At 40.7% G+C, this 123,303-nt stretch overlaps 1 protein-coding gene and 1 pseudogene across 2 annotated transcripts; both read right to left on the reverse strand.

The window, feature by feature from the left end:
• Positions 1–965: 965 nt before the first annotated feature.
• On the reverse strand, positions 966–77,152 carry LPIN2 (lipin 2). The gene is made up of 20 exons (XM_081096937.1): positions 76,954–77,152; positions 47,563–47,763; positions 39,495–39,590; positions 35,586–35,887; positions 26,216–26,323; positions 25,601–25,724; positions 23,919–24,261; positions 19,935–20,034; positions 15,825–16,012; positions 12,990–13,083; positions 12,042–12,111; positions 11,206–11,295; positions 9,861–9,943; positions 8,493–8,637; positions 7,493–7,641; positions 6,883–6,969; positions 5,837–5,989; positions 5,114–5,228; positions 4,331–4,434; positions 966–4,024 (listed from the first exon to the last, which is right to left on the reverse strand). The coding sequence occupies exons 1-20, from the start codon at positions 77,056–77,058 to the stop codon at positions 3,880–3,882; spliced, it is 2,802 nt and encodes a 933-aa protein (XP_080953063.1). The 5' UTR covers positions 77,059–77,152; the 3' UTR covers positions 966–3,879.
• Positions 69,662–70,187, reverse strand: LOC308523622 (protein C1orf43-like; annotated as a pseudogene). The gene has a single exon. The product of its transcript is annotated as a protein C1orf43-like (transcript).
• Positions 77,153–123,303: the final 46,151 nt, after the last annotated feature.

Raw genomic sequence — 123,303 nt, forward strand, 5'->3', positions numbered from 1 at the left:
GTACTGTCCTATCAAAGGGAAGGAAAAGAAAGGAGACACGCAAACTCTAAGGCAAGCATGTCAAACTTGTGCGGGCCGGAGAGGCATGCAAAAGGGAGAGAAGGCAAAAGCATGCGTGTGTGCCAACTGGATTTTCTGAGCTGACATGCTTGCTCTAAGGGGTGCAGAGTGCAGCAGGAGGAAGCTACAGTCAGACAGGCCTCCTGAGAGCAGGGCCAGGACCCAGGCTGCTCCTCCCTGAAGAGCTGGAAGCCATTCCCTTTACAATCAACCTCCCAGTCTGAGCTCTTCCTTTCTCTCCCTAAAGAACACCACCCCCCACCCAGCCCTAGTCTCCACCCCCCCCCGCCCCCGCCCCCGCCCTCTCACCCAACCATCATGGCTCGGCAAAGCAGCACGAAATGAGCGCTTTCCACACTCGAAGGCACACTCTCAAGGGCTTTTTGGGATTCAACATGTCCAGCACATGCTGCATCTGGCAGGACCCAGCAATCTGAAGGGATAAAAAGATGCTCATTTAAATAACACGTGTGATGTGGTTTCTGATCCAAGTTCACTCCGACTCTCCTAAGCCAATGAAAACATCAGGATTGCTAATTGTGTTCACCCCAGGGAAGGTTTAATGAAAGGTGGGATACTGTGAGCAGGACTCTCAGGGGAACCCTGAAAGGGCTGAGGGTGGAATGGAAACACAGTTTCGAGGATTCCAGTGAGCACACACCAGAAATCGCATATGGATGAGTGAATCATTCCCTGGCAGGACCTACAAAGCAAGAGATTAGTTCCTGAGGGTGTAGCCTCACTTTTGGAGTCAGGTTTTATAAAAACAAGCACCAAAAAGAAGTCCTTTCTGTAGACAAATTTAAGTGTCAGCAAAGATCAAAATGCTAATTTATGGAAATTAACAATTTCTGGCAAGAGTATAGAGAAGATGGTTTAAATGTCCTCTGAAGGAAAGAGTCGGACGCAGTTTACGTTTGTTTATTGTTGTAACATTTTGTTTTGAACATCAAACACTGCACCACAATAGGAACCATTTATCTTAAGACAATGGTCTTTGCCATAACTAAGAATACAGGACTGATGCTTACAATTTCTGACAACTTAAAACTTTTTAGTGGCACTGCTGTCTAAAAATCAAATACTTCATCAGAAAGTAATTATTAAATTAAAAGAACAAAGTTTCCCCCTCCCTTCTTACCTTCAAACCAAAAACATAGTTTTCATCTGGAAAGAACACTTACTTGAAACAAAAACTCAATTTTAACTAGTTACATTATATCCAGCATGCTCTAAAACAGGTAAGCAAGGCTTCCTAGAGTAAGCATGATGATCTCGAAAACTTAAAATTCCCTGGAAAAGTCTGTTGTCACCAAGTTGCAAAAAGAGGAAGAGTTGCCTTCCTGCCTGTCTTTAAAGGGTCGTGCCTGCACCCTGAAGCACACACTGGAAGGGTCGTGCGCAGTCTCTGGGGCACAAGTACTTCCAGTCATTTACCAGCTGTCCTCCCTGTGACTGTTAGCAGCTTTCATTTTAGGACATCATAGTAGTAAGTTTTTTCTTTCTCCAGTTGAAAACTATGCGGATGTGTTAAGCACAGCAAACATGGGACACACAGAGCGACACAGGCATGCTGTGGGCCCACACGTGCACTTCCTAATGCCTGGGAAGATGCAGATGCCGACGCCACAGCCGCACGAGCTTCACCACACAGACATCAATGCCGCTACTAAAGTCAGGTTGAGCTGGAAAGAGGGAAGGGTCCATGGCTGTTTCACCAGTGAAGCAACTGAGAGAATGACTTAAAAGAGCCCGATCTGCCTGCAATCTCTCCGTGATACCATCCATCACCGAAAGCAGCGCAAGCTAATGCTTCTTCATTCACTCACTTTCGTAAGGGTCTGTGTACAAACACACTCGAGGGCATCTCTCTTTCACAGAAAGAATACACGTCATTTGTACCAAATGGCAATGGGTTTTCAGCACAAACAATACTTTTACCACACTACAGTAATAGCAATCATCTACTTTTCAGCAAGAGGGACTCCTTTAAATAAGGAAAAAGATATGTTAATTAGTGTATGTACCCACTGGATCAATCTACAGCAAGGAAATGACAGTCTAGTGCTTACGGACACTTGGACAAAGGGATCAGCCGCCCTCAACACAGAACTGGGAGACCCGGGTTCCTATAGTAAATCTTCTAGATAGGCCCATGTGTCCAGAGAGAAAGAAACTGTCTAGTCAAAAGCTCTCTACAAAAGATATATATTAAGATACTTCATCCTGCACATGTGCAGAGGCTCAGGTCAAGCACATAAAATTCTTCTAAAGCAAATACAGTTGAGGACACACTGACGGCATCTATGAGATCAAGTAATGGCCACTCTACCAGGAATTTAATTCACTAACTGGGAAGAACTTCATAAAAACATAACCTGGTTTCCCTAACCTACTGTACAGAAAGAAACTCATTAAACAATTAGACCCGGACCTATGAAGGCGGGAAAGTCTGCACTGGAGGAAGTATGTGCTGTTTCCCCTCTGGGAACCTGTGCCTCCAGGCTCTGCCACTGAGAACCGCATTCAAGGGCCTTCGCCATTGTCTCTGCATCCAAACACACTAGGAAAAATGGCTGAGCTACCGCAGGGACTTTCAACTCTCCAATCTGGAAAAATAACCACCCCCATTTCCCCATCTTTACATCAGCATTATTTTGGGTGGAGTAAACAAAAATAAGGAGAGCCCCCCAAAACAAGCACAGGCGGAAGCAGAGGTGGAAATGGAAACCATCCTGAGCGGGGTGGTGCCTGGACCTGCAGTTCTCACTCTGCTCTGGAACTCGGCTCACTGCTTTCTCACCAGGAGGGCTGTGTGGTCATTTTTGGTCCCCTGAAAGCTTCCTCTCCAACAGTTCTGTTGATTTTAGTACTGAGTTGATTGTCAACACCCAACCTGCTCTCTCCAGGCCTCAGCTTACAGGACAGAAGCCTTCCCTGCTGTCTGCTTGGACTCTGACCCGAGCTCAGTACAACCAGGCTGAGAAACTGAGGGGCAGGCAGGTGGAGAGAAGGACCCTTCTCAGGAGCCATAGTAAGTGCACATCTGCATTTCCAAGGCCTCCCTGAAAACAGCTGTTCTTTGCTGCTTAACCAACACTCACTATTATTCCTATTCTTACAGACATAAAACATATCTTGCAAAACCATTTCTTCTTGCTAGGTTCACATCATGGAGCAGTCACAGATGAGAAGGTGGCTTTTCCTCCCCAGGAGCCCATATCTGTGGGGTGGGATGAGTGGCCCCAGCAGCCGTCTTGTTTCAGTGTAGCAGGGAAGGAGGAAACCACAGAAGAAATGTGAGCAAGCGATTTGAGCCAACATCATTCATGGGACCTGAAGCAGCTCGGTGCACCCAGAACCCCTTAATAAAGCCCTGGTTTTACAGAGAAACACTTTCAACTGCCTAGTGGAAATTATAACACTTTACTTTGTGCAATATTTTGGTCCACTCTAATTTAGCTTCTTTTTACTTCGTTTTAAATTATGCAATTAAAGGAGCACCCAGCACACAATCTGACACAGAGTGTGCATGAGAACCGACCAGTGACAGGAGCCTAGGTCTTCAACCTCAGGTCTGAGCTGCCCTCAATTCTGCTGAGGCACTGAGCTGTAACTCTGCCAAGCCCAGGAGGGTAAGGAGAGGGCAGTTCCTGCTCCACAAGTTCACCGTGTCCCTGCTGGTACCTAGCTGTCAACATAGGTCTTGCCCCACACCTGTAGCTGGGAGGGGCTCCCAGTGTCCTCTGTCCAGCAGAAGTGCCGGTCACCTTCCCTAGCTGCAAGGCGGGAGACTGAGGACCTCCCAGAGGGGCTGCCTCAGGCCAGGTCGTCCAGGTCCACTTTGGGGATTGGGTCCCGCCAGTAGCAGAAGGAGCTGAACTCTGGGCATGGAAAGGCAGAATTCTGTTCCTTGTTGAGAAGTGGGAACACATGCTCCACGAGCTCACTCAGTCTGTGATACCTAGAAGGGATTGGAGAAGAAAAGCACAGACTCTTACTGTGAAGTTGATTTAAGAGCACAATACTATAGGTTGTGAAGCTAGTTATTCAGATTCCTCATATGGGTAGGATCTGAGGCAGGTCTCCATCCCTTCCCTGGGCACAAAGAGAATCAGCAATCCCATAAATAGAGGGGAAAATACCCAGGCAAAGAGGAAAACCTTCAAAGGCAGTGGTGATTCTGACACTTTGAGCAAGGCCCGATCCTTAGTATCTGTCTGTCACCCTGGCTGCACAGCACGAGGCTGAGAAATGGGAACACACTTACGATGACTTGTTTCCTTTGGTCCTTTCTTGAATTAATTCACCCTTGGGGTTCACAGTGAATATTCTGCAGTCTGGAACTCCAACTTGTATGTAAGCATAAACGTCCTGGATAAGAAAACATGAAGGAGGAGGATTATAGGGAGGAGAAATTAGGCATTGCTTCTCCAGTTCCTTGTGAGCCAGAACTGCACAAACAAAAGACCGTCTCTACGGAAAACATGCAGAACTGGGCACCATGTAGCTTTGCCACTGAAACTGAACTTTAGACAAATACAAACAAAAAGTGGAGCCAAACCCAGAGAGTGCTGGGGGATTCAGGAAATGTGGGCGCCAAGGAGATGCCAGTGGCACCCTGAAGCAAGAGGAGCTCCACTGCCCACCAGAGGCCAGGAAGCAGCCCTTCTGCATGCCTGAGGGATCTGAAGGCCCCTCTAAGTAGAGGCAGGTCAGGAAAGTGTCAATTAAGGATGAGCACTCATGCCATGGTTTTGGGGTGGATCTAAGGACACGGCTTAACCACCTGAGGAAATAGGAATTGAAGCCACAGAAACAAAGAGAAAGTGCCCTTCATCATATACCAAAATTCTGGGGCAGATCTCCACTTCCAGGATCTCCCCAATTACTCTAAGAATTTGGAATAAAGTGAAAACCTATTTACCAGGATAGACATGCATTTTGCCTATAAAATTCATTTGAGAATTATGACATAGCTAACACCCTAAAAATACACTCCCCTCAATATTACCCACCACATCAGAATGTGCAGCCCAAAGGAGACACTTACATTTGGACGGTTTCCAAAGGCAGCATAAAAGGGCTGCTTAGATGGGGCAAACAGATTCTTGATATCATTTAGACACTCAATTTTGAATTTCTCTGGTTTCTTTTCTATCACTTCCCTAGGGGGGGAAAATTCAAATAAAGTCACCAAATTCAAAATGGTAGTATTCCCTGGTGTATGGTACTGAAAAATTTTAGAGTGCATGACCACCCATTTTAAAAATGTAATTGGTCTCTTTCCTTCTCTGCCAGTCAATCTGACAACTACGAATATTTGATGGGGTTTGGAGAAAGAGAAAATGGCCACTCCTAGAACTTAACTTTCCTTGACCATGCTTGATATAGACCAGGTGAACTGTGACTTAGAATGCTATGGGGGAGACCTGGCTGGTGTGGGTCAGTGGTTGAGCACTGTCCTGTGCACCAATAGGTCACTGGTTTGATTCCAGGTCAGGGCACATACCCAGGTTTTGGGTTTGATTCCAGGTAGGGTCACATACAGGAGGCAGCCAATCAATGTTTCTCTCTCTCCCTCTCCTTTCCTCTTTCTCTAAAATCAATAAAAATATATTTTTAAAAAGAATGCTATGGGGAAGCCAAAGAACTATGACAAGCTCTGAAATAGATACAATCCCTTTCTACAAGCCTGATACCCATCCTCACACAGTCCATTCAGGCCCCAGCACCCCCTCCCACACACTCAGGGGGGCTGCCTGTTGGGAGTTACCTGTGGAAGGCGGAGAACAAGCTGCTGGGGGACAGCATCAGAGGGCCCCGGGGCAAGATCGTGCCCTTGTCGTTGACCCAGTGCAGGTAGCCACGGGTCATGTCGGCCATGCCGATGGCACGAGCAGAGCAGTACAGAAACTTGTAGCCATTCCTGAAAGAGAATGTGTCTTATTTAGCCCATTGTGCTTTGGGAAACGGCGGGAGAAAAAAAGAAGCACTTTTCTTGTAAAAGATCCAAATAGAGATCCTCCCATTTATTGTGAAAATCAAATTATTGAATTTAACAGAAATACAGGATTATAGATTTCACCTTTCCATGGAAAACACCACGGGGGAAAATGAAGGTATATGCAACTAGGGATTATGCTAAGTTTACAAGTACTGATGTACATTCATCATATAGTCCAATGAAAGGCAGACTACAGAACAGACAAAAATCTTAGACTATCTTTTATGATCTGCTATACAGGACAGACACAAAATACCTTATTTATAAAGACAATTTGCAGAAGGCAAGCCATTCTATAAGCCAAGGAACAAAATTATACCTTGGTGACTGACATAATTTTCATATTAGGGCATCCTCAACTAATGTTTAAGATACTAATTTTTCAAGTCAATTTAACTCATATGTATTAGGGTCCCATGAAGGCCATGGCACTGTTTCTTCTCTGCTGTACTGGCATAGAAGACCCCAGGAGTGAAATGATGCCCCCATGCATGTATGCATGACCTCCTCAAAGAAATACCCAATTTAAAAGTAGCCAAGTACCTAATTAATAAAGCAAAACTGAAAATTGGCTCGTTACATTATAAGCTAAAAACCCAATTATAGCTCTAAGTATAAATATAGATAGTGCCTAAAATTCATAGCCTTGTGAGAATGAGATGATAGATGTTGGCTGCCACTTTCGTTTGTGTGAGTGGGAAAGAAGAGCGGTCATAGCTGGATCATGAACACACGTGATTTCCATGTACGCTATTTTTCAAAAGTTTTTAAAGCAAAATTCTAGAGCACATTAGCAGGTGGGACAGGAGACCTACTCGTTGATGGCATGGTAGAGCTTTGCAATACCCTGATGAGTCCAGTCTTTACCCAGCTGTGGAAGAATCTGTCCCAAAGCATCAGACCTGAGGGTAAAAGTAGGAAAAGGTATTGGGAATCAAGCATATACAAGCCAAGTGTTTTCCTTTTTAGTTATATACCAGCTGCCGAAAAGCACTGGGTAGAGGGGCAAGACAACTGACAGGGAAATTTACAGTGAGGCAGTCTCCTGCAAATATACCACTGAGGAGCTTCTGAAAATAGAATCAGACATGACAGCCAGCTGTTCATTTTCAGAGATAATTTACAACTACACACCTTTTCCTCTTTCTTAATCTCAATAGCTTTTCAGTTTTTTTAATGCCAAAATTTAGAAACAAAATAACTAAATATTTCCAAAAGTTATTTTCGACATTACGTTTGTCTGGCTCCACCCATCCCCTCCATCCATGTGTGGACTGCACTCGGGATGTCTCAGTGTATATAGTTTAAAAAACCCTCCTGATGATGACCAAGAGCTGGGTGTTTGCTGAGGAAACCTGCCTCCCCACTGCACACTGCCTGACCTGCGCCTCCTCCCCCTGCCACCCACCACGAAGCCCTGCTTACTTGGTTATCGTTCCATCTATATCGGAAATGATAATCTTGTCATTCCAGTTCCACAAGTAAATGGTTCCTGCACAGCGGCAGGTACCTTGATACTGGGTTGTAATACTAAACACGACATCATTTGGACCATCTTGGAGTTTCAATTTTGCCTTTTATAAAAAGTAGAAGAATAAAGAAAACCGCAGAGGCAGAATTTTAAAAACTGATGGAATTACACACATCAAAAAGTCACATTTTCCAATAATTTGTAGTCACTGAGAGATTGCCTAAGATATAATGGTAAGTGAAAAGCAACCTAATCTCCAAAATGTATAAATATACATATATGTGTATGAATACATAAAAATGGGAAGGAATACATTAACAAGATAACTGGAAACTTTAAAAAATCAGATGAAAACAGTTTGGCACAGAGTCTAAATGTTTACAAAACAGGATGGCTCACTCAATGAGCTGGGCCTAGGGAGCCACTGCTTGAAGAGTGCTTGGGATTCCAAGAGACTTTTCTAATCCCCCAAACAAACAAAAAATCTCTCCGCTCCTTCTCCATACCCAAGACTGGCGGCACAGCAAAACTATTTCACACTGAAAACAGGTGAAAGCAGGGAGTAAAAACAAATAGGAAAGGGGAAATTGTGTCTAAATAGGAAAACATAATTCTCTATTGTTGTGGCTCTTGAAACAGTGGGTGACCCAGTGATGAGAGAGCTGTGTAAGATTCATGAGGAAACAAGTTAAAAATACAGATTTCTCAGCTCACTCCCAGAAATTGAGGTAGCAGGGTCAGGGGTGGTGGAGGAAGCTACATCTCAGGTTCCCCAGGTGATCCTGGTGGTCCCTGGAGGTGGACATTTATGTGAGCATTTATACGTAAACATCTATACAAACACGGTGTCGTGTGTGTGAGGCTTGTGATCAAATGGACAGAAGAGGAAGGAGGTCAACTTGAACAGTTACTAAGATAATCCAACCAAATCCACATGGATCACACACTACTCACGATCTGGTCTGAGGAGAGGCGGAGAGACTTCTTATATGAGGTTGTGCTGCTGTGGCTTGGGGGCTCGGTGGGGATGGGGTCCATTTTGACTGACTCTTGAAGCTCCTGTGACCCCTCGTCACTGGATGAGTCATCCTCTGCTGACCTATTCAACATCAACCCAGTTACTGAGGAGACAGCAGCTGTTTTATTGGTAAGAGCTTTTCATTTAGGATAAAAGAAGAAAGAGATCCTAAATCTATTCTAGAAATGGAAACAGTTTTTCCCTCTGCCGCTCTCCCACATCCTGCTTCCATGCCTGCATATTCACTTCATGAAGTGATAAAGCCACCTTCCTCCTCCCCCTCATGATTGGCCAGAGGTTACTTTCTAGCTATGACTGGGTATTTTCTTCTGTGACCAGTGAATGCTACTTATAAAAGTAGATATGTATATTTCAAAAGGTACAAATAAAAGGAAATCTACTTGCTTATGTTGATTTAAAAAACTAAGAAAGATTTCTTACATACTGTTTAACAGAAGGGGGTAAAGAGTAAGAGTGTACTGTCACACAGACTACTGAACTAAAGAGTTAGGGAATAGAAGAAGAAAAGAAGCTGACTGGGGAAAGTACATCGATGGCAGAAAGAAGAATGGGGTATATGGTGGCACTTCCTCCAAAGGCAAGCCAATGTGAATGTCCAAAGGGGTGCTACTTCTTCCAAGAAATCAAAGAGAGCAACAATCTCTGAGATTCTCTTTTATATCTCCCTTTTGTGCTCGAAAGGAAACGAGGGAGCAGGGGCACCAGGGACAGCCCATCTTAGGACTCTTCAATATTCCCCCTTCCCAAAGGCCTATATTTATTTCAGAGGCATCAATTCCATGGCTCCCAGATGGAGGGGCAAGGTATTTGGGAAGCAGTGATGAGCTACTTACTTTCCTAACTGAATAATGTATATGTAGTTTAAATTCTTGCTCAAGGATATGTTCACTGATTTTAGAGAGAGAAAAGGAGGAGAGGGAGGGAAATAGGGAGGGAGAGAGGGAGAGAAACATTGATGTGAGAGAGAAACATCAATTGGCTGCCTTCTGTACGCACCGCAACCCGACTGGGATTTGAACCTGCCACCTTCTGGTGTACAGAACAACACTCCAACCAACTGATCTACCTAGCCAGGGCTTAAGCGAGTATTATTTTTAGAAAAGCAGAAGTTATCATCTGCTAGCCGAGTGGCACAAACAAGCCACTTATTCACCTATGTCCATAGGAGAAAGATGTTTCTAACTAAAAATGAAACAAAATCACCCAAATCAACCTGAATGCAATAACCAAAGCAGGGGCGGCCCAAGTGCTGTGAGCCTGGAGGAAAGACAGGGTGTTCCCACCTGCTACTGGCCAGCTCCTTTGTGCTTGATGGCAGGTCACTGGTGGATGGCATCTCGGATTTTCCTTCCTTGGCCTCTGGCAGCTAAAAAAGCAAGATAATAATGGTCAAGTGCAGCTTTTCTCTCTACCGATAAACAAAAATTCATCAGCAGTTCTTGCCAAGAATAAGCAAAACTACTTTCTGAATCTACAACTTAAAAATGCTCAAGAAAACACAGTTTCTCTAGTTTGAGCCAAAGGACAGAAACCTGAGATAAAGGGTGTCCCAAAAATCATGCAAGAAGTAATTCTGATAGAAAACACAGGTTTATAATTAAAAATTGTAAATTTTTTATTGATTCATAAAGTATACAGTATAGGCGTATGTATGGAATAGCATATCGGGTAAATGGCCTCCATGGCTTTGCTGGCACATATGCGTTCTTTTGTTGAAATTTTCCATGACCGTTTTGCATAAATGTGGCTGAATTTCGACGAGGCTCATTTTCATCTTGATGGCTTGGTTAATCAACAAAATTGTCACATTTGGGGTTCAGAAAATCCACAAGTGATTGTTGAGAAACAAATGCATCCACAACGTGTCAGTTTGGTGCAGATTTTGGGCTGGAGGCATCATCGGACCATTCTTCTTCAAAAATGTGGCTGCTTAGGCAATAACAAGGGTGCATATGTGCCAGCAAAGCCGTGGAGGCCATTTACCCGATAACCGATTCCATACATAACCCTATACTGTATACTTTATGAATCAATAAAAAAATTTACAATTTTTAAATATAAACCTGTGTTTTCTATCAAAATTACTTCTTGCGTGAATTTTGGGACACCCTTTAGAAGTCACATGCTGCTCCACAAAAGCTGTCACTATACAGCCAGAAGAAAAATTTTAAAAGAGCATCATTTCAAGTCACAAAATATAGTACAAGTGGTCCACAGCAGAGACACTGGGATTGCAGAACAGAAGTGACTGATGCCCCACTTCCTGTGTAGGAGGGCAACAAGCTCTTGCTCTAACTAGAAGGTACTGCAGCGAAGTGCAAAGAGCACAGGCATTAAAACTGATCTCAAGGTCAAACCATAGCTCTGTCCCTTCCCAGTTAAGGAATTTCACCTCTTTGTGCCCACTTTCCTTACCTGTACACATGCGAACTCAAACATCTATACTCTTGGGGTTACATATGTGAAGCACCTAGCATAGGACCTGTACATAGCAACTGTTCAAAAATGGTGACTATTACTGTAAATTTATATACCCTAAGTGGGCTTTATTGTGCTTGACAGTGTTTTGAAAAAATCAAAGATTCACTTCTTTTCAGCTTATGGAAAGGATTCTTCCAGGCTGGTTACCTGTTTGGTCATGCTTTCTCTCTTACGCCAAAACCACCAGCGACCAGATTTCTTTGGCATCTTATCTTTGACCCAGGACTCGACTGTGGCCTGGAAACAATCAACTTGGGTTAGTCTAGAAATCTGTTAGTCACAAAGCAACCAACTACTTTCTACCACTAGCCTGCAGGAAGTGCCTTATCATGAAGTTTGAGCAACTATCTCCACATCTCTGAAACTCCTCTGGAGTTTTTAACACCAGAAGGATGGACAGTGTCCTGTCTTATGGCAGTAATGTGGTATGAGACCATGTGGTTTCAGGCCACGTAGGAACAGCCCCTTCAGGGGCTGGCAGGTGCGCTGTTCTCACGTCTCTACCCTTGGAAAATGTTGCTCTACTGAGCTATGAGGACCAATTAGGCCGGTGATGTCTTCTTGCAGGACAGATTCAAAGCAACCCTCAAAAATGTATTACCACAATTTGACCCAATGGCACTGATGTCATGCTTTTGGTGGCTACATCACCCTCTTCTTGCTGCTTCTTTCAATATTAATGAGAAGACCTTTTTTTTCATTCACTCTATATTTAACAATTAGAAAAATCTCTGAACTTTTAAACACAATCAGGAAATGGTATAAATACCTAGTAAAAATGACAATGATGTGGCAGCCTAGGTAACTTCCTAGATTTTGGACATGAGATCATTTGAGTAGGCACACAGAACTCTTTGGATCTTCTATAATATTAAATAAAACTTTGAAAAGTACCCAGTTTAGAAATATGTACATATGGAATTTTCTAAGTACTATATGCTGTAGATACTTTTGAAAAGACAACAAACAGCAGACCAACTCACCTTAGGCAAACTCTTCTGGAATACTTGCAAGCTAAGGATCATTGGAGCGGCCAAAGCCCAGTTATAGTAACTGTAAGAAATAAAAATTATGTAAAACCATTACACAGAATGAGGAGTGAGAGAGAAGGGGGTAAAGAGAGATAAAGAAAAGAGGCAGCCCTAGCCAGTTTGGCTCAGTGGATAGAGCGTCGGCCTGTGGACTGAAAGGTCCCGGGTTCGATTCCGGTCAAGGGCACATGCCTGGGTTGTGGGCTTGGTCCCCAGTAGGGGGCGTGCAGGAGGCAGCCTATCAATTATTCTCTCTCATCACTGATGTTTCTATCTCTCCTTCTTTCTTCCTATCTGAAATCAATAAAAATATTTTTTTTAAAAAAAGAGGAGCGTGAAGTAACAAAATTCCTTATTCTTCTCATTAAAAAGATTGTCAGCTAAGTTTTTTTGTCAGGTGAAATGTCTCTGAACAAAGAAGCAGCAATATCTACCAAAAATAACATTTTAATACTCCACTTAAACATGAAGCTGAAGTCCTGGCCGGTATTTCTCAGTGGTTAGAGCATCAGCATGTGCACCAAAGGGTCTTGGGTTTGATTCCCAGTCAAGGGCACTTACCTGCCTTGCAGGTTCAATCCCTGGCCCCTGTCAGGGCACATAAGGGTGGCAACCAATCGACATGTCTCTCTCACACTGATGTTTCTCTCTCTCTCGCTCTCTCTCTCTCTCTCTCTCCCTTCCTCCCTCCCTCCCTTTCACTTTCTCTAATAATCGAGGGGGAAAAATATGCTCAGGTGAGGATTAATCACCAGAAAAGGAGCTGAAGCTTCATTGCCCATTAGCTCATTTATATAAAATGACATATTTTATACCAAGAAAGATGGTAATAGTTAAAAAGAGCACTTGGAAAACAACCTTGCGAAAGTATTTAACAATTACAAAAGCAAGACTATTTACCGGTTATATATCCGTATTACAAGGTTAGGATTGTCTATGAGTCCAGGGTTTTCTGCAAATTCATGATAAGTGATGATATGTTCCATGAATTTTTCTGCAATGTAAAATAACAACAATTAACTTGGTTAGAGATTATATAAATTCCAAATGACATTATCATATCACTCTATGCACTGAAAAGATTATAGCATAAAGTATGTCCTTTTTAAAAAGGACTTTTTTATGTCAAAAGTTTTTCCCCAGAACAAGAAAGAACATTTCTAACCTCTCCCTCCTCCACAACGCCTCCCCCAGCTAAAAACAAACAAGCAAAAAATACAGGAGAAAGAGATATGCCAGAGACTTTTAGGAAAATAAGATTACAGATTTAGTGCTTGAATAATAATTTTTAGTTTACTTTGTAAATAGTAGCGGAAAAGATTTTAAAATTTCTTAAGCTTAAATTTACTTTCAGACAGCATTCTTTTTGGCTACTGCTTATTTGCATATGTATGCAAATTTTACTTTGGACCTTGTTAGAACCAATTGCTCATAAAATATTGGCTTCTCATATATAGCAAATTGTACAGCAAAGACAGTATCCCTTTTATATTACTCATATTAGGACTCATACCACCCTACCAGGTCCTTTAACAAAAGGAAATACATATGCGAATCAGTTAATTGTTTCATTACAGCAGGCAAAACAAATTGTCAAGGAATGTCCCACTTATATGTTACATCTGCCTCAAAGGCCTAATACAGGAATTAATCCTGGAGAATTGATAAAGGAACATATCTGGCAAATGGATGTAACACGCATGTCTCTGTAGATACCCTTTCAAAGGTCCTATGGGCCACCGCATCTACAGGGGAAACGGCAAAACAGGTCACTTCATTAATCATTGCCTAACTACTTTTGCCGTCATAGGAATTCCAAAAATTATTAAAACTGACAATAAACCTACATAAACTCATTTCCAGCAATTTTGTAAAAATTCAGCACATTACAGGAATACCACACAATTCCCAAGGACAGGCAATTAGAGAATGCCAATATCAGTGGCTAAAATCCCAACTTGAAAAACAAAAAGGGGGAATAGTGATGGTGGCGAAATCTCCTGTAGGTAGACTACACCAAGCCTTAATTACTTTAAATTTTTTCACTTGTAACGCTGATGTCAAGACACCTATGGAATTACACTGGTGTCAAAATAAACCAAAGGAAAATGGTTTGGTTAGATGGAAAAATCCTGAGTCTAGTTTATGGAAAGGTTCTGACCCTTTCTTTATTAATTAACCTTGGTCAAGAATATGCTTGTGTATTTCCAGAAAACTTCTCAAAGCCTGTGTGGATTCCTGCAAGAAACATCAAACTTCAACATGAATCTGCAGAGAAGAACTGACCAAACTGATGAGGACCTTGACCCTGGAGCCTCAACCTGTATCTGTGGCTGCAGACAGAGGACTGCTCTGGCCCCAAATAGCAGAAGCCCCAAGCAAACTTATGGACTAATTCCTTAAATGCCTGACAACAGTTTCAAAAGGACATGACAGAGCTCAATCCTTTTCATTGGATCTTCCCACATTTGCCTTTTAGCATAACCACTATTATCTCATTCTTGTTCTTATATATTTAATTCTAGTCTGCAGATGCGGAATGAAAAGTCTTAAAAGGACTGAGCCCTGCAGAGGGCATACACCTTGTAGGCTTTATTAAGAAAATCAAAAGGGGGAAATGCCAGAGGTTAAAGCAAACAGTAGTTAGCATATAAATGCAAAAAGACCCCTTGGAAGGCCAATGGAAAAATCAGCATAATATTGCCCTGCTGTGGGCTCAATGGCTCAAGGCAATTTCCTAACCTGATCATCCTTATGCTGTTTACCAAACTTTACCTTTGATCTGCCTGTATGCATTGCTAAAGGGCAAATGTATATTCAAGTAAATAAATAGTGGACCAGGCCAGAAGTCGGTGTGCCTCTTCAAGAAAGAAGGTCTCTACCCAATGCCTTCTAAATTCGTATTTCTTGTATAGCATTTTCATTTGTGCATCGGTCCCTTCTTCTGATCCTGAACCCCGCTGTGAAGGTTGTGGCACAGGGCAAGCCATGATCTCTCAACCTCTTAATGTGAAGTGAGAGCCTTTAAGGCTCACTTCCTCATCCAAGCCATTTATATGTAACTAGAGGCCCGGTGCACGAGATTCGTGCACTGGAGGGCGGGTGGTCTCTCAGCCTGGCCTGTGCCCTCTTGCAGTCTGGGAGCCCTCAGGGGATGTCTGACTGATGGCATAGGCCTGCTCTCCACGGACATCCTTAGCACTGTTGCGAAGGCGGGAGAGGTTCCCACCACTGCCACTGCACTCACCAGCCATGAGCCGGCTTCTTGCTGAGCAGTGCTCCCCCTGTGGGAGCACACTGACCACCAAGGGGCAGCTCCTGCATTGAGTGTCTGCTCCCTGGTCAGTGTGCGTCATAGCGACAGGTTATTCCGCTGTTCAGTTGATTTACATATTACCCTTTTATTATATAGGATGTCACCCCATATGAGGTACCTTAAGTGGGGGGCTAAAGGTCTTACAGTAAAAGGAGACACCTGTATAGGATAGTGAAGACCTGGGGGGTAGTTAGGGGCTGGGAGAATAGGGGAAAGGGGAGGGAGGGGGAATGGGAGATATCTGCAATACTATCAACAATAAAAAATACATTAAGAAAAAAAAAAAAGGAGACACCTGTTACCTGCACAAGATGATTAAAAAATTTTAATACTCTAAAACAGCTTAATAGTAGTTTTTTAATCAAGTGATGACCAGGCTTCTCTCTCAAGTGAAGACAGGGCATGACTGCCCAGTATACCTTTAGAAATTTCTCCATTCTCACTGAGGCCCCCACAAAGGGAGAGGGTGACGTCGGGCAAGTCCATGGCAGAATCTGAGAGGCACTCAGTGCCACTATCGGCAGCCGCGCTTCCCACAGACTGTGGGGACTGGGAACCAGAGAGCGTGTCAGACTCAGGCCACTGCCTGGAGCCAGGGTCTGATTCACTGTGGGCAGGGAACAGGGAGAAAAAGATTTGCTTTATTACAACTTCTTGTATTCCTAGCTTACTACATGATTCTCTGAGGGGATTTTAACAAATCCCCTTTAAAAAGCAACAGATTGAGCTATAATCAGACAAAGCTTTTCTTAAGCAGTGTTTAGAGTTACATCATAATATTAAAAATAACCTATTATTAGCACTACTGAGGAATTAACTGAAAATACAGTAAATGTCACAAAAAACATTTCACCCACAACCTTTTTTATTTTAATTAAAGGAGTATAAAAGTTTTAAGCATTTATGTATATTTCCATGATGAAAATGATAGGGCAATTAAGAAAAATCTGATGTTTGGAAACCTTTGGATCCTAATTTCCTAGAAAAAGCTGTGATAGCATATACATCCTGGAGGAAATTATTGTAATTCAAGACTGTATTATTTTTAAAAACAAGTCTCGTCTAAATTCATCTGTTATTCCACAAAACAGAACAAAGAAGTTAAGCAAGAGAAAGTCTCAGGAGGCTAGACCCACCATGAAAAGAAATGCATTAAGAAATAAATTAAAAATAAACTGTCCTTACACTAGTGTGAGGGCCAGAAATAAATATAAGGTTATTTAATATTTTCATTTTTCTAGATGATAGGCACAGAGGCCAGATTTCAGGAGATGAAAAGGGAAACTGTAGTCAAGCATAAATTTGAGAGAAAAAGAATAAGGAAACGACACCTTAAGTTTCTTAATCATGAACATTAATTGCTCTACACCCTTTGAATTGATGTTACATTTATTGTTCTAGAATTTTCAAATTGTTTTCTTTTATTCAGAAAGCCAATATATTTAATATATGTGATCAATATATACAGTCCAGTGTAGTTATAAGATCTTCAGAAAAGAATCTCAAATTTGAGCAGTAGATGGCAGCAGAATACAGATATGCCATAGCTAGAAAGCAGTTTCAAAAACTGTAGTTTTGCATCTGAACCAACAAAAGATTTAGGGTTTTGGATATGTTCTGTCTTAATAACAATGCACAATATCACAACACTGCAATTAACTTAGAATACTCTCTTCGCTGGAAATGGTGAAAAAGCCAAAGCCAATGTAAGGCAGCAAAACCTACTGCTATGCTGGGGCTGAAGGGAAAAGCTGACCCCATGGGTAAAACACAAACAGAAGGCTGCTATGTATTCACAAACACCTGTTTCCTCTTTATCCTGGGCACACAGCTACATCCCATTATGGTGTGGCCATGTGACCAGATGAGTTGTTGATGTGGACAGAAGGGGTGGGCTGTGCCCTTCCCAAGCCTGGCCCCTATAAACTACCCCATGTGATCCTCTCTCCTTTTCCTACTGAGTCCCTAAGGGGCTGATGGAACCTGAAGATGGAAGGAGTTTGTGCTCCTGAATCCCTGTGTGCAAGGCCTCCCACCAAACACCAGCACTGGAATATAGTTGACCCTGGAACAACATGGGTTTGAACAGTACCAATACACTTTACATGGATCTTTTCAAGAGATATTTTGTCAGTCTTCCATGTCCCTGGGTTTCACATCCATGTATTCAACCAACCATGGATTAAAACCAGTATTTTCTGGGGACGAGGAGGGCTGACTGTATGCACTATTTTATACCATTTTATATAAGGGACTTAAGCATCTGCAGATTTGGGTATCCAGGGTAGGTCTTGGAACCAATCCCTGTGGAGGGATGACTGTAGTTAAGTTTTGGGGGAGTCAAAAATTATATGTGAATTTTATATGTTGGTACCCCTAGCCCCCATATGGTTCAAGAGTCAACTATATCATCACATGAGCAAGAAACAAACGTCTATCGTGGGAAGCCACTGAGGTCTTGCGTTTTATCAGAGTAGCTAGTGTCACTTTTAACCAATACAGGGAAGATGCCACCTGACTCAACATGTCACCAAATCCACAAGGGTGATGTGATTTAAAGTTTAATTATGAATACTGAATATTTAGTCAAGATAACAATAAACACAATCATAACAAAATATATGTTTATAAGCATTACAACAGTCTCCCTATCTTTAATTATGTATGAAATGTTTCAAGAAATAATTTGTTCATGAGGTAAGAAACTTACCTAGTGAATAATGGTAAAATTATAATCGAGCACAGTAGGGTTCTATTGCTTATTTCCCCATTTTTTAAAAAAATCTTTTTTATTGATTTTTTTAGAGAGAAAGGAAGGGAGAGGGAGAGAAATATCGATCTGAGAGCAAAACATGGATTGGCTGCCACCTGCACACCCCTATCCAGGGACTGAGCCCACAACCCAGGCATGTGCCCTGACTGGGAGTCAAACCGGCAACTTTCTGGTGCATGGGATGACACCCAACCAACTGAGCCACACTGGCCAGGGCACTTTCCCCATTTTTTAAAAGGGAAACTAAGAAATCTATCTTAGGAATCTTGATGTAAGTAAATGATTAAGGACTGAGAAATCTGAAAGAAAGTACTAATTCTAAGACAGCTTACATTTTAATTTTCTTATTGGACAAAAAAAATGGAGCATTTCAGTTCTCTCACCTTAAAAACCCAACTACTGCCCGTCCAGCGTGGCTCAGTGGTTGAGCACTGACCTATGAACTAGGACAGTGATGGCGAACCTATGACACGCGTGTCAGAGGTGACACGAGAACTCATTTTTTTGTTTGATTTTTCTTTGTTAAATGGTATTTAAATATATAAAATAACTATAAAAAATATAAGCCTTTGTTTTACTATGGTTGCAAATATCAAAAAATTTCTATATGTGACATGGCACCAGAGTTAAGTTAGGGTTTTTCAAATGCTGACATGCGGAGCTCAAAAGGTTCGCCATCACTGAACTAAGAGATCACGATTCGATTCCCAGTCAGGGCACATGCCCAGGTTGCGGGCTCACTTCCCAGGTAAGGGGTGTGTAGGAGGCAGCCGATCAATGATTCTCTCTCATCATTGCTGTTTCTATCTCTCTCTCGCTCTCCCTTTCTCTCTAAAACCAATACAAATATATTAAAAAACCACAACAACTATTACTTCAAATGAAGTAAATATTTGAGACACATTTCCAGAGCTAGTAGGAAGGAGTTTAAGGACCTTCCAAAAGTATCTGCCAAAAATTTAAATAATCTTATAATGATCCCATCTATTCTAAATAAAAATTTAAATGTTTTCCAATAATTTATTTAAAAGTGCTAAGTATGTGTGCCTACGGTTCAGAATATTCAAACTATCCTTTCCATGAGAAAATTTGTGTTTTCTTTGTAATCACAGAGTACATTGGAATGGAATTCACCTACGAATGAAAATGAACTTCGGAAACAGTACAAGTATATTCTATCTGAGGTTTTAGAGTTATTTAAGGGGAAAATCATGAGGGAGGGAGAGGAAGAGGGACAGGAGGGGAGAGCTCTAGAGGATATGGGGTGCAGAGGCCAGTTGGAATGATGCCTCACCAGACTCAGGCTCGAATTCAGAAAAAGCATGGGAGCTCAGACTCAGTGAGAGAGTGAAGGCATTCTTTGTAAAAAGTTTTTCAATAAAGATATATTATCTTTAAAACATATAAGAAATGACACAAATGCTAAAGAATTTTCTTAAGCATGCTGAGTTGCATTAATACTATAACAGTGCTAATGTGAAGTCAGACCCATTGTATATCCATATGTAGGTTTAACTAGTGTACCTCTTCTTGTTACACTAAACATTTCTACATAAATAGCTGTTATTAGTTTCAAATCACTGCAGTCAAATCAACACACACACAATTTCAGAATCTTCTAAATCTGAAGCAAACCTCTAACTTAGCTAGAGGATATCATCATCACGCTCCTTTTTCTCAGATTAAATGTTTTACTCTAGAAATAGCTATACTATGTCAGAGCTGTTCACCCTTCAATATACAAGGAACACACTACCTTTTAGGGAAATAGAGAGCTGCAACTTCAGGTTCTAGAGCCTTTAAGTCATCTAGGTAAATATCGTCAGGTCCTTGGTGTTGGCTTCTCTTGTGGACACCTGTTTTTATAAGAAAAACATATCAGAGAAAGAAGTTAGTTATTCTTCATTTACAACTCTGCAAGAAAGCAAAGGTTTCCAAACAATAAAACCAATCATCATGATTTGAATTGGGCTTTATTTTTTAAACTGTCAAATCACCTTTTCATTTGTGGTTCTCAACCCCCCTTGCCAATGGAAGTGAAATTCAGTGTTTTACAGTTGCTCAATAAATATATGCTAATGTACTCATTCTTTCATTTGCTGACATGAGTAATCCTAGCCCCTAAAAATAATTTATATTTGACAATAAAGTTTATCAAGCACGACCAAGCTTGACAAAATCACTGGCATCAAGAAAGAAGCCATTATTCTAAAACCATGAAGGGAAGGTTGTTGGTGAGTAGGGTATTCACTTAGTGCCAAAGTATTACCTTCTAATTGCAAAAGGACAAAAATCCTTTACAACAAATAAATTTGGCAGACAATGATCACCTTAAACAAGTGATCATATTTAGCATCACTAATGTGAGACATTATGAGCTTCAATATGAAGTACCAAGTCATCCCATAAAGTAATCTTCAATTCAATAATAAAAAATACGTAACCCAAATCAAATTAAGCCCACTATAATAGTCACCAGCCACATGTGGCTACTGAGAACTTGAACGGCCCTAGTCTGGTGTGAGGTATGTAAAATGTGTTCACTTGTTTTTTATTCTTTTGTGAGAAGACTTAAAATTATATATGCAATTGCCGAAACCGGTTTGGCTCAGCGGATGGAGCGTTGGCCTGCGGACTGAAAGGTCCCGGGTTCGATTCCGGTCAAGGGCATGTACCTCGGTTGCGGGCACATCCCCAGTGGGGGATGTGCAGGAGGCAGCTGATCGATGTTTCTCTCTCATCGATGTTTCTAACTCTCTATCTCTCTCCCTTCCTCTCTGTGAAAAATCAATAAAATATATTAAAAAAAAATTATATATGCAATCCATATTACATTTCTATCTGACAGAGCTAACTTCCAGTTGAAGAAAATATGAGGATGTCATCTTGAAAAAACAACAGATTATCCAGAATGTAAGAAAGTATACCAGACAATTGACTGGGCTCTTCAAAAGGTCAATATCTTCAGTGTAGAGAAGGAAAAAAGTGTAGCAGTGTGTGTTTATGTATGAGGGAGTGTGTGTGTGTGTGTGTGTGTGCACACGCGGCGCACATGTACATGTAGGGAGGCTATTCTAAGTTTAAAAATGCAACATATGAACTTTGATGAGATCTTGGTTTGGAAAAGAATGGTAAAAAGCTATTCTTGATATGTTTAGGAAAATATGAATATGGATTCCTCAACATGACAATTGTTAGTGTTAGTTAGATAAGGTTTTATTCTTAAAAAGTGTATCTTCTTGGGGTTGTGAACACACAATACAATATACAGTTGATACATTATAGAATTGTACACCTGAAACCTATATAATTTCATCAACCAATGTCACTCCAATAAATTCAACTAAAAAAACCATGCAAAGTGTATCTTGGAGTATTTACAGGTGAAATGACATAATATCTGCATCTTGCTTCCAAATGGTTTACACCAATAAAAAACTTTGTGAGTGGAGAGACAGAGAGACAGAGACAGAGATAGAGCAAGAGTGAAAGCGTGTAAATATGCACAAAACTTTTCACAATAAAAGGTGGGGGGAGAGGAAGAAATGGGGTCAAATGAATGGTGGAATCACTTGGTGCCCCTAACTCTAGTCAGCTTCTACACTATGTGCTAGGAATAGGGGAATCAGTATTTCCTAAACTAAAACAAAGCATTCACCCTGACAACTGGATTTTCCCCCCTTAACATTTCTTAGAAGAACACATGGTTATGAGCTTTTAGTTTGAGAAGTGCTGATCTATGAAAGAGCAAGATGCCAAATTAGGCTGGATGATCACACTTGGCCACAAATACCCTTGATAGTCAAAGCCTTTTATTTTAAACTAGAGGCCTGGTGCACAAAAATATGTGCACTCGGGGGGGGAGGGAGAGGTGTCCTTCAGCCTGGCCGGTGCCCTCGCACAGTCTGGGACCCCTCAGGGGATGACCACCTGGTGGCTTAGGCCTGCTCCCCGGGGGATTGGGCCTAAGCTGGCAATCAGACATCACTCTGGCAGCCCGGCAGCCCTCGGGGGATGTCCACTTGCCAGCGGGGAGCAGGCCTAAGCTGCAGTCGGACATCCTTAGCACTGCTGAGGAGGCAGGAGAGGCTCTCACCACCACCACTGTGCTGGCAGCCATCAGCCTGGCTTGTGGCTGAGCAGAGCTCCCCCATGTGGGAGCGCACTGACCACCAGGGGGCAGCTCCTGCACTGAGCATCTGCCCCCTGGTGGTCAGTGTGTGTCATAGTGACCAGTCATTCCCAGTCTGTCTGCTGTTAGGGTCAGTTTGCATATTACCCTTTTACTATATAAGATGAGGCCTGGTGCACGGGTGGGGGCCGGCTGGCTTGCCCTGAAGGGTGTCCTGGATCAGGGTGGGAGTCCCGCTTGGGTGCCTGGCCAGCCTGGGTGAGGGGCTGATGGCTGTTTGCAGCTGGTCACACCCCCTTCAGGGTGGGGGTCCCCACTGGGGTGCCTGGCCAGTCTGGGTGAGGGGCTGAGGGCCGTTTTCAAGTTGGCCAGCGACTGAAGCTCCCAGCCTCTCCTTTTTTTCTTTTTTTTTTTTATATTCTGGGATTTATTTACCTTCTATAATTGAAACTTTGTTGCCATCACTGGAGCTGAGAGCCAGCTCCTACTTGCTCCAGCTCTGAGGCCACGGCCTGCTGAAATCAGGTATCTGGGGTTTGTTTAGCTTCTATAATTGAAACTTCATTGCTTTCGAAGCGCAGAGCCGGGCTGCGGCAGGTGGGGAACCTTGGCTTCCTCCATCACTGGAGCAAGCAAGCCTCCTGCTCACTTCAACTGTGTGGCTGTCAGCCGCCATCTTGGTTGGGTTAATTTGCATATCATGCTGATTAGCCAATGGGAGGTGTAGCGAAGGTAAGGTCAATTACCATGTTTGTCTATTATTACATAGGATAAGTTATTTCTGAGTGGCCCTGAAGAGCTATACATGTGGTGAATATTTACTAAATTAATTATCTATCCTTTGGTGTTAGAATTTTAAAAAATGGAAGTAGATATTTGGCTATATGTGACAATGTGTATTTTTAGGTAAGGTTTTACTTCCCTAAAAATAGGATCCAAGGCTAGTGTTCAGATAGTGAGTGTGTTTGGCTCTTACTGTAACAAATATCAATGAATAACTTTTGTTTTTAAACAGAAAGAATGTTATGATTTATTAAACTTGTATTCCAAAAGTGGGATAGAGATATTGAGCCAAGAGTTGGACACTACATTCTGTTTTAGAGGAAAATAGTCAGTGAAAGAGAACATATGCTAATTATTAGTAGTGTACATTTATCTATATATCTCATATTATTGAAAAAAAAAGTAATTAATTTGGCCTCAACTAACCAGAAGTCTTAGGTGAAAATATTTTTCTCTAGTCTAATTTTTTGTTGTTTAAACATAATTTTTTAGGATTCCACTTTACTTTATTGACACACCTTGTCAATAAAGTGGTTTATTTTACTCATTAACTTATTTAAATATATATTTTTGTTCAATAAGTGCTTCTCAAAGGCCTACTGAGTAGCAACAGCTGTGGGAGAGCAGGGAAGAAGTCAGATCCACTCCAATGGATCCTGTAGTGTGATGGGGAAGCCATATGAAACAAGTGATTCCAGTAGTGTTGTAACAGGTTCTGATCAAGCTGTACAAATATAATGGCAGTCATCACACATTATTTGAAACACTGAAATAATTTACCATCTAAATTTAGAGTACCTGATGCCAAATTAAACAAATAATTACCTTTCTTCTTTGATGGCGAGTCTACTTTAGCTGCTGGTTTTGATTCTGAGGGAGCCTCCACTAACGACGGGTTAGGAAGGTGGTCTGCATCTAACATAGATGAAATCTGAGGCTCAAGGAGAGGCTCAAGAAGTTCTGCAGCGCAAGTTGCATCGCTCATCCGCTTACACGGGGCTCTGGGTTTGGGTTTCACTATGGTACAGACTGTTTCTCCCATGGACGCATCCTTCTCAACTTCATTTATAAGGTGGTCCTCACTGGGAATTACCCGAAAATGGGTATTTTCTGATGGAGTAATCGTAGCTGTCCTGGGATGATGGTCAGATCTCTCTCTTTTGCTGACCTAAAAAAGTTGAAATGTTTAAAAATTAAACTACTTTCAAAAGTGTTATAGCCTATTTCTTGAGCTGGATGCAAATAAATGTGCTTATTTTATTTAAACAACATATTCAGTAAATACGTTATTTTCTATGTGTGAAATATTTCATAATTGAAAAGTGGGAAAACTAATAACCACATTTTGTTCAATATCATATTTATAAAAGTTATATTTATAACTGGTTCTACTATGAAGAGTTCAATATTGGAGAAGACTGAGGAGATAGATGACAATTTTTAGATACGAAGAGGGAGAATATTCATTTTCAGGGAGAAAACTTGAATGCTACAGAAAAATTTAGCCCTGCTTGCACTACCTTCAGGCTCTGTTAAAACAATGTAAGATGTTGAGTTATAATGTTGTACACCTGAAACTTACATGTTACAAACCAATTTTTTAAAAAGTAAAAGTGGGTAGTGAAGTCTCAAATGCAATCACACATATAAGCAAATGTATATCTTTAAAAAACTAGAGGTCTAAATATTTCCTCTTCCAAGAGACAGAGAAAGACAAACACCATATGATTTCACTTATATGTGGAACATAAAAAAAGAGAAGAAACAAAATGAAACAGAAACAAACTCATAGTACAAAAAATAAACTGATGGTTTCCAAAAGGGAGGAAGTCGTGGGGTTGGGCAGAAAAGGGCAAGGGAATTAAAAAGTATAAACTTCCAGTTATAAAAAAGTCACAGGAGTGTAATGTATAGCATAGGGAATAAGAGTCAGTAATGTCATAATAACTAGGTATGGTGACAGATGGTTATTAGAGTTATTATGGTGGTCATTTTGTAAGGTATACAAATGCTGAAACACTATGTTGTACACCTGAAACCAATATAATATTATTTGCCAACTCTAAAGTAAATTTTTAAAAATCAGAAAGAAAACCTTAAAGTTGGGGTAATCACATACATAAAATAAAAGCAGTCTCTCTCAAAAAATGAATAAATAAAAAATGTATCTTTCCAATTCTTTTTTCATTATGAGTTGGCAAAAAAGCTTTCACAATAATTTTCCTATTTAAAATTTCAGTGTGAAAATTCCATTAGGTACATTTTAAATTTTCCTTACTATAATGTTAATTAACAATCAACATTATTTACTAAATAGAAGCACAAAAAATAAAGCTAGATTTCCTTTGTTGTGCACAGTGCAAACATGAAAAATGTTAACTTTGAATTTACTTATGTGACCCCATGAGGGCACTACCATCATTTATGTTCATATGACTCAGTCAGCTATCACCCCTTCACTCATGGACAATAAACACACTACTCTGTAAGTAAGTAAACCCTAGTACCTTGGTGGACTCTGGGAACCCGCCCCACGTCCATTCCATGTGGGACTCGGATCTGAGTAGGCTCTCGGCGGGTTTCACCTCCAGCTCTGAATCACTCTTCGGACATGCTGCCGGGGAATACGGGCTGCAAACACATTACAAAGAAATGTAATGAATTTAAAGTCAGGAACTTCAGTGTTGCTGAGTTTGACAGATTAAAAGAAATGTAAGTTTGAATATATTAACTGTATCCTGCTGGTATAAAGAATCTATTTTTAAAATGTCAATTATTTCTTCCTCTTGAGTTTTTTATTAATAATAAAAACAGTGCGCACTAGTATTTATGGAGGACTTGCTGTAAACATTTTCTATGCATCATCCCATTTGATTCTCACAAGAAATCTATAAGAAAGGTAATTTTACAGGAGAGAATGTGCATAGAAAGATGGACAGTAAATTTAATCAAGTTTAAGAACAAAATAATTATTGAGAGAAAAGGTCCATATTCATGTTAAAAGTACACATTCAGTGCCTCTACTGTCTGAGAGAAATAGGAAGCATCATTACTGTCCAATAACGGAAAAGGCAATTTAATATATTTTTCCTTTAAGAAACAGAAATTTTGAAAATACTTACATGTCCAAAGGGGACCAATCTCCATCGGATAAGGGGTAGTGATCTCCAGAATGGAAGAGCAGAGGCTCCTTATATTCTTCTTCCTTTAAGGAAGCATTTGAAGATCCTCTGTGAAAGGGGGGCGGGGGAAAAAGGGCAGGAACAAAGATACTATGTCAGCTTAAAAATATCCCCCAAATCTATTGATACATCATCTAAAGTTTAAATGATGAAAAAGGCCTCTTAAAAGGAAAATATGAAGGAGAAGGGGGATTCACCGATGTCACCCAACATATCCTACTACAACCACTATTTAAATATGGGATAAACAGAGGAAGAAAGAAAAGATGATGTGATTAAAAATTCATTTTTACCTCCCTTAGTAATAACTGAGGGGGGTAGCGGGGAAGGGGTAATGGGGGGGGAGGGGTAAGGACACATATGTAATACCTTAATAAAGAAAGAAAAAAAAATGAGTATTTTTAAAAGTCATATATAGACATTAAAACCATAGGCGGTTGAACTAATACATTAATGTTTAATTTAATTTACCCTTTGCATTTCTTGAAGTTGCAGAGTTAATATAACTAACCTGCCACATAACCTTAAAATATCCCTCAGAAGCATGTGGGCCCGAATTTTTCATCTTTAGTTGGAAATTTATCACTTGTCCTATTTCACAGAGTCAATGTGAGATTTATGTGTTGAACATGTCATGTTGAAAGCTCTAAAAAGTATAAATAAAAGTACAAAAAAAAAAAACCACCAAAAAAAAAAAACTTTGAAAAGTGTAAAGCAGTTTTAGAGCATCTTATCTAGAAAATTCAATGTTCTACCAAAACTTAAAGGTAAAATGAGAATATCTACCACTTAATTTGCTAGACTAAAAATAGGTGTATAAACCAGTTTTAGTAGTTTTTAAAATTGCGTTTCTTCCTTTATATCTTAATTTAACATGCTCTCCTTAACTGCTAACTTTGACATGTAACAGTTTTTCCACATAGCAGCTCTTTCTAATTCAAGGTTTTCCTACTCTAATCTTCTTTTGCTCAGAAGTATTCAACTCTGGCATACAACCTCATTCAAAGGAAGAAAAACATATACTTGAAAAAGGCCAGCCCTAGCTGGTTTGGCTCAGTGGATAGAGCATTGGTCTGCAGGCTGAAGGGTCCCAGATTTGATTCCAGTCAAGGGCACATGCCTGGGTTGCAAGCTTGATCCCCAGTAGGGGACGTGCAGGAGGCAGCCAATCATTGATTCTCTCTCACCACTGATTTTCTATCTCTCTCTCCCTCTCCCTTCCTCCCTAAAATCTATAAAAATGTTTAAAAAAAAGAAAAGAAAAAGACCAACATCTAGGTAAATACCTTGTTTCTTAAGAAAAAATAAAATGCTCAAAGAGAAAAATCAGATGTTTATGTCCTTATTTGCCAAATTTAAAAGGATAGCACATCTTGACCCATCACTATTTATCTAGGTGAAAATGGTTTGAAAAGAACAATGTAAAAGCCACATTTTTTAAAATAAAAAATATTTTTGGAACATATTTCACTGCAGGATAAAAGATAATTCAAGATGAGTTCAGCAAAGCAAACTGGATTTAGTAAAATATTGAAAGACAGATCAGGCATCATTAAGAATTTATAACCCTAGGAAGACATGAAATTATTTTCTCTGGGCATATCCTGACACAAATAGAGTCCATTAGTTTAGACCCATTAGAGTGATGAAAAAGGTTGCTAATGCTGAGGTTCCTTTCAGTCCTGCAATTCTTTAACTAATTTAGGACTTCTAAAAACCTGCTAAAGCGCTTTTAAAATGGCACACATGCCTCAGAACAGGCAACCAGGTGGGCAAACCATGACATAGTACCTTAAACTAAGTACATGGCATAAGGATATAGGGAGTATACATATTAGAAATGTGAAGAAAATAGTATAAAGACTAACTTTATCTATGATGAAACAAAGGACAATTATAAGCATTAATGCCTAACATCAAATGATTTGCAGTAGGGTAAACAGTTTAATGTTGAATCAGGGTTGGTAGGTTGAGAGCTTCACTTGTGGAAGTTCATAATAAGTGTGTACAGAGCACTTCAGCCTTCACAGATGCACCTCAACATCATGTCTTCAAATTCAACATCATTTTATAAACCTTTCCCACTCAAAAGCCAACAGAGGTTACAAGATGTATACAACTGTCAAAATCCACTGAATTCTTAAGATCTATGTATATTATTAACCTAGAGGCCTGATGCACAAAATTCGTGCAAGTGGCTGGGCGCTTGCAGCCCCGGTTTCATCCGGAAGGTCGTCCAGAAGGTCGTTCAGCTGTCCAGTCTAATTAGCATAATACGCTTTTATTACTACAGACATAAATTATACCTCAATTTTTGAAAGTTGAGAGAAAATCCATAGAAAGTTAAAATAAAATCTAAATTACTTATGCAGGATAAATTAGAGGAACTAAGCGAGTTTTAAGTCTATTTAACTGGTAGTATGTAAGAGATAAATGGGGTTGCTAACTACCATGACCAAAGAACACTAACTCTGTTAACAATATGTTTATCCTCAACCTTTGCACAGTGTTGGTCAATAAATTTCAGTGACTAATGATCTAAGTTTCCATTTGGATATTCTACATTTCCCATACTAGTAAAAGATACCTTATAATGGAACTGAAAAGACCCTGCAATATTTCTTTGTCTGAGTCAGAAATGAAGAGGAGAAAGGGCAAGGAGCAAGACATAAGATTCATGTCACCACAGAAGATGATAGAGGGTACTCTAGAAGACAGTTACTGATCAGGAGATGAAGTATGAAGCCTCAAGGCAATAGATGCTGTCTGGGAAAAGTCTTAGGTTGCAATGAACATAGGGGTGCATATATCTTTACAAATATGTGTTTTCATATTTGGGGGGTAAGTACCCAGAAGAGGAATTGCTGGATGATATGTTAGTTCTACACCTAGTTTTTTGAGGAACTTCCATACTGTTTTCCATAGCGGCTTCACTTATTTACATTCCCACAGTGTACAAGAGTTCCCTTTCCTCCACATCCTCTCCAAAACTCATTTCTTATCTTCTTGATAACAGTCATTCTAACAGGTATAAGGTGGTGTCCTCATTGTGGTTTTGATTTTCTATTTCCCTAATAACTAGTGATGTTGAACATCTTTTCATTTATCTGTATGTTCACTGCAGCATTATACATAATTTTTTTTGAATTGATTCTAGAGAGGAAAGGAGAGGGAGAGAGAGATAGAAACATCAATGATAAGAGATAATCACTGACTGGCTGCTTCCTGCATGTCCCATATTGGGGATGTAGCCTGCAACCCGCACATGTGCCCCAACTGGGAATTGAACCATGACCTTCTGGTTCATAGGTAGACGCTTAACCCTTGAGCCATCATGGCCATGTGATTGCAGCACTATTATAACAGCAAGACATGCAAACAAAGTGTTCATATATATGGTATGTGCGTGTGTGTACACACACAGAATACTATTCAGCCATAAAAAGATAAAATATTGTCATTTGCAACAACATGGATGAGCTTGAGAATATTATGCCAAGTGAATTAAGTCGGATGAAAAGAACAAAAACTGTAATTTCACTCATATATGGAATATAAAACAAAAAGTAATACATGTACTAACAAAACTAACAAAACCAAACTCATAGACACAGACAACAAAATGGTGATTTCCAGAGGGAAAGAGGGCTTGGGAAGGGTGATGTGAGCAAAGGGGGTCAAGAATATGGTAATAAAGGGAAACTAAACTTCGGGTGGTGAGCATGCAATAAAATACACATTCATTGAATTACAATTTTGTATACCAGAAAATTATATAATGTTATTAACTAAAACCCCAATAAATTTAAAAAATCTTAGGCTCTCTGCACTCAACTCCCAGATATAATTGCAAGTAAGTCTCATTTTGGTGGATTAAAAAGTGTTTCCTTTTTGATGGTGTGTTCTTAAGCCTCCATTGTTGTTATTGCTGGGTATATTATGTATTTCCATCAGTGGCATGTTTTATATAATTGCACTCAAGGTTGTGCTATAGCACTATCCAATCTGAAAAGTCTTTTCCCTCCAATAAGCTATTTACCAGGTGTACCAGTTAACAATGCGGATTTTTTCAATAGATAGAGTTACACATGCTAGTATGTTGATATATATGCGATTTGATATGTATGCTATTTTGTTGTATTGACAGCAAGCTTCAAAACTTCGTATGTCAAATTTGCTGAACATGCTAACATTATAGATATTTTTACACTTAAAAATGTCAAATTTCATGTCAAAAAAAGAGCATTTGCAGAACTTTTAATTCATTACTTTATTTTGAAGAAAAGTGCTGCTGAAAGTTATTGTATACTTCAGGAAGCTTATGGTGAACATGCTCCATCTCAAGATACTTGTGAACGCTGGTTTAAATGCTTTAAAAGTGATGATTTCTATGTGAAAGACAAAGAACGTCCAGGTCAACCGAAAAAGTTTGAAGACCAACAATTACAAGCATTATTGGATGAAGATGCATGTCAAACTCAAAAACAACTTGCAGAAAGATTAAACGTTGTTCAGCAAACAATTTCTGATTGTTTACAAGCAAAGGGAAAGATTTTAAAGGAAGGAAAATGGGTGCCACATCAACTGAACGAAAGAGAAATTGAAAACTGAAAAGTCATCAGTAAAATGTTGACACGAAAGAAAAGTCTTTTTTGCATCGAATTGTGACTGGTGATGAAAAGTGGATTTATTTTGAGAATCCCAAATGCACAAAATCATGGGTTGATCCAGGTCAACCATCAACATCGACTGCAAGGCCAAATCGCTTTGAAAAGAAGACCATGCTCTGCATTTGGTGGGATCAGGAAGGTGTGGTGTATTAAGAGCTTCTAAAACCAGGTGAAACCGTTAATACTGATCGCTACCGACAACGAATAATCAATTTGAACCACGCTTTGATCATAAAACGATCAGAATGGGCCAGAAGATAGGGCAAAGTAATTCTGCTTCATGATGACGCACCATCGGACACTTAAAAACCAGTTAAAGACACGTTAAAGATCCTGCCTGGGAAGTATTAACCCACCCACTGTATTCACCAGACCTTGCTCCTTCAGAATACCACTTGTTCCAATCGATGGCACATGCACTTTCTGAGCAGCACTTCAAAACATACGAAGAAGTGGAAAATTGGGTCTCTGAATGGTTTGCCTCAAAACAAGAAAAGTTCTATTGGGATGGTATCTACAAATTACCTGAAAGATGGGGGAAATGTGTAGCTAGCAATGGACATTACTTTGAATAAAGCACTTTTGATGTTTCTCTTGAAATTATCCTGTTTTCTTTGATTACAAAATCCGCATTATTAACCGGTACATCTGGTATGTCCGTACATCCTCTGGAAGGACAAACATGGCTTTTGAACTATATTTAAGCTGAAAGTCCAATTTTAGGAAGGGACAGAGGTTCATTAGGTACAGCTTACACAAAGCTCTGTGTAGTTTAAAACTCCAATTTCCACAAATTGAGTTTCTTCTACCTTGTGATATAGTAACCTGCTTCAGAGAATGATGCCGTCTTTCATTTGCCTTCTTCAGGAGCCTTAATTAACCTTAATTCTCTTATGAATGAAAAGATTTTAAATAGAATGTTATCTATCAAAATAAAATCATTTATTTTAGGTATCTTCTCTAGAAACAGAATTTCTTTCCTAAGTGGTAGGAGTTAAGGAGGGTAAGATATTTAAAAGTTGCAAATTCCACCCAGCTAGTGTGGCTCCATGCTTGAGCGTGAGCCAATGAACCACGAGATCATGGTTAGACTCCTGTCAGGCCACAAGCCTGGGTTGTGGACTTGATCCTCAGTGTGGGCAAGCAGGAGGCAGCCGATCAATGATTCTCTCTCATAACTGATGTTTCTATATCTCTCTCCTTTCTTCTCTAAATTCAACAAAAATATTTTTTAAAAAGTTCCAAATTCCAATACTATATAGCTCTAGGTCTCACTACTGCAAAGACGGTAGACTTTCTATTCTTTTTTCTTTCAGATTCTTTAACGTGTCACTTAATGTGATGTTAATACTTTTGACCCTAAATATCTTCATCCAAATTATTTTAGAATCTAAATAATGAGCAGAAAGGACCTTGCAAACCATGTAGCTTAATTCCCTTATTTCACAGATTAAGAAAATGAAGGCCTGGAGTGATCAGGAAGTAGCTATTCCACAATCAGAAGTTTAACTGGTTCAGTTTTCTACCTTTTATCAGCTTAGCGCTTATTTCAGTATATGACCTGAACTTTCACAACTGTTATATCTTGTCTTTTCAAACTCCTAATATCTGTTGGCTGCATAATTAAGCAGATCCTGTTTTAAGGAAATTTCAGGAAAGTGTTCCTCCAAGTGGTAGCATCTATGATTCACTGGTACCTACAGAAAAGGCAAACCACTAAACTTATGAAAATTGTTACAAGGCCCTAGTTTACATGCATTCTGATATGCCAAGCAAGCAAGGTTGTTGTTTAAATAGAGAAGCTGGAAACCATGTCACTGTAGACCAAATCAGTACACCAACAGATTTGGTTGATGCAGCCTTTCACACAATCTGGAAAAGAAAGGCATTCACCAATATTTTTGTCAAGTGTCCACCTGCAGCACTCGTTTACAAAATTCCTCTAGAACAATAATTCTTGTGCATCTAGTAGATGACTTCGCATATGTTTCAGAAATGTTTTAACTTCCCAGGTTGGTACTATGCTGTTTTCCTGAAACTAATGTAATATTGAATGTCAACTGTAATTGAAAAATAGAAAAAAAATAAAAATAAAGCTGCAGGTTGTTCAGGAGTTCTAAACTTGGTTCTATGTTATACAAAGGACTTTGCTGAACATTCGTCAACAAAACTTTGAAGGCGAAACTTTTACTTCAGGATCCTTCCTGGTGGGTCTTAAACATTTCCAGGAATTAAGGCACTCAAGGGATTATTAATGCTAATCCAAATAAAATTTAGACGCATGTGCATTTTGAGTTTTTTGTCAAAAGAATACATTTCCTGCCCACTACACATTTTAATATAAATAAATCAAAACTTTTAAAGGAACTGTTTACACTGTTAATAGAACCAAAATCAAATAATAAAAGATCTCAAAGGGCCTTCTAGTATATTCTCTTAGGAAAGGAAAAGACAAATAACCCTTAAGAGACTGGAAGCAGGAAGAAAATAATAAGAGTCTCTTTTTAAGAAACTATGGTACTCTGTATTAGCTTAAAGTTCTTTGGGGCTTTAATTAAGCTCTTCCCAGCTAGTGTTTTGACACTGACCAAAAAAAAAAAAAAAAAAAACAGCTGAATTATTTTAAATTTTTTTTAGGTATAGTTTACACTGGTCTGTAGAGTCTAAAGTACTTCTTGCTTTCTTCTGTTGTTTAGTTTTAACAGAGGAATTCTGTACTCTAGGAGAACTGAAGTAAAAATCTACAGTGTGGGAAGACTGAGAAAGAATGTCTCAAATATGGTAGTTGAGTAATAAAAGATGGGCAGAAAAGGAGTTCATAAATTAAAAATTACTATCACATATAGAATTTTTTTCCAGAATTTACAACCCAGATTTTAAAGTTTTGGAAAATAAGTTAACAGTTTTGCCAAAAAGGGATTATTATACTATGTTATTCATTAACAAAGTATAACTATCCTATCTAATAATAGACAAAGATTGCAACTGACCATACCTTCGCTAAGCCTCGCATTGGCTAATCAACGAGATATGCAAATTAACCGCCAACAAAGATGGTGGTTAATTTGCATACAGAGGCGCGAAGGCGGAGCGAAGACTGAAGGCGGAGCAGCAAGGGCTGTGAAGGCGACTCTGGCCGGAGTGGCACCAGTTTTCCTCCGGCACCCAGGACCCAGGTCTATTGCACGAATCTTTAGTGCAACAGGCCTCTAGTAATACAATAAAAGCACTTTTTTCCTGACTTCACCATTTAAAACAAAAACTTGGTCAATCAAGCATATACTAGGTCACAACAGAGTTTACAATTGGTATATATTTGGTTTCTATAACTAGAGACAGAAATTATTTTTCATGAAGAGAACTTTAAAGCACTATTTTCCCAGGAAGTAGGGCATAATCTCTTTTCAGCAGCTGAGATGAAAGGATACAAGTGGACCAGCACACATGTCACAATGCCATCCTCCCCCACCCCAATTCTCATAAAAGATTTGAAAATTTAGGGATGCTTGTGGGCAGCAGCTTCTTGTTCAATGGTTACCAATGAAGATAAGCACCCCACTGACACACCTATGATCCTTCCTGTGCCAGTGCAACCACTGAGTATAAAAGGTGAGAGATAATCTAAAAATACAATCTTAAATGAAAAAATACATGTCCTACCCCAAATTGCTACCTTTCAACCTCAGACATTGCTGACTTGAAAACTGGCATCTAATGAACTGGTGAATAAGTAGTCATCAAGATTTCTCACTTAAAACAAAACAAAACCCTTCTTTCCTCTTTTAACTTACCAGGATGTTTTTTTAAAAATTTTTAATCATTTTGTTATTTTTCAATTACAGTTGATATACAATATTATATTAGTTTCAGATGTAGACCCCAGCGATTAGACATTATATATAACTTAGTGATCATCCCGGTAAGTCTGTACCCATCCTACACCATGACAGTTAGTAGAATGTTATTGACTATATGCCCTATGATGTACTTTACATCCCCATGACTATCTGTAAAAACCAATTTGTATTTTTTAATCCCTTTACTTTTTTCACCTCCAAACCTCCTCCTATCTGGCAACCAACAAAATGTTCTCTGTATCTATGATTCTGCTTCTGTTTTGCTTTGTTTCCTTTTTTTAGATTCATTTGTTAACATATATGTGTTTATTGACATTTTATTGTTCATATTTTTAAATCTTTTTTTCCTTCTTTTTAATAATTCTCAGGAATAGGTGAGATACTAAGCACAAGACCACTGGGTTAGGAAATAAATAGTCCTGATGTTTGTATCTGCGTACCCAGAGGTGAGTCACTAGTTCAGATCTTCTTTGAGACTTACAATTTATTTGGCTTTTGGAAACTTACTGGATGAAAAGACACACATTGCCAGTCTGTTTTAAATGATATTTGAGCACTACCGTAGGAAGTCTGATGGCAAATTTTGTCAAGTTATGGAAAGAAAAAAAAGAAAATGCCTTTCCTACTTGATTCCACAACAAACTGTCAAGGGGAAAAACAAGTCCAAACCTCATACTGTAGACCCATAAAAGAAACAGCTTCTCACTTTAGCTGTGTTCTGTTTGGAGCATGCATGAACATCTGGCATCTGCACAAAGAGCCCTCCCAGACTGAGAGTCCTACCTTGCTGACTGGGCCCCCTTGTCATCATCAGAGCTCAGATCCATATCCATAGTGTCTTCTGCAGCAGGGGAAACTGTCTGGTCTTCCTTTTTACTGTCCTGTTTGCATTTCTTTCTCCTTCTTTTTTTCTTTTTCACAGAACTTGGAGTAAAAACCGTCTCTGTTTCCAAGATGTGCGAGATGTTGGAACTCTGAGATGGTCTTTCATTTCCAACCGATTTTACCAAAAGGGAGTCAATATCTTTAAAGAACTGATCTTCGGTAGGAATTGGTGAAGTGGCAAGGTAAGCAGGAAGTTTTTCCTTAAAGAGAACATAAAGAAAGAAAAGTTGTCCACGGCAAATTGGACAACCAAAATAATAATAAATTCTTTGCATATCTAAATTTTCATAGTGGCAGAAACAATAGTCCCTGAAGGCAAGAAAGTCACACTGAACTGGGGCACTGTCCACTCTAAATAGGTCTTTACTTTATTGCCCACAGCTTTATTAGCTCACTTTGGTCCACATAACTCAATATGTTTGGAGGAACCATTATGCCAAGACAGCATGGAACATGAGAGCTATAATTAAAGCAAAGCCAATTAAATTATCTGTAAAAAGAAATTCAAAGCAGCAGCAGATGAATTCCAAGGAAGTGTTACAAAGCATCTCTAAAGAACTTACAAAGAACAGTAAAAACGGACAAAGCAGAAGGCAAGGACAAAAATACCCCATCAGACAACGGACAATAGGACAGTGGTTCCCAACTTTTTTTTGGCCATGCCCCACCTAAGCATCTATAAAATCCTGATGCCCATCCTGTCACATATAATTCTTATTATTCAAAAAGTGAACTCCTGTTCACGTGGAGGAAGCCTGAAAGGCCATTAACTTGGTCTAAACAAGCTTCCAAAGACTATGGCATCCATGAAAGAGAAAAATAAAAGAAGGAAAGGACAGTTAAAGTACTGAGGAAGAAATCCCTAAGAAATTGTTTAAAAAAATAGTAACATGAAGGGACATGAAAAAATACCAAATAAAGTTTCAAAACATAATAGAGAACTGACATGCATAAATATGTCAAAATATACATTTATATACTGTATACGAGGCCCCTAGAACCATAAGAAATGCAAAAAATTCACTGTTAATAACTCACTCTCAAATTCACCTCCTTAAAAGTTAAACTGCCCCCTCTTTAGGGTGTGTGCCCCACGTTGGGAACCACTGGGTTAAGTGAAGTGAGAAACTATGGTAAAATTTATACTTAATGCTTGTGTTTGCCAAATTAATTGAAGATGGAGGAAGATGATTATAACAGAAACAATACTCTGTAACAAATAAAATTAGTGGATTTTTAAATCGTAAAACATTTAAGATACCCTTTTAGAAATTAAAAAGAAGAAAATAAACCCCAACGATTAGAAATAAACTCTTATTTTATTATTAAATAAATGATCAAGTCTTGTGTTCAGGAAATTAACTTCATAATCATTTGCTTCATTCTTTCATGTCATGGAGGAAATGGAAGGTAGGTAACAGAGATCCAAATTAGCCTCATGTAATTCAGAACACTCTTTATATAATATACTGAAAATAAGTGGGTTTCCATAATTGTTTTAAATCAAGCATTTGAATTTAGGTTTGGTAAATATATTACACCAAGGCCAAAGTTTTGTTTTCCCAAGCAAAATTTGTATTCACCAACAACACATACTTAGAGAGAAACTGCAATGATAAGATATTATCAAAGTGACAGGCTGTGGTCTCTGACATCCAGAGGTCTTTTAATTTAATGGTTTTTGTTATAAAGTTTACTTGTACTTTTTTTTTTACATGATAATCTCTTTATATGTATACTAGAGGCCCGGTGCACGAAATTCATGCACGGGATGGGGGGGGGGGGTGTCCCTCAGCCTGGCCTGCACCCTCTCCATCCTTCTTGCAATCTGGGACCACTGGCTCCTAATCGCTCACCTGCCTGATTGCCCCTAACCACCTCTGCCTGCCGGCCTGATGCCCCTGACTGCTTCCTTGCCGGCCTGATCGCCTCTAACCACCGCTGCCTGCTGACCTGATCGCTTCTAATCACCTCTGCCTGCCAGCCTGATTGTCCCCTAACTGCTCCCCTACCAGCCTGATCACCCCCTAACTGCTTTCCCCTGCCGGCCTGATCACCCCTTACCACCTCTGCCTCGGCACCACCCCAACATGGCTTTGTCCGGAGGGACATCCAGAAGATGTCCAGTCTAATTAGCATATTACCCTTTTATTAGTATAGATATTTTAAATTGATTTCAGAGAGAGGAGGGGAGAGGGGGAGAGAGAGAGAGAAACATCGATGAGAAAGAAACATTTATCAGTTGCCTCCAGCACGCACCCTGGGGACCAGACCTGCATCCTAGTTATGTGCCCTGACCTGGAATTGAAACTGTGACCTTTCGGTGCATGGGACAATGCTCAACCAACTAAGCCTCATGGGCCATAGTGATCTGAGATTTTATTCTTTACTAAAGGCCTGGTGCATGGATTCGTGCACTGGTGGGGTCCCTCAGCCTGGCCTGTGGGGGTTGGGCCGAAACCAGCTCTCCAAAATCCCCCAAGGGGTCCTGGATTGTGAGAGGGCAATTCTTGAGTGACACACCCCGGAATTGGGCTCCCTCCTCTCTGGTTCCGGGTATGTCACCTGAGAACCACAGCTGCCAAGTCATTGCAGCTCAGCAGCTCCTGGTCCTGGTGGTCAGTGCGTGTCATAGCTACCGGTTGCAGCGTCTGCCCCCTTGTGGTCATTGCACATCATAGCTACCAGTTGGACAGTCGAATGGTCACTTAGGCTGATAGATAGATAGAGATATAGATAATGAAAGATTTAACAATGAGTTCTAAGAATTTTTTAAAAGATCCTCATTAAATCTATTAAGGATAGTTTACTACCAACTTAAATCAATGGATACAAAGGAGAGGAGGAAAGGGAGAGAGGAGTAGAGGGGTAGAGAAAGAGAGGGGAAAAGAGGGAGAGGAAGGAAAGGGGGGGAGAGGGGGAGGCAGGGAGGGAGAAGGGGAGGGAGAAAGAGAGGCAGGGAGGGAAGGGGAGGGAGAAGGATGGGGAGAGAGGGAGAAGGAGAAGGATGGGGAAGGGGGTTGGGGAAGAGGTTGGGGTAGGAGGGGGAGGGAATGTGTGTTGGTAAGGACAAGTTGTGCTCTCTCGCTTAAAGAAGCCAAGTATGCAGTAATTGCTTATAAAGGGTATAGGCCAGCCGTGGGCAAACTACGGCCCGCGGGCCGGATCCGGCCCATTTGAAATGAATAAAACTAAAAAATAAAAAGACTGTACCCTTTTATGTAATGATGTTTACTTTGAATTTATATTAGTTCACACAAACACTCCATCCATGCTTTTGTTCCGGCCCTCCGGTCCAGTTTAAGAACCCATTGTGGCCCTCGAGTCAAAAAGTTTGCCCACCCCTGGTATAGGCTGATTTAATTCCCTTGAGACCTTAATGAACTTCACCATGACTATTCAAGGTTTGAGATACAATGTCCCAAATCAAAATGGTAAACTTGCTTTCCAAGTTTAAAGGTCACATGTGTACCAACACACACATAATCTGAAGAAATACACCTTGATTACTTAGGCAGAACTCAAATGTATTCAAGTCAAGGTATAAACTATAACAGACACTAAATAAGAAAGCTCATTAAAGTTAGAGAAAAAGATGTGCCTTTCCTTATTAAAACAAAGCAAGTATGAAGGCCTTCTGCATTCTCTCTGACCCCTGAAATCTGGCATGGAGAAACGATCCTTCTCCACTCCTCCAGCTCCTTTCTGACGTACAACTAACCATGAAAAATGAATATTTCTGTTTGGGGCTATGCACCAGAGGCCTGAATACAATGAATAAAGTGGATATGACCCACTAGAACTCACATATTCCTCTTCAGTCTCCTCCACAAAGAAAGCTTCTCCATTGTCACCCAATTTCATATGAAGATCCACTGCATCACCATTGATTTCTATATCAATCTAAAAGGAGAAACAAAGTGCAATTTAGCATTAAGAGTCTTTCATTCAGGCTAAACTAAGGCTAAATTCTGGGTTCTCAAGTCAAACTTAGTAATGAAATTCCTAGAGTGACAGCCCCAGAGAAACAATGCTACCTGCCACATATCCCACCCCTAAAAAACCCCAAACAAACCTTGGGGGATAGTGTCGGAGGGGATGGTAATCAGGGATTGAAAGAAAATGTTTTATCATCTATTTTTATAACATATAAACATTTTAAATTATTTAATTCCCAAATATCATAGAATAGGGGGAACATCATCGTAAACAAACATCTGAGCACTGTCAGAGTTATAGCACAGGTATGTCTCCCTTTTTGCGCAGTTCAGATAAACACAAATTTCAGTTACCAATGTATGTTAACTGTGAGTAACTACAGAAAGCACAAATTTCACTGCCAGCTCTTCTGTCCACAAATCACTACATAAATAATAGATGCCCATCATGATCAATAACCTATCTTGTCACTTTTTCAAAGTCTGTTGGTGACTGGTCCTAGCACTGTTACTCGGTTCAGACAATAAAGCAGAGTTGTGTTGCCTCCTTGTCTCCAGTGATAAACTCATGTAACATTTTATAAAAACGAATAATTGAAAAAGGAAACTGACCAAGATCAAAGTGCAGTACAGAAAAAAAGAGTAATAGTATTAGAAGTAAAACTCAAATGAAATGTAAACAGTTATAGAGTGGCTCAGGTGATTGAGCGTTGCCCCGTACATCAAATGACTGCCAGTTCTATTCTTGATCAGGGCACATATTGGGGTTGCAGGTTTGATCCCCCAGTCAGGGGACATATGGAAGGCAACCTATTGCTGTTTCTCTCTCACATCGATGCTTCTTTCTCTCTCTCCTCTGTCTCCCTACCCTTACCTTCCTCTTTCTAAATATGTCTTTGGATGAAGATTTTTTTAAAAATGAAGAAGAAATAGCTGATGGTGGGAACAGTGGCCCTGCTGCCATTCAAGAGACTCAAATGTGCAGCCCAAGGAACTTGGTGAAGGTGAGCTTATCCACAAATAGAAGGAAAGTGGTTGTGACGAAAACGATGAAGATGGTCCTGAGGAAAGTGACATAGGCAAAAAATGTTCAGGTTAAAGGAGCTCTCAAAGATACTTTATGACATTGAAAGTTCAAAGGCTGAAAAGTTAGAAGTTAACTTAAACTTACAGAGTATTAATTAGGAATAAACTTAAACAAGGAGATAAAGGACTTGTACTCAGAAAACTACAGGATGTTAAAAAAAGAGATAGATGAGGATATAAACAAGTGGCAGAATATACCATGTTCATGGATTGGTAGAATTAACATTATTAAAATGTCCATACTACCAAAAGCAAGCTATAGATTCAATGCAATCCCTATTAAAATACCAATGGCACATTTCAAAGATTAAGAAACAAATATTCCAAAAATTTATATGGAACCAAAAAGACCCTGAATAGTCACAGCAATCTTCAGAAAGAACAACAAAGTTGGAGGGATCACAATACTAGATTATCAAGTTATACTATGAATCCACTGTAATTGCAACAGCCTGGTACTGGCACAAGAACAGGCATATAGATCAATGGAAGAGAACAGAGAACCCAGAAATCAACCCAAACCATTATGCTCAATTAATATTTGACAAAGGAGGCAAGAGCATACAATGAGTCAAGACAGTCTCTTCAATAAATGGTGCTGGGAAAATTGGATCATTACATGCAAAAAATGAAACTAGACCATCAACTTACACCATACACAAAAATAAACTCAAAATGGGTAAAAGACAAATGTAAGTCGTGAAACCATAAAAATCCTAGAAGAAACCATGGGCAGCAAAATCTCAGACATCTCTCATAGCAATATGCTTGTGGCTACATCTTCTAGGGCAAGGGAAACTAAGGAGAAAATAAACAAATGGGACTGCATCAAAATAAAAATCTTCTGCACAGTAGAGAAACCACCAACAAAATGAAAAGGGAACCCACTGTATGGGAAAACATTTGACAATGATACATCTGATAAAGGGTTAATATCCAAAATATATAAGGAATGCATACAACTTAATAAAAGACAAACAATCCCATTTAAAAAATGGGCAAAGGACCTATATAGACACTTCTCAAAGTGGACATACAGAAGGCCAAGAGACATATGAAAAAATGCTCAAAGTCACTGATCATCAGAGAGATGCGAATTAAAATGACAATGAGGTATCGCCTCACACCTGTCAGAATGGCTACCATCAACAAATCAACAAATGACAAGTGCTGGCGAGGATGTGGAGAAAAGGGAACCCTAGTACACTGCTGGTGGGAATGCAGACTGGTGCAGCCATTATGAAAAACAGTATGGAGTTTCCTCAAAAAATTAAACATGGAACTGTCATTTAACCTAGTGATCGCACTTCTAAGACTATATCCTAAGAAACACCAATCAGAAAGAATGCATCACCTCTACATTCATAGCAGCCCAATTTACAATAGCTAAGGCTTAGAAATAGCTCAAGTGCCCATCAGTAGGTGAATGGATAAAAAAATGTGGTACATGTACACAATGGAATACTATGCAGCAATAAAAAAGAAAGATCTCTTACCCTTTGAGACAGCATGGAGGGTCCTGGAGACCATTATGCTAAGCAAAATAAGCCAGTCAGAGAAAGACAAGTATCACATGATCTCACTCAGATGTGGAATCTAATGAACAAAATAAACTGTTGGACAAAATAGATCCAGAGACAGAAGCATGGAACAGACTGTCGAATCTCAGAGGGAAGTCAGGGGTGGATGGGTAGGAAGAGATCACTCAAAGAATTTGTATGCATATATGCATAACCCATGGACACAGACAATAGGGTGGTAAAGGCCTGGAGTGGGGATGGGAGCAGGCTGGGAGAGGTCAATGGGGGGGAAAAGGGGACATATGCAATACTTTCAGCAATAAAGATTTTTAGAAAATAAAAATTAAAAAAAAAGAATTTTTCAAGTAATGACAAATATTTATAAAGGTTATGGAAGAATCCTAATTTTTCTCGTTGATTATGAAAAATTTCTTTGCAGTTTTAGCTTGTCCAGTCACTTTTATAGGTCTGTACTACCATGCAAAGTGAGGAGTGTTTATATATAATATGAACTGCTATTATATCACTTAAAAGTAATTTAGTTGTTTATCTCTAGGCTGTGAATCAATTCTTTTAATCTGATAATTGTACAATAATAAATGAATACCAACTTTTAAAACTTTTATGAATAACCTTGTAAACTCTAGTTTTAGACTGTTAAAGGGATATAAAGGCAAACATATAGGGTGGGACAAAAGTATATTTACAGTTGTTCATATGAAAAATAACACAATAACAAATAATAATACATGAATAAACTGTTTTCTCCTACTAATAACTGCAAACCTATTTTTGCCCCACCCTATAGATAAAGACATGATATAAATATAAGTAGAATAGTCCATAATCTAAGGGTACTGAACTCTGCATGGTCCTCACTGGGAAAAATCATCATCAAGAAACATCTGAGCACTTTCAAGTGTAGGAAGGGAAAGCTCTCTTTCCACTGGGGTTGCTGAGTTAATAAGAAGCAAGCCTGGAGGTACTGGTGGCCATCTTGTATTAGAATACACACAAAGGGAAGTGGAGCTGAGAGGTGGAGGGGAAGAGAGTTCTGATAATACCTTCAGAGACTCTAAATAGAGCCAGATTAATTCAAATGCCCTTGGACTTTAGTCATGCAAACCAGTAAATTCCCCTTTTGTTTGAGCTAGTGTGAGGTGGATTTTTGTCATCCACAATGGAAACTGTCTTTCCTAATACACTGGGTTATTTAACTTTGATAAGTAATCAAATAATGTTTTGTGTTACAAAACAAAAATGTATTTTAAAATATCAACTGCAGTTTTACCTTCTGAAATTAAACTCCTGAGTTATGAAACGTACTGGGAGTACTGTGTTGGTATTCTATCAAACAAAAACATACCAATGGCAGTGGGAAAATTATTATTTTTTCTAACCAGAGATTTTTAAGGTGATTATGATTTCACCTTAAAGTTCAGCTCATAGCCCTAGCCAGTTTGGCTCAGTGGATAGAACATCGGCCTACAGACTGAAGGGTCCCAGGTTCGATTCCAGCCAGGGACACATGCAGGGGTTGTGGCTGGATCCACAGTAGGGGACATGCAGGAGGCAGCCAATCAATGATTCTCTCTCATCTTTGATGTTTCTATCTTTCTTCCTCTCCCTTCCTCTCTCTGAAATCAATAAAAAGATATATATATATATATAAAATTTTAAAGGTCAGTTAATTGGTGGTGCCATAATTGAAAATTGAGTCTTAGTTTAAAATCAATAAATTGCTTTCCCTAATCCAAACTGACCTAAAATAAGACTAATAGTTAATCTAAAGTGCCAGGTAATCTCAAAGTGGACATCATTTTATTGTTACAGGAAAGCTGTTTTTTGGTCAAATAGCCCAATTTCCTCCCAAAAATATCTTTTGAGTTTCTGGGATATCAAGCCAGGAGTGGAAAAGAAGAAATTAACATATTTAACACAATGATTTGTGTAACTTTGTATAGAAACTGTATTACTCTCTTAGAGGCATACAGCATGCAGAAAAAGGTATCTTATTTGCCCAGTCATCATTTGAGATGCACAAATGCTTATCTATTTATATATTATATAAAAACCCTGGGTCTAACACCCATCACAACCAAAGCTTGACCAACCAGAAGGAAGTCATCCCTGCAGGGGTTGCTTTAGCGATGGCTGCACCCTCCCCAAACTGTTTCCTGAGGCAGGAACCGGCCCTCGGAGTGTGGAGGCGTATCTTTATAAACTTTTAATACATTATAATAGAGGTCGCGGTGGTACTGTTTTACAAACAGCGTCTACAGGAATTGCTGTAAATTTACTTCTTGGTGGAAGAACCTTTCATTCCCAATATAAATTACCAATTCCATTAAATGAAACTTCAATTTCTAGACTTGATATAAACAGTGAAGTTGCTAAAACTATTAAAAAGGCCCAACTTCTCATTATTGATGAATGCACCATGGCATCCAGTCATGCTATAAACACCATAGACAGATTACTAAGAGAAATTATAAATTTGAATGTTGTATTTGGTGGGAAAGTTCTCTTTCTTGGAGGGGATTTTCGATAATGTCTCAGTATTGTACCGCATGCTATGCGATCGGCCATAGTACAAATGAGTTTACTGTAATGTTTGGGGATGTTTCAGAAAGTTGTCTCTTACAACAAATATGAGATCAGAGGATTCTGCTTATAGTGAATGGTTAGTAAAACTTGGAGATGGCAAACTGGATAGCAGTTTTCATTTAGGAATAGATATTATTGAAATCCCCTGTGAAATGATTTGTAATGGATCTATTATTGAAGCCACCTTTGGAAATAGTATAGCTATAGATAATGTTAAAAATATATCTATAAACATGCAATTCTTTGTCCAAAAAATGAGCACGTTCAAAAATTAAATGAAGAAATTTTGAATATACTTGATGGAGATTTTCACACATATTTGAGTGATGATTCCATTGATTCAACAAATGATGCAGAAAAGGAAAATTTTGCCATCGAATTTCTTAATAATATTACTCCTTCGGGAATGCCGTGTCATAAATTAAAATTGAAAGTGGGTGCAATCATCATGCTATTGAGAAATCTTAATAGTAAATGGGGTCTTTGTAATGGTACCAGATTTATTATCAAAAGATTACAACCTAACATTATCGAAGCTGAAGTATTAACAGGATCTGCAGAGGGAGAGGTTGTTCCGATTTCAAGAACTGATTTGTCCTCATCTGACACTGGCCTCCCATTTAAATTAATTTGATGACAGTTTCCCGTGATGCCAGCCTTTGACATGACTATTAATAAATCACAAGGACAAACTCTAGACAGAGTAGGAATATTCCTACCTGAACCCGTTTTCGCACATGGTCAGTTATATGTTGCTTTCTCTCAAGTTCGAAGAGCATGTGATGTTAAAGTTCTAAATACTTCATCACAAGGGAAATTAGTCAAGCACTTTGAAAGTGTTTTCACTCTTAATGCAGTGTACAGGGAGATATTAGAATAAGTTTAATCACTTTATCAGTCATTGTTTGCATCACTGTTGTTTTTATATCATGTTTTTGTTGTTTTTATGTCATGTCTGTTTTGTTATATTCTTTTGATACTATTTATTAATAAATTTATATATTGTTTTCATATACATTTTACTAATTTCCTTTCATCTCTCACACTGCTATTATAGAGAAAGGGCAAATAGCAATATTACAATATTTCCTCTAATTAATTCCCTTTTAATGTGCACGAATTTCGTGCACGGGGCCACTATTATATACATAAGTTCCACTTTGAAAGACCAGACTTATTCAATCTGATTAAAAAAAAAAAAATCACAGCAAAAATAAACAATACCTTTGAAGCAGCTTTACAAATAGATTCTTGAGTAACTAATGGCAAGCTTCAGTGCATAAACAGATTACAACTGATTCTACCAAAGCAAATGCAATGTGAAAGTACTGCAGCTTAGTGGTACCAGAAAGAAAGAAAAACTCCAGTAAGGTTAACTGTGGCTAAACACTGTTTTGCAATGGAAAGTTTCAAAGTCACTAAACAAGTTGCAACTACTTTTGGTTTCCAAAGGGTGACTCTGAACAGAGGCCAGACCATACAAACCCTGCCTCCTGAAATGTGGCTTTCCAGTGGAATACTGATTTTGTTAATACCTAGAAAAATGAGATGTTTTTTTCAATCTACTTTGTGAAATCCATAAACCTTATCTTTCACTTTCAAAATAACCTAAATTTAATTAACATAAAGGGAAATTTCTATTTTAAAGAATAAGATCTGCTGTGTGAAATAGTCCAAATCTGAAAATAGATGTTTTCAACTTATGCCAGTGGTCCTCTAACACATACATTGTACTTCTATTTCAGAAAACGGTGTGGATCTTTTATTGTGCTTTAAAATCCTGACAAAATCTCCCCACACTGTTTAGGTCCGTGGTCGGCAAACTGCGGCTCGCGAGCCACATGTGGCTCTTTGGCCCCTTGAGTGTGGCCACGAAGTTTCAATCGCACTGTCTGTGCACGCCTGCACGTTGTATTTTGTGGAAGAACCACACAAGGGGCCGCAGTTTGCCGACCACTGGTTTAGGTAGATACTGTGGGCCAAGAGTAGTATGTACCTGCAAAGTTTTATTATTAGCTCAATTTTCTGACTAGATTTACATCAGATGTACTAACAAACCTTACCTTCCTGTTGCTCCATTACCTGGAGGTAAGAGAATGTAAGAGTTAAAGAAAAGCCAACACAAATGTCTTTTTAAATGAATCTTCCCTAAAATAAATAGAAGTCAACCAGCCTATGGCCTGTGGATTTACATTTCAGTTGGATTTGGAGACAAGTCCTGATATCAACCAAATTTAGATTACAAATAAGATTTTACAGCTTTGTCAAAACAAACAAAAAATTTTGGCATTAACTGTTTAAACAAATGTAACATTTTCTTGATTATGTCAGTCTATTCCATTCAGAATTGTTATGAAGGCATTACCCTAAACATTTTGAAATGCTATCTAAGGTAAAGGAACTTTTTCTAAATACACCTAACACACCCATTTATAACTCCAGTTTCTCTGTTTTGCTCTTCTGAGCTGCAGCACATAGGATTATCAAAATAATTTTCAGTCTAAATAATACAGGGAGATTTCCTTTGGAGAGACTTCCGGTAGTAGGGGCTTTATGAATTTAGAAGCAACTTCAAAATGCAATTAAGGCTGACTTCTCATACCACTGTCTTTAACATCATACAAATTTAAAATAAAAGACCCAGAGAGCTCACAGTAATGATTTACTCATTGCTGTCATCTAACTTTTCACCCTCCTGGAGAACAGGCTGTGCCCTGCACTCACCACTTTCTCTTTGGATCTCAAGACTCCCAGCTTCCCAAACCGAACATGAAAAGGTGAACACTGATAGGTGCCATCCTGCTGCCGCACCACAATGACATCGATGCACCCAGACAAGGTGGCTTGGTTAATACCCTTGTAGAGCTCCTTCACAGTGACAATCACCTGCCCGGCCAGCTGTCCCACATAATTCATGGTTTGAGACTACAAAAGACAAGAAAAAAAAAAAGTTAGATGCAATTTTAACACTGTATTTGTGGATTTAATGCCAATGACAAAGAAAAAAACTAAAGTGACTAAAATTACATTGCTCATTTGTACACCAGACTATGCACCATTAGTAACCTTGATGATTTTGAACCCATCATTCTCATGCTACCACTGTTTCTATACATTTTCACACATAGACAATTCTACACGGTCCTCCTTTGTATCTGAGGTATGCACAAGTTCCTTTTCCTTTCCATCATCAAGGATGGTGCTAGGTGCCATTAGATATTTTTCTGCAAAGTAAAGAACCTGCACAGAACCACCAAAGAACCCAGACCACCATCACTGCCCATCTGCCTAAGATGGCTATTGCATCCTCTCTGGCCATAGCAGACAAACAGGTTAAAAAAATGACCAAAGATCACCCCCAGGAGACCCTGCTGAAAGATAAATGAGAGCTGCATTTTCTATGGGATATTATTAATGGAATATTATGGTTCAGACAGATGCTAGATTAAATAAACTCTAGTGAGCTAGACTGGGTCTAATCTAATTTACAACATTACTTCTAGGGAAAATCCCTTCATGCTACAGCGTAACTCACTGGAACATACATTCATTTTCCACAAAGTTCAAAGCCAAAAACTGGGTTTAATCTTGTTCTTCGGCAGAAATTCACTGTTCAAACCAGGATCACAAGGCTGGAGGAATCCTCCAAAAAGGGTCAAAAAAGAAGGCGAGGGCACCTCACAAGTCTACAGGGCTGAGAGGAAATGCTTTCTGTCTCTGTGACCCACACCTGCAGTGGCTGCGGTTAGGGCTGGCTTTGTCTGACCACAAAATGGGGTACCTATGATATGATATGCTGTGAGGGCAAGTGGGAAGTCTCCTGGCACCCCCTTCAACTCTTCCACTAATTAGGAAAAAATAGTCCTTTCTAGTCTTAAGATTATCAAATTTCATTTCCAGTCACCAAATACCCCATTTCATTCGTTAGACACTGGCACCCCTGATACTATGTCAAAGCACAATTCAGCAAAAAGCATTCTCTTGGAGATAGGAGGGCTGCAGACCAGCAAGAGAGCCTTCCATAGCTCTGGCTAATCCAGAGGCTGACGTTCACCAAATCAGAAAACTAAGAAATGATTCTCCAGGTGATCCATAAGCACAGTTATCTCTCTAAACCCAGCTTTTGAGGCGCCTAGAGCTCAAAGTTACATGTTCAGAAAAGTTCCCAGATCACATTCAATGATGTCAGATAATTCCAAAGTTGAACTGGAGAAAGAATGTTGTCTCTTGGGAAAACATAGGGGCCTGCCAGGACATCTGCCGGTAGAAAAACTCACATACTCTTTAAAGGTGAGCAAGTGCCTGCCGGCAGTATCTGATTATTTCTTACAGCTCTTGTACACAGATGAATGTGTAATTAAGGCCCATGAGTTTTACACCATGAAGCACAACCACAGTATTTTTACCCTGGAAAATTTTTTGAATATTTTATAGCTAATGTTACCAAGGCGCCCAAGTACACCTATAGAAAGTACATTTAAGTGATAAAAACTATCTGTAGAACTTACTACTAAGTAACCAAATTAAGGAGTGTCCTCTATGTGCTAAATTCTAAAACAGTGACAAGTTGGTGATGACATCGGTTTTAGAATAATTATTTCTGAAATGAATGAAAGAATGATCAAATGAACCATCAATAAATGAGACTAAAATAATAAGAAGTATATGTGGGGAGGAAATACTGTTTCACCAGAATATTTATATTATAACTCATTATATGTTTTTAAAAGTAATCTTTTAATTTTGAGATCATTATAGATTCACATGCATGTTGTTTTAAGAAATAATACAAAGCAATCCCATGTACCCTTTACCAGTTTCCCCCAAAGGTAACATCTTGCAAAATTCTAGTGCAGTATGATAATCGGGATATCAACATCACTATCAGTTAAAATTCAGAACATTTCCATCATCACAAAGAAACATCCTACTGGCCTTTCATAGCCACACACACCTACTTCCCTCCCTAATCTCTGTCAACCACTAATCTGTTCATTTTTGTGATTTTTGTCATTTTAAAGAAAGTTATATAAATGGAATCATATAGTATGTAACCTTTTGAGGTTGCCTTTTTCCACTCACATTTTTAAAAAATTGTTTTTTATATTTTACTAGAGGCCCGGTGCATGAAATTCATGCACTGGGGGGTGGGGGTTTCTTCAGCCCAGCCTGCTTCTCTCACAGTCCGGGAGCCCTCAGTGGATGTCTTACTGATGGCCACAGTCTGGCAGCAGAGGCTCGGAGCAGGCGTCCTGTGTGTGTGCCTGCTGGGGCCTGCCCCCAGCCACGCCACGTAGGCTTGAAGCAGTTGTCGTGTGTGTGTGTGTGTGTGTGTGTGTGTGTGTCCCCACTGGGGTCTGCTCCCAGCCACATTGGAGGCTCAGAGCAGGCACTGTGTGTGTGTGTCTGCTGGGGGCCTGCCCACAGCCACACCATGGAGACTTGGAGCAGGAGCCCCTCTGTGTTGATCTCTCAGGCTCCTGGCCTCCACTGCATGTTGTACTCTCCCTTGAGCTATGGCCAGGATGGGGGTGCTGTTTGCAAGCCAGGCTTTCCTGCTCCAGGACTGCCATGGCGACAGGGGAGCAGGCCAAGCTGGGGGCTGCCCGCAGGCCAGGCTTTCCTGCTCCCTGATCAGGCGCAGCTGGGGGCTGCCTACAGGCCACACTTTTCTACTTCCTGATGGCCAGATCACCACAGCGACCCAGGGCCCAGCGGCACTTTCCTGCTCTCCAATAGTCATAGGGTCCCAGCTGGGGGCAGGACTTAGGTAGCACAGGGGTCCCGGCTGGGGGCTCAGATGGCACATAGGGGTCCCAGCTGGGGGCGGGGGCTTATGCCCCGCTGCCCAGGGCTGCACATGGGGCCCGGATGGCAGCTCGCGCTGTCCCGCCCTACCTGTATTATAGGATAGAGGCCTGGTGCACAGGTGGGGGCCGGCTCGTTTGCCCTGAAGGGTGTCCCGGATCAGGGTGGGGGTCCCGCTTGGGTGCCTGGCCAGCCTGGATGATGGGCTGATGGCTGTTTTTAGGCTGCCCTCACCCCCTCTAGGGTGGGGGTCCCATCTGGGGTGCCTGGCCAGTCTGGATGAGGGACTGAGGGCCATTTTCAGGCTGGCGGGTGACTGAAGCTCCCAGCCTCTCCTTTTTTTCTTTTTTATTCTGGGATTTAGTTACTTTCTATGGCTGTCACTGGAGCTGAGAGCGGCTTTAGCTCTGAGGCCGGCTCCAGCTTGAGGCCTCGGCTGCTGAAAGCAGATATCTGGGCTTTGTTTACCTTCTATAATTAAAACTCTGTTGCCATCACTGCCACTCTAAGCTCTGAGCCCACTGCCGGCTGAAAGCAGCTATCTGGGCTTTGTTTAGCTTCTATAATTGCAACATTGTTGCATTCGGAACTCAAAGCTGGGCTGCCTTAGGCCAGGAACCTTGGCTTCCTCCGTCACTGGAGCAAGCAAGCCTGCTGTTCGCTTCAGCTGCCTGGCTGCCGGCTGCCATCTTGGCTGGCAGTTAATTTGCATATCCTGCTGATTAGCCAATGGGAAGGGTGTCGGGGTTATGGTCAATTTGCATGTTTCTCTTTTATTAGATAGGATTTTTTAAATCTTTATTGTTGAAAGCATTACATATGTCCCCATTTTCCCCTATTGCCTCCCTCCAACCCACTCCTGCTTCCCCCCTCCAGCACCAGGCCTTCACCACCCTATTGTCTGTGTCCATGGGCTATGCATATATGCATACAAGTTCTTTGGTTGATTACCCTCCACCCACCATTCCCCACCTTTCCTCCAAGATTCTGCACTCTGTTCCATGCTCCACTCACATTTCTATGGAGATTCATCCAGGTTGCTGCATGGGTAAACAGTTTGTGCCTTTTTATTGTGAAGTAGTACATTCATAGTATGATAGTACATTAATGGTATGAATGTACCATATTTTGTTCAACCATTCACCTGTTGAGGAACAGCTAAGCTAACAAAGAAAACTGCTATAAGTATTCCTATATAGGTTTTCACATGATAATAAGTTTTCAACTGACCAGGGTAAACACCCCCGGAATATGGTGGCTGAGTTGAATGGGAATTGCATGCTTAATTTTTAAAGACACTGCCACCAGAGTTGCTGTATCACTTTATATTCCCACCAGCAATGTTTAAGAGATGCAGTTTCTCCACACCCCTGGCCAGGAATTGGCATTGTTACTATTTTTTAATTAGGCCATGATGACAGTTGTGTCATGATTATTGGTTTTAATTTGCATTCCTCTAATGGCTAATGATGATGAACATCTTTTCAGGTGATTCACCGTATAAATATATCATTAAATTTTGTTTCATGAAAGAGCACAACTAATTTAAAGGGAATAAACACCTTGTTTGTGCCTTATTTTGGGGGGTCATGGGATACAATTTTTATATGTTAAGAATGTCTCCAAAAACGAAAGTGAGATAAAATTTTTCACTTACCACAAGTATTTCTTAGCAACCTAAAATATCAGAATTTTCATATTCTGGATTTTCTCCTTTGTTTCCCATGCCCTAGGAGATGTACTGGCAAGCATATTGCTACTAGAGATGTCTAAGATTTTGCTGCTTATGGTTTCTTCTGGGATTTTTGTGGTTTCACAATTTACACTTGAGTATTTTATCCATTTTGGGTTTATTCTTGCGTATGGTGTAAGTTGGTGGTTGTTTTATTTTTTTGCATGTATCTGTCCAATTTTCCCAACATCATATCTTGACTCCACTGCATGCTCTTGCCTCCTTTGTCAAATAATTGAGTGTAATGGTTTGGGTCAATTTCTGGGTTCTTTGTTCTGTTCCATTGATCGATGTGCCTCTTCTTGTGTCAGTACCAGGCTGTTTTGATTACAGTGGACTTGTAGTATAGCTTGATGTCTGGTATTGTGATCCCTCCAACTTTGTTCTTTCTCGGGATTGCTGTGGCTATTCAGGGTTTTTTTTTTTTTAATTCCATATGAATTTTTGGAGTATTTGTTCTAGATATGTGAAATATGCCATTTAATAGGGATTACGTTGAATCTGCAGATTGCTTTGGGTAGTATGGACATTTTAATGATGTTGATTCTACCAAACCATGAACACTGCATATTCTTCCACTTGTTTATATCTTCCTCTCTCTCTTTTTTCAACATCCTGTAGTTTTCCGAGTATAAGTCTTTTACCTCCTTTGTTAAGTTTGTTCCTGTGTGTCTTGATTTTTTTGATGCATTGGTAAATGGGATTATTTTTTTACTTTCTCTTTCTGAGAATTCATTATTGGTGTATAAAAATGCCATCGGTTTCTGGATGTTGGTTTTGTATCCTGCTACATTGCCAAATTCATTTATGGACTCTAGTAGTTTTTTGGTGGAGTCTTTGGGGTTTTCTATGTATAATAATATCATGTCATCTGCAAATGATAACAGTTTTACTTCCTCCTTTCCAATTTGGATGCTTTCTGTTTTTTCATCTTGTCCAACTGCTCTGGCTAGAACTTTCAGGACTATGTTGAGTAAGAGTGGTGAAAGCGGAAGAAAAAATGCTCAAAGTCCTAATCATCAGAGAGGTGCAAATTAAAACGACAATGAGGTAACACCTCATACCTGTCAGGATGGCTATCATCAACAAATGACAAGTGCTGGTGAGGATGTGGAGAAAAGGGAAGCCTAGTAACACTGGAAATGTAGACTGGTGCAACCATTGTGGAAAACAGTATGAAATTTCCTAAAAAATTAAAAATGAAACTGCCATTTGACCCAGTGATCCCACTTCTAGGAATATATCATAAGAAACCTGACATACCTCAGAAAGGATCTATGCATTCCTATGTTCATTGCAGTGCAATTTACAATAGCTAAGATCTGGAAATAGCCCAAGTACCCATCAGTAGATGAGTGGATAAAAAAGCTGTGGTACGTTTATACAATGGAATACTATGCAGCAGTAAAAAAGAAGGATCTCCTACCCTTTGAAACAATATGGAGAGACCTGGAAAGTATTATGCTAAGCAAAATAAGCCAGTTAAGTATCACATGATCTCACTCATATATGGAATCTAATGAATAAAGTAAATCCAGTGACATAGAAGCATGGAACACACTTGTTGAATCTCAGAGAAAAGGTAGGTGGGAAGAGATCAACCAATGAACTGGTGTGCATATATGCATAACCCATAGACACAGACAATAGTGTGGTGAAGGCCTAGGGCAGTGGTCGGCAAACTCATTAGTCAACAGAGCCAAATATCAACAGTACAACAACTGAAATTTCTTTTGAGAGCCAAATTTTTTAAACTTAAACTATACAGGTAGGTACATTGTTATTAACTTAATTAGGGTACTCCTAAGGCTTAGGAAGAGCCACACTCAAGGGACCAAAGAGCTGTGTGTGGCTCGCGAGCCGCAGTTTGTCGACCACGGGCCTAGGGTAATGGTTGGGGTTGGCTAGAAGAGGTCGATGGGGAAAAGAGGGGACATATATAGTACTTTCAACAATAAAGATTTTTTCTTGAAGAATAAAATCCATTATATATACATATGAATTTTCATATTGTGTAAGTAATATATATTCACATCATGCTTTTTTGCCTTTCCTGGCACATACATTAGTCAAACAAACAGCACCCAAGTAGTCAATCTTTGTATTAATGCTTGACTGATAGTGGCAATTATTAAAAAATGTTTTTATTAATTTTTAGAGAGAGAGGAAGTTGAGAGGGATAGAGAGAAACATCGATGAGAGAGAAATCATCACTCGGCTGCCTCCTGCATGCCCCTACAGGGGATTGAGCCCGAAACCCAGGCATGTGCCCTAATCAGGAATCGAATCAGTGACCTCTTGGTTCCTGGGTCGACGCTCAACAGCTAATCCACACTGGCCAGGCTGATAGTGACAATTTTAAAATTAGTTTTGTTATAATTTTAAAAAAACAACACATAGCTAATTAAATAAGCCTTTTCTTAAAAGAAACTGAAAATGGTAACTTTTATGCAACTTCATTCAGCCATAAACAAGTCTTATAAAGTAAATCTATAATAAGCTTACATCAACATGGAATCAATAGAATCCATAATTAAGTGTAACTACACCTATTCAATATGATTTTAATTACCATGGTTGAAGGATACGCTGTTTGCTATAAAAGAAAGTCTATTGTGTAAATGCCAGTTGTTAAATGTAGAAAAATACAGTCTGTCAAATGACTAATTTTCTCTTAGCAGATATAAAACAATTCTGTTTATGTTATGAAGGCTGAGAAAACAAAAGTAAAGGGAGTCCTTATGCCTTAATAGTCACTATACCCTGGGAATGAGGAGCAAAACAGTGCTAGGGGAGAACCCAAAAAGGCTGGGGGAGAGGGGAGGGCTTCCTCATGGTTATGTCTGGAGGAAAAGCAGTTAGTCATTGTATACATGATACCTTAAACAGCTTCCTCTTTTAAGCAGAATCTAGCACCATAAAACTTTATTCCTACATGTCCAGCTCAGCACTAGCAATAATAAAACCCAGCGACAGCAAAATCAGGTCTCTGACACCACCAACCTGTCCTGATCATAGTCTAGGAAAGCAGGACTCTGTGCGAGGGCAGAAAAGATAGATGGTTGGGTAAGCCAGTAAAATAAGCTTTTGAAATAAAACTAAGATTAAAAAATATAGCAAAGTAAACGATCATATTTTATAGTGAATGATGAGAAAAAGAAGTGGAAGAGAAGAGAACATTAACTCAAGAACAGAGAGTGACAGAGACCAAGGGAGAAGAATGCAGAAAGAGATAGATAAAAATTCAGAGGAAAAGCCAAGACGTTACATAATCAGAAAGCAGACCGACATAAAGATTCCCACACAGAAAGAACACTGTGGAACTGAAGAATGTTCATAGAACAGCATCCCTATCTTCCAGCTCACAAGCATGAAGAAAAACATTAAAATGCATTTATTGATTCTTAAAACTGGAAGAATTAATCCAACTCAGTCTTGCAACAAATACCAAAAAGGCTTCTAGCATTTTATTCTGAAATATGATAAAGTTAACAATCATCACAGTAGCAGCTACTACCATTTTTGAAAGCCTACTATTCTTAAGCTTATTAATAAGCATTATCATCTCAGAACCACCTTGTAGGTAAATAGAATTTCTATTTTTAAAGATAATAAAACTGAGGCTTAGAAAGTTTTTAAGTATTATTATGGACTGAATGTTTACCCCCAACACCCAAATTCATAGGTTGAAGCTCTAACTCGGAGATGCAGTCTTTGGGAAGTCATTAGGTTTACATGAGGTCATGAGGACATTGATTCCCCCATGATGGGACCAATGTCTTTACCAGAAGAAGACAGAGCATGCTCTCTCTCCTCCCACCATGTGAGGACACAGTGAGAGGGAGCTGTCTACATCCAGGATGAGGGCTGGCTAAGACAAGTATCTTCTTTAACATCCTATGTTACACTGCTTTTCAATTTAGCGATGCTTCCAGTCGACAGAGAGACACTCCTTTCACCAAGAAATTCACAACAGTATCAGACAGCCCTAGTTATTATGTCCACTAGAAATCACACTGAATTATGTACCACCCTCTTCTAAAGGACACTACTACACACCAAAGAGTTTATTGTACAACCACAACATGGTCTCACTTACTCTGGGCTAAGCATTATTATTCCTTAAAATATCGGAAATGACTATGTTTACTTCCACTTTAAACGCAGAATTCTCTGTGTTTCTTTAAATGGGAGACCCAAAGCTAGACAAATGGCACAGACAGGCCTGGCAGGCACTTATAGATCACTATACTAAAAAATGAAGAAAAAAAAAATCAGTAGGGGGTAATCAACTAAAAAATTATTAGAGGTCAAATGGCCCTTCATACATAAAATTCAATAGATCAAACAGCCCTTCATATATGCAATTCAATGGTACCCACTATCAGATTTTTCTTATCAAATAATTTAAACATACACTAGTGCCTGGAATAAATGGGTAGCTTTCCAGATTCAATTATTTACCGGAAGTTTAAAGATTTGCTTAGCAACTTTACGTGAGCATCAAAGACACTAAAGCAAATCATCACGATATGTAGTAGAGATTTATAAATGGAAAGCATCAGTAAATAGGTTCAAATACAGATCTCCTCCCTCCTCCAAAAACCGCCCAAAATTATTTAAGGTAATTTGTTCAATCAAAAATAAAAATGTTTGTTAGAGAAAAGAGTAACTACCAAGATACAGGTAGCCATTAAAATATTACAATTTAAAAATTGTTATCAATACAAATTGATATATTCTAAACTGCTTTTATACATATAATCAAAATCTGTTTCCTAAGTTTTAAGTTTACCTTCATATATCCATTTTATACTAGTACTAGAGGCTGGGTGCACGCATTCGTGCATGGGTGGGGTCCGGCCAGCCCACCGCCATCAGGGCGATTAGGCTGGGCCTGCCGGGGGGAGGGGCCGAGGACTGTTGGCCAGCAGGCTCTGCCCCCAGTCGAGGTGGGTGGGGCCGATCAGGGGCGGGGATGGCCAGGGGGAGAGGCCGCAGGTGGTTGGGTCGGACATTGCCCACCCCTGTTCTAGAGCCTATGCCCTTCCCTGAATTGCTAAGTGACAGAAATGCTCTAAGCAATGATGAAACCCCCAGATTCCTTGCTGCAAGTGAAATCTCAGAGAAAAAGCAAAGACAATACATAATCAGAAAATCAGAATGACAAAGATGCCCACAGAAAGAGTACTGTGGAACTGAATTTGTTCCTAGAAGAGCATCCCTCCCTATCTTCAAGCTCACAAGCACAAATCACACACATGCATACACACACACACCAGGTATTTTTTAGGAACTGTAATATTTTTTTACTTAATGCTACCTGGACACATAAACATTATGATTAGAGAGAGTCCAAAGAGCCATAACCATCCTCCAAGTCTCCTCCACATATCACTATGAGTTAGCATTGACTTTTAACCCTTCCACTAGACCCAAGGTTCACTGTTAGGGTGTGAACTTCCTGGGAGATTCCATGTGATGAGGATTTGAGGACAGCTTTTATCGAAGAACTTGCCCTCAACATTCCATCTAACCTTCTGCTTACAGCTATGAGGGAATGTGCTATTCAGGAAACAAACACCAGAACACTGTTACCTCTACACATTCCAGCGTATACTTAGGCTCTGGGACCAAATTCCTCCAGGCACCCAAGCTTACACTCTGCGTTTGAATAGCATTTATTTTTTAAGAACTTTCTCAAACATACTTCATTTGATCTTCAAAAGAAGAATTTATGTTATGCAAGGCAGACATTATTCATTTCATTTTGCATTTAGACTGAGAAGGTGTTTACTACTATTCACTAGAACGTAGTGCCACTGTGACTCAGGGTCCCAACCTCCCTGCTACTTCCCATCTGTGGTTTAAATCTTCAGACTGGAGTTCCTGAAGACAAGAGATCTGAAGGCTGAACTCAAGTTGTATTTAAGTTCTCCAAGGGTCCCAGAGTTCCCAAAAGGAGGGTACCACTCAGCCTGGCTGAAAACTTTACTTCCTGAAAAGTGGGTGATGAAAGGTAACAATAGCACACACAGCAGCACCTGCAAAATTCTCCCTCGTTTGGGACAAGAGGGGGTGAAAGTCCCCTAGCAGATCTGCCCACATCCTGTGGGGGCTGATGAACTCAGTCAAGACATTTTCTCTAAACCTTGTATCTTGTGCCCAGAAGACACATGGGAACCATAATGACCTACAGGAGGTTACAACTTAGCTAAACACATAGAACAAAGAACTATTCAAAACAAGTGCAGTCTTGCTCGCTCGGCTGTTATGGCTCAGTGGTTGAGTGTTGACCTATGAACCAGAAGTCACAATTCAATTCCTGGTCAGGGCACATGCCCGGGTTATGGGCTCAATCCCTGGCAGGGGAGGGAGGGAAAGTGGGGGTGGGGGGGTGGGGGGGGAGGGTGTGCATGAGGCAGCCCATCAATGATTCTCTCTAATGATTGATGTTTCTATCCCTCTCTCTTCCTCTCTGAAATTAATAAAAACAAAACAAAATAAAGCAAAACAGGTGCAGCAAGCAGTGCCACAGACAACTGATGCTAAACCTGACAAAGAACCCAGCCTTTCTGAAGAAGCTGCTCTTGGCCACTTAAATTCAATTAAATGACTTACTCTGTACCTCTCAGTTTTTCTTTTTTCCCACCACAGCAGAATGCTAACTTGTTTATTTTAATTTTTCTTATTTTCTATCTGATGGCCTTTAAAAATATTGATTTTATATGCATTAATTGAATGATTCTTTTATGTACCCTGACTGGGGATATAAACCACAACCTTGGTGTATGGCAGTGATGGCGAACCTTTTGAGCTCGGTGCGTCAGCATTTTGAAAAACCCTAATTTAACTCTGATGCCGTGTCACATATAGAAATTTTTTGATATTTGCAACCATAGTAAAACAAAGACTTATATTTTTGATATTTATTTTATATATTTAAATGCCATTTAACAAAGAAAAATCAACCAAAAAAATGAGTTTGCATGTCACCTCTCACATGCGTGTCATAGGTTAGCCATCACTGGTGTATGGGGACAATGCTCTAACCAATTAAGCTACCTGGCCAGGACCTAGCTGCCTTTTAATATTTGCTTTACAAAATAAGAAACAGGAAATATTTGCGCAAGATACAGCCCTTGTCCTCAATCAGAGAGATAGTTCCCAACCCCAGGAGCTTCACAAAGTAGATGGTTAATTAAGCCCCATTTGGATCTCCTTGAAGCCAAAATCCTTGAGGAAATGCTGATAATTGCATATCTAAAATGCACTGCCCAAGCCGGCCTTTGTGGCTCAGTGGTTGAGTGTGGCCCTCCTTGAAACCAGGAGGTCACGGTTCAATTTCCGGTCAGGGCATATGCCTGGGTTGTGGGCTCCATCCCAAGTAAGGTGTGTGCAGGAGGCAGCCAATCAATGATTCTCTCTCATCATTGATGTTTCCATTTCTCTCTCCCTCTCCCTTCCTCTCTAAAATCAATTAAAAATAAGTAAAAGATAAAATGCACTGCCCCAAACATCTGCTCAAAAACATGGCAGGTCTCTTTCTGCCCCAAAGTACAGGGTGATCATTGGAACAGGGCTCTCCTTCATTTCTAGACCATTTAGTGCCCCATGTACAGAATCTGTGAACCAAAAACCAAACCAAAACTCCAACTGTGTAATTCCTTCAAGACACACAACAGATAATTTATAATCTACTTATCAAAATGCCCATTATACTGACCTGTGTCTGACAGGATTTTCATATAGTCAAACAAAGTTGAGCACCTGCCTCATGATAGGTACCACAGTAAGTTGTTACAATATAAAGATACAGTTAAACCTCAGTTCTCCCCTAAACCTGGAGTTGTTAACTTTTCAGAAAATTGCACTGTGATTTTTTTTTTAACTTTTGTTGCTGAAGAAATGGACAATGAAGAATACTACTGTTGATAATGGTGTAAAAGAAACAATGATCACAAGCAATTGAAGAGGTAGAAAAATGGTTGTTGATTTGGATAAACGAAAAGCAGTTAGCTGTGACAGTATTTTGGAGGCAGTGATATGTGAAAAAGCAAAGATGCTGACTTCCTAAAAGACAACCCTGGAATGAGTGCTGAAAGTGACTCATTTAAGGCTAGTAGGAGGTGGTTTGATAAATTTAAGAAGTGTTTGTTCATAGATTAAACAGTACATTCGATATGTGCTATATATAAGAAAGGTTTAAACAGGGAAGCATTTGGGGGTCTGGAACAAATAAGAATAAATTCTTTCTAATGAGAAAAAATGATCAGTTTTCGAACAAATCACTTCTTCAATAGCCTTCCGGAACAAATTAAGTTCGAGAACCGAGAATCCACTGTAAATAAAATCCTTCCATCCTTCTCTCAGAGGCCTCTGGGTCCAACAGAGAAAGAGACATACTGTCTTAATTTACATAATGCCTGTGGTAATGCTATTTTGGTGACTTTTAGTTAGACTAGAGAAAGGAAGAAAAAAAAACTGCATGGGAGAGTCAAGGAAGGCTTCAGGAAGCAGCAAATATTTGTTCTAGCAGTGTAAATGTGAGAAGTATATTAGGCCAAGAAAAGGAAGTTTCAGTGGGCAGTCCCAGACAGAGAGAAGAACACATGATGAGTATGCTGAGTCTGAGGCAAAGGTGAGAAGTTATGCAAGGTCTTGGACTTGTGCTTCAAGTGTATCTCATGGGCAATGGACACCAGCAGTGGTTGTAGTCAGGGAAGTGACTCAATGACTTAGGAGAGGGGAGATGTACTGGAGAAGAGGAGGCTAAAAGCAGAGTCCACTTCAGAAGCTACTACAACCAATTCAAGCAAGAGATGGCACAACTGTAAAGGCAGAAGAGGTACAAAGGAGGCTGAGAATCAGTTAAGACCTGATGACCAACCCAAGGCAGATGTTAATGGAAAGAAAGCAGTTGGTTAGAATCATGCCACAATTTCTAGACAGAGCTAGAAATACATATGGCACATAGTTGGAATTCAGTAAATATTGTTGAATGAATATCAAACCAACTTAGATATGAAAATAAAAAGGGTAGAGTTGGTGGAGAACTTTCTATCAAGGTTGAACTTGAAAAATATTATTTATTCCATTGGTTCAAAATTGTATATACATGAAATCATCCTGGACAGTTTTTTAAATGCAATTTTCCTTGGATCTTTTTAAAAGTTTAATAACTTATAATGAAGATGAGCCAGGTTAGGAAAGCATAGCTCCATGTAAAAGCAAGAGACTCTCTGATAAAATTCCATGACTATTCTTTAGTTCCAAAATCAATCTGTCACCCTAGCTGGTTTGGCTCAGTGGATAGAGTGTCGGGCCTACGGACTGAAGGGTCCCGTGTTTGGCCGGTCAAGGGCACATGCTCGGGTTGTGGGCTCCATCCCCAGTGTGGGGTGTGCAGGAGGCAGTCGATCAATAATTCTCTCTCATCACTGAGATGTTTCTCTCTCTCTCTACCTCTCCCTTCCTCTCTGAAGTCAATAAAAAAATATTTTTTTAAAAATCAATCTGTCATAAAATAGACTACGGGGGGGGGGGGGGGAGGGGGGGCGGGTGTGAACCTTTGGATCTCTCAGTATATATCCCAGTCTCTAAGGCATATCTATTACCTGGACATGTGATCCAAACTTAACAGACCTTGAATTTTATATGTTTTACTGAACAAACAGCTGACCTGATCATTTTGTAAGATTAATTCTAGGACTGGCAGTGATTCCATCAAAAACTCATTTTAAAAAATTCTGGTCTGGGAAGATTGCTTTTCTAGGAGTTCCTTCCCTAATTACAACTCAGTACTATTCAACACCAACCTTTTGAATACAGAGGAAATTTTCTGACTCAATAATCTTGTTTTGGTATTTGAACAGCTATATGAAGCAATGGCTGGCTCAGAGCACATTATAAATAGGGCTCCCTGTATCGCAATGATTTCCCCTCTGAGATCCCCAAACACAGAAGTAAACCCCAGTAGCCATGTCTATAGTATGGGGCTTGGGCCTTGGCATCAACTGGCTGATGGAGTGAGGAGACATCTGACCCAAACTGAACCAAATTGATACTCTTGAATTGTGCATGGAGAGTCAACATAATCAGAAACCGGCGAGGCTAAGCCACCTGAGCCATCCAGAAGGCTCACTAGCTCAAGACATCGAGATGCCAAGCAGCCCTAGTTCTTGCCCTCTTATCATCTCTCTGAATGATAAACAGTCATAAGTGTGTTTGTTGGCTTGTTCAGAGTCCATTTCTGATGTCTGTCAACAAAGGACTTAAATAAAAATATGCTGATACTGATTCTAACTTGAATTAACACCCTGAGAAAATTAGCAAGAAAATAACCCAAATGTAACCCAGTGAAAGTCTCCTTGTACTAACCTCAGGCTTTTGTTTTTTGTTGTTTAATAAGGTGACATGAGGCTGTCAAGGCTAATAAGTTGATAAATTCAGATTTCAAGCCTGTCAAAATATACTTTAAGAAGTTTGGAAACACAGATTTCAGCTCACTGGGCTCACTTCTCTAAGATTTCACCACACTCACTATCTACAAAGTAGACAATTATTTTTGACTGAGTAAGGTTCAAAAAAGTGAAGACACTATGTCATTATAGAAATACTAGAGGCCTGGTGCACGAAATTGTTCCGGGGGGAGGGGGGAGTTCCCTCAGCCCAGCCTGCACCCTCTCGCAATCCGGAACCCCTTGGGGGATGTCCGACTGCCAGTTTAGGCCCGATCCCACAAGGCAGTCGGACATCCCTCTCGCAATCCAGGACCGCTGGTTCCTAACCGCTTGCTTGCCTGCCTGCCTGCCTGATTGCCCCTAACCCCCTCTGCCTGCCTGACTGATTGCCCCGAACCACTCTGCCTGCCTGCCTGATGCCCCTAACTTCTTGCCTGTCTGCCTGATCACCCCTAACTGCTTACCTGCCTGCCAGATCGCCCCTAACCACTCTACCTGCATGATCGCCCCTAACCACTTGCTTGCCTACCTCATTGCCCCTAACCACTCACCTGCCTGCTGGATCGCCCCTAACCGCTTGCCTGCCTGCCTGCCTGCCGGATCGCCCCTAACAGCTCTCCTGCCTGCCTGATCACCCCTAACTGCCTCTGCCTCAGCCCCCGCCACCACAGCTTCATCCGGAAGGTCGTTCAGCTGTCGGGTCTAATTAGCATATTACGCTTTTATTATTATAGATACATTCTTTCCCAAGTGGTGGCCCCAAGTTTTACTCAACTATTTGTTTCAGCTTTTCAGCAGTACAACTAAGGAAAGACAATGTGTCAACACCTAATGCATCTTCAAACACCATCAATTCCCCACCCTCCACCCTAGCAGTGGCTCAATAATTTTCAAAATCCAACACTAGTTTTCTTCTCAATCCATCAACTACTATTTATCTAATATTTTATATGAGGAGCAAGATGTTTTAGGCTTCCTGGATGAAGAAATGGGAATAAATATAGTACTAGGTGTACCATATTTAAATAATGCGGATTTTTTCCAATAGATGGAGTTACACATATATTGATTTATAGGCAATTTGATATGTATGCTATTTTGTTGTATTGATAGCAAGCTTCAAAACTTCATATGTCAAATTTGCTGAAGGTGTTAACATTATATTTTTAGGTTTAAAAATGTCAAATTTCGTGTCAAAAAAGATCATTTGCAGGAAGTTTTAATTCATTACTTTATTTTGAAGTGCTGCTGAAAGTTATCGTATACTTCGGGAAGCTTATGGTGAACATGCTCCATCTCAAGATACTTGTGAACGCTGGTTTAAATGCTTTAAAAGTGATGATTTCTATGTGAAAGACAAAGAACGTCCAGGTCAACCGAAAAAGTTTGAAGACCAACAATTACAAGCATTATTGGGTGAAGATGCGTGTCAAACTCAAAAACAACTTGCAGAAAGATTAAATGTTGCTCAGCAAACAATTTCCGATCATTTACAAGCAATGGGAAAGATTTTAAAGGAAGGAAAATGGGTGCTACCATCAACTGAACGAAAGACAAATGGAAAACCGAAAAGTCATCGGTAAAATGTTACTTCAACAGCACAAAAGTCTTTTTTGCATCAAATTGTGACTGGTGATGAAAAGTGGATTTATTTTGAGAATCCCAAATGCACAAAATCATGGGTTAATCCAGGTCAACCATCATCATCAATTGCAAGGCCAAATCGCTTTGGAAAGAAGACAATGCTCTGTATTTGGTGGGATCAGGAAGGTGTGGTGTATTATGAGCTTCTAAATCTAGGTGAAACCGTTAATACTGATCACTACCAACAACGAATAATCAATTTGAACCATGCTTTGATCATAAAATGACCAGAATGGGCCAGAAGACAGGGCAAAGTAATTTTGCTTTATGATAACGCACCATCACACACTTCAAAACCAGTTAAAGACGCATGAAAAGATCTTGCCTGGGAAGTATTAACCCACCCACTGTATTCACCAGACCTTGCTCCTTCAGATTACTACTCGTTCCGATCGATGGCACATGCACTTTCTGAGCAGCACTTCAAAACATATGAAGAAGTGGAAAATTGGGTCTCTGAATGGCTTGCCTCAAAACAAAAAAAGTTCTATTGGGACGGTATCCACAAATTACCTGAAAGATGGGGGAAATGTATAGCTAGCGATGGGCATTACTTTGAATAAAGCACTTTTGATGTTTCTCTTGAAATTATTGTGTTTTCTTTGATTACAAAATCCGCCATTATTAACCAGTACACCTAGTATGTCCAAAGGAGATTGTGAACACACACAGCATAATGTAAAAGAAGATCAGAAAGAGATGGGAAAGCATGGGCTCAATGATGAGAAGAAAGCAGAGGGCAGTAGCAAAGTGCTTGCGGCTGTGTGCACTGATGTATCCTGCCCTCTCCTTAACACATCATATAAGCACTCACCACACTGCAGTAATTGTTTATCACACCTCCAAACTAACTTCTGATAAAAATAAGAAGTGTTGTATGCTTCACCGTTTCCCCAAAGCCTGCCTGGCACAATGACTAGCAATAGCAGGTTCTTAATGAGTATTTTTCAATCAATGAATGTATGAATTAACAAGTGGATGAATGCAAGATCTAGTGAACAAAATCAGCAAGAAGAGGGAGGAATATGTACAATGTTTTGGTATTGTAACCTGAATAAGAAATTCAATAGGTAAAGATATATCTGTATACACACACATACATACAGCGCCACACATTTTAAAAAATGCCAAGAACTGCCCTGACTGGTTTAGCTCAGTGGATAGAGCGTCGGCCTGCGGACTGAAGGGTCCCAGGTTCAATTCCGGTAAAGGGCATGTACCTTGGTTGCAGGCACATCCCCAGTAGGGGGTGTGCAGGAGGCAGCAGATAGATGTTTCTCTCTCATCGATGTTTCTAACTCTATCCCTCTCCCTTCCTCTCTGTAAAAAATCAATAAAATATATGTTTTTTTAAATGCCAAGAACAGTGGAGGACAACCCAATGTTCCAAAAGCAAAACTCAGATATTCAGAAACCAATGCTTTTCCTCTGGATACTGGTGAAAACCTCAGAGAAAAAACTTGCATAAATCTAGTCTATGTGAGTATCAATTATAATGACACCCACCTTAAATGAGTAAATCTAAAAATATCCCTGTGAGAACAAATGACATCCGGGCAGACCGCTCTCTGAAGAACATTGAGCAGCCAGTCTCACAGAGACTTGTAGCGGAAGAGAGACTAGACTGTTGGTCTGTCAGGGGAAGTTGGTGTGGGTAAGTCAGCTGAGGTACTGGCAAGGCTAAATGGACAATGGTCATACCATGACCAAGTTTATTACAGAAAACAGAGAGTGAAAGAAAACAAACTTACAGTTACCACTTCCGACTAGTCAATCTACTTACATGAAAATGCCCAACATCACAATTCTATAGGGCACAACCTTCAAGGTAAATGGCAGGTAGCAATAGTTTCATTTTCCTAATGCTCAGCAAGTACCAGAATATTCATTTTCTTCAGCAACAGAATTGGTACAGAGCAAGGAAAAAAAAAATGCTCAATTTTACACACATCTTTAGATTTCAATACACAATAAATTGTTTGTTCCTTGAATAAATCCTAAAGTAGAAAGCAGCACACTAGGGGCCCCAACTACTTTCCTCAACTCCCATGTGTTCCTGTGTCCAAATTTGTTTTGAACTATCACAGCTCTACAAAATGGTTCTCATTCCTTCATTTCTCTTCACTGCTTCTCCATTATTACAAATTGCAGAATAATGCACTGTAATGAAGCTTTCTGATATCTTTTCCTATCATGACTACAATATCCCCAGTTCTAATCTACTTGTACATGAGGTGACAGGTCATAAATGTTATAGGGAACATTTAACCTGACTGGAGGCTGGAAAGAAGTACAGAAGTAAAATTAAAAATGCAATTAACTGCCTAGCTGGGTTTGCTCAGTGGTAAGAGCATCAGCCCTCGGACTGAAGTGTCAGTCTCAGGTTTGATTCCTGTCAAGAGCAGGTACCTTGGTTGCAGGCCCTGATCTGGGCACATGCGGGAGGCAACCAATCGATGTGTCTCACATTGATGTTTCTCTGTCTGTCCCCATCTCTTCCACTCTCTCTAAAAATCAATGGGAAAAAATATCCTCGGGTGAGGATTAACAAAAAACTTGCAAATAATCATGAAAGATATTAAGTAATTACTTAGCCAACTTTGTGTGATGGTTAGCTATACCTATCAGCACATAAAACTTCTAGCTGAATGTTCATGCTAACTCCATGAAATGCAATAAGATTTCAAATAACTTATACCTGTGTCCTGAGCTATTCAAAATAGGCTTTTTAAAAAAATTAAGGTGCACTTTACATAGAGTAAAACTGACCCATAAAGATACAGAACTAGATCACCACTCCAAAACACCCCTAATGCCCCTCTGTGGCCAATATTTTCCCCCCATCCCCTGCCAACTACCAATCTGTTTCCTGTCCCTTAGTCTTGCTTTCTCTAGAACAGCCATGGGCAAACTATGGCCCACGGGCCGGATCTGGCCCATTTGAAATGAATAAAACTAAAAAAAAAAAAAAAGTCCGTACCCTTTTATGTAATGATGTTTACTTTGAATTTATATTAGTTCACACAAACACTCCATCCATGCTTTTGTTCCAGCCCTCCGGTCCAGTTTAAGAACCCATTGTGGCCCTCGAGTCAAAAAGTTTGCCCACCCCTGCTCTAGAATGTTATATAAGTAGAAACATACAGTATGTAGCTTCCTGAATATGGCTTCTTCCACTTAGCTTAATACATTTGAGATTAATCAATATTGTTATAGCACTCTGTGAGACTTGCAACCAGGGGGGCCATAGGAGAGTCAACCTTGATCCTGTCTCCAGGAACCCATGTTCTAGCCCAGTGATGGCGAACCTATGACACGCGTGTCAGAGGTGATACATGAACTCACTTTTTTGGTTGATTTTTCTTTGTTAAATGGCATTTAAATATATAAAATAAATATAAAAAATATAAGTCTTTGTTTTACTATGGTTGCAAATATCAAAAAATTTCTATATGTGACACGGCACCAGAGTTAAGTTAGAGTTTTTCAAAATGCTGACACGCCGAGCTCAAAAGGTTCGCCATCACTGTTCTAGCCTCTTTTCCTCTATCTAAATAAAACTTGCTTTTGCTCTAAAAAAAAAACCAGTATTATTGCAAGTATCAGTAGTTTGTTTCTTGGTGTTAAGTAGTAGACCATTGTACAGATGTACCAAAGTCTGTTTATCCATCTGCCAATTGAAAGGTAGCTGGGTTGTTTATAGTATGGGGCAATTACAAATAAAGCTACTAAAGACATTTGTGTACAGGCTTTTGTGTGAATAAAATTTAATTTCACTTTGTTAAATACTTAGGAGTGGAATTGCTTAGAAGTATTTTTGCAAGATTGATTTTGCAGCTATTGTTCTTAAGCTATCTTTAGTGCACTAGGAGTGTGCTATTAAAATAAATCCCTCCTTAAATTATTTTATAAAGTGGTGATGATTTAACTGTTTCATAATTTTGAATTTTCATATATGGGAGTTACATTCACACAGGTCAAAATTCAAACTTTTTTTTATTGTTTCATTGTTCATTTTATCCTATATAATAAAAGGGTAATATGCAAATTAACTCTAAGGTGGAACGACCAGTTGCTATTACACACACTGACCACCAGGGGGCAGACACTCAACTCAGGAGATGCCCCCTGGTGGTCACTACGCTTCCACAGGGGGAGCGCCGCTCAGCCAGAAGCCAGCCAGCTCATGGCTGACCAGCGCAGTGGCAGTGCTAAGGATGTCCGACCAACAGCTTAGGCCCGCTCTGAGCAGGCCTAAGCCATTGGTCGAACATCCCCCAAGGGCTCCCAGGCAGCTCTGCAGCAGCGCTAAGGATGTCCGGGCCTAAGCCGCTGGTTGGACATTCCCTGAGGGCTCCCAGAGGGATGTCTGACTGCCAGTGTAGGCCCAATTCCCTAGGGAATGGGCCTAAGCTGGCAGGTGGACATCCCCCGAGGGGTCCCAGACTGCGAGAGGGCACAGGCCAGGCTGAGGAGACCCCCCCCCCCGACCTCCCACCGAGTGCATGAATATTCATGCACCGGGCCTTTAGTTAATTTATAAAGTCAGACCAGTGCATTGGTCTGACCATTCTTCCCCTGTTACCCCAACTCTCCTACCCTTGGGAAAGGGGTCTGGAACAGGGCAGATGAACTATGATCAAAACCAAGTGAGGACTTTTAAGGAAGTTCTGACAGAAACATTAAGAAAAACATCTTAATTCAACTCCAGAAAAAAAGTGCTACCAAGGGAAAATAAAGTCTTAACTGATGTTTTGAAAACTGGCCATAAGAAAGGTTTGGAGAATGATTCTCTAGGCATGAGCTCTGGACACAACTGGGAGCTTCAGCTAATCCAGGGTAGGCCTGCTGATCCAGGTGGTCTGAGGGGCACCTGGCAAACACAATGCAGTATCTCTGGCTCCATCAACAGCAAGTCCTTTAGTGCCATTACAGAGTACTCTCTAGTGCAGTGATGGCGAACCTATGACACGCGTGTCAGAGGTGACACGCGAACTCATTTTTTTGGTTGATTTTTCTTTGTTAAATGGCATTTAAATATATAAAATACATATCAAAAATATAAATCTGTTTTACTATGGTTGCAAATATCAAAAAATATCTATATGTGACACAGCACCAGAGTTAAGTTAGGGTTTTTCAAAATGCTGACATGCCGAGCTCAAAAGATTCGCTATCACTGCTCTAGTGTGTTATAGCTGTCCTTAAAGCTCTTCAATTCAAGGAAGTGCTTGGCACGTTTAAGCTTCTGGTGAGAGGGGAGGTATATCACCTGATGACTGTTGGGGAAACTTTAGAAGACTGGGTTAGGTCTTTGGCTGCTGACTGATGTCGCTGGGAGCTCCCACTTTATGCTTTGACCACCGTGGCCAGCACACTCAGGGCCTCCTGAAAGCACAGGTCCTGATAGTGCATACTCTCTCTGGCCAAAGACCCCAGTCCCATACGGGGCTGTCTCATAGCCATCCAGCAGGGTATCAATGAGGGCCTTGCGCACACCCTTGAAAGGAGTACTAGTGCTTCGAAGATCTAGCAGATAGGAGTGAAAATTCTTGCCCGTTAAGAAACGAGGATGCCGGACCTTAAGCATGAAATGGGATTTCAGAGGCACGGATGGCATCTAGAGCTTTCATTCTGTATAAATAGCTGTAGCTAGTACGATGCTGTAAAAAAGAAGGAACTCGTATCATTAGCAACAGCATGGATGATCCTGGAGAGCATTATGCTAAGCAAAATAAGCCAGTCAGAGAAAGATAAATATCACACATGATCTCACTCAATTGTGGAATATAATGAACAACATAAACTGATGAACAAAAATAGAGCCAAAGGAAAAAAAATATTTTAGAATAGAATTCTGTTATTTGCAGATTTTTAATACTTCCTATGACTTTTGTGATATCATACTATGTTGATACAGTTTTGGTAATATTGCTATACTTAAAATCCTTTTTTTTTGAAATATCAATGTTTATTGCATGTAATATTATATTTAAGATAGTTTTTCTTGAATAATTGGTATTGCATGTAACATTATATTAAAAATTGTTTTTCTTGAGATATGTTTATTTAACATTATTATATTTAAGATTGTTTTTCTTAAAACATTAATGTTTACTGCATGTAAAATAAATAGTTGTAGCAATTCTGATTTCCTTGGGTGTCCAGCTGTAGCAGTCTTGCATCATCATCTACAAGGAGCTGAGTGGTTCATACTTGATATCCTGAATCCTGGATAGTTGAATATCAATCTCCTCTTTTAAGTCCAGGCTCCCGTAGGCCATCACCAGCACATTCACCCCAACAGACAGTTACTGCCTTACGCCATGGCCTCCCCACCCCACTCCGAACTGCTCTGGTTTACCCCACTGCCCTGCCTCGCCAGCCCAGGCTCCTCTGAGACAAAGGCGCCTGGGTTCTCTGAAGCCACCCGACTAGAAAACATCAAAAATTCAAACTCTTCATTTACTCACACCCTAATATTTTAAACTATGCATATCCTTGATAAATAATATATAATCTAAGCTATAACTGGATGTTTTACTCAGTATTCCACCTACTGTTAGCCATGGGGAAGTGATGAGGGAAAAGGGGAAAAGGGCAGTACCATTTATCCCTTTCAGATGCCATTTTACATACCTCATCTCATTTAATCCTCATTAGATAAGGCATATGTTATGTGCATTATACAAGCAAGAAAATGGGTTCAGAGCAGATAAATAGTTATACAGTGACAGGCACAGACAAAAGCTCATGTATGTTTCATATACCCAGGCTCTTCTTACTGAATCTTGGGACCACAAGTTCCTAAAAACATTAATGCTAAGTTTATGTAGTTTTCAGGGCTTCATGTAAGTAGGAATTTCATAAGTGCATTTAGAGAGCAATGATTGATGATTCTTCTACATGCTATCATACATGAAAATGTTAAGCTTTTTATTATGAGTAGCTTTAAAGATATGATTACATTATTGTCATAAATGTTTTAAGGAAGATGTTCTCATTCTTAAGTTTTCTAGGATAAAAGAATTGTGTGGGTAACCTATTTTGATGGTGGTCATTGATAATCATAGCAACTCTAAAATAAAACAGGAAACCTGATTGTTTGCCTCAATTTCACATATGAAAGGCACATAATCTTAACAGGTTTCCATGGAAACCATACATAGTATTCTCAGTGATGACTATGACTTTAGACCAGCCGTGGGCAAACTACAGCCCGCGGGCCGGATCCGGCCCGTTTGAAATGAATAAAACCAAAAAAAAAAAAGACAGTACCCTTTTATGTAATGATGTTTACTTTGAATTTATATTAGTTCACACAAACACTCCATCCATGCTTTTGTTCTGGCCCTCCAGTCCAGTTTAAGAACCCATTGTGGCCCTCGAGTCAAAAAGTTTGCCCACCCCTGGTCTAGACACTGGTAGAATATAATTTTCTTTGAAACATTCTGACTTTATTTGATGTTTTTTCTACATACTCACTGACCTAGAAGTCAGGAATTGACATCATGACTCTTTTACAGCTGAAATTATAGCAGTGAGAATGGGAACAAATGAACACAGTCCTGTAGTTTGGAGGTCTAGAGAAAGACATGTTAAGCTTCACTCATCTTTCTCTTATCCCCCTAAAAGAATGTCAGTATCACAGATGAATTAAGTTGTACCAACTGTGTTAATTCCCTAGGTTGAAAGTCCTTCAACCTGCATCATATTACCTAGTTAAGTGCAGGTAGGAACAAGCCAGATGAATTACCTCAGTAGGATTTGATGGTCACTGCACTTTAACTTAGCAGGTGCTAACTTAACAAGCACCAGTAGGCCTTAAGTTCACCACGTATAAGCACCCTCAATAACCCAAGACTGAAGGAGTCTGATAAACAAAGTACCTGCTTTAAAAAGAAAGCTACATTTTAGGAAAAGAATACAGACTGCCTTATCAAAAACAAGATAATTCAAGGATTAAAATAAATTTGGTTTTAGTGAAATTCTGTGACTTTTGTCATTTATTTGAGTGGGCTGTGTGCATATTATTACGGGGGGGGGGTCAAAAGTAGGTTAACAGTTACTTATATGAAAAATTATATATGTGTGTGTATATATATACACACACAAAAAAACACAGGGAAATATGCTAATTAACCGGGACACCATTAAGGGTTGACCAGACAGGAGGAGGTTGCGCCCGCAGTGTGTGTGTGGGGGGGGGGGGGGCGGGGGGGTATGCCTGCACTGGGGGAGGACCTAATCAGCAGCGGCCATGGCTGCTTCAAGGGCCGGAGAGGGAGTGGGCAGCACGATTCTGAGCTTCTAGTATAATTAATAACTATCACTACAGTACTAAACTGTGTTTCATGTGCTCAAAACTGTAAACCTACTTTTGACCCACCCTGTACATATGGTTTCTCTGTGCACTCAAACCACTAAACATTCCCTCAAGTTTTCAATGTGTCTTCACAAATTTTTGTAAGAATGCTGGCCACAAAACTGGACCAGTTTCTATTCCACTACAAGAAACAGGATATTTTTTCCTAGAAGGCTGAGTTCAGGGTGGGGAACCTTTTTTCTGCCAAGGGCCATTTGAATATTTATATCGTTTGTGGGCCATACAAAATTACCAACTTAAAAATTATGTTGCTATGAAAAAAGCTCCTATTATTGAACTTCAAGTCCTGCCTGTTGTTGCCTTGGCAGGGCCCTCACCAAACGTTTCCAACCTCTGCCTTCCAATCAGTGGAATTCTCTTAAAAAAAAAATTATTATTTTCTTTACTTTCAATTAGATAAGTAATGTATACTTAAAAATTATCTACTCTAGGATTGGTGTCTATAATTTTTTCTTCAGTAGAACTAGGTTGTCTTGAATATTTAATACCTAAGGTATGATTATAAAACAAATAGATAAAACATAAGTTTTTCCCAGGAGAGGTAATATTTTCATATAGATCTTTTCAAATAGCTATGTGCAATTCCTCTAGACTAGACCTACACTTGACTTTTTAAAATGCCTAAAGACAGTGATGGGACTATGACTTTTATTTTCTACGCACAAAACTGACTTGACCTGGATTACATCTATATACTGGGCTTTTCCTAATCAACTAAGTGAAATAGCTCAATTATCTCAGAGTATATAATTAGGACTAAGTATGCGGGCAAACTAAAAGAGCTAGTATTTACATAAGCATCTGCTGGATATCTGTCCAGATATGTTACTCACAAAATTAAAGTAGCAAACAATTCAGACATTTTAGTAAATGCAAACAAAAAAGTTTGTGTGCATCTAGCAGACTCAGTGTGGCAAATAAATGTTTACTGAATGAAGATAATTTTGGTTTCTTTAAATAGTTTAGTCATGCATTCTACAATATTGTGGGGCAGTTGTATATACATGTGTTTTCATTGTAAGCTAGCCCCAAGTCTTTCTTTCTGAAAGCAGATAAGGGCATAAATATAAAAATGCATAATAATTTTGAAACAGCCTAGACAGAATTCTCACCAAGCCTCTAAGTTACTCTTCCCCAAATACCTGAGCTCATCTGTGGCATCAGGATTAAATGAGGCAACAATTTGTGAAAACAGAAAGATTCTAACAGAATTTACTCCCTCAAGTTGCCTAACTAGTAACATCACCACATTTCTGTGAGGAAATAAAATTCTATGCCACTAAATATTTAATCAGGTTTGTGAACATTTCCATGCTGGATTGAAGGAAAGTTTGGTTTTGGACCCATTCACATAGGATTTCTGGCAGCAGGGAGTAATGACAAATGTGCTGAGGAAGGAGTTTTGGGGGGGGGGGGGGAAGGGGGGCGCGCAGGGACATCATCTCCACCCCACCCCCACCCTTACTGAGGGTTTCCTAACTCTCAATATAAAGCACACTGTCCCACTCTAGCTGATTTGACTCAGTGAATAAATAGAGTGTCGGCCTGCGGACTGAATGGTCCCAGGTTCACTTCTGGTCAATGGCATATGCCTGAGTTGTGGGCTCGATCCCCAGTAGGGGGCGTGCAGCCAATTAATGATTCTCTTTCATCATTGATGTATGTTTCTATCTTTCTCTCCCTCTCCCTTCCTCGCTGAAATCAATAAAGATATATTTAAAAAAAATAAAGCGCACTGCCCCAAGCCACACACTCTACCTACAGGGTACCTTGCTATCTTCTACCACTGTTTATGTTACTAAATCTTGCTGTAAATAATATAAAAATATTAAATTCTCTATGAAAAAAGTGAGCTTCTAGGATTCAACCACACAAGTGCCCCAGTCTTTGATAAAGAGAGCAGAGGGACAAGGGTGGAGAAGCACTGCCTCCTCAGTGCTTCCTGGAGTCCACTGTAGCTGGTGAAAATATGAAGATCCAAGCAAGGTCAAGTCTCACTTCCGCGTCATTACAGGGGCTCTCATATCTAACAAGAATGGCCAGATGCCCCCTAGAGTCTCTTCCAGCTCTAAACCACAGAAAGACTCAATTCTGGAAGCATTTCTTAGGATTACAAGTTTGGCTTAGAATTCCGGTAGTACATTCTGCCCTAATTTTAAAAAAGGCAATCAAGGTAATTTAAAATAAGTGGGGTTAAGGCCAGAAAATTATTTTGAAACTTCAAGATATTTGAATATGAAACTATTTTTGCCTTTTCCTTACCAAATAAAGAAATTTATCTTCACTTGTTTAGAAATTATTATGGAAACATGATTTTTTAAAAATTCCCAATTTCTAATGAAGCACAGAAAGTTTTTTTGTGTGTTTTTTAAGTTACTAGATATACATTTATATTCCAAACACATACAATCACCTTCTTTAAGATGAAGACTTTCAGCCACCAATGGGAGGTGTTTGCAGACAGCATATGACTAGCAGGGAGCATCCAGGTCACTGAGGGCCTGGACCCTGAAAACCAGGGTTCGCTCTCTCCCCCTTGCCACACACCCACACCCACACCTACACATGCACACCCAGGTTATAAAGTCTAGCTCTTATGTAATCAGTATAAGCTTATTAAACATATATCAAATCCAGTATTGAACACTAGCCATTCAGAAAATCCAAGTTTCTCTTGGGGCAGGGAGGTAACCCACAGAATCAATGTTCTAACATTATGATAAAAGGGAGCTGATAATAAAATGCAACCTAATCAAATGCTCCCTCCCTCCCTCCCCCGCCAAACAGACACACACACACACACACACCCCTTTAGAAAGCAGGAAACTTAAGAACTTCTTCCTATGATGGGTGGTTTGGGTTAGTGCTACTCACCAAATGAATTTTTAAAATACTTCGTATCAGCTGGGTTCACTGGTCTCCTTTCTGAGCTTTACAACAAAAGTGCATGAATCTACATATACTATACTATTAAAATGGAAATTTCAAAAGTAAATTGCCTCTCAGTAGCACTTGGCTTCCATTCATACTCAAATGATGTCCATATTCAAATAATGTCCAGTTCTATCAATTCCTGAGAACCCTGAAAAAGTACTTTTACCAACAGATCCTAAAGCAAAAACACACAAAATATGATAAAGTTTTTAAAAGGTGATATAATTTTTAAAACTAAAATCAACCTAATTATGAGCCACAGACTTTAGAAACTAATTTCTGTCCTGTTTATTTTATACCTATCTTCATAAAAACATTTTTTAGTTTTCTAAAAAATACCTTTGCCTCATTGCATTTACTTCAGATTATTTTTAAAGGAAAAGGTTCCATAAATAGAGTTAAATAATATTACCCTTAATTCTCCTGATTTTGTTTTCTTAATGCAGACTTTTGGAACTTAATACTAAGTTTATGTGACTTGTTTTATATTTTGTAAGAGAATCAAGATAAAAAAAATCCCAGACATCCAAATAAAAAAATACATATATAAAACAGCCAAATAAAATATTTTTTTTAAAAATTTAGACAATATCTATTTCCCCTTCTATTTCATGCTTACAAAATCTTTTTGTTTGCAATCATAGAAGAAAAAAGGCTGCAATCACATTTCTCTATCATATATCAGAATAAAATGCCAGTTTCACAATATTGGTTTAGTTTTCAAAACTTTTGGCTAAAACAATAAAAACTGTAAGACCTTTAAATATATTTTTATTCCTCAACTACTGCACTTAGATGCAAAGAGAATGTGAAACCAGATACATTTAGTTTAAAACCAGTGGGGTTTTTTTAAATTTTCAGTTTAAATCATCAACTTCATTTTTTTTTTCTAGGCACAGGCACAAAGTTATTGTTAACTAATAAATGTAAAAAGGTAGAAAGATGGTGTAGTGTAAATGAGGGAGAACAGGTAGGCAAAGATTTCTGTTAAACCTATCATTTAAAAATTAATAAAATCCCTTACGACACTACATTTTCCAAAGAAAAGGCATTAGCCATTTTTTTTTGATGGGTGTTCTCCCCTCTTCTTGTAGTATTATCCAGACTGAGCAAGCAAAGTGACCAGGACATAGGTGGATGTAACTCACCAGGATACCAGCTGGGGCCTTTCCATAGTAAACATCTTCAGTTTTACTTAATGAATCTTCATGAACCTTCTCCTCATCTTCACTATCATCTTCTAAGTAAAACATCTTAAAGTTGAACTAGCTTATCAAGCATGTCTTTTTTCAAAGATGAAGGCACAATTCTAAATTATCAAAACGGAAAGCTGCCCTGCTGACAAACTGTTTGCAGACACAGTAATATGGTTAAAACGGAAAGGAAATGGTTCTTTAAAAAAAAAAGCAATACATACACGACTTTACCAATAAGATTTGCTCAAAACGACTCAACCCCTTCTCTCTGAAGGAGATAAGAAAGGGCATGGAACAGGCTGTGCCATGTGTTTACACTGATAGGTACCAAGTCCTACCCAATCACATGACGGTCACTGCAGCTTCCATCACACACAACAGGGATTGAGTTAATGATTCTCTAAATCAATCACATCCTTGTTTTTAGATAGAAATAAAAACAACTATAATATGGAGAAGTATGCTTATATAAAGTAATCATGCAAGAGAAAATCATTTATGTATATTTGTAAGTATCAACAAGCTACCCAAAGACAGCTGGGTTATATATGCTTTATAGAACTCAATTACCCAAAATTTTTTACTTTGTCATACTGGCATGACCCAACATATTTTCACTATTTTGAAAGAGAAATAGCCTGCTCAGGACTGTAAATAATGAACAAATAATAAAGTGTTAACATATTAAGTATATTAATATTATTATAATTACATTGTTACATAATCTACACTAATAAAAGAGAAACATGGTAATTGGCGTACGACCGCTACCCTTCCCATTGGCTAATCAGGGCAATATGCAAATTAACTGACAGCCAAGATGGCGGCCAGCAACCAGGCAGCTTGAAACTAACATGAGGCTTGCTTGCTTCAGTGAAGGAGGACTCCAACGTTCCCCTCCTGCAGCTGCAGGCCTCTGAGCTGGCAGTTTGAAACATAGTTACAAAAATAGAAGCTAAACAAAATGCCAGAAACCAGATTTCAGCTAGCCGGGATCTCAGACCTGGAGCTGATACAGTGTTTCGATTGTAGAACACAAACAAACCAGATACCTGCTTTCAGCAACAGAGGCCTCAGAGCTGGAGCCTCAGAGCTAAAGCTGGCTCAAAATAAAAAAAGAAAAAAGAAAAAAAGGAGCAGTTGGGAGCTTCAGTCCCAGCCTGAAAACAGCCCTCAGCCCCTCATCCAGGCTGGCCAGGCACCCCAGTGGGGACCCCCACCCTGATCCAGGACACCCTTCAGGGCAAACCAGCCAGCCCCCACCCATGCACCAGGCCTCTAATCTACATAGTAAAAGGGTAATATGCCTCCCAGCACTGGGATCAGCGGAGCCGCGAGGCCTCCCGGCACCAGGATCAGCGTGACAGGGGGCAGCGCCCAAACCCCCTGATCGCCCTGCGGCTCTGTGTGTGACAGGGCAGGGCCACAACCTCCCTATCGGCCCTGCTCTGTTCCTGACAGGGGAAGTTGCCCCAACCCCCCGATCAGCCCTGCTCTGTGCCTGATAGGGGGGAGTTCCCCAACACCCTGATCGCCCTGCGGCTCTGTGTGTGACAGGGTGCGGCGCCCCAACACCCCCACCCCACAGGCCCTGCTCTGTGTGTGACGGGGTAGAGCCATGACCTCCCCATCGGCCCTGCCCTGAGTGTGACAGTGGCGGCGCTCCAACCCCCTGATGGGCCCTGCTCTGTGGGTGATAGAGGGCAGCGCCCCAAACCCCTGATGGGCCCTGCTCTGTGTGTGACAGGGGGCGGTGTCCCAACTCCCCTATCAGCCCTACTCTGTGAGTGACGGGGGAGCTCCTCAACCCCCTGATCATCCCTGCTCTGTGCGTGACAGGGTACGGAGCCCCAACCCCCCTGATGGGCCCTGATCTGTGCGTCACAGGGGGTGGCGCCGCAACCTCCCCATCGACCCTGCCTTGAGTGTGACAGGGGACGGTGCCCCAACCCCCCAATCGGCCCTACCCTGAGCGTGATTGAGGGTGGCATTGCAACCTCCCGATCTGCCCTGCTCTGTGCATGACAGGGGGTGGCGCCCCCACTCCCCAATCAGCCCTGCTCTGAGCCCGACCAGGGGCTGCACCTAGGGATTAGGCCTGCCCTCTGCCACCGGAGAGCAGGCCTAAGCCAGCAGGTCGTTATATCCCGAAGTGTCCCAGACTGTGAGAGGGCACAGGCTGGGCTGAGGGAGCTCCACCTCCCCCCCGAGTGCACAAATTTTTGTGCACCGGGCCTCTAGTAATATAATAATGAACCATTTATTTAACTTACAGAGTATGACAATGCAACAGTGTAAAATTCAAACATTCTTGGAATTTCTAGCTCTCAGTAAGTCAACATAGGAGCTTCAAGTGAATTGTTTAAACAAACCTAAAATACAGATGGACAAAATGTATTAATTTTTAAATTAAAATATACTATTTTTATTCATCAGTATCTAGGACTGTTCTGTTCATTACAAATAGCCACTAGCCATATGTGGTTATATTTGCAATGTGGCTAGTACCAATTAAGAGTGCTATCAGTATAAAATACAGACTTAGAATAAAAACAGAACGTGAAATAATCATTACTTTTTACATACTATATAGGTTTCATGTTAAAATGATAACATTTTGGATATATTGAGTTAAATAAGATATATTCTTAAAGTTAATTTTACCTGCTTTTTTCTTTTTACTTTTTAACATTACTAGAAAATTTAAAATTATATATGTGGCTCCCATAACATTCCATTAGACAATACTACTTCAGAACTCTAAGACAATCTTGAGAGCAAGGGAGGTAAAAAAGGATATTCAGCCAAAATCCTACTAATGAATAACTAAAGATGACAGAATTTTTTTTTCATCATTCCATAAAAGTATTTTGCTATAATTCATCAACAATATACTAGTTGGTCCTCTAACTTTTAATGATGTTCATATTGTTAAAACTTTATTTCTACCTTTAAACATTACAAAAAGATAAAATTTCCAAATGGTTGACAAAATAAACAGGGGTTGATAATGTTTACTGCAACAATACATCACTAATATACACATAATAAAATGTTAAATGGCAGAATTAAAAAATTTCACCAAAATCAGAAATGGGAAAAGTTTCCTTACGTTCAATTTGTTACACTGCTTGCTGCCCAGCCTACCAAATATTAATTTGAGCCTAGAGTACATGAAGCGCCCACAGGCACTTGTAATCTAATTCAATACGCATCATGTACACAAATTCTTCCTTTCAGAAGAAGTGATTTTTTGGAAAGTCTAAATATTATGCATTGTATAAAAATCCAAACCTCTTCCTCCATGTAGTTCTGCAGTTCTGAATCCCTGACACCAGAGAGTAGTAAGAAAAAAGTGATACCGGGGTACTGCCAGTGGGAAAAAAATGGAAGGAGAAATAAGAGGTGGGAGACAAAGGAGATTAAGGAGAAACTATATAAGAAGGTGATGAAGTGGGGTGGGGAGGGGAGAAAAATCAGAAGAAATAAAACTTGGAAGAGATGAGAAAACATACGGGGGAAAATTTAACTAGGAGGGTAGATGGAAGGATGAAGACACAGGGAAAGAGAAAAAAATGGAGAAAAACCTCATCCATTTCATTTTATATTTAAATTTAATTTAATTTATTATTTTTATTTTATTATTTTATTTTATTACTAGAGGCCCGGTGCACAAAAATTTGTGCACTGGGTGGGGGGGGGGGTGTCCCTCAGCCCAGCCTGTGCCCTCTCACAGTCTGGGACCCCTCGGGAGATAACGACCTGCTGGCTTAGGCCTGCTCCCAGGTGGCAGAGGGCAGGCCCAATCCCTAGGTGCAGCCCCTGGTCGGGCTCAGAGCAGGGCTGATTGGAGAGTTGGGTGCCGCCCCGTCATGCACAGAGCAGGGTGGATCTGGAGGTTGCAATGCCACCCTCAATCACGCTCAGGGTAGGGCCGATTGGGGGGTTGGGGCACCGTCCCCTGTCACACTCAAGGCAGGGTCGATGGGGAGGTTGCGGCGCCACCCCCTGTCCCGCACAGAGCAGGGCCCATCAGGGGGGTTGGGGCTCCGTACCCTGTCACGCACAGAGCAGGGCCCACCAGGGGGTTGGGGAGCTCCCCCCTCCGTGTCACTCACAGAGCAGGGCCCATCAGGGGGTTGAGGAGCTCCCCCCGTCACTCACAGAGTAGGGCCGATAGGGGAGTTGGGGCACCGCCCCCTGTCACACACAGAGCAGGGCGGATCAGGGGGTTGGGTAGCCGCCCTCTATCACCCACAGAGCAGGGCCGATCAGGGGGTTGGGGCGCCGCCACTGTCACACTCAGGGCAGGGCCGATGGGGAGGTCATGGCTCTACCCCGTCACACACAGAGCAGGGCCCGTGGGGGGTGGGGGGGTTGGGGCGCCGCCTCCTGTCACACACAGAGCCGCAGGGCGATCAGGGTGTTGGGGAACTCCCCCTATCAGGCACAGAGCAGGGCCGATCAGGGGTTTGGAGCAACTTCCCCTGTCAGGAACAGAGCAGGCCGATAGGGAGGTTGTGGCCCTTCCCCGTCACACACAGAGCCACAGGGCGATCAGGGGGTTTGGGCGCTGCCCCCTGTCACGCTGATCCTGGTGCCGGGAGGCCACGCGGCTCCGCTGATCCCAGTGCTGGGAGGCATATTACCCTTTTACTATATAGATTAGAGGCCTGGTGCATGGGTGGGGGCTGGCTGGTTTGCCCTGAAGGGTGTCCTGGATCAGGGTGGGGGTCCCCACTGGGATGCCTGGCCAGCCTGGGTGAGGGGATGATGGCTGTTTGCAGCTGGTCACACACCCTTCAGGGTGGGGGTCCCCACTGGGGTGCCTGGCCAGTCTGGGTGAGGGGCTGAGGGCTGTTTTCAGGCTGGCGTGTGACTGAAGCTCCCAACTGCTCCTTTTTTTCCTTTCTTTTTTTTATTCTGGGCCAGCTTTAGCTCTGTCTCCAGCTCTGAGGCCTCTGTTGCTGAAAGCAGGTATCTGGTTTGGTTGGGTTCTATAATCGAAACACTGTATCAACTCCAGCTCTGAGATCCCGGCTGGCTGAAAGCAGGTTTCTGGGGTTTTGTGTAGCTTCTATATTTGTTACAATGTTTCAAACTGCAAGCTCAGAGGCTTGCAAGGCAGGTGGGGAACGCTGGTTTCCTCTGTCACTGAAGCAAGCAAGCCTCATGTTCGCTTCAAGCTGCCTGGCTGCCAGCCGCCATCTTGGCTAGCAGTTAATTTGCATATCGCCCTGATTAGCCAATGGGAAGGGTAGTGGACGTACGGCTAATTACCATGTTTCTCTTTTATTAGATAGGATGAATCTGAGAGAGGGGGGGAGAGGTTAAAGAGAGAAACATTAATCGACTACCTCCTGTACATGACCTCTCTCTTGGTACATGGCAGGACACTCAATCAACTGAGCCACACTGGCCAGGGCAAAACTTCATCCATTTTACATGTGAAGAAACTGAGGCCCAGTACAGGGTCAGGCAATTAGCCCCAGCTCACCCACTTAGTTGACACCAGGTTTCTGGTTCAGCACCTTTTTTTCCACAATGCCAGGTTAAGACAAGAGAAAGTGCTAGCAGGAAAGGGGATACAGATTGGCAGGAAAGAGGAAGAAAGGCCTAACAAGAGAGGTGAGATCCAGGAGGGCATAGATTGGAGGGTATGACCTCTGTTCTTTGCCTCAAATGCATTTTACATGACAAGCAGGCCCCAGGCCAGTCACTTCAGTTTCCTGCTAGTATTGAAATTATTTCAGTGTTTGGATTGATGACTCGCAGAATGTTCTGACTGCAAGGGAGCATGCAACATGGAGCAACAGATGGTGAGATCATCTTCCAACATCTGTTTAATCAAGAAGCACACACCTCCAGCTTCCTCTCCTATGGTGACCTTGGATCATATAACCCCCAAGCTGGTACCCAATATTTTGGTTCCAGCCTGTCACTTGAGTGGTGGCTTTGCAGACTTGGTAAGTAAGAGTTAAAAATCAAACCAATAATTCTTAATCACACATGTGACTTTTCAAAGAAAAATGCTACTGTATATTGTCAAACTTTTTCTCTATAGGCTCTGATAAGAATATTCAGGTTGAATATTTTAAAAAATTACTTTTTACTTTTGCATAGTATCTTCATTATCTTTTTTTTTAAGGTGTGTAGAAGTTGGGATACTTTTTTCCCAAGACTTAAATCTTTCCGAAGTTCATCTTAGAGAAACAAAACTAAACTGCTAGTCAAGAGAGTTGGAATCTTGTTTAGATTTCACAACTGATAGTAACATTAGTAGAATATATACCTTGTGTGTTTTTTTCTACTACTAATCCCATTAGTAAACGAAACTAGGTTTAAGAAGATTTAAGAATTTACTTAAAACTTAACTTGAAATTTGCTTATTTTGAAGTTGGGCTACACTAGTTCAATAGAAATATCATTATGCCACAAATTACATTCTGATTTTAACACAAAACATAAAAATAAGATACTTCCCCCCCCCCCCCAGTGGTCATACAATGGAGTAACAATATATTTCTACTGAATTACCAATAAAGAGGTGAGAAAACTAAAGTTTTTAGTAAAAAAATTATGCCCAGCTTCAGTGGCTCAGCTGTTGAGCATTGACTTATGAACCTGATCACGGTTCGATTCCCAGTCGGGGCACATGCCCATGTTGCGGCCTCGATTTCCAGTAGGGGGGCGTGTGCAGGAGGCAGCCAATCTATGATTTTCATTATTGATGTTTCTATCTCTCTCCCCCTCTCTCTTTTCCTCTCTGAAATCAATAAAAGTATATATTTTAAAAATTATGATGAGCCCTAACTGGTTTGGCTCAGTGGATAGAGTGTCGGCCTGCGGACTCAAGGGTCCCAGGCTCGATTCCGGTCAAGGGCATGTACCTTGGTTGTGGGCACATCCCCAGTGGGGAGTGTGCAGGAGGCAGCTGATCGATGTTTCTCTCTCATCGATGTTTCTAACTCTCTATCCCTCTCCCTTCCTCTCTGTAAAAAATCAATAAAATATATTTTTAAAAAAATAAAATAAATAAAAATAAAAATTATGATGAAAATAGCCTCAGTTACAAAGAATTCATAATCTCCACCATAATTATTCTATAGTGAAGGAATTAACTCAAATGCCTTTCTGCATTTTCAAGACCACTCATGTATGACAGATACTCACACACAAAAGGACCAAAACCCACCTGAAACAGAGTTCCTTGAGGCAGATGGCTCTTATCATCTACACTAATGCATATCAAGTTTTTCTTTCCCTATCAGGAACTACTTATAATTCACTGTCTACCTATGAAAACAACCCAAAATTTACTGATATGCTTCCTTCAAAACCAAGAGAAAATTCCTGTTGATGCCACTCTGAGGTTTCTCAAACATTTGCAGTTTAACTGTTTATTAGAAAATGGCTATCTAGTTTACTCAAGTCCCAATGTTTCATTATTTCCTCACTTTATCAAAACTTTAAAAAGGGTAGCTAGTGTCTATTTTGAGTTGTGAATGAATGAATAATCAAATGCAAACAGGTCTTTCTAGGAACAAAGGAGGGGAAAAAGATTCTCCTGAGTCAGAAGGCCCAGCTTAAAGTGACACTCCCAAAGATAATCTTGAAGACTTAGATTTTACCTTTAAAATTCAACATACTTTACATTCTGCTCTAGTGCATCCATGTCTTTATATATTTAAAAAACAAAACAAAAAAACCAAAAGACTAACTGGCCAAATTTCAAGGGTTAATGTATAATATATATACTATATGACCTAGAATATCCTCAGTGTACATATTACAATCTACGAAGTTTGAGACTAAACATCCTCTGAGATCTAAACCTTCTGACACTAATGTTCTAAGGTCAAACTTTCAACAAATATTTTGAAACCAGAGAGAACATACTGAGAGTTGTCCAGCTGTAGCAGTTAAGCCAATCTGTTTGATCATTAAGAGAGTGAAGCTAAACAGCCCAATCAAGGATCAGAAGAATCATAGCTTGACTGTCACAAATTCTGGACAACATTTCCAATAAATAAAGCCAAAACAAGTGGGAAACCCTCTGCACTAATCAGAACTCCCATGACGGCTGCCTCACTGGGTGTGTGTGTGTGAATGACCCTGTCTTGTTAATGAAATCTGTTTCTTTGACACTCAGGGGTGACATCCTACAATATAAGCAATTTTATGTACTAGGGCTTTGTCACTCCATTTTGTTCACACTCCAGAAATCCTGTTGCCTGGCCAGTGTTGCTTAGTGGTTGAGTGTCAACCTCTGGTCAGGGCACATGCATGGGTTGCGGGTTCAATCTCTAGTAGGGGGCATGCAGAAAGCAACTGATCAATAATTCTCTCTGAACACAGATGTTTCTATCTCTCTCTCCCACTCCCTTTCTCTCTGAAATAAATAAAATATATATATAAAAGAGATTCTGTTAAAATGCAAGTCATATTATTATAAAATTTGAAAATAGTAAATAGAAACAAACATTTTGCTATAAACTCACAACTGACAGGAGTGAACGAGTGTATTACAACACTGAGTAAGTAAAGGTACTTCAGGAAGCACAGTGTTAGGTTTCTCCACTCCAGGTCAGAAGTGAGTACAAAAGGATATACACTGGGTGGGGCAAAAGTAGGTTTACAGTTGCTCCTTTGGAAAATAATACAATAATTATAAATAACATGAGAATAAACTCTGTTTCATGTATTCACAACTGTAAACATGTTTTTGCCCCACCCTGTATTTCAAGACTCTGAAAGCAATTTTAAAAGAATGTTTCTGAGAATGACTGCATAATTGAAATGCACATATTGTCACTAACCTGGGCAATGTACATTTGATTGGATAAGTTCTTGTCATATTCCTTTACAGTTACATTTTTTTATGATTAAGGACTAGAAAGTTCAAAATTTTTAAGTTTCAGGGCTAGTTAGAACAAAAATAAAGTCATTCCTCATACCTCAACCTTCATAATGTTAATAATTTTAGCAGCTTGATTAAAGTGACTCCATTTTATATATTGTCTGCCTTCACTTTTTCCTCGATATCATGGCTGTAGCACGTGACACCATTGGCCCTGTAGTGTTCTCTTTAACACAATGTATAAATCTTGTAATAAAAAAATACTACAACTAAAGTGAAAAGGAAATAATCAAATTTCTGTCACTCTTATGTCTTTTACCTCTCTTTTTCCTTATAATCTTTCCTCCTGAAAATTACTTTGGTGGAATGTAGTTTTATGGATGAACTGTTCAGCAAAATAGTTTTAAACTGAACTTACTGAGGTAACATTGGTTAATAACGTAATTTTCAGGTGTACAAGATTACAATTCAACATCTGTGTTCCTACCAGTACCATATATTTGAACTCCTTTAGATTTATTAACAACATATTGTACTTGTTATTTAAATAGTAATATTTTTCATCATGAATACTATCCATCAATTATCATCCATCACCCCATCTCAATAAGCACTGTGATGCTGCAGGAAAGAACTATTTGTTCACATACCATGACAGTATGTATGTATGTATGTGTCTATGTACCTATCAAATAATATATCTCAGAACAACAGAGCCACATGCCATTCCCCTCTCCTCACCATCACACAGAAAGAATCATTTGATTTTACAGAGACCTTGCCACAGACACCAAGTTCTCTAAATCTGCTAGGAACTCCAAAGCTAATTGTAAACTTTTTGCATAAGAGGTGCCAGATACACTGAAACCGGTTTGGCTCAGTGGATAGAGCGTCGGCCTGCGGACTGAAAGGTCCCAGGTTCGATTCCGGTCAAGGGCATGTACCTGGGTTGTGGGCACATCCCCAGTAGGAGATGTGCAGGAGGCGGCTGATCGATGTTTCTCTCCCATCGATGTTTCTAGCTCTCTATCTCTCTCTCCCTTCCTCTCTGTAAAAAATCAATAAAATATATTTAAAAAAAAAAAAAAAAGAGGTGCCAGATTCAACACTTCATGAATATGTAAACTTATTTTTGGAAGCGTGTATTTTTCTAAATCTAACTTAAATTCAAAGAAATATTAATGAAATTAAAGCTATAGCAATCACCTTTGGGACATCATCAGAATATCAAGCCATTGTGCCTGTAGCCCTTCGGTATGTCAGGAAGAAATCAAAACAGTGCCATGATTTTACATAAAAAATTTGACCAACCAACATACTACATCAATCATCTTATAATGTTTTCTATAGGTGCAGAGGAGGATCTTCCCTGATTACTAATTTTTAAAAAAAAGAAAAGAAACAAGTAAAACACAAGTACCAATCCACCAGCTTCCTGAGCTGATGTCATAAAAGTGACCAGGAGAATTCCTCATTTCCCATTACACTCAGTTTTTTCAAACACCTCCAATGTATCTTGCATTTAACTCTCAGGAATGCAGCCCCCTAGTTTCCCAGAGGGAAGTCTTTTACTAGAAGATCAGGAAGCACAAATTCACCACTTCTCTACTGCTCTTTGGAACTGCCTTAGCCCATCTGTCTCAGTTAAATAGAACATGACGACCATGAGGCCAAGAAACAGGGATGTCAATGCCTATATACTAGTACCTATGCAGAGATACTGCTCACAAATATAGGCATCCTGTGCAGGTGTCTTTTGAGGGTCCTAGGGAAATGGAGATGTGTAAAAATCTTCCACCAATGCCAATTAAAATACAGCTCAAATTTCATGCCCTGCTTTATTTTGTACAGTGCCTACTGGGACCCCAGTAGAACTTTTCAGAAATATTAGAATAGAGAGCTCCCTTTCCTGGCTCTGGGAGAACATGTGGGAGGATGAAGGGAGAGACTGTGGAAATGGAGGCCAACTGCACCACTGCTATCAGCATCACCCATCATTCTAGTTTGAGCTGTGTCCTTGTTGGATGTAGCTATGCAAAACAAATGCCAGGAAAGGCTGTGCTGAATTACTTCAATGAGAGAGAAGGACTTCCAAGAACAATTACAGGTCAGTGAAACAACATTTGGGATACCGGAAAAGAAAGCTTGTTTCACTCATTGATCTGTTTAAAAGCAGAGTCCACTTTGATGTGCCAGGCACTATTCTATTCTAAACTGGGTTCAAGCATTGAACTTGCCTGATGAGTTACCTGCTCTCATAGCACTTAGATTCTAACAGAGAGAGAAAACAAATGAAAAAATTCTAGACTCGGATAACTATTATGAAGGAAGTTAAAGAGCAATGCTCTCAGAAAGTAAGGAAGGGTAAGAAGCTATTCTAGGTAAAGGGCTTAGGAAGCCAAAAACAAGAAAATGTATGACAGAATTTTAAAAAACCAACAAACTCCAGGAAGGCTCACATCTGAAAAAGAAATAGGGTATAAGTAACATGGGAGATAGAGCATCAGAACCTGGAAGATCATGTTCACACATACTTAAGATTTACTTTCACACAAGACACTGCTGCTATTCTTTCCGTAGTTGTTTTTACAACCTTCAAATTACTTCAGAAACAAAGCAAGAGTAGAAAATGAGATGACGCGATACTAAGTTAAACATTCGAGAAATGAGTGGAAATTTCACAGTAACACAAAAATCTGAACAAAAATCTCCAGCTGTAATCTAAAAAGTACTTCCGAGAGCTGTTTCTGATCTTCAGTGAAGACAGATGTGACTAAACCATCTTTGAAAATACTGCTATAACTAGACCTTCTGTTAAACACAGATGTCACACACTTTTCTTGAAATTCACTGTTATGAACTGAACTGTCCCCAAAAGTGATAAGTTGAAGTTTAACCCTCAATACCTCAAAATGCGACCTTATTTAGAAATAGGATCTTTACAGAGGTAATCAAGTTAAAATGAGGCCATTAGGGTGGGCCCTAAATCAATGAAGGGCTGGCTTCCTTATAAAAGGAGAATTTGGCACAAAGACAGACACACATATACACAGGGAGAAAGCCATGTGAACATGAAGGTAGAGATAGGGTACTGCGCCTACAAGACAAGACATACTGAAGATTGCTGGCAAACAGAAGCTAGAAAAGAGGCACGACAGACTATCCCTCCCAGCCTCAGAAAGAATCAACCCTTACTAGCACCTTGATTTCAGACTTCCAGCCACCAGAACTGTGATCATTTCTGTTGTTTAAGGCACTCAGTCTGTGGAACTTTGTTTAGGCAGCTCTAGCAAATGAATACACTCACTAACGTAACAGCAAAGAAATATAAAAGGGGTAAACCCACAAGTACAAAGAGAATGGTTACAGAAAAACTATAGGATATGAAAGAAGTCAGGTTTTTGAAAGACAAAAAATGATGAAGAAAAAGAAAAAGACAAGGAAGTGCTCAAACAAAGCCCACGTCAACGGAGGTATGCCAAAAAAAAAAAAAAAAAAAAAAAGAAAGAAAATACATAAAAATGAGAAGGGTAAGAAAATTTCCCAGAGTCGAAGACACAATTTTCCAAACTGAAAGTTCCCATCAAGTGTCCAGGACAAAGGATAGAGAGGGACTGCACTTTTGTGGGCTCCACCAAAGGCAGTCGGGACAGAAAGATGCCAAAAGACAATGTTAAAGGCTTCGCAACTTCTTTAAGGGCAAAGGATTAAGAAACCTTCAGTGGGCAGAGCTACACAAAACAGATGCACATCATGCTCTCAATCAGAGTTGCAGTATCCCAGTGCTTGGCCACTTCCCAAACACTTCAATGAGAACCCACAGCTGCAGATGATTCTGCTTGTGAGGTGAAGCTTCACCAGACCTGAGAAGCACCCACTATATCAGTGATGGCGAAATTATGACACGCATGTCAGAGGTGACACGCGAACTCATTTTTTTGGTTGATTTTTCTTTGTTAAATGGCATTTAAATATATAAAATAAATATCAAAAATATAAGTCTTTGTTTAACTATGGTTGCAAATATCAAAAAATTTCTATATGTGACACGACACCAGAGTTAAGTTAGGGTTTTTCAAAATGCTGACATGCCGAGCTCAAAAGGTTCGCCATCACTGCACTATACTCTCTCATGTTTTTATGCCCTTCTGACTGATTGAGGCTGGTGACATACCTGCCTTTTAGCCAGGAGCAAGGATACAAAACAAGCCCAGGACTGGAGGTTCACCATGAAGCCAGGTTGAGAAGGGCAGTTCCCAGGTGTTCCAATCACTCCCTGACCATGAACAGTCCAGGGACCAATACTGAAAATCACAAATGAAGGCAATTCATCAAGAGATGAGAAAATAAGGACAGACTTTTTAAAAAGGTGCTAAAACAAGTAAAAATCTTGAGAAAATGGGAAATGATAGAAAAATAGAAGTTGAGGGAGAGAGAAACAAATTTAAAAGCTGGGACTTCAAATTATTTTCATTCTAGCATTTCATAGCCAGCCTACCAATCAAGTAGGCTAGAATAAATTTCCAGACCTGTAAGGTGTCTCATAGATATGACCTCCTCTAATCCCTTTCTCAAAAAGCTAGAGGAGGATGTGCCCACCAAAATGAGGAAGCACGCTGAAAGGAATATCTAGTAAACAGGACCAACTCAGGAGAAATTACTGGGATTCAGGTGAGGTACTGACTGCACTGGGAAGTTCTGTATTAGTTCTGTCAGAAATTGGGGGCCTGAATTTGTGATTGGTACTGAGAAGCATAAGCCAACAAAACAATTACGTCCAGAGAAAACAAAAATTTGAACAGGAAAAGAAATAAAATCATCGCACATGCTTGTCTTGAACAATATTTAGTCATGAAAATAAGAACACTAAATATTGAGAAAATAAAAAGTTATGATACAACTGTATTAGGAAGGTAGAGGGAAATGTGTAAGGAAGGTATTATAAAAGATGAATCCTCATCTTGCATAGTAGGAAATGCACAGAAAATGTCTAAAATTTAAAATCCAGGTTATAGTAGTATAAGCATACAAACATGAACTTAAATCCCACAAGAAACAGGTATGAGTTGATAGAAGTTGCTTCTATTAAGAAGCATCAGCAGTGAGGAAGAGACTGGTGTTTTTCAGAATATACCTCAAAGTACTATTTGAACTTTAAAGCTATATATAAAAAATAATATACTTAAACATTTTAAAGATAAAAAAACTATTATATGATGCAGCCTTATGAAAGAATCCTATTTACAGAAATGAAAACTATGGAAAAGAAAAAATAAACACCAAATATAAGCACTGTGGGTTTGGTTTTGCTTTTAATTAGGAAAAGCTCTTTTTTAACTCTTGAAATCAGCATCTAAGGCCCATTTGAGCTTTAAGTATGTGTAATTAACAGGACAAAACAAACGAACCAGGGAATTTAAATACAGTCAAATTCCTATAAGTTATCTAGTTCAGCGGTCCGTGAGGTCTAGTTCTAGGTCCGTGAGGTCCGAAAGGTTGGTGACCGCTGATCTAGTTCATTCACTAGAGATAAGAAAATGTCCTAACACAAAAGCCCCTTTCTCTCTTTTTGTAAAAAATATATTTTTATTTATTTCAGAAAGGAAGGGGGAGGGAGAGAAATATAGAAACATCAATGATGAGAGAGAATCATTGATAGGCTGCCTCCCGCATGCCCCACATTGGGGAATGGAGCCTGCAACCTGGGCATGTGCCTTACCAAGAATTGAACCATGACCTCCTGGTGTTGCACTGAATCACTGAGTCATGCCAGCTGGGCCAAAAGCCCTTTTCCATTCTATGGTGAGGATACCAGCAAAAGATTTATTGACCATTCAGAAAATTAAAGAGAAAAAAAAAAAGAAGAAAATCACCCACCAGAAAATTAAAGGAAGAAAATCACCCACCTTAATACATGTATATTAGTGGTTTTCAAATAGAATAAAATTTCATGTAGTTTTATTAGCTAGGGAAATTTTTATAAAAATCAGTTATTAGATTTTATAGAAAAATGTTAATTACTTAGCCACTTCATGAACTAGCAAGCAACAGAATTATTCTTTGCAGTTAAGCATTTATCTGTACTATTACAGGGTGGGGCAAAAGTAGTTTACAGCTGTTTGCATGGAAAATAATACAATACTTAAATAATAACACAGGAATAAACTCTGTTTCATGTACTTACAACTTTAAACCTACTTTTGCCCCATCTTGTATATACTACGTATAGAAGACAGCTCTGCTTTCTAAACAAAGATAAGGCTCCACCTACAGGCCTGGACAACAAAATTCAGAGATAAATTTTAAAGGCAAAATTCACAAGGCTTAAATTTAGAAACATGTACTGCATAAAACTTATATACAACATTACTCACTTAAAAAAGTATATTTTCTATTTTGACACTATAAAAGTAAAAATTCCGGGTCAAAATAGAAATTTTAAGCAAGCACATGAAGCAATCATATTTTTATTCATGACAGAAACACCTTTCAACTAAACATATTCTCATGCTAAAAATATAAGCACAAAAGCTCTCTCCAAGATACCTTCTGTAACTTACACTCAATCACTCATGCAGTACTCTCTTCTTAATCCCTCCCTACAGCAGTTTTATAAAAGTCTACTTTATGTAACAGACTTAATTCCACCTACAAGACTTTCAGCTACTTCAGGGACAAGAGAGATGTTCTAGTCCCTTTTTTCTCCTTTGCCCAGTGCCTTTCCACACTGTCTCATTTAGTTAGAGCTCCTAGCCTACTGCCCTGCCTCTGCATCTAATCCTCAGAATCAACCCATCGGTAGGTATTATTTCCATTTTACAGGTGATACAACTGAGTAAACTATATACCAAAAATGTACTCATGAATTTGGGAATTCCTAAAAGTTTATGAATGTATTTCTGTATAAGAGGTTTTTCTGTATTGAACAGTTGGTAAATACCAAATCATTTATTCAATTATAGTAAGTAAAACACCATTAAAACTTCATTAGAGAGAATGTATCCACACATGTAGTTACCAAGTGAGTCAAAATAATACAGTGAAGCCTTGGCCAGTTTTGCTCAGTGGTTAGAGTATCAGCCCTGAGACCAAGGGTTTGATTCACAGTCAAGGGCACATACTTGGGTTGCAGGTTTCAATCTCTGCTCTAGGTCAGGGCTTGCGCAGAAGGCAACCAATCGATGTGTCTCTCTCACATCCATGTCTCTCTCTCTCTCCCCACCCCCTCAACCCTCCCTTCCACTCTCTCAAAGGAAAAAAAAAAACCACAAAACAATGGAAAAATATCCTTGGGTGAGGATTAAAAAACAAAAAAATAAACTAAAACTCAGATACTCAACAATATAGGGGTTTCAGCTGGCTACCCACAATGTGATGGGACAAGGGTTCCTGAATAGAGTAAGATGCTAGAAGCTCTGTCCAACTAAGAAATGTTGTGACTCAGTACTCCTACACACAGTCCAATCCCACGTAATCCAGGGATAGAGTAGTTTTCAAATCAGGAATAGTAAAAAAAAAATACCAGGGAAAATCCTTGAAGAAGGCATCATATTGAATACTGATATCCCAGTCCAACTGAGTCCACTTCTCCTTCTAAACAGAATCACTTTGCTCTCAAGCTGAGCCCAACAGTAATACTTATAGAGTTTTTGATACTCAGTCCCAACTTAGCAGTCATGTGCTTGCATTGTGGAAGGCAGACAGCTTCCCTCTTTCCACAGCAAACACCAAATAGGCCTGGTGGGACTGAATCACCTCTGCTGTTTTCTTGGCTGGTATCTCTCCTAATACAATTGGATTTGCATACACCAATGATTCAGAGAAATCCAAGGTCCCTATAGAGCTGGCACTAGTCTATCAGCAGTTTATAGATGCTAATATTAACAATAAGTTATCCAGTTCTATCTAATAAAGTCAAAACAACACCCTGAAATTGATTTATGCAAGTCACATACTTCTCATAGTCCTTGGGCAATGTGGTGGCATAGCGGCACTGGCATTGGGTCACCACCACCATATGGTTGTGTGCCTTTGGCAAATCTCATTCAGCTTCAGTGTCTTCACCTAGAAAATGAGGCTAATATATCTACCTTGCAGGGCTGTTTTAACTCTTAAAGAGATAATATGTAAAGCACAACACCTAGCCAGATGATGTTCAGTCATGTAACTGTAATAATATGACAATCTTTTGCAAACATGCAACATCTTCTAGAAACATTTAGTGATCCTAAAAAGTAGGCATCAGACCCTTTTAAAGACTAAGAGTCTCTATGATGGAGTAAATAGGTACTTAATATTCATCCAAAAAAAAAAAGTTGAGATTTTAAAGAAATATAACATGTGGACACTTTGGGATTTTTACAAAGAAATATAATTACACTTAGCATCCCAAAGGAACAAAAAGTATATTCCTTATGGTTCTTCAGTAAACCCAAGTATTCCTTGACTTACATTGGTTCAGAAGAAAGGCACATCACTTTACGAGGGCCAACAATTTACAGACTCAACTCTTGGGGAAAGTACCATACCAGAATTCAAAGAACACCAATCCAGAGTTCTTAATTCACAATAACTATCTGATGGTTTTACTGTCTTATTACAATACAGAATCATATAATCAAATTATCAGATGTCTTTATATTAAATAGGTTATGGCCAAATACCTTTTAAGGGCTATTCTGGACACTCCTCTTTTAGAATGAGTTAAACACCAAGTCTCTAGTTCAGCTGGACACACCTATTCTGCTGGGAGCAATAAGTGCCACATCATAATGCACTGAATAGATTAGAACCATCCTGACCATTATACAATTCTACTGTTTATTCAAAGGAATAAAAAAGTCTCTTAGGTAGATTTCAATTCCAGATTAACCAATGAACTTTTTGTTTATAATTATGATAGTTTCTGTGTAAAAGAAAGCATCTTTACTATAGATTTAAATCAAGTATCTTTCCCATATTTCAAAAGTAGGTAAATGCAGAAAGCCAGTTACTAAAGAAGTTATTTGTTACCATATGCCTTTTTTCTTGCAGTAAAATCACTAGTCCCAACTTTAGAATTTCTGAAGGATGCTTTCCCTATCATCAGCTTTTCCTCTTTTCCTAATTACTTAGTTATAGCCACTAAATAATTTTTAAACCTACATCCTGGCACCTCTTTTGAAATACTAGTTTTTAACAACCATGTTTCCTTAATCTTTTGAAATCCACGTCCCTTTACACCCCCTACAATGTTACTTAAAATTTCAACTAAATTAACAAGTGACCACAAAAATTAAAAATCAAAACAATGGGAGAGTGCACACCAGACCTTCAAAAAGTTTCCAACGCACTGAAAATAACAGGGCTTACAGCTCAACTACTCCAGCTTACTGCATTTGAGCTCTTTCTGTACAACCTATGAAGATTCATCATTTCCTCTTTCCCCTTCACAACAGATCCTGTCCCTATGACCATATTTCAAAGGTGCCCATGTTTAAACATTTCTTCCTTCCCTCCTCAAATCCTACTTATTTTACTAGAATCAGACAAACCTTCAAGGCCAGCTTCTTACTACTCCATTTGACTCTCTCCCCTACTCTTTGCTCAGTTTATAGAAAGCAAAGGAGGCAAAATGACCAGACAAGTGCCTGAAAATTAAGGAGACAGTAGTTATTTACTCTAATATCGATTAACAGCTAGAGGAAAGTCATAGATGACTTGAGAGCAAACACAAAGTAATAGAGAGAACACTAAAAAACATAATACGTATCAACACATGTAAAGAGGTGAGAGTCCTACTTCTGAAGGTAATCAAGGAAAGTGAGTACTCAAGAAAATTAAATGTTTGGGACAGGTGGAGATGGTGGGCAGAAAACTAATTGAGAGAACTGAGATGAGGAATTTAGAGTTGCTAAACCAGGTGAGAACGAATCATTGTAGAGTCTTGAATAGGAAAGATAAAAAGATCTAGGAATTGAAAAGAACTTAGAATTTATAAATCACTTTAAATTGTATTTATACTTTGCCTGGTTGAAAAAAATAATTTGATGTAGCTCAGACAAATATGAGAAAATAAATTAAGATAAGAGAATTAGACAAAAATAAGGATATAAAATGAAACAAAAGCAATATAGATGCAGTTACTGTTCATAAGATTAAGAGAAGTACAGATTTTCTAAACCATTCAAATATGCCAAAAAGTGAGATAAAGGCAATGTACCAGCTACCTGAACATCACAAGGTGTGTTTTTCTGCGAGCTAGTGTTTCTCCTCCAAAACAGTAGAAAAGCCTATTTTGGATAGCTCATGTTCAAACTATGACACTAAAGAGAGATGTAAATACCACATAATAAAGTTCTAAATTCAAAGATTACAAAAATAGGTACCACATTCTAAATGGATTTTTAAAAGACCACAATTTCTAGGAGCTCCCCCTTCACTTTTCTAATGCATTCGTGTAGTCTCTCAAATTATACAGCTGACCTAAATAATCTAAAAGATCCCACTTCTAACAATCATACCTCCTTGCCTTTCAGCCATACTCTCTCTGTACAGGGGTGAAATGAAGGTAGGAAAAGGAGCTGATGCTGTAATTGTTTTGTTATGCTTTACAAGAAAAATGATTTCTGGCTCCTTTCTTCCTCATTTCTCAGTAACAATTTTTACACCAATCTAAAATGACAAACAGGATCACTGAAATATAGTACTCAAAGGCTTTAGAATAAAAAGAATCTAAACAGTCAGTGAATCTAGGGGAAAAAATGTATACTTTATCATCATTCTAATTCTAGACGTCACATTAAAGGCTTTATCTTGCATTGCAGCAGTTTATATCCTAACGAATTCTTTTTTTGTTCTCCCTCCATTTTTGTAAAAAATTATTGATTGATTTGAGAGAAACAATGACCCCTTTGTTCCACCCACCCATGCATTCATTCACTAGTTGCTTCTTACATGTGCCCTGACTGGAGATTGGGCTGGCAACCTTGGTGTATAGGGATGACATTCTAACCAACTGAGCACCTTACCAGGGCTCCTTCCCTTTTGATAAACTGAAAACTTAGAGCAGAATCATCCAGTGGAAGGATTTCAGACCAACGGCAGACCTCTGGGCCAAGAGCTTCCTGTTGTTCCAGATCAGGAGCAGGGCTGCAGGAGGTGAGGACTACAAGCTGGAGTGGCCCCACCACACACAGGAAGCCACTGACTTTGGAAGACTACCCAGTTACGGTGAGTAACTTTCCCTCACGTTTGTCTTTTGAAGAGTACAGGAATATACAAAATAAAGAATCAAGACCATGGTAGGAAAGGTAAATTCCAAAAAGTGCAGCTAATTGCTAGCAAAGCCATCAAAACTTCTTATTCAAGTACCTTTACCAACTAGAGAGTTATTTCATCAAGAAGAAGGCAAATGATAGACCAAAAGATTCTGAGGTTCAGAGAGGAGGATGTATAACTTACTTATAAAAAAAGGGAATAAAACAGGAAAAAAAAAACGGGCTTTCAAAATAAAGCCACTGCCTAGTGATTGGGCAAGTCACTATAAACACATGCACACTGTCAACCACTGGGGTCAGAGCAAAAAGGAAAGGATTTAAATTAAAGGGGGGCAGACTTAAGTCAAGCTTAAAGGAAAACTTCCTGATCAGATTGCTAAGCACCTAAAGGAGGTAGCTGAATCTACCTCCTAACAAGACAAAGCTGCAGGCTGTTACTGTGCTGCTTATACAGGAGGAAATATGCAGACAAAGAAACATACCCAGAGGAAAGAGATGCTGATAAAAAGAACCAAGCTATAAGTAAATTAAATATTAATATTTAAACTAAATATTGCAAAATGTTTACTGTAATGATCATCAACTTAATTTAACCTTTTACCACCACTAATGCTTGGCACTGCCAGGATTATTCATCCAAAGCTCACAATTCAGGAAAGTTGAGTGAACTCATTCAGGAAGCGCTACCAGCTCTCAGGTCACTGGAAAGGACACTGTCTGTTGCTTCCTACTTTTATTTGACGGACCCCAACCGAGGCTCTTCTAAAAGCCGGTACTGTCTTTGGTACCAGGCAGCAACCAGAGTCTGTCTGGTCTTCAAGGGCTCCTGGTCTAAGGTAGGAGGCAGTCCAGTCAGTAAACCAAAAATTACAATTCAGGGTGATATAGCAATAAAGGACACAAAGCCCTAGCTGACTCTATTCTTTTCTTAACAGAGGCTCTACTATAGGTTCAATGGTTTTCACATGCTCCCATTTCCAGGTCCCCTTAAGCACAGAGCTTTTCTTGGTCCTCACCTGTGCCATCAAACACTAAGCTCATCTCATTTGCAGCATTCTACGGCCATCTCTACCAAAAGTTGGGGATGGAGATACATCGGTTTAATATGCCACAACCAACTGGTATTTAATTGGATAAAAGAAGTCATCCGTACTGCCCAACAAACACTCTTTCATGCGTGGCCTTGGGCCATGAGCTCGCAGGCGGCTGGCTGCCCTTCGGGCAGAGTGAGGATGCTGCCCTGGGGAACCTGCCCACAGCGGGCTCAGGGCTAATCCTTCCCCTGCACCTGGCAGCGGGCTCTGCTGCCCCCATCTCAACATCACCTGCCGCCCCTTTTCATCCCTGAGCCACTAAGAACAATCATTATCATCCCATCAACAAAGAAACCATTATGCGCCACTAATTTATTTGTAAATATTTCAAAATATATTTCAATGCTGTACTGTCAAAGCATGATGAACGAATCAGGCCAAGTTTTAATAAACAGTAACACCAAGCATCTCTACTGAGCAAAGAGCTTCAACAGGGCCTGGCTTGACCCCAAGGCAAGAGACACTTTTTTAATTAAAAAAGAAAAAGGAAACAGGTTTGGAATAATCATCGCCAAATGTGCATTTAAAATGAGCCTAGCCCTAACGGCTTGTTTAAAAAAAAAAAATCCTTCAGAGCATTTCCAAATATTCAGCGTTCCAGCAATTTCTGAAAGGAAGGGTGAGCCTCGGGTCCTGTAACTGCGCCTCCAAAATGTCACCCCAGGTTTTCAGTAAGAATCGTCAGGGGCAAAGGGCGACCCGCCGGGGTTCCAAGTTGCGAGAGAAGCCCCGAGGATGGGGATCTGGACCAGTCTCGTCTCCGCGAAGACCGGCCGAGGGGAGAGGGCTTGAGAAGCGAACAAGGACTCACGCTCCGGACCCGGTCCACCACCCGGAGGCGCGGACGCCCGGCCCCACGGCAGTAACTGCAACTTCCCAGCCCGGGCCCCACGGGTCACGTGCCGCGGGCGCCCCCTCCCCCCGCGGACCGGGGGCGGGAGGGAGACGCGGCCTCCGGCGGCACTTTCCTGGCCGCGGCCGGCTCAGCCGACCCTCAGCTCGGCCTCCGCGCCAGAAACCCGCGAGGGTGGCGGGGTCTGAATGACCATCACCTCGGGCAGCGGCCGAGGCACCCGAGTTTTCCGGAGTCTTCCCGTCCCCCCTCCCGGTCCCCGCCGGCTCGCGCCCCAGCCCATCCCGCGAGCCCGTCCCGCCACGGCGCCGGCGGGGCCGCGTCTACGTGACGGCGGCGGGCAGTGTGGGGCGCCGGCTGGGGCGGCGAGGCCCGCAGGGCAGCCCGGCGCGAGCCGGAGCCCCCAACCACCTCCGAGCGCAGGGACACGACGCGCGCCGCGGGCCGGACGGAGGCGCGAGGACCACGACCTGGCACCCGCTTACCTGCGGCGGGTGGGCTCCCGGCCCGCGCCGGCACCCGCGGGCAGACGAGGGTCGGCGGCGGCTGGACGGGGACGGCGAGGACCTGCGGGGCAGAGCGGGCTCGCGAGCAGCTGAGGGGGCGGGGCAGGCCAGAGGCGCGCGGGGAGCTCCAGCGCCCGCCGCCGCCGCTACCTCGGGAGCCGCCTGGGCCGCAGGCGAGCCGGCCGGCCCTCATGAATGGGACGCGGCGGCGGCGGCAGCCGGACGGCGCGCAGGCCCCGCCCAGGTCACGTGGCCCCGCTGCGCCGCCCGCTCTCAGCCTCTCGGCGGGTCCTGCTGCTCGCGCGCCGCCGACGCCGCTGCCCACCTCCTACGCTGCGGGACTGGGGCTCCGACCTCCCTCTTGCTCGCCGCCACCAGAGCGTTACTTTTCTAAAAATAAAGTTTCTTCTGGTCTCCATGGCAACCCTGCGGCACGTCACGTGGGCCTTAGAGCCCAGTTGCCAAAAAAGAATACATGTTATTAAAGTGCAAAAAAAGTATAGGGCATGAGTGTTTTCCACATTTTATCACCAGTGGCGGTCTAACTGGTTACTTTCTCTTGCCCCTTGCCCCGCTCCCAAATGCTATTACATCTCCTTTTAAATACATACTTTTTAAACAAATGGGTTATCAGTAGTGCATACTATTGTTGCACACCGGTTTTTATATTTTTGCGGCCTATTCTCTTGAAAGTTATGAATGGCAGTGCATGCATATTTCTTTCAATGACATTTAATTTCTCCATATGCATCCTGTGGATGATAATTCATATAGCTTTGAGGATATTGAAAAAAAGTCATTTATAGAAAGCTTCTGTACAGAACCCAGCCACGGCACAGTTTCTCCCCGCAGACGGAGTGTGGGGTGACAGCTGTGCTGGGACCAGGGCATGGCTCGCGTCACAGTGCTCCCCTGGCTGGTGCTGCAGAAGGAACTGGCAACCACTTCTTCATCCAAGCGCCTTGGCCTTTCTGTAGCACTCCGCCACGCATTGCCTCATCCTCAATCAGGGCCCTACAGAGATACAGGTGGTTTCATTGGCCCACGCACACTAGGAATTTTCCTCTTTTGTGCCTTTCACCTGACTCCACAAGCAAAATAAAAATTTTAAAAGACGAGGACTGGAATTTTCCCTCCATATTTCAAAGCATTTTATTTGTCTATGGGGGAGTGAAATTAGAGTGAAAAAAAAGCTGAGTCCTCCGTTTCTACATCAATGCAATGGAAACAGTAGTGCCTTTCTCCCAGGATTGTTTTAAGGCTGTCACACAATTACCTATAAAATGCCCAATTTAGCTTCGTGTCTGGAACCTACAACAGTGCTGTGAGTGTTCGCTTTCTTCCATTTTCCCCACTTAGACTTTTCTGTTTCTCCCAGGCTATTTTCACTTCCTCCTGCCTTGGGAGGGAAGGGTTCTGCCGAGCGTCCTCTCTCCCTTCCGTCATTCAGGAAGCTACAGTACAGTATAGGCATCCCTCCCGTGCTCCCATTTTAGACTGTACACCTCACTCTGAATGATTCGTTCACATTTCTAAGACTTCCTCATTCTTCTCTAGTGTCTACCTATTTTATGCCACCACTTAAAGCGAACTAGAGACTCATTAAATATTTGTTACATGATAGCCCTACCCTTCTTGCTCCTGACACTGAAGAGGTGTGTGGGGAGCCAAGGAATTCCAGTGGAAAGTCAGAGGAAGGAAGCTCTTCCTTCACCGGCCCTCTGACCTCACCACCCTCCAGCTCCATCACTTAGGAAGAAGGGTGGAGAGGAAAGAATGAAGAGGAGGAAGAGAAGGAGACACAGACTTTTTTGTCCCTTTATTCCCCCGGATCCCATCAACTTATCTCACAACTTCCTCCCCAGACAAGCTACCTGGAGAGAGGAGTCTCATATTTTTCACTTTTTGCAGTCCTGCTCCTGCTCCTCTTCCACCCAGGGAACGGCTCAGACTGAAGACAGCAACAACCTTCTGGTTGTCAAAAACAACGGGTCTCTTTCAGGTCCTCTTTCTCAGGATCTCGATAGGGAAAGACAATATGGACCACAATTTCCTTCTTAAAACCCCTTCCTCTCATCAGCCAGAACTCCTCTGAGAGCCACACATGCCTGTGCTCAGTGACTTTAGGCCTCTCTACCAGCATGGCCCACAGTGATGTCATATTCAGGCCCATCATGTTTGCTTTCAAACCTGCTCCTCCTGCCGAAACCGGTTTGGCTCAGTGGATAGAGCGTCGGCCTGTGGACTGAAAGGTCCCAGGTTCGATTCCGGTCAAGGGCATGTACCTGGGTTGCAGCACATCCCCAGTAGGAGATGTGCAGGAGGCAGCTGATCGATGTTTCTCTCTCATCGATGTTTCTAACTCTCTATCTCTCTCCCTTCCTCTCTGTAAAAAATCAATAAAATATAAAACAAACAAAAAAAAAAAACCTGCTCCTCCTGAATCTCTGATCTTGGCTAATTGCACCATCATCCATTTAGTCATCCTAGCCAGAAACCTAGGCGGGAGTCTCATTGCCCTCTACTCCCATTCCATGGCCACCAAGTCCTATCACTTCCACTCTCTTGAGCTCTCTACAGAATGGCCTTGTTGCCCACCTTCAGGTCCTCCACAGTTTCTTAACCGTGCAGCCTCACTCTTCTAACAATCAGGCCTTCCCTCACCATGTCTTATGATTCATTGCAGGCATACTCACGCTGGGCTCCCTGCCCTCCATTCTTTCATAGTTCTAAGGACCCTCTACCCTGAATTGCAGATCTGACCCTGGCACAAATTGTGGACAATCCACTACCTAGAGGAAAAACTCCAAGTCCCCTAGCATGGCATCCAGGATGCTCTTTTTTCCTCAAATTTTCTCTCCAATTCCTAATAGCCAATATGCTTTAGCCATTCCCTTTTAGTAGGGTAATTTTTTTAAATATTAATTTCTGTTTTTCTCCATGTACTGTATTTCCTCTTTCTTTCCCCCTTATAAGAATGCACCCTGGCATTCTGCTTGTCTCAAGGACCTTCTGGAAAGCAGAAGTTGCCTGCAAGACACTTCCTTCCTGTCTTTAATTTCCAACACCCTCTAAACTCATTGAGGAACCAATCTAAGTCAGGAAGCAGAGGGCCCATGAGAAGGAGTCTATTTGAGGGAATCAGGAAGCTGGCACAGTAAATATTAAGCCTCCCCACTCTGGAGTTGGAAGGGAGGTGGTCCTATGTTCTCCCTCCGGCAGCTCCCAGGAGAGGTGATTAAGCCTTAAAGAAATATTTTTTTGTTTGTATGTATGCATCTCTTCTGTAAGGACAAAGACTAGTTAGGATTGTCTGAGCCATTACCATATGCTTAGCTCTTCTAGTAATTCTAGCTACAAACTTCTGAGGTAGCTGCTATTGTAAACACCACTTTATTGATGAAGAAACTGAGGCACAGAGAGGTTGAGTGACTTATTTCAGGTCTCACAGTTAGTGAGCATGACTCTGGGCTTTGTTTCCAGGCCTGCTTGGAAACCATCACTTCATTAGTTGCCTCTATTGTCCTACCCCAATCAATGTTTCTTTTTCTCACACTACTAGTCCACCTTGTACAGATCACTATCATAACACTTATTCTATAGATAGTAGGTGCCCAATAAATATCTGATAAAAAATAAATGAAGATTTCCATATCTAGTAATATACTTGGCTAGGGTGTCTGGACTAAGTTTCAATGAAAACAACAACAAAAATACTGGATAAAATATTAAAAATATATTCTGGAAGGCATCTATAAACTGGAAAAAAGTTAAGAAATAGCACCAGGACAGAATAAAGGCCAGAACCCACAGGGGTAAGCAGAGTCCAAAGTCAGCTTTTGCCTGGAAGGTATTTGCTGAATTTAGTGAGCTTGAATATTGTTTTTTGCTGCCTTGGGAGTCTTGGGGGCAGGAGTAAAAGCCTAGTGCCCTTTAAGCTGGGAGTTTAATAAAACTGGAACAACAAAATCATCAAGGCACATCCACAAATTTCAAAAATTTTGTATTATATTCTTAAAATTCAATTAAGTCAAGAGTCAAATTTTTAAAAAGATAAATAGAAACACCCATCTGTTTGGAAACTCAGGATAAAAAAAATAAATCATATGGATATATGACAATATTTCAATTCTTTTTCCAATTCATGTTTTTACTAATTTCAGAGAGAAAAGGAAAGGGAGAGAGATATAGAAACATTAATAATGAGAGGATCATTGATTGGCTGCCTCCTGCACACCATCTCCTGTGGATTGAGCCTGCAACCCGGACATGTGCCCTTGACCAGAATCAAACCTGGGACCATTCATTCAATCCACAGGCAGATGCTCTAGCCACTGAGCCAAATCAGCTAGGGCAATTATTTCAATTCTATGTATCAAATATTTGATACCATATGTGGAAGTTTGAGAGATAAAACTGCATAAGAAGTTAAAGGAAAATGTATAGACCTAAAAGCTTATATTAGAAGAGAAAATTGTTTGAAATATAGATCAAAAGAGTTAGAAAAAACACAGGAATGTAACAAAATACACCTGTACGTTTTTAAATGTTATTGTGTGCCCACAGCTTTATGTTTACCTTAATCTCTTGTAAGGTAAACTTACATCTTAGGACTTCCCTAAGAAGCTGCAAGGAATGATTTTTTTCAACAATGCATTGTACAGCTTTTTTAGAATTTTTTAAAAATCCTTCCAAATGATGAGGAAGAAAAAGTAATGTAAGATGGACCAGACGTATAAAAGGAACTAGTAGAAGTGGAACACTCTTCTAACTAATAAGTTACTCATGATATACCTATCTCCAAATCATTCCATTTAGGTTTGTTTGCATTCTTCTAAATCAGGGGTTATAATTCTTAGTCCTGGGAACAAAGACTGTTCCAGTCATTCCATGGCCTTTCTGATTTTCACTGGTCATGTGCTGCCAAGGTTGTAAAACTAGGGATGCTGCTGGGGCAGAAATCTCAGCAGTGAATGTTGTTGTCCTGTCTATGCTGGAATCTCTCCAGTCCTGGGCAGTTCATCATGCTGGGATAACTCAGAACATAGGACAGTGAAGACCGTTGCCCTAATCAGTAGGACAATTGATGTCATCTAAGGAGGCAGACTCTCCCCAAAAAGCTACTCATTGAAGTGCTCATTATCTTTCATAGTTTTCAGTCGGGCAGTTTAGAGAAAATGTGTTCTGCAGATTTCGTAGAAGGATTTTATTAATCAGCACCTTGAGATTTTTCTGCTCTTTTGTAGGGCTCTTCCATCTGAATGTATTTTTCATTATAACCAAGCAAATATTGTTAACGGTAATAATAAGATAATTTTAGAAGGGGAGGAGAGATTTTAACTCATCTAAGAAGGGCTCTGCTCCCAGCTTGTCGGAAAGCCCTCAGCACTTCACTGTTACAGCAATAATTCTGAGACCAGCCTGAAAAACTTTCCGTATGTGAATATTAACTTTCTTGTGCTTCCAGATTGCTTGTTTCAGCAGCTACTGTCTTTATTTTCTTCAAAAATAGCCACTAATTTGAATGGAATGTCTAGACTACCACTAACTGTTCTTAAAAGAATGTGTTTGCAGAGTATGTCTGTTCTCCTTGCTCCCTTCCAAAAGATTTCAAAAGCCATCCTTTGTACCTCCCCAATTTGGGGGTGTTAGTTCTGAGTAATGATTCTTGATGATGTATGCACGCCTCTTCTTTCCCTCCTCCCTATTTTCTCCCTCACAAAAGATCATCACTAAATTAATTTTCTTGGCAACCCAAAATGTTTTTCTTCCCCCCCCCCCCATCTTTCCTTCACATTTCTCTAAATGGCTTACTAAAGGTAGACAAATGTCTTTTGATGTTAGAAAAATCAGGGGAAAGTGTATGACTTTGTAGATTATTTCCTAGTTAGAACTTGAGTTTCAGTGTTTTCACTAGGGGAGTCTTTTGTCATTAAGTGATAATCCTCAGAATTCATTAAATAAATGTTTAGCAAGTTTAGAGTGCTATGTAGTTATTAATTAACTAGAGGCCTGGTGCACGGATTCATGCACAGGTGGGGCTCCTCAGCCTGGCCTGTGCCCTCTCAGAATCCAGGACCCCTGGGGGGGGGGGTAGGGAGGAGGGGGATGTAGCAGTGCCAAAGCAGCAGGGCCACGCAGCTCCACTGCCACTCATCCCAGCCCCGTTGTGCCTGCCACTGCCCCTGCCACTTGGTAGCACAGAGGAGGGAGAGGCTCCCGCCTCCACAGCTGCGCTCACCAACTGTAAGCCAGGCTTCTGGCTGAGTGGTGCTCCCACTGTGGGAGCACACTGAGCATCAGGGGGCAGCTCCTGCATTGAGCATCTGCCTCCTGGTGGTCAGTGTGCATCATAGCGATCGGTCAACCAGTTGTTCCCATCTTTCAGTCATAAGGGTTGCTTAGGCTTTTATATATTTGTATTAGCTAATCTCGAGCGGGTTAGTTACTAAGTACCCTCCACAAACTTTTATGAGGAAACAGACTACTTTTGAACTCAGTGATGACCCTGTTTGTTCCTATTAATTTGTGGGTGGAGAAGAATACAGCACTTATCTCAAAGAGTACAGGAAGAAAGGAAAGGTACAGTTGGAAAGGGGATTCTCAAATGTTTCCTTGTTGGAACAACTTCTATTCCCCACCATCCTTTACCCTCAGCCAACACATCCCACTCCCTTTCCATCCTCCCTTCCAAAAACACACCACACACTATTAAGACTTTCTATTTTAACCAGAAGGGAAAAGATAAAGACAAGATACAAACAGAGGAGTAGTGTGGGGGAGGAACAAACTTTCCTCTACCCTCAAGGTTCTGAGTGGTCTAATAATCAAATGGGCATGAGATAGATTAGCAAGAGAAAATAACCACATTTAATACATATGTATGGGAACCCCACATGCTGGAGAGGTTCAGAGACAGAAAGAGAACATGGGTATATAAGACATCCTGAGCTAGGGATGTGCCTTGAGGAAAGGTGCCTTGAGGCTTCAAAGGGTCATTGCAGGATGATGATAAGAGCAGATGCTTGTAGTATGTGTCTTGCCCTTAGATAGGTCCAAAGAGGTCATCTCTGATAATGGCTAATTATGGGCAAGGCCCTAAATTCAAATTCTTCTAGGTAGTTAAGGGAGGGTCAGAAGTTTCTCTTGAGCCTACGGTTAATGTTGTCTTTAGCTCAAAACAATCTGCGACCACAGAGGCACATCTTGGAGCAACTTGTCCTGAACCCCCACAGTAGCAAGGAGGAAAACAATAGGAGAGAACCCATGCTTCTGCACATAATCAGAAATCAGCTTTAACAACTGACTATCCCATGGGTGAGAAACAAGAGCAGTTTGGGGGCAGTGGTAAGGGTTGCTGTGGAGAAAGATCTTCTCCAGAGCTGTTGTTAACCCCATCAAATAACCACCATTCTCTCTGCATTTCATGTCTCCTCAAACTTTCTGGAATTTTCTAATGATTCTGTGCTAGAAAACACAGCTGTGTGTGTCTACAATCTGGAAGCAGATGCAGCCTGGGAGAGGGGTGAATGTGGGGGGCTTTGAAAGGCTACTACAAGATACTAATGGAAATTCAGACTGGGGATGTAGAATTTACAATGGAAACAATCTGTCCTCCTGTTCTCAGATTTGAGTCTAAATTTGGGCCACTGTGTAGAAGGGAATGCCAGACTGACAACTCCTTACCTCTTCTATTTCAGTGTCAGGGAGAAATTTCAGTTTCACATTGTTATTGTTTTGGCCATAGAAGGCTCCTGAAAGCAAGTCCCTGTGGCTTCAGAGTCTTACCAACACTTCTGAGCTATACTCAGTGAAACCTCCTAACAATGTTGTGTTTGCTAAAACTTTTTCCATATCACTGTTCGATAGTAGGACTTGAAGGCTGTGTGGATGTAACTGATATAGTTGTTAGGGGCCAACTATCCCCCAACTTAAAGTCTCAGTAGATATCAATGGTCTAGGCCTATGGTCAGCAAACTGCGGCTCGCGAGCCACACGAGTTTGGCCCCTTGAGTGTGGCTCTTCCTAAGCCTTAGGAGTACCCTAATTAAGTTAATAATAATGTATCTACCTATATAGTTTAAGTTTAAAAAGTTTGGCTCTCAAAAGAAATTTCAGTCCTTGCACTGTTGATATTTGGCTCTGTTGACTAATGAGTTTGTCGACCACTGGTCTAGGCCTTTGAATGCCTGGGACAGAAGTTTTAGTGGTAAATACTTTTGGTAATAATGACAATAACAGATAGTTACCAATGTCTGTATGCTTTTTCCTGATGCCACTGATCTTGCAGCTAGAATTGGCAATAGGTTACAGTTATCACCAATAGGCTGAAATATAGAGATATTCTGGGCCCTTGACAGCATCACTGGGCAGCTCTCATGGTCCTGGACTGTACCAGGTATACCTTAGAGCAGTGGTTCTCAACCTTGGCTGCACATTAGAATCACCTGGGAATGAGGCCCAGAAATCAGGATTTTAAAAATATTCCCAGGTGATTCTAATGTGCAGCCAAGGTTGCGAACCACTGCCTTAGAGCTTCTTGTTATATGAGAGAAACACCCTCGCCTCCCCGCTCTGCCCCATCTTTATCTATTTAAGGCACTGTTTTGAGGTTTTCTATTACTTGCAGCTGAGCACGTATCTAATCGTTGTACCAGTTCACCGGTTTGTTATAAGAGTAAATGAGGTAATAAAAATCCCTTAAAAATCTCCCATAGTAAGCCCTCGACAGATCGTTGCTATTATTATTATTATTATTATTATTATTATTATTTTAAAGTACTGTATGCTTTTGTTGTAGGCAGTGGGAACAACACCAGGTGGGGTCAGACCAGACCTGGGTTCAGCAACCTCAGTACTTGAGTTCTGGCTAGGAAAGAATTCAGAGCCAAGACCCAAACTGTAAGAGAATGATTATTTGGAAAATTACAGAGGTAGAAGTAATTCATAAAAGAGTTGGGCTTAGGAAACAAGTTATAGGGATAAAGGAAGGGCCCTTGAAGCTTGAGAGTGAGGAAGTTGACGGTAACACCCATGGTGGTGGGTGAAGGAGAAGGAAAAGTGAAAGCGAAAGGTGAGGGCATGCTCCCAGGAGGGAGAGCGCTCTGGGTCCTCCATTAAGGGTTTTAAGGGTGGAGATTTTAGGGGAGGTCCCAGGGGAAGATCTCAATAGAACAACAGAACATTCAACAACAGCTTTCCATGTGTGTCCTTTCAGGGTCTAGGTCTCCACTTATTGATTGGTCTGTGTCAGGGCAAGGGGTCATTAGTCAATGCAGCTGATCCTGAGGTCAGCTGTGGCTGGTTTTGTTGCTTTCTGGGCCTGGCGCTGAAATACAGGTGAGGCCTCGATGTTATCTCCCAGGAGGAAAGGTCAGGGGGTCCAAACTGCACCCTGGGGGTGAGGTTCCACCCTATAATTGTCCTTTGCAAGTCACCTCCAGCTTTTCGCCCTGGTGACCTGGCCCTGGCCCATTGTGTTTGCTCTGCTCATGTCCGTCTAACTGCCTACCACACTTCTATTCCTCCTAGTCCCCACCTTATCTGAGCTTTATTCATAAGAAAAGAAATACAAGCATCAATAATTTTTTTTCCCCATTAACCTATGACTTTCTGAAAACATGCTACTGCCTTAATCTGCTCAGGCTGCCATAACAAAATACCATAGACTAGATGGCACATAAACAACAGAAATTTATTTATCACAGTTCTGGATGCTGGAAGTCCAAGATCAGATCAGGTTCTTGTGAGGACCCTCTTCTGCGTTGCACATGATGAGTTATCATATCCTCACATTGTGGAAGAGAGAACTCTCTGGGCCTCCTTTATAAGGGCACTAATCCTATTCATGAGGAACGACACCCTCATGACCTAATCACCTGCCAAAGGCCCCACCTCCTAATAATATCACTTTGGAGGTTAGGCCTTAACATAGGAATTTTGGGGAAAGCACAACATTCAGTCCTTACAATCACAATATTTCAAAGACACCATCACAAGCAATGACTTTTTATTTTATTATTATTTTTCTAATCACCACCTGAGGATATATTGTTTTTAAAAAATATATATGTTTTTATTGATTTTCTTGAGAGAGAGAGAAAGAGGAACATTGACAGGAAAGAGAAACATCAACCGGTTGTTTCCCATACCCATGTGCCCTGACTGGGAATTGAACTGTCAACCTTTCGGTAGATGGGATGACACCCAATCAACTGAGCCACACTGGCCAGGGCAGAGTGTGTATGTTCCCCACGTCCCGCATGGTTCCGGGCTCAGGATCTGGAGAAGGGGCTGCACACAAATGAAAGAGATGAGACAAGAGATAATTTGGAAATATTGGGGGGACAGGCGGGCAAGCCCAACTCAAGGGGAAGGACTTCCACTGGTGCCCAGGCCTCGCCAGCCTTTTATTCAATATTGGATACGCATAAAGCCCTTAGGTAGGCAGGCAATTGCGATAGCAGACAGACTATCTTAAAGGTCAGTAAATATTAGAAGGATTTACTCTGAAACTATTTGATCAGGAAATAGCTTGAGCCCCCACTGTCAGGACTAGACAATCGGTGCATAACTCAGGCCCTTGCCATGGGTTCAAGGTTTACCAGCGTTCTGGGATCCTTGTTTGCACTTCTCTGCTAGTGAAGACAATGGGCGGCTTCCTGCAGCAGAGGATATGCTTTTTCTATTGATTTTAGAGGGAGAGGAAGGGAGAAAGAGTGAGGGAGAAATATCAATCGGTTGCTCCCAGACTGGGAATAGAACTGAAAACCTAGGTATGTGCTCTGACAGAGAATGGAACCCCCAGCCCTTTGGTGCAAAGGACAATGCTCCAACCAACTGAGCCACCGGCCAGGCCAAGCAACATCTTTTCTGAAAACAAGAGAACTAGAGCACTGAGCCCAGACATCAGCTTTCACTTATCTCCAATTTTCTCCCCCTAGAGCAGTGGTTCTCAACCTTCTGGCCCTTTAAATACAGTTCCTCATGTTGTGACCCAACCATAAAATTATTTTCGTTGCTACTTCATAACTGTAATGTTGCAACTGTTATGAATCGTAATGTAAATATCTGATATGCAGGATGGTCTTAGGCGACCCCTGTGAAAGGGTCATTCGACCGCCAAAGGGGTCGCGACCCACAAGTTGAGAACTGCTGCCCTAGAGGTGCCAGACAAACTCAGGTCCAACTAAGGCCCTCACAAGGGCCTTACTTTGTTCCTGCACTTGAAAAATCTTACCCTAAGTCATGCCTGCATATCCCTCCCCCTCTTCACATGCTGGTCATTCCCAGCCTTCCAGCGTGAGCTCAAATGGCCCCTTCTCGGAGACTTTTACTGATAACCTTCTTATCCTTGTTTATTTTCTTCTGTAATTGTCTGTGTTTGCTAGTCATTTCTCTTCCTGGCAGGGCTGTACAGTTCATTAAAGCAGGACCATGCCTATTTTAAATTTCTCTCTCTCTCTGCCCTGTGAGAACACAAAAAGATGGCTGCTGTCTGAAAACCAGGAAGAGGGTACTCACCAGAACCAACCGTGCTGGCACCCTGCCTCTAGAACTATGAGAATTTTTTGTTGTTTAAGCCGCCCAACCTGTGGTATCATGTAATAGCAGCCTGAACTGACTAAGACAGTGCTCAATAAATATTTGTTAATTCAATAAACAAACTTCTAAAAGCTCAATGTAGTTTTAGTTCTAGGCTAAATTTATGCTGATAAAATAGGTTAACAGTGGCTCATTGCACAAATGTCAGAAAGATCCTTTGTTTTATGAAAAGATTCAAGACAGGTTTTAAAAGAAGTAACTTTCAAAATTCTTTTAATTTTCAAATTTTCAGGAGCATGACAACAATAGTACATGAAGTGTGGTATATCCATATCTCTCCCACTTATGCAGTATTTAACTGGCAAGATTGCTAAAGAGTCTAATGTCTTCCAAATTTAGTAAACTTCTAATGAAATGTTTTCCTGTTTCATTTCATTGGTAAAAGCCATAAAACAGTTGGCAAATCAATGAACAGCAGTGACATTTCTTTTAAACATAGCATCATAAATCTCCTTGGCTTTAGAGAGGCACACATATGTGGGAGGTATGGTCTGTTGTAGTTAGTGGCTATTGTTTACCTTTTGCAAAAATTTCAGAGGTGAATGAAAGTAAGAGGGAAAGCACAAAACAGAGATGTGCTATGTATAGATGTGTGTGTTCTGAGTGTGATATATGTGTGCAAACATGTGTTAAAGGATAGAGCTGGGCCCCACCAGCATGGCTCGATGGTTGAGTATCAAACTATGAACCAGGAGGTCACAATTTGATTCCTAGTCAGGGCACATGCCTGGGTTGTGGGCTTGATCCCCAGTGTGGGGAATGAAGGAGGCAGCCAATCAATGATTCTTTCTCATCATTGATGTTTCTATCTCTCTCTCCCTCACCCTTTCTCTCTGAAATAAAAAAAATTTTTTAAAGAAAAAAACGAAACACAGGAACTGAATTTATAGAAGCCCCTTAAAAGAATATAGAATAATACAGTAGGAAATTTACAACTTAATTAAAGCTAAAGAAAGGTGGTAACTATTAAATAGAGTCTCAATAAAACAGAAGATTGAGGAAGAAAGATGTCCTAAATATACAGAAACTAATAATGGAATTTGGACACATAATAGAAAATTTATTATCCTATATAATAAAAGCCCAGCGACCAAAACAGTGCAACAACCACGACCAGAGACCAGAATGACCACAGCCCCTCCCCCAGCCAGCCCCACTCCCCAGTGAGTGGTTAGGGGTGATCGGCAATCAGGCAGGTAGGTGAGTGGTTAGGGGTGATCAGGCAGGCAGGTGAGCAGTTAGGAGCCAGTGGTCCTGGATTGTGAGAGGGATGTCCAACTGCCAGGATCCCTGTGGGATCAGGCCTAAACCAGCAGTCAGACATTCCCCTGAGGGGTCCAGATTGCGAGAGGGTGCATGCTGGGCTGAGGGACAACACCCACCCCTGTGCACAAATTTCATGCACCAGGCATCTAGTACTCTTATAATTGTATGATGAACAGAATAAATTAATGTTTACAATTACATATAGGTGAGAAATTTCTAGGAGTTTTACTAAATAAATTTAAAATGCCTATTATGGGATAAGTATTTGCAAGTTAGACATATCGTGAGTACGCCTTATTGTTTCAGGCCCTCCCTTGGTTTCCCATGCCTCCCGCTTTGAGCCCAGAAACATTTTATTATTTCTGCTTGGTTAGTTCCTGTGATTAGGCTGGCTCAAACTGCTGTGCCTGCCCCTGCCTGTGTTCCACCTGCTTTGTTTTTCCACTGGACCCCTGCCCTGTCTGCCTGCGTTTCAAGCTAACTTCTCTCAATAAGAAAGGGGTTTGGACATAGAGCAGCCAGCAAGTACGAAATACCTACTGCAGGGCCAAAACATGAAGCAGAAGTTATAAAGTGAAGACAAACATTTTGCTTCTTAAAAATTGCTCGTTATTGGAAGTTGGTCCTAAATATATGTTAGCTTTATATATCAATTAAGTTAAATACGGTCTCCATCTCAAACATGTGGCTTACCATTTCATGTTTCAACTTTTTGCAAGAAATTTACAAAGGAAATTCATTTTTTTACACAGTAACAAAGAGCATTTAAATATATATTAAATCACATTTTTACATAAGATTTATCTTAAGTATTCAAATGGGCATTACCTATAACTTCTGTGGCTTCTCTGGGTAAGATGATAACTTATAGGATAATAATAAGATCATAGTCTTAATAAGTGCTTTATATGTGTATTAACCCCATCCTCACAATAACTCTGACTGGCAGGCATTATTATTATCTCCATGTTACAGATGAAAAGCTGGTGCCCAAAACATCAAGTAACTTGCAAGGTCACACAGCTAACAAGTGGCAATTGGCTGCAGGCTGGCAGGCTCCAGAGTCTATCATTAGCCTCCCCAACATAGAAGCCAAATTAGCATATGTGAGAACGTGATCATCATATATGTTTAACTTTATGTAATGCCTTTGCAAAATTTAGTTTTTCCCATACGTTGTTTTCTGCCCTGCTCCACTAAAATGTTATAAACCAGGGAAATAATGACATCTTAATCACTAGGAGTACAGAAATAGGAAACTTTTAATATCTGAACAAATCAGTATAAACAGAAGAAATCATGAAAAAGCCACGAAAGAGAGAAAATAATCTTTAAAAACTTCTTAAGGGCATTGCTAAGTCAGCCAATGTCCTTCACCTTTCAACCATAAAGGTTATTTTTAATTTCTTGGGAGACAATGGTCTTATCTGTTTTTTGTTGTTTTTTTTAAAATATATTTTATTGATTTTTTACAGAGAGGAAGGGAGAGGGACAGAGAGTTAGAAACATCGATGAGAGAGAAACATCGATCAGCTGCCTCTTGCACACTCCCCACTGGGGATGTGCCCACAACTAAGGTACATGTCCTTGACCGGAATCGAACCTGGGACCCTTGAGTCCACAGGCCGAAGCTCTATCCACTGAGCCAAACCGGTTAGGGCTGTTTTTAACATCTCACAGTACTATAGACAAAGACACCGACATAACAAAAATGAAAGAACAAGTCTGAATTTAAAATAAGGCAAAAAAGCACAGGGCTTTTGAAAGGCAAACATTAAATAGATCACTACTGAACATCTATACTTTCACTATGTAAATCAGAAACGTTAGAGACTCTAATCAAGTTAAGTTATGCTCATCACACCTTAGAGAGACACCATTTGGAAACCTCATTTTATATCTTTCTAGCTCCTAACTTCACCTGACATCTTTTGTTCAAAGTTTTCGTCCATGAACTATATCTCTGCACACATTTCCATGTAGGGCCCTTTTGTTACTTGTCCTTACAAGTCGCTTTCTTACTCTTAATCTTGTGCTTAATTTCTCTTCAGACCTTTGCAACTCAGTTCTTGCTTCATTGAATTTCAGTGTTTGTGTTGTTGTTTTTCTGGATATTCCAGTGGAGTCATATGGAAAGATCTGTTCTCTCTCTCTCTCTCTCTCTCTCTCTCTCTCCCCCCCCCCCCCCCCCCCCCCCGGGCTGAGTGAGGCCATCTCTGTGTGAGAAGATTATTTGGGCGGATCCTCACCACTGTTTATCAGCAATCAGTTGGCTCTGCAGGGGCAGCATGGATGGAATCCTGAATGACCCTGCTGCCCTAAAACATGTTTCCTACCATGGACCCCAGACTTAGCATTGGGGGCCTGTGTTAAAATAAGATGAGCTTTTCAAAAGGGATTATTAGTGATTTCCACTAGGAGTCCCATCAGTCACCTTGAAGGACACTGAGGGAATGGAGCTGGGGACAGGGATGTCACTAGGGGGCTGGTTCTTGGGACAGGAGGGCTGCAGTGGAAGATAAGCCTGACCTGAGAATCAAAGCCCAAGGCGAGGGAGTTTGCTAAGTCAAGAACTAGCATCAGGTAAGTGTGCTCCAGGCAGAATGTACAAAGGAAAGGTGTGGAATACAAAATGGAGGAATAATGAAGATTAGTTCCCAGCTTGATTAACTGCTCTAGGCTAACTCGGATTAGTTACATTATACCAGGAACTGTTATTACTGAAGAAATGGATACTAACTTTCTCCCCTTGTGTTCCCATCAAACCAGAGAAAAACAAAGTAAAACTCACTTCATAGAAAGAATTTTTCTTATGTAAAGTGAATGGAGAAATTTGTTAGGCATCCCATTATTTTTTATTTTTATTGATTGCAGAGAGGAAGGGAGAGGGAGAGAGATGGAAACATCAATGATGAGAGAATCATTGGTTAGCTGCCTCTGGCACACCCCACAATGGGGATCAAGCACGCAACCCAGGCATGTGCCCTGACCGGGAATCGAACTGTGACCTCTTGGTTCCTGGATCAATGCTCATCCACTGAGCCACACCCAGCTGGGCACCATCCCATTCTTTAATTATTTCAGTACATGAAATGAAAATATGATCCTATAATTTAGTGGCCTGAAACTTACTCAAACCAAAATGAAGAAGGACGTGGAAATTGGAAACACAGACAGCTGCCATCTAGGAAAGCCTCCTCGAGATCAAGACTCTTTCCCCAGTTCTATTCTCTTCTGCTTCACCCCTCCCACCTTTCCTCTTCCGGTCAGAGGCCAAGCTTTCACTCACCTCACAGGATACAGAAGTAGCACCAGGCTCCTTGGGGAGGGTCATGGGAAGGTGGGTTTTTCCATGCAGCATAATAAAGGAAAGCAATAGGTGCTTGCGGCAGCTGCCACTTCCACTCACCATCCTAGTCCAGGACGTTGTTCTCCTCATGCTCGAGCAGCAGGTCACAGATTCATCTCACAAAGGCTGGTGAGAGAAAGCAACTGGGTCACCTGACATGTGACCTGGGCTCAGCGCTTCACCTCCCGGAGGCTTACTTTGGCCATCTGAGCCTGAACTGCCTTATCGGCTGCGTGTATTGCTTTATGGACACCAAAGTGACATCCCAGCTAGGAAGCACTCAAAAACATATTTCACACAAAAATAAATAGTCAAACTTTTTTGTAAACTACTAGTAAGAAAATTCCACAAAAATAAATTCCCGATTACATACAGTTCAAATTATTTCTGTTCTACAGAGGGGAACAGAGGCCTTTCCCACTTTCATAACATGTCATTATTTCCCCGTTGAAAGGTTACCCTCAGGAAAACACGGCAGGGAGTAATGAAGGGAAATGGGGAGAGAAGTCCCTTACTGTACACCTACTATGCGTCAGACACTCTCCTGGGCACTTCTTAAATGAATTAACTCATCAAATCCTCACAAAATCTTCATGTGGTAGACACTGCAATATCCCAGTTTTCCAGCAGCTGAGGTGGGGGATCTAACTTTCATACAGTCAGAAAGTGGAGGGTCTGAACCAGTCTGTCTTTGTGATTCTACCACTGCACTGCGGCTCAGCTCACCTTGTTGCTGACCTACAAGTGATAACAGTCACCAGGGGAGCAAATTTACACACAAAGGATTTATTTTTGTGTCAAATCGCCTCTAATCAGTCAGACTTTTAGCATAAAACAAAGAACTTTTGATTGTGAGTAGCAAGATTTGAATAGATTCACTTAATGAAGTGAATAAGACCCCACCTCCATTGCAATATTTAATAAGATAGGATAGAATCTGATAAGAAGTCCCATAGGTCACCTTCTGTTCCAGTCAGATTTTTGGTCCAGCCTATTGATTGGCTCTCTACAATATTTTCTGTGCTTTCTTCCATTGTAATAGCCTGGATTCCTACTTAGGAAAGAAAGGAAGTTATGAAAGATTTACGGAAAAGCTTTGAAATGCATATATAATCAGAAGTCAGGGCTTCTGTTCTGGCTTCTCTTGCATGGCTGTCGTAGTACCAGTAGCTTCACTTACACTGTCTCATGCCCTTACACTACCTCTGAAAAGGTCTCCATTGTGGAAAAGTAGTCTGTGAATTCCAGAATAGCAGAGTTAAACGGTTTGAGAATTATCACAGGTCTGGTCTAGTTCTTGCTTGCTGAAATGGGTGAACTGTGCAGATGGGCCACCCACAGATGGCCCAGGCTTGGGTTGAACAGAAAGTATTTTCTCAAGAATGTCTGAACAGAGAGCAGATCCCGGTGGAAGGTAGCCAAGATCGAGCAACGCGGTGCTGAGCATCCTGGGAAGGAGCCCAGAGAGGGCAGGGGCTCCGTCTGTGAGGAGGCAGGTGGGAAAGGCCACTCAGGGTCGAGGCTGGGCTGCACTGGGGTGGTGTGCTTTGCGGGGTGCTTATGTAAAAGACCAGCGGAGGATGAAAGGGATAAAGGCTAACATGATAGTAAGGAGGCTGCCCAGGCAGCTGTAAAATGAGCAAGACAGATTGGGTGAGGGCCAAGGGATAAAGGGCAACAGGAAGCAGAAACAGCGATTCCTCTATTCAGTAAGATCAGGCAACAGCAACAAAATACCAATTACGGCTTGGTTTGCATGCCATTCTGTAAACATACATGGAATGTCTGCACTGTGCAACACCCAGTGCCAGATGCAAAAGAGGAGGCGTTGACTCTACTAAAGTCATAAAAGAAAGATCAGAAGGACAAAACACTAGTGGCAGGAAAAAACCAAGAGGAAGTCTCTCTGTAGAGTTCTCCCAACCGTCTGACCGCCGTGGCCTGAGGTGACCTCTCTTCCTCTCAATCTGCCTGTATTATCCAGTAGGCACTTTCTTGAGGCTTCTAACTTATACTCAGCTCATTCATTTGGAATGAAATATTTATGGAGAAGCTACTATGTGCCGGGAGCTGGGAGCTATAATGAGGCATTAGACTCAGTCTCTCCCTCAAGGACCTTTCCTCCCTTGCCTGGCTCCATTGGTTTGGGTCCTAGTCTTTCTTTTCAGCTAAGCTCTTGCTATCACCCTAGACCCCTGACCCCTCGGTTCCCATGTGAGGGTACATGCAGCACTGCATTTCCAGTGCTCGGTGCCTCAGCTGCCACACTGCTGACAAAGCTGCCTGCCACACACCAGTTCCTCCCCCCCACCCCCTCCCGCCCCCAACACACACACCCAGTTCACCTCTTCAGTCTCACTGGGCGATCCTTTACACATCCCGTTCCAAACCCTCCCACCCTTGCACTTCTACTCCATCTACCACCTACTCCTCACATTTTTTGGAATCTGCCCAAGTATATCAAGAAATGCAATCACCTTCACGTTTTTTTCTCCCGCCTTTCCCTCAGGCCACCTTTCCTGCTCTTCTGTCCCCAAGGAAAAACTACCCCTTTTTTGTCATCCTGTAGCTTTTCCACAATGCCTTGCTTTCTGTTTACAAACATACATCTCCTACCTGCTTTCATCCCCAGCTCTTCCTTCTTCCCAGTGACCACTGGAACTCACTCTGCTCTCTCCTACCTCACGCCACCCCACGTTCTGCAAAGGTCACTGCTCCTGAAGAGTCACTGGTGAGAGAATCACCACTCACCTGCCTGTGAGTCTTGGGCTGTCATCTTCCAAGATTTCTGTGCCACAGCGCATTCCTGTTTCTCCTTCCATTTTTCGACAGCCCTTTTCCAGGCCCTGTCCTGGATCCTTGTTCCATCCAGGAAATAGGGGTGTTAGAACTAAGATTCTGACTCTGGTACTTGTTTTTTCTTCACTGCGTCCCCTTTTCTGGGGAGATCTCATACACCCTCCACTGCTGGTGTCACACTGGGCCAGTATGTCCTAAATGTGTGTATTAGGGACTTGATGGTCTCCTCAGTTTCAGACCCGAGTTTACAATTGCTTGCTAGATATCAATTGTAATTCAACACATCCAAAATCAGATGCATTATCTGTTCCCCAAATTCTATTTCTTCTGACTTGTATATCTCAGATAAACACATTACCGGCTTCCGAATGCTCAGGCATGAGGTTTCAGTCATCTTTGATTCCTCCCCTGTCTGTCCTTCCCCGGCCACACCACCTAACACTCACCAAATCCAGCTCTTCCAGAATGTCCCTACATCTCTGTCCTCTTTCCTGTTCCTCTGCTACTTCTGCAGTTCAGAACTTGGAGGCATGTGGTACGGTTGGAAGTGTGGAGGCTTTGGAGCTGACAGAAAGTGCATTTCCTTTCTAAATATTTAAAATCATATAGAGAAATGCAGAGGGAAAAGATGAAGGCGGCATACGTGAAACTGTTAACAATGGTATAGGGTGGGATTATAGGTGATTGTGTTCTTTTTTCTGTCTTTGTGCTTTACTATGTTTTTGTATGAAAGCAAAATCAAATATGAGTATGTTTAGTCATCAAAGAAAATTCCAACTGGTTTTATTTCCTAGCTGTGTAACATTATAAATATATATATATGTATATATATATATGTATACATATATCTATATATCTATATATCTATATATCTATATATCTATATATCTATATATCTATATATCTATATCTATATCTATATCTATATCTATCTATATAACTATATATATATATCGGCCTCATAATTCTGCCATAAGACTTCATTAACTTTAACAAATAAAGCTTTTAATTTACAGTATTTATTCTGACAGCATCTATCATAAAGAAGCAATTGACTCAAAATGAGTTACTTGATTGTAAAAAGAAATGATTCTTGTCAGAAAATAACAAGACAAGAAGGTACAACATTCTTTTCTGATAATATATGGGTTTTTTGGTAATTAAATTAGCCTACTTTGGAAAATGCAGTTAGTGCAGCAGCTTGAGCTTGAAGACATCCTGTACTGTAAGGCTTGGCAAAAATAGTCCTGACATCTTCCTGGAGTCAGAGTGGGAACACTGTGGGCAGGAAATGACAAGTTATGATTGCAGTGACCGCTGTCCATCTTGCTGGACACAGGAATCAGCAGGCTGCCTTGTGTTGTGCTATCTTCTACCCCTTTTCCTGTGCTTCTCCCAGCCTTTTCTGAATCCTATACTTTACCTCTTCCTTATCTTCCCCTCGCTATAGAACAAGCATTGCATCCCTCCTCTGAGCTCAGATAATAGCATGTTGTCTGTACTTTCCTTATGAACTTGTTGTTTATGTTATGATTCTTCATATTCCTGTCATTGCATCTGGTAGATGTAGCACCCTGAGGGAAAATCTCCATCTGTGTCCTCAGTCTTTGCTCAATAAATATCTGTTGAAGGAATAAATGTGTGATAACAAAAACAGTCAAACTCACCTCTATTTCCCACCTGAAGTCAACTGTTGAAAAGTTACAAAAATCTCTGATCAATAATTGACTAATTTTAAGACATCACATGCTTAGCAAAATTTTTGCCAGTTAAAAAAAGAAGAAAGAGAAAGAGAGAGAAAGAGAGAGAGAGGAGAGAGAGAGAGAGAGAGAGAGAGAGAGAGAGAGAGAGAGAGAATATCATGCTGTAACCCTGTGAAATTATCATTGGCTCGTGCAAGAGGTCCATGGCAGAAAAGAACTGGGTTAAAATATTTTTTTTTCCCAATGACTTGCCTGATTTCTATGTAAAATACTTTCAAGACTAGAGAAGTAAACACTTTCTGATTTTTTTTTCCATTTTAAAGGGAGTTCCCAGAGTTTGACTCTTATTTTGAATGATGTCTTTGTAACAAACTTCCTCAGTTGACAAAGCACACATGGCATTTCTGTAACTGTGGCTACCATAGAAATGAGGAGCAGTGCCAAATGTTTTACTATTTTAAGGTCCTTATGTAATTTTTTGAGAGCTCAATTCCTCTAATCTTTAGCACATATGTATTATAGAGATATAATATGACTATAATACAATAACATACAATTATATATCTATTTATTTTATATAATACATAACTAATACAATGTTAATAATATTTAATTATATCTCTCTAACCCACCACTGTAATAAACATTTCAAGTAGTGTGAGTTTGGTGTTTTTTTAAACTTCTAGTCTCTTATTTTGTTTTAAATTATTTATCAACAAAAATCTGAAGACGTATTGGATATCCTCAGCTTTGTGGTGATAAGATTTTCCCTTTATTGTAGTTTTGTGTTATTAAAGTAGGGTGGAAATGGGACAAATTAGCTTTGCATCTGTGCCTTCCAGATGCAAAAAAGTTCTTCACCGTTCATTGACTCAGATTCTAGCAGAACTAGGGCCATCAAAATGTCTCTTGTTTATAAGATAGAGTGATTTCAGCATGACCATATTTTAAAATACAAATAAAAGAATTTTGCTGCCGAAACCGGTTTGGCTCAGTGGGTAGAGCGTCAGCCTGCGGACTGAAGGGTCCTGGGTTCGATTTCGGTCAAGGGCATGTGCCTGGGTTGCGGGCACATCCCCAGTAGGAGATGTGCAGGAGGCGGCTAATCGGTGTTTCTCTGTCATCGATATTTCTAACTCTCTATCTCTTTCCCTTCCTCTCTGTAAAAAATCAATTATATATATTTAAAAAAATTTTTTGCTACTCTAGCTAAAATAGTTTATCATATTTTTATTCATAGCTTTTATATTTCTTTGGTGCCTTACATTTTCAGGCAATGACCTTCTTTTTTTAATCCTCATCTGAGGATTTTTTTCCATTGATTTTCCAGATAGAGTGGAGGGGAGGAAGGAAGAGGGGCAGAGAGAGAGAGAGAGAGTAACATTGACATGAGAGAGAAACATCGATTGATTGCCTCTCGCACGTGCAATGACCAGGGCCAGGCGTCAAGCCCACAACTGAGCTAAGTGCCCTTGACCGGGAATCAAACCTGAGACCCTTCAGTCTGTGGGCCGATGCTCCAACCACTGAGCCACCAGGGCCAATGACCTTCTTTAATACAGCGTTATAAGTACCAAGCAATTTTATGAAATGTTAACAACCATAAGGTAGCCTAGATAAGAAACAAAAATTGCTGATTAAAAGACTGAAGAAATATAAAATTGACAAAAAGTCCAATTAAAAACCTTTATAGAAAATAGTCTAATTCTTAATAGATAAGCAGTTTATGCACTGAAGCCAATAAATGTTCCCTTCTCTTCCTTTTCTCCCTTCACCTCCCTCTCAGGCACTAACACACTGAGCAACTCTCATCTTGCCACACTCTGTCCAGTGAGATGGAAAAAAACAATTCTGTCCCCAGTTCAATTCCATGACTTCCAAGAATGCCTGTCCAGAGGTCAAAACTTTCGGTGATTTTCCACTTACACCAGACATGAACCTGGCTGGAAGGCAGGGTTTTAGAGTCTGAGGGCGCTCTACCTCTGTGGGCCAGCCTTTGGTGCCGAGGGGCCTGACCCAGACCAGTGCTCAGTCAGTACTTGTTGGATGAACATATGAGTAGAAAAAGTGATGTATTTGTATTAGTATAAGGTACAGGTAATTGCCTTCTATTTCAGTTTTAAGAAGAAAACAAGGATTTTTTTTCTTTTAATCATTTCTTCGTCTGCACTTCAACACTGCTAAAACTTTCTCCTGAGAGGGAGATTTCAGATTTCTAGATTCTGTTCCAGCAATGAGTTGTTCTCTTCTCCCTCTGCCCAGTTTTCTTTTCAGTGAAACAGAAAGTTCCTCTTTGCAACGTGGTTCCTGGTTTTGGATGTGTGTGGAAGAGACACTACTCATGTGACATTCTGGTAAAGAGGACTGGACTCTGGAAGCTCATGAACTGGATGGATGCCTGTACTGACGGAAGTCTGAGAGCAAAGAGGGTTCTGAGGCCTGGTTATCTTTCCATCTGGGAATATTAAGCTGTAAAGAACGGAGGGGACAGAGGAGGAGGTGTGTTAATATGTATGTGCTGCAGTTGGCATGGAGACCTACATGGAGAGGTTTTTTATGGGCGGTTACTGGGCAGACTCAGTAGGGAGATATCCTATATAATAAAAGCCTAATATGCTAAGTGCCCAGTCGGCCAGTCGGCTGTTCAGCCAATCAAAGCGTAACATGCTAGTGATATACTAAGGCCGCTCAACTGTTCGCCATGATGTGCATTGACCACCAGGCAGCAAACAGTCAACCAGTCGACCAGACGCTATGACGTGCACTGACCACCAAGGGGCAGATGCTCCGACTGGTAGGTTAGCTTGCTGCTGGGGGTCCGGCCAATCAGCACAGAGCGAGATGGGCCAGACACGCCCTGGAGCCCTCCCGCAGTCCATCCCTGGCTGGCCAACCTCCTGTGTCCCTCCTGGGCCCTGATCATGCACCGGTGGCATCTTTTGGCCTGGTCTGTGCCCTCTCGCAATCCAGGACCCCTTGGGGGATGTCAGAGAGCCGGTTTTGGCCCGAT

The sequence above is a fragment of the Myotis nattereri genome (genome assembly GCF_964212035.1).
Source record: "Myotis nattereri genome assembly, chromosome: 8".
Lineage (NCBI taxonomy): Eukaryota > Metazoa > Chordata > Mammalia > Chiroptera > Vespertilionidae > Myotis > Myotis nattereri.

Coding starts and splice junctions, on each gene's coding strand:
- LPIN2 (XM_081096937.1), bottom strand. CDS start 77,058: ATGTTTTACTTAGAAGATGATAGTGAAGATGAGGAGAAGGTTCATGAA. Junction 39,591..47,562: donor TGAGATCCAAAGAGAAAGTG/GTGAGTGCAGGG, acceptor TTCTCCTTTTAG/ATTGATATAGAAATCAATGG. Junction 5,229..5,836: donor TTGTTCTCCGCCTTCCACAG/GTAACTCCCAAC, acceptor TTCCCCCCCTAG/GGAAGTGATAGAAAAGAAAC.